The 144,179-nt window shown below is 40.0% G+C and overlaps 4 long non-coding RNA genes and 1 pseudogene across 6 annotated transcripts; 3 read left to right on the top strand and 2 right to left on the bottom strand.

The window, feature by feature from the left end:
* Positions 1-25,817: 25,817 nt before the first annotated feature.
* On the bottom strand, positions 25,818-31,007 carry LOC131511382 (uncharacterized). The gene is made up of 3 exons (XR_009261495.1): positions 30,777-31,007; positions 26,622-26,877; positions 25,818-25,905 (listed from the first exon to the last, which is right to left on the bottom strand). It is a non-coding gene; the product is annotated as an uncharacterized LOC131511382 (long non-coding RNA).
* A 43-nt stretch (positions 31,008-31,050) lies between these two features.
* On the top strand, positions 31,051-42,675 carry LOC131511381 (uncharacterized). The gene is made up of 3 exons (XR_009261494.1): positions 31,051-31,160; positions 40,084-40,225; positions 42,055-42,675. It is a non-coding gene; the product is annotated as an uncharacterized LOC131511381 (long non-coding RNA).
* A 15,514-nt stretch (positions 42,676-58,189) lies between these two features.
* Positions 58,190-84,238, top strand: LOC131512222 (uncharacterized). 2 transcript variants are annotated; one of them, XR_009262036.1, is made up of 4 exons: positions 58,190-58,447; positions 59,972-60,017; positions 70,587-70,759; positions 84,165-84,238. It is a non-coding gene; the product is annotated as an uncharacterized LOC131512222 (long non-coding RNA). The 2 variants fall into 2 exon arrangements; XR_009262035.1 differs by lacking the exon at positions 84,165-84,238 and adding an exon at positions 78,010-78,228 and having other exon boundaries at positions 58,191-58,447.
* Positions 61,759-125,702, bottom strand: LOC131512221 (uncharacterized). Of its 2 annotated transcripts, XR_009262034.1 has the most exons (6): positions 125,603-125,702; positions 124,636-124,855; positions 123,481-123,553; positions 103,766-103,907; positions 75,332-75,542; positions 61,759-62,895 (listed from the first exon to the last, which is right to left on the bottom strand). It is a non-coding gene; the product is annotated as an uncharacterized LOC131512221 (long non-coding RNA). The 2 variants fall into 2 exon arrangements; XR_009262033.1 differs by lacking the exon at positions 124,636-124,855 and having other exon boundaries at positions 125,603-125,695.
* LOC131512220 (glyceraldehyde-3-phosphate dehydrogenase-like) lies at positions 72,911-74,032 on the top strand (annotated as a pseudogene).
* Positions 125,703-144,179: the final 18,477 nt, after the last annotated feature.

Genomic DNA, 144,179 nt, shown 5'->3' with positions numbered 1-144,179 from the left:
TGCATGAGGCTCTGTGCTGACAGCCCAGAGCCTGGAGCCTGCTTCAGATTCTGTGTATCCCCTTCTCTCTGCCCTTCCCCTGATCACACTCTGTGTCTCTCTCCGTCAAAAATAAGTAAACGCTAAAAAAAAAAAGAAAAAAAAAGAAAAAAGGGAAAAACTATAACAACCAAGAATACTTCATTTAACAAAGTTGTCCTTCAGAAACAAGGGAAGGATAAAGACTTTTCCTGATAAGCAAAAGCTAAGGGAGTTCATCACATGTAGATCTGTTTTATAAGAAATGTTGAAATGAGTTCTTCAAGTTGAAATGAAAGGACACTATTAGTAACATGAAAACATATGAAAAAACATGCTGGTAAAGGGAAGTATGTAGACAAATTCAGAATTGTGTAAAATTGTAATATGGTGTCATATAAAATTATAGTACGGTTAACTACTTTACTATAAAGGTTAAAGGACAAAAGTATTAAAAAAACTATTGCTGCAATAATTTGTTAATGAATACACAATAAAAACCAAGATAAATTATGATATCAAAAACATATAAGGAGGGGAGTAATAAGATGAGTGTTTATATGCAAGGGAAGTTATTAGTGTAAAACAAATCATTGTAAGATGTTTTGTGGAAGGCTTATGGTAATCACAAAGCAAAAACCTACAGTAGACACACAAAAGAATACAAAGAGATTCGAAGCATACCACATTCACAAAGGAAGGCAACAAGAGGGACAAAGGAACAAGGGAAATATAAGACAGCCAGAATACAATTAATACGAAGTCATTAGTAAGTCCTTACCTATCAATAATTACTCTGAATGTAAATAGATTAAATCTCCAATCAATAGGTATAGAGCAGCTGGATGGACAAAAAAACCAAACAAACAAACAAAACAAACAAAAAAACAAACAAACAAAAAACCCCACAAGAGCCAACTATATACTGCCTGCATGAGACACTTCAGCTTCAAGGACACACATAGGTTCAAAGCACAGAGATGCAAAAAAAAATGTTCCGTGCATGGGAAACAAAAAGGAGGAAAGGGTACCTATACTTATATCAGGCAAAATAGACTAAGCCAAAAGCAGTAATAAGAAACAAAGAAGGTCATTATATAATAAAACAAGATTAAGTGATCAAAAGGATATAACAATCATGCATACATATCCACCCAATATCAGAGCACCAAAATATATTAAGTTAATACTAAGAAATCTGAAGGGAGGAGACAGACAAGAATAAAATAATAATAGGTGATGTTAATACACCACTTCCAACAATGGATAGATAATCCTACCAGAAAATCAATAAGGAAACATTTGACTTGAACTAAACTTTAGAACAAATGGACCTAACAGACATATACAAAACATTTCATTCAATAGCCGTGGAATACATATTCTCAAACACAAAAGAAGCATTCTCCAAGATAGATCATATGATAAGTCATAAGACAAATCTAAGCAAATTTAAGAAGATTGAAATTATATGAAGTATCTTTTCCAGCAATAACGGTATGAAACTAGAAGTCAGTAAGAGGAGAAAAATTGTAAAGTTCACAAATATGTGAAAATTAGACAGCATACTTTCTGAACAACCATCAGTCAAAAAAGAAATGAAAAGGGAAATCAAAAAATATCTTAAAACAAACAAAGATGGAAACATATCATGTAAAAGTTCTGAGGTACAGCAAAAGCAGTTGTAAGAGGGAAGTTTGCAGCAATAAACACCTACATTAAGAAAAAGAAGAAATATCATATATAATTTTAAACCTTAAAAAACTAGAAGAACAAACTAAGCCCCAAATTAACAAAATGAAGAAAATGACAAACATCAGAGCAGAAATAGAAGAAACAGAGACCAGAAGAATAATAGAAAAGATCAACAAAACCATGAGCTAATTAAAAAAAAAAAAAGGTAAACAAAACTGATAAATCTTTAGCTATGCTAAGAAAAAGAGAAAAAACATGCAAATAAATAAAGTCAGAAATGAAAGAGGAGACATAATAATTGATACCACAAAAATACAAAGGATCATAAAAGACTACTATGAACAGACACCAATAAATTGGATAATCTAGAAGAAATGGATAAATTCCTAGAAACAGACAACCTACCAATACTGAATGACAAAGAAATAGAAAATCTGAAAAGACCAGTAACGTATTAAGAGATTATAACAGGAATCAAAAATCTCCCAACAAAGAAAAGCCCAGGACTAGATAGTTTCCTTGGTGAATTCTATCAGCTAGTTAAAAAAGAACTCCAATCCTTCTCATGCTCTTTCAAACATTTGAAGAAGAAGGATTGCTCCCAAACTAATTTTATTAGGCCAATATTACCCTGATACCAAAGTTAGATAAGGATACTACAAGAAAAAACAAACAAACAAAACTACAAGTCAATATCCCAGAGGAGTATAGATGTAAAAATCCTTGACAAAATAATAGCAAACTGAATTCAATGGCACATTAAAAGGATCATATACCATGATCAAATGGGATTTATCCCTGGCATGCAAGGGTGGTTCAACACATGCAAATTAATAAAAGGGATATACCACATTAATAGTATGAAAGATAAAAATTATGATCATCTAAATAGATAGAAAAATCATTTGACAAATTACAATATTCCTTGATGATAACAACTTTCAACAAATTGGGTGCAGAAGGAACATATCTCAATATATTAAAGGCCATATATAAAATGCCCACAGCTAATATCCTACTCAATGGTAAAAGGTTGAAAGCTTTTCTTCTAAGATCATAAATAAGACAAGGGTGCCCACTCTCACCACTCATATTTAATATAGTACTAGAAATCCTAGGCAGAGCAATCAAGCAAGAAAAAGAAATAAAAGAAGTAAAATTGTGCTTGCAGATGATATGATCTTATATATAAAATATGTATGAATATACATATCCTAAAGATGCCATGGGGAAAAAAAACTATTAGAACTAGTTAATAAATTCAGTAAATTTGCAAGATACAAAATCAACATACAGAAATAAGTTGCACTTCTATACACTACCAATGAAATACCTGAAAGAAAAATAAAACAATTCTACTCCCAGTAGAATCAAAAACAATAACATATGTAGAAATAAATTAAACCAAGGAGGTAAAAAGATCTGTACATTAAAAGCTCTAAGGCTTTGATGAAAGAAACTGAAGAAGACATAAATAAATGTAAAGATATTCACGTTCATGAATGGAAAGAACTAATATTGATAAAATGTCCATACTATCCAAAACCATCTACAGATTCAACGCAATTCCTACCAACATCCCAATGGCATTTTTCACAGATATAGAACAAACAATCCTCAAACTTGTGTGGAACCACAAACGACTCCAAAAAGCCAAAGCAATCTTGAGAAAGAATAAAGCTGGAGGCTTCACACTTCTGATTTCAAACTTACTACAAATCAGTAGTACCAAAACAGTATGGAGCTGGTATAAAAATAAACAAATAGACCAATGGGACATATTGAGAGCCCAGAAATAAAACCCTGGCATATATGGTCAACTAATACTTGACATGGGAGCCAAGAACACTCAATAGGTAAAGGATAGTATCTTCAATAACCGGTATTAGGAAAACAGGAAAAACACATGTACAAGAATGAAATTGAACCCCTGTCTTATATCAATCACCAAAATTAACTCAAATGGATTAAAACCTTGGGGCATCTGGGTGGCTCAGTTGGTTAAGTGTCTGACTTCAGCTCAGGCCATGATCTCATGGTTCATGAGTTTGAGCCCCACATCAGGCTTGGCTCTGTCAGTGACAGACTGCTCGGGATTCTCTCTCCCTCTCCCTCTCTCTTTCTACCCTTCCTCCACTCATACTCTCTTGTGATCTCTCTCAAGATAAATAAATAAACTTCAAAAAAAATTCTCTCTCTCTCTCCCTTTCTTCCCCTCTCCCCCCCTCATACACTCTCTCTCTCTCAAAAGCAAAAAAACAAAACGAAACAAAACGACTAAAACCTTAAACATAAGATCTGACACCATAAAACACTTCTTGACATTAATCTTGACAATGATTTTTTTTAGATATGACACCAAAAGCACAAGCAACAAAAGCAAAAAAGAAATAATCAACAAAGTGAAAAGGTAACTATGGAATGGTAGAAAATATTCACAAATCATATATCAGATAAGGGCTTACAATCCAACAAAACAAAACAAAACAAAACAAAACAAAAACAAATACAATTAAGAAATGGGCAGAGGAACTGAACAGATTTTTTTTTTCAAAAGCATGCAAATGGTCAACAGGTACATGAAAAAGCACTGAACATTACTGGCCATCAGGGAAATGCAAATCAAAACCACAGTGAGACATGACCTCACACCTGCTACAATGACTTGATTATCAAAAAGACAAGAAATAACAAGTATCGGTGAAGATGTGGAGAATAAGAAACACTTGTGCACTGTTGGTGGGAGTGTAATTTGTTCAGTCACTATGGAAAACAATAAGGGGTTTTCTAAAAAATTAAAAATAGAACAACCATATAATCAAAAAATCCCACTTCTGGTTATATATCCAAATGATGTATATGATATCCATGCACACACACACACACACACACACACACACAATGGTATATTTTTCAACCATGAGAAAGAAGGAAATTCTGTCTTTTGCATAAATATAAATGAACATTAAGGGCATGCTAAGTGAAATGTCAGACTGAGAAAGACAAATACTGTATCTTATCCCTTACACGTGGAATGTAAAAAAGCCAAATTTATAGGAACAGAGTATAATGGTGGTTGCCAGAAGCTAGAAAGTGAGGGAAATTGGGAGATGGTAGTCAAGGTACAAACTTCCAGTTATATGATAAGTAAGTTCTGGAAATCTAAGGTACAGTGTGGTGATTATAGTTAGCATTACTGTATTATGCACTTGAAAATTTCTAAGAGAGTAGTTCTTACATGTTTTCACCACACACACACACACACACACACACACACAAAGATAATTATGTGAGGTGATGGAGGTGCTAACTAACCCTACTGTGGTAATCATTTCACAATATATAAGTGTATCAAATCAACATATTATTCCCCTTATACTTACACAATATTGTAGGTCAATTTTATTTCAATAAACCTGTAAAAAAATTAAAATTTAAAATAAAATGTTTTTATCTTTTAGAGATATACACTGATATATTCACAGATGAAATGATACAATATTTAGGATTTATTTCAAAATAATTTGAAGGAGGGAGAAGTAGGGACTAAAATGAAATAAAATTGATTATGAATTAACAATGATTAAAATTTGGTTGATGGATACCTGGATTTTATTACACTTTTCTACTTATTTTTGCATATATATATTTGAAATTTTCCAAAATCAAAAAGCTTCCTTTTTTAATTTTTTTTAAAGCGAGGGAGAGCAAGTGGGGATGCGGTGAGGGGGAAGAGGGAGAGAGAAAGAGAGAGATCCCGTGTTTGACACAGGACTTGATTTCACAACCCTGGGATCATGACCTGATCCAAAATCAAGAGTGCAATGCTCAACCAACCAAGCCACGTAGGCACCCCCCCCCCCAAAATTTCTTTTAATAAAATCATTATGTGAGGTAAGATCAGAAAAAAAATACAAAGAAATCCTAATCAACAACGTACTAGTAAATTTTTAGCTGACTGATTTGCAGTGTTGGCTAATTTCTGTGATGGGCAAAATCATGATTGACAAAGTCAGCTCTCATAACCCTCGGTGAGTCGTCCCAAACTAATGTTTTCTTACTAGATTCCCTGTATCTTTGGGGCATTTGAAGTATAGGAAATCAATTTGTTAGAAAGTACCTTCTGTATGCAGAAGGTAGAATTAGCAGTTCTGGAAATTACTTCTTATCCTTCTCTTCCTCCTCCTGTCTACATGAATTTTCTTAGTAACTGGAGTTTACCTTTTTAGGTGATCAATCTCATTAATTTATTCTTTTGATAGCAACTTTCTAAGGGCATTTTAAACAGAGTATTAAACAGGAATTTCTTCAACATACTGTGCTATTTTAGGCTAAACAAACAAAAATTAACAGTGCTTTCATATAACAGAACCCTTCTTATAAATAGTGAATATTAGAGTTGCCCTCAGGGTTGGTTCAGATCTGTAGGAGAATTTGTCTAGACTGATAGGATTTTTGCGTTTTTGTGTTTGATTTTTGTAGCTTCTCTCTTTCATCCCCTGATATTAGGCTGTCTGTCAGCTTTCACTTTTGATTTTTAATCTACTGTGAACCTGAGTAGCAAATCTTGGTGGCCCTCCAGTTTTGTTATGCTTATTGTTTCTCCAGTTACTATCTTCCATCAGTATACGCTGACCGTATGCTTAATCTGGACTTTTATACCTCAGGTAGCGAACTATTTCCATGTGGTGGTATTACCTACTGAGAAAGAACGGAGTTTCTGCAGCATTGCCATCTTTGTATGGTAGGGGCTTATTCAATTATTTGAAAATTTTATTGTGTTTGGCACTTATGATTTCATTTAGACGTCTGAAAATGGGAGAGTGAAAGTGCTGATGCTAGTGATAAGATGTGTAGATTTCATAAGTGCAATTCAGATGATAAAAAGGTAGAAATCATTAGGCATGTCAAAGAGAGGGAAGCTTTGGCATCAATTGAATACTTAAAGGAGTTAAGGCACTCAACTGTGAAGGAAATGAACAAAATTAAAACTATATGTGAAATGCTAGAAATTACACCTACAATTTGTGTCCACATTTATTTTTGAGCTCTTGGAGAATGGAAACTCTCCTATAACATTTAAGCCCATTGTTTGGATTTTATACGTTTAATTTGCACACGTATTTTAGATAATGCATTAAATACGAAAGTTTTGCTTTTCCTATTGCCCAGGCTGCCTGAGGCATGTGTACAGGCTACTGATACGGCCACAGCTTTCTCTGGACTCCTGGAATTGCTCTCTCTGCTTACCTCTTCATGCTTAGGGTTGCTGGTAAGAGCTCCCCACTGTGGTTAGCCCCAGGATTCTTCACCATACTTTGTTGGCCTCCCTATTTAGACCTGTCCACGCCTTTGTGAATATTCTCTTTGTTACATTCTCCTTAATTACCCTTTATGGATGAGACCTATGTTTCCTTTTGGGACACTCACTGATAAACCAGGCCAGAGAACCCTGGAGAAGTGAAGTGCTCCTAGGTTGGACACAGTCACAAATCCTTGACTTACTTAACCTGCCATGATTTTGTCACAGAAGGTGAGAGAAAATATGACTAAAATAGAGATGAAGCGTACACATTTTTTTTTAATTTATTTTTTAATTTTTTCAACGTTTTTTATTTATTTTTGGGACAGAGAGAGACAGAGCATGGACGGGGGAGGGGCAGAGAGAGAGGGAGACACAGAATCGGAAACAGGCTCCAGGCTCCGAGCCATCAGCCCAGAGCCCGACGCGGGGCTCGAACTCACGGACCGCGAGATCGTGACCTGGCTGAAGTCGGATGCTTAACCGACTGCACCACCCAGGCGCCCCGAAGCGTACACATTTCTAATTTTTGTAATGCCATTAAGATTTTGTTTATACCTGGCGTAGTCATTTTCATTCACGTCAATAAGAATGGACAAACTGGGGCACGTGGGTCGCTCAGTTGGTTAAGTATCCGACTCTTGATGTCAGTTTGGGTCATGATGTCACAGGTGATGAGTTCAAGCCCCAGGTAGGGCTCTGCACTGACAGTGCGGAACCTGCTTGGGATCCTCTCTTTCCCTCTCTCTCTCTGCCCCTTCTCAACTCACAAACTCATGCTCTGACTCTAAATAAATAAACAAACAAACTTTAAAAAAAGAAAAAAAAGAATGGACAAACTGAGGATGGTGTATTCTGTATCCAGATATTCAGTTTCATTCCTAGGTTGTGAAATCTCCATTGAATGTATAAAGACCCACCCTTTAAGAAGAATGGCAGAACCTGGAACTAATTCCATGAAATTAATCTAATCTATGCTCTATGTGTGACATTCTAGATGATTTTACTACCTCTTATCTCTACAAATCTTTTAAATATGAATTGCTTTATCTGAGTCTGAACTAAATTAAGTAATAGTTTTAAAGTCTGCCTTTTTCCTCTTCTCCAAAGACACAATATATTTCTGATTGTGGGTTTACATAAGCTCTAATAATGAAAAAAACAAAAACAAAAACAAAAAAAACCCTCTGCACTTTAAATATGATCTCCTTAGTGCTTGACAGTGGACTTCTGTCATGGTGGCCTGAGCCTTGAGCCCTGAGAAAAGAAGAGTTCCATTTGAAAATAGAGTACTGAATTTAAAATATCCCTGAGGATATTCATTTCTACTTTATTGTTATTGTTAAGGCAAGAGGGGAATTTACTCTTACATGCATCTACTGTAAATCACTATTAAACAGTTGAATCAGCTTCTCCTTACTTCTGCCTTTCAGGCCAAAAAAAAAATTTTTTTTCATCTGATTAGTTTCATTTATTTTTCAGTGTGGTCACTGTGATGAAGCAAGGACCCCTCAGACAGTCACCCTCCAGCCATTCTCCAAATGCCACTCACTCTGGGTTATTTTCTGCTGCCAGCAAGTATCGAAAAAGAACATATGCATCGAAGCGGGGGTAGGGATAGATAGTAAAAGAGCTAGTTTTCTCCCAAAAGGCACACTCACTAGCTTCCTAGCATGCTCTCGTGATATGTCACACTATGGTCAACGATCCGTTCAAGAGAACCGCAGCTGAGCACAGAAGAACGAGGGCCTGGTGTGGCCTTGGAAGACCTAGTCTGCATGGAGGTCCATTGCACCATCACTGTTACGATCCTGGGCAAGTCATTTAACTCCTCTGAGTCTCAGTCTCTTTGCATGTAAATCAAACAGAATATTCTCTGCCCACCAGACCTCAAAAAATTTTGGCATGACTCAAATGAGCTAATGTGTATGCCGCATGCTCAAAATTGCTAAACCCAAAGTATTGTTATTGTGGTTTCTGCGGTTTTCTCTAGAAATTCCAAATTGAAGTGCTAATCAATCTCCCAGTCACCTGCTATCCAATATTCTGGACTCTATTATTTGAAGGATGACTCCAGACCTAACCAATCTCAATCTCTCTCTCTCTCTTTCTCTCTCTCTCTCTCTCTCTCTCTCCCCCACTCTCTCTCACACATGCACCATTTCACTAAAAAGAAAAAAAAAAGAGTAAAAAAGAGTACATTTTTCTGACCTTGTAAAGGACTTTAACTTCAGCTTCTGGCCACACTTACTTGTCCTCTCATCTCCTGAACCACCATCTCAGCCGCTCGACCCAGACTTCATCTGCAGAATTTTCCATCTTGGGAATCTCAGCTGTCTGAGCAGAACCTCTCTCTGGTCTTTGAGGTTCCTCATGCATCCTTCAAAAGCCTCTGTCTTTGAAATCTGACTCCTCTCCTAGAGGGAGAGGCTCTGTTCCTACGGGGAGGTCTCCTCTGTCCCTTTTTCTCACAGAGACCCATTTCTTTGCCTGGGTCTCTAACCCATTATTTTTTCTCAGAGAACCTTAACTAGAATATTAGCACATCTGCATCTAATTAAAATTCCACTTTTCTCTGCCTCGAGTTTCCTAAACACACCCAGATACCACAGTGATTTGGGGAGAGTTTGCTCCTCAGTAAAATTATCCCAGTTTGCTCCCATCTTCTGTCCATTGAGGCAGCCCTGCAGATTGCTCCATGTCAAGACTTCAAGACTGCCACGTCTTAAAGTCAGAAAGCGTTGTGGTCTCCTCAGAAATTGTTCTGTTTTTGTCTCATGGACATATGAATCGTGCAGTAGATGAGCTTTTCCTGTTCATTTTTGTAGGAGGAAAACTCAGACCAAATTTTCTCCCAGCCCCCATGTTATGAACTGAACTGTGTTTCCCCCAAATTCATATGTTGAAGCCTAAACCCCAGTACTTCAGAATGTGACCGAGTTTGGAAAGAGTGCTTCTAAACAGAAAATTAAAATAAGGCCATTAAGGTTGGCCTTAATCCGATCTGACCAGTGTCCTTACAAGAAGAGGTGATAAAGACCCATGTAGAGAGATACGGGCTCTTCGTGCCCAGAGAAAAGACCACGTGAAGAGATAGCAAGAGAGTGCCATCTGCAAACCACAGAGAGTGGTCTCCAGAGGAAACCAACCTTGTTGGCATCTTGATCTTCTACTTCCAGCCTCTAGCACTGTTAAGAGAATAAATGTCTGTTGCTTAACCCACCCAGTGTGTGGCGTTTTGTGATAGCTGCTCTAGCAAATTAATACAAATTTTGGTTCTAAGAAGTGGGGCACTGCTGGTAACAAACGCCTAAAAATGTGGAAGTGGTTTTAGAAACGGATGATGTTCAGAAGTTGGAAGAGTTTTGAGCTGCATGCTAGAAAAGCCAAGACTGCCTTGAAGAGATTATTATTACTGGATATGTAGGCACTAAAGGTGACTGTGGTGAGGTCTCAGACAGAAGTGAGGACCATGTTACTGGGCACTGGAGGAAAAGTTATTCATGTTACAACATGGCAAAGAACTTAGCTGAATTGTTCTCCCATGTGTTGTGGAAGGTAGGATTTGTGAGTGACAAAGCTGATTATGTAGCTGAGGAGACCTATATAAGGTACTGAAGGTGTGGCCTGGGTCCTCCTTACTACCTATAGCAAAATGCAAACGGAGAGAGACAGATGGAAGGAACTGTGTTTCTTGTGTTGTTTCAAAGTGTTTGGGGCGCCTGGGTGGCGCAGTCGGTTAAGCGTCCGACTTCAGCCAGGTCACGATCTCGCGGTCTGTGAGTTCGAGCCCCGCGTCGGGCTCTGGGCTGATGGCTCAGAGCCTGGAGCCTGCTTCCGATTCTGTGTCTCCCTCTCTCTCTGCCCCTCCTCTGTTCATGCTCTCTCTCTGTCCCAAAAATAAATTAAAAAACGTTGAAAAAAAAATTAAAAAAAAAAAAAAAAAAGAAAGTGTGTTTTGGGGGGAACACCGGAGTGTTAGTAGACTCCGTAGAGACTAAGGGTGTGATGCATGGATTCAATCGGCCACCTCTGCAGCTGTCAGGAACAGAGACGGGATACACCTGCGGAAACACTGTCAGCCTGTACTAAAGGGGGCAGAGATGGGACAGAGTGAAGGAAGTCTATTGGACTCCAGCTGCAGCATCAGATTTTCCTTAGGTGTCCAGCCTGATGGCTCACCCTGAAAACTTCGGACTCCATAGTCATGCTAGCCAATTCCTTCAAATAGATAACTGATAAGAGTAGAGCCTAGGGGCGCCTGGGTGGCGCAGTCGGTTAAGCTTCCGACTTCAGCCAGGTCACGATCTCGCGGTCCGTGAGTTCGAGCCCCGCGTCAGGCTCTGGGCTGATGGCTCGGAGCCTGGAGCCTGTTTCCGATTCTGTGTCTCCCTCTCTCTCTGCCCCTCCCCCGTTCATGCTCTGTCTCTCTCTGTCCCAAAAATAAATAAAAAACGTTGAAAAAAAAAAAAAAAAAAGAGTAGAGCCTAATGGTTCTATTTGTTTGGAGAACCTTGACTAATACATACCCTTAGCAAGTACAGAGATCTATGTGGAGCATATTTTTTATGTGCTGTTACACAAATTCGGTCCCAAGGTATTTGCTGAGTAATATAAAAGTTCTCCTCCGAACAGCTATTGCTGTTTATTACTAACAACCCAGCCATTAGTATTCTGAAAAAAACTATAATCAAGGCATACAGTGTGAAAAAGATATTCTTGTTTAAAAATATATATGTATTGACTCACAGGAATGTTCTGATAATTTATTCTTGGTAAAAAGGGGCAGGTTTGTTACTGCTATAAACTTCAAACTAATTTTGTCTTAAACCAGATGTGATTTTTAAATGGGGAAGTGGGACAGGGTAACCACACCCAAGTATGTTTCATGAAGGTGCTGTGCTTTCTTTTTCCAGTATTTCTCTAGAATTTTCAACTCCATTTTATGTGATAATTCCTACCTGACTGTATTCTATTAAACCATGTTCTTTTCTTGCTTCCAGCTGTGGTAATGGGAAATAAACAAGGCTGATATTTACAACTCCATTTTCTTACTTACTGAAATATTCTGCGATTTTGTTCCCTGATTGGATTCACGCAATTACTGGTTTGTTATTTTCCAAGCCATTGAGCTCAGGTTGCAACTAGATCAGAATTCAACAGCCAGGGTTGTTCACTGAAACCTTACCTTCCTGTGGTATAATTCCCACATTATCATAACTGATTTCCAATCGCAAAGGACAACCCAATTTTTAGATTTCAGGGCTCACTTATATATGTCTAGTATACCTAATAGAGAAGACTTATATGAAAAATAACTACAAGAAAATAAGAGAATATCTGTTCATGCGTGTGCCATCCAAATTGCCCTTTAGGATGTTTTTGCTTTCCAAAAATGGAAAACTATATGAATCTCCACATATTTAATTCTGAGGCTTTGGTATGATAATTTAGGCCAAAGAATGATTTGGTATTAATATGGAGTTTTAATATAAACCATTACATCATCCTCTTTTATGCAGAAAACTTTATTAAGTGCCAGAGACGAGAGCATGTATGATATTTTCAAAGATGGTTTTTGTCACATTTGTAGTAAGAAGGTGCAATTCTTTAAACTTGCCATTTACTTTAGTGTTGAGACATTTTGGGAGACTTCCAGGTGGCAGGAATTGTAGGATCATTTGTGTGTGTGTGTGTGTGTGTGTGTGTGTGTGTGTTCATTCACAAAAGTTTTGAGATCACTAAAAGAGTTAATATTGCTGAAATATATATGCACCCTTTCTCTGCCAACAGAGAAATCTGTTATAGTCTGGAAAAAGTAAACTCAAAATTAGAGGCTAAGTTACAAATAGAAATGAAGCTGAGTTGTGATCTCCACTACTCACACAGAATTGTCAAATCCTGTTGTTTGGTCTACTAGATACTGAAGAACATGGTGCACTTTTGTTGGTGTTACTGGGCTGGCTTTGTTCGAGAATTCTGAGAAACTGTCCAATATTCTTTGAAGTACTGAGTGGCATCAGTTCATCTCAAAGATCACTTGTGTCTAGTGGCAAAAGGTCCAAAAGTCAACGTCTGATATATGTAACTTTAAACTTGCAAAAGAAGTGAATTGTATTCATTCTGGGGCTCACCTTGGGGTATATAAATGCTCTCGTACGCTCTTGAAACGGTATGATCTTTATAATGTCTTCAGTGACTAGACTGAGAAAAACAGCAAAAATGCTACAGAAAACATTTAAGACCCACCTTTTGCCTTTATTTCATGTGATCTCCAAAGTGCATTCAATATATCAAAAGTTATCTGACATTACATTTAGAAGCTTCAGCCTCTTTTTAGAGCTTCCATGAAATGGGTTCTTCCTATGAGATTCTTCTGAGCCCCATCCCTTATTCCCACACATCCCACACTTACAATTTAAATTTTAAGTCATTACTTTCCACAAAATTCAAGATTTAAAATATCTATTTTGTGTTCTTTAGTAAAAACATCACCATCAACAATGGTTTTGTCATTTGAACACATTAAAATCTCCTAAAAATTAGAATTTCCCCAAATGCAAGAAATTAAAAACCATAATTTCTGAGTTGGTGGCATTCCCTTCAACTCTCATAGTTTTAAATTTGTTGCTCACTCTGCATTTTCAAAGCTTTTGGTTTAGTTGCCCAAAAAATGCATTGAAAAAATAAGTCCTTTTTATAAATCCCCTTAGGCTCCGTCATGAGTCACTTGAAACAGAATCAATTTCCCTGAGAGTGTATTTTCTCCATTGTTCTTGGGAGAAATGGGTAAAATAAGACATTGCAGGGGGCAATCAGAATAACTGAAATTAGTTTTATGAAACCATAAATTTTTTAGAATGCATTTCCAAAACTTTTGCAGGAAGCATAAGTTCTTTACTTTCCATTACATGAGAAATAATACATCTAGTATATCCTTCATATGACTTCATAATTTGAAGGTGTTATTAACAATATTGTTTTTTATGTTAGACTTCCTTTTCTTCCACTCAAATTCTTTGTGTGTGTGTGTGTGTGTGTGCTCATTGTGGGATGATGACATATCATGAATAAAACAGATTCTGTAATTACCATGTGTACTGAAAAATGAGGTTTACGCCAGTGGCATCCGACAAACAACTATATGAATAAACATTTCCTTGGGGCAGGAACTCTGTTTTATTCATAACTGTAATCCTATCCCTAACTTTTAGCCTGGTATCAGACATGCAGTAAGCCCGCAAGAGATACTTGTTGAATGAGTCAGTCCCATTTTTATTTATAAGTGTGTATTAGACATCTTAACCTAATTATTAGAGCTAACCTCTTATTTGAGCTACATATATTTATGTTTTTCTTCCAAGATTTTATACAGATCTCACATTTTCTTGATTTGGAATTAAATTCAAAACTCTCAAAATCCTTGGAAAACATTATGGTTTTAAAGGAAGACTTCTCCTCAGGCAATTTTCCCAAGTCTTTATAGTAAAAGTCCTCATCCACATCACCAGACCTTTCATAAACCTTGACATGGCACTCTTCTGTGTCAATTTTCATGCTTCATCATGAGAACAAGATGGGTGATGTTATATTAAAAGACTTTCTGTTAATTCATAACCTCTGAAATCCACTGGGTCCCAAATAGAATGATATTTATCATTAAAACGTTGCTTTTTGGTCTACAGTATATTTTATAATTAATCTGCACAGAATGAAAGATAAGCATTAAGATCAAGTCATTTCACATTAAAAAAAAAAAAAAAAACTAAGTAAAAAGTTAAAATGAGATAATCTAAACATGTTCCCCCAGATCAACTATAGCCAAATGCAAAGTATGGCAGTCACAAGGATCAAATTGTCAAAGAACAAAATATATTAATGCTAAGAATAGTGAGATAGAATTACGGAAAGCTCAAATAATTGTTTCAAAAAGGAAAGGCATTTTGATATTAGCAAACAAATAAAAATCCCATTGGGTAACAAAGGCTTTAAGGTGATTTTTATTTTTTCACTTTCATGTATTAGATTCCCTGAATAACAAAACTAATATCTTATTAATATGAAACCACTAATGCCATAATGAGTGTTATGAAGTATTAAAATCATTATCCACTGAGATAATGCTAGATAATCACTAAGCTGAGTGAATGCTTCAGCCTGAATCCACAGTATGTTCAGTATATCCATTTGGGAAGATTGGTCCCAAGAGGTTAGGGCCTATTTTTATAGCATGTTTCCATGACAAAGCTCCAAATAAGCAGAAATAGCCATCTTTATTTTATCTTTTAGGGAAATTGTATGCAAAAAGCATGATCCATTCACCAGTGTTTCTTAGTACTAGAAGAAAACTAGAATTCAGTTAGAATGGCTATTTGGTTCAAGACAATTGACGGATTATTTTTTTTTCTTTTTGTTTTAGTCTCGCAGCTAGGTAGACAGTTCAAGGCACACTACCCACCACTTGAATTCAGAAATTAGGTAACACAAATGCAAGCCCACAGAAATTCTGGGTACTCCATCCATGTAAAGCATAGTCAATGCCTTTTATTGTAACTAATACCATTGCTACTTTTCTCCAAAGACCTTGAGGTTCCCTTCCAAATCAGTATAGAAGAGTCATGTTAAGAGCCAGGTCAGCCCTGTCTTACTGGTGCTTCCATTTCTCCAGGCTCCACTTAGCCCTTAAATCCCAGACCCAGGAATCAGCAAGGGACAACTATGACTTTTGAAGTCAATGAGTTTTGCCTATATAGAAATTTCAAAGGATATCAACTGCTCCCTGATACTGCCTTAAAAATAATATATATAAGGGGCACCTGGGTGGCTCAGTCAGTTGAGCGTCTGACTTCGGCTCAGGTAATGACCTTGCAATTCATAAGTTTGAGCCCCATGTCAGGCTCTGTGCTGACAGCTCAAAGCCTGGAGCCCGCTTCGGATTCTGTCTCCCTCTCGCTCTGCCCCTCCCCTACTCATGCCCTGTCTCTCTCTCTCTCTCAAAAATAAACACTAAAAAAATTTTTTTAATGAAAAAACTAATATATATGTATATATGTATACATGTGTGAGTACATATATAGTGAGAAAAGTGGCTTCATAAAGAGTGACTCAATATTCCTGCTCTCCTTATACAGCAGAAGTAATTGATATCTTTTTTATATTTAAAATTTTTTTTTACATTTATTTACTTATTTTTGAGAGACAGAGAGAGACAGCGTGAACAGGGGAGGGGCAGAGAGAGAGGGAGACAGAATCCGTGGCAGGCTCCAGGCTCCGAGCTGTCAGTACAGAGCCCCATGACACAGGGCTCAAACCCACTGTCAAACCCGCTAACCGTGAGATCATGACCTGAGCCCAAGTCGGACACTTAACCGACTGAGCCACCCAGGCGCCCCTATATTTAAATAGTTTTAAATGCTAATACGTTTAAACTTCTTAAGGAGTACCATTAAAAAATTAAAGATCAATTTCTATTTTGAGATCTTTCATGATCTAAATGAAAATGTGCATGTTTCTCCCCATCTTTCATTCAAAAGTCCAAAAAGCTGTGTGAGATCACAGAAAAGAAATGTAGACTTGACTCAGTTATCTGGAAAATTTCAGAACAGAGTTGCTTCTCTCTTATTTCTCACACCTGTCCCCATGATTGATTTCATCCAGAAAAATCTGTTTTCATTACTACCCTATATCACAGAGCCTCTCAACAGATGCATATAGATAAATGAATAAATTCATTGGCTATTTCCTGAATTCCCTTCAGAGAAACCTGAAGTCAGGTTTATTAATTGGATATTAATATTATATTATGTATAATATTAATTGGATATTAATTGGAAATTGGTGCTTTGTTCTCACAGTGGATGAGTCACGTAACACACTGTTGGTCATAAAAACGATTTCCGGGATTGTGAACTTTTGAGATTTTTTTTTACAGGCGAATGTGTTCTTAAAAGTTTTTTTTTTTTCAACGTTTTTTATTTATTTTTGGGACAGAGAGAGACAGAGCATGAACGGGGGAGGGGAAGAGAGAGAGGGAGACACAGAATCGGAAACAGGCTCCAGGCTCCGAGCCATCAGCCCAGAGCCTGACGCGGGGCTCGAACTCACGGACCGTGAGATCGTGACCTGGCTGAAGTCGGACGCTTAACCGACTGCGCCACCCAGGCGCCCCAAGGCGAATGTGTTCTCTGCAATTGCTCAGAAATCAGAACTGAGGAGAAAGCTAAGCTGCTTGTTGAATACTTCCAAGTATTGGATTAACAGGTAAAATGAGAATCACACTTTCAATAACTGTTGAGCATGTGGGAACACGTGGATACATCCTCAAGGCTTTGAGTGATATAGGTTTTACCACTTCCTTTTATGGTGTGACTTCATATTTTTGACATGAGAAAAATAACCCCTAACAAAAACCATTTGCTTTTAAGCAAATCCAGTCTATTTTCAGAGTTTGTGCTGGTCTCTAACATCAGACTTACTATAAATGACAATAACAACTTTGGTTAATTTCCTTCTCCCTCCAAGATTCTGCCATGAAGCTCACAAAGTTTGAAGGCATTTGAGTGTATGGTGAGTTTACATTTTTAGGTGCCAACCTAGATTTAATCCAATGCATGTTTTGTACTAACTTGCTACAAGTACATGGTTCGTGGCACCTACTGTATTGACATGTTTTCTTGTTCCTTTTCCTTCCTCCCTTCCTCCCTCCCTCCCTTCCTTACTCTCCTTTCTCTCCTTCCTTCTCCTCTCTTTTTTCTTTATTTTTTAACACTTAGTAAAAAGTTATTATCACCATCTAGGTCTAGGCTTTTTCCCTACTGCACTTCTCCAAACAAATGGTCCTAATAAGATACTGAGCTCGATAGTATTCATTTTGGCTTCTGCTTTCTATTCCTTCTGCCACTCAGCCCTTATGTGAAAGATTTTAAATAAACATATTTTTTTTATACTTTTTTTTTCTTCTTTGCAAGGAGAATTTGGGTTCATTGGAACCGGTTGGATTTAAAATATTCTTGGTAGAAATAGATGAATTCATTTTTCAGATGGAGTCTAGCTAACTAGATCGTAGACATTTCATTCAGGGATGGGAAATGAGGAAAACTTGGCCCCAGAGGGGAGGCCCTCAGGTACTGATGTGGAGGGAGGGGCTAAACTCAGGAGGCTTCGTGCGGGCACGTCTCAGTTGCCTGGGTCACTCTGCGGATCTGGCAGTTTCTCTGATGGGCTCACAGTATTTATTTTGTCAATCGGCATTTTCACATTGTCTGATTTCAGTCACGCACTGCCATTAAAGCCAAGAAGCCAGGGACAATGCTGTCTAAAGGTCTTTGAGGGTGGACAGGCCTTATTAAGGCTCGGAGTCCCTTGTTCCAGACTCAAATCTTAAGTGGTGCTGACCATATACAAGAAAAGAGATTCATCTAATACTCAATATGTCCTCAACCACCTATCCCACTTTGGCTGCTGTGGTCCCAGGAACTGCAGTACCATTCACTGAGCATTGTGTTACATGTCTTGAAATTAGAGTGACCAGGCATTCAGTATTGTCTGCTAGTTCCAATTTAAAATAGTTTATTCTGTGTCTCCATAAGCACTTTTATGATTAACATTTCAAAACATACAAAAATGACACACACTTTAGCTCTTTAAATTGAGTAGTGCCATAACATGAAGGAAGTCCTCTCCCTTGAGAAACAATTACGGGGATCCTGAGTTCACCATGGAACACAGAGGACCAGAAGGAATTGAAATAATTACATCATGGTGAGGAGCATCACAAAAGCATCTTAGAATTGGAGGACCTGGGTTCATATCTCTACGGCCTTGTTACTTACTGTGGCTTTGTTTGGTGATCTGTTGTTTGGGAAAACCTACTTCTGCCTTAGGGCAGAAGGGCCTTATTATGGGCATTGTCTAAAAATGTGGATAAAAGAACAGAGCCTCAGGACACCTAGGTGACTCAGCTGGTTAAACATTAAGCTCCAGACTTTTCTGATTTCCCCTCAGATCAGGATCCCAGGGTGTGAGATCCAGCCTGGGGATGGCTCCACGCTGAGCTTGGAGCCTGCTTAAGACTCTCTCTCTCTCTCTCTCTCTCTCTCTCTCTCTCTCTCTCTCTTTCTGTGCCTCTCCCACGTTTGTATGCACACTCTCTCTCCCTAAAATAAAATTTTTAAAAATTTTTAAAAAAAGAAGAAGAGTGCCCCTCACACAGTCAATGCAAACCTATAGCTATAATTTATTTGCTGGAATGAAATAATTTCAAATTTATAAAGAACTTAAGAGGCTCATTCACCAAAGAATATGATACAATTTTTCAGAAAGCTTTCTGCAATCCCATTACAAAAATAGAGTCCCTTCCCAACTCCGTCCCCACCCACTATCACCTGACACAGGTGAAATACTACCTGATTCAGAAGAAATTAAATGTTTTAACCCCATTTAGTACTGCGCTCTTTCTATGTTAATGCTAACAAACATGCCCACTTTTTAAAAACATTTTTTTAAGTGTTCAGGAGCGGTTGGCAGGCTCCGATAGAAGTGATAGTCTGCTTCTCTACGGGGTTAAATCCTCAGTATCCTAATAACCCCTCTCCCCACCACATAAAATCTTGCAACTAACCCCAACCCCTGGCAGTTACAGACACATTCTATCTAAGACTCTTTTATGAATTCAGACCTAGGCAGCTAGAAGCACCCACATTGAAATCGGGTCTGCGGATACCTTCCGTGCTGAAGCGAAGCCTTTACAGAGTGTTTCAATAGCCGAAGGGCTACTGTCATGCTTGTTAGCGTCTTGCTCCAGTACACAGAAAAATTGATTCTTTTAGCAGGTCAAATTATTTTTGTATTTTTCTTTTTTCATGCACAGTAACTCCATTCTTTTACCTGGTCAGTTCCTTTAAGAAAGATTCAGTTAGGGGAGCTGCATCTTATTATCTTCTGCCACCAATGCATAGTGCAAAGACAGTTTAATTCTTAAGGAGAGAATCATTTAAGTGTGACCTATTGTATTAGTCTGGATGCTTTTCCTATTAAGCACAGGGAAGTTAAAGAGGTCTTTAATTTGTCTAAACCACATTGCCAATTTACATTGAACTTGAAGAGCCCATTGCCTTTCCAATCAGCTCAACCATTCCTAGATAGTCTAAGGTGAATTTTAAATAATACAAAATCTTTTGGTAATGTCTCTAAAAATGATGGCTACACTAATAAAATAGCTCATAGGAAGAGTGTCACACAGCTGAAATGACTGCAAAATTGTACACTATTTGCCTGAAAAACATCCCACCTGAATGGAATTCTTAGCACTGGACTTCAGCACTGGTCTATATTCATTCATTAACAGTTTTATTGAGGTTGTCCAAATACATAATAGCAGTATAACTCCAGCACTACGGCCTATAGAATAGAGGTTTGAGGCAAAACTATAGTCTTCTGCTGGATAGATTTGTTATTATCAACTCTAAAAAGAAAACAATGAAACTCACTTGGAAAAGGAGTGTTAGAGATGCAAATGATAGCAGATGTAGAATTTATCTGCCAGAGGCCATAACTGGCCCCTCGAAATGTAGGACGGTGAACAGAAAGACGGTGAATAATAAATATGTGGTATTAACAATTCTACATAATAAATAATGCACAAAAAATAATAAAAATAATAGTAATCCAACGCTTACTATGAAAGATGTTTTATCAACATTATCTTACTGAATCTTCAACATGCCCGGGCAGTATATATTATATCTTTTCCCATTGGAAAGTGAGTCTCAGAGACATTTCAGTTGCCCAAAGTTCCAAAGATAGGAAGCAGCAAAGCTGAGATTCCAGCCCCTTTGACATCAATGTCCATGCCCATGACACGATGCCAGACTGCCAGGCTTCTGATGAGTGTGAGCTCTGGGATCTGGGTGGCAGTAACCGGGACTTCTGTTTGCAAACAGTGACAGTGGTAGGCTAGATCAAAAGTGGTACATGGACCCTAAATCGTATGTCTAAAAACCATCATGAGGCTTCATCCAGCATGATCCTGAAACAATTTGTCAGGTATGTTTCTTGGCCAAGCAGCACCTTGTTGCATTGTGCTTTACAGCAATTTTCCATAGTGCGTTCTTTTGATTTGGATCTTTTGTGACTGAGATTAACATGAAAAACATATTTAAAACAAAATTGTTTTGTAAGGTTTTGCGTTTCTTTTTTAAAGCCTCTGTGGGCCCAAAGCCCACCTTTTACCAGCTGCTCAGGTGTTGTTTTATATTATCATTCAGCTTGTTCTGATACAGGTGGGGTGAATTGTTGGACAAACATTCACAAGGAACCCCAAAATGGTTTCTGCTTTGAGTGATCCATTTGTGAAATCTTCCTATGCAAAAGACAATTCTGTGAGACTTCAGTCAGAACAATTCCAAGCCAAGGGGGGCCTTGGCCAAATGGGTGGCTGCCATTTGAACATCCGACTCTTGATTTCAGCTCAGGTCCTGATCTCGTGGTTGGTGAGACTGAGTCCTGTGTAGGTCTCTGCACTGACAGCACAGAGTCTGCTTGGGATTCCTTCTCTCTCTTTCCCTCTCTCTCTCTCTTAAAATAAATAAACAAACCTTTAAAAAAAACAAAAACAATTCTGAGCCAAGACTTGATAGAAATACTTCATTTTATCTTTTATTCTCCCCCAAAACTACAGGTAGCCTTCTCTCCACTCAGGTCTGTGTTTACTTAGTGAGGCTGAGAATTGGAAGAATTACTTCTATTGCTCTGATCAAAAATAACAAAACAATTAAAGCAAGAGCATGGTTTTTAAAAATCAACTAGGAAAGAACCCAGAAACCAGCACTGTTGTGCTTATTATATTGTAATCTATTTTTCTGCAAGCTCTAAAGCTGGCAACATTGCAGTGGGGCAGGGGTGAGGTGGGGGGGGGGGGGGTCCCGATACTCAGATGTTTCTTAAGCTACGTAAATACCATCTTTGGGGTTGTTTCTTTTAGGTGCCACCCCTCTAGTTGACAGGGCAGGCGACAGTTCTCCCTAAATGGGAAACACAATGAGTATACTTTATAATTTTAGCGTTTGAGACGATGACTAATACCCTGCATTATGGGCAACTCATGCTCATTTGGTGTTTTATGGGATGCACCCTAGGAGCTCTACAAATCTGTTCAGCTGGTGAGCCCTATTCCAGGGATATCTGAGCCCTCACTGTATGACTGTGTCCATCTTATCCTTCCAATCTCACCTAAAAGGTCAAATCCTGAGGGAGCATTCCATAGTGCCCCATTAGCTTTGGTGCCCAACTTCTCTCCATCAGAGAATGCTGTTTCTTCTTCCATAGAAACAACACGATAGCATAAGTATTGTTTGTTCTTTTATTTCTTACACTCTTTTCTTCCTCCTAGAAGGTAAGCTCTAAAGCCAGGGCCATGTCCATCTTATTCACTACCATTTACCAAGGGCCTGGAATATGGCAGGTGCTCAGTAAATCTTTTCTCCATCATTTAAAATAACATTTATAATGACACATGATACTTTTATGCTCTTTTGTGTCTAGGTGTTCTATCGACTATGTCATGTGATTCTCACAACCGCACTATGAGGCAGGCTGGGCAAATATTATCTTTGAGCACAGAAACTAAGTGGGGTAACTGAGGTCCTGGTAGTCCCACTGGGTGTAGTCTCCTCCCACATCAAATAGTACTGACATATACAACTAATAAGATAGGGCCAAAATGACGAAGTGTGTCTTCCAAGGTGAGATCATTAAAGACATTGAGGCTTCTGTCTCACCTTAGATCACTCACACTGGGGATAACAAACTGCCATGCCATGAGGACACTCAATCAGCCCTGGGAAGCCTGTGGGAAAAACTGAGGCTGCCTGTCAGCAGCCTCATACCAACCATGTAAGTAGAATCTTGGAAATAGATTCTTCAGCCCCAATCCAGCCTTCAGATGACTCCAGTCCTGGATAACACCTTGGTTACTACCTTGTAAGAAAGCCTGAGCCACAACTACCCTGATAAGCTCCTGAATTCTTGATTTACCAACACTGAGATAATACATGTTTATTGTTTTAGGCTGCTAAGTTTGGGGACAAATCATTCTGTAATAATAGATAACTAAAACTCCAAGACTCAGAAATGTCAATCCTTAATCTTCTTTCTCATTTTTCCCCTTCTTTATCATCTACCCTAACCCCCCTATTTCTACCAAAGAAACTTGTGTTATGTGTGTAGTAAATATAGATGGGAATATATTGTGCCATGTGTGTTCAATATTAACCCAGTTTCTCTCACTATAGCCTCTTCTGGCTGGCAAATCATTCCATTCACATCATCTTGAAGAGAACAAAATTATAGGAAGATACTTAAGAAAATAGGCAGCTTAGTTCTGTCAAAATCAGTGGTCTAAACTTTGTCAAGACCACAGCAACTTCTGGGCCAAGCTAAAATGTCCCTGAAAATCCTCCAAAACGTTTCCAAGTACAATAGTTATAAACTTATTTAAAGGCATTCGTGGTAGGAGGGTGGCAGGTGTTGTGGAAGTTGGGGAGATACAATTTTAATTTGCACTCTGGGCTTTTAAGGACAACTCATAATCTCATTGGAACTGATTCAAGAATCATTTGAATATTTACATACTGGAAGTCTGAACAAAGTTATATTTATTAATTAATGTGTTTTATAAAGTTGAATCTAAATTTTCCTTATAACAGGCAAGATAATCTATCGTTATGCATATTTGAATACACACTGCCAGTCAGATTACCCTATCACTTACTCCCTAACCCTGCTCTCCAACACCCACAGAACAGTTCACCTAATAGTCCTTAAAAGTAAAGCCCCCTTAACATCACTTGATCTTCCCCCTTTGCTTCTCTCCATACCCTCCCCTTGCATGAATTTGCTCATGAGGGGCCCTCCAGTGGTATCTGGACCCCGCTTATACTCTCTCATCTGCCTAAAAGAGAAGAAGGCCAAACTGTGTGGGCTTATGGACAATTGCTCTAGAGTGATTCCCCAGTGGTGATGGCTAACAGGCATGGAATTTTTTCTTGTTTCTGTCCTTATCACAGCCATACTTGCCACTGATGTGGGGTGAATTATATCAAAGACATGAATTTATTCTTTACAAAGTCATACTCATTCTGTCCAGTAGCAGGGATTCTCCCAGGGGTGTGTGTGTGTGTGTGTGTGTGTGTGTGTATTGAGGTGCAGGGTGCCTCAGGGCCCTGGTTGCCATGTCTAACTTCACTGGAGTAATTGCCATCTCACCCCCGCTTCCATGAACTCCAGATGCCTTTTGTCCATGCTCCAGGGAGATACAGTGTCTAAGAGAAGAATCCCAACTTCCACCACTTAAACCATGTGATCTGAGATACATTATTTAATTTCTCTGAACCTCAATTCCTCATCCAGGGGCATTTTATCCTGCCTATGTGACAGGGTCTTGGAGGATTAAATAAGATTATGTACGTGAAGAATTTTTTAAATCAGAAGCAGATATAAGAAATATTTTGCAGCATTTGCATGTCTCAACGAAATTCTTATCAAGAAGGATTAGTGAATAAATGGCAGACTCTTTTGCAATAATCATTGTTGTCCTAACATACATCAAGTATGACTCTTTAGAACTACCCATCTTTAGAGACTTCAAGATAAATAACAGATAGATGATAGATTGATAGATAGAGAGATAGATGATAGATACCCAGTATCTTCAAGAGATATCTAGCTCACATTCTAGTGGAGATATAGACAATAAATGAAACACATAACTGTATAATATGTTAGATGGTGAGAAGTGCTATGAACTTGACACCAATAAAATAGTCATAAAAATGTTTCCTTGCAAACTGTGGCAAGTGTCATGGAGGAAAAGTAAAGCAGTCCTGAGACAACAAAATGGTGGCTGGGAGACTGACACCATCTGTTAGGAAGGGATAGCAATCTTAAAAAAGACCATTCTCTCCAAAGGGGTGTTGAAGTTTGAAGAAGGGGGTGGAGAGCAGGAGAGAAAAGTACTCCACACAAAGGAAGCAGCATGTGCAGTTTTCTTACTCTGAGCTATACTTAATGTCTCTGGCTGCCCTCGATTTCCTCCCTCTATTCTACGGCTGAAAATCAAGGGACTTTAATGTCTGACAGGCCTGAGTTCAAGTCTCAGTACCAATAGTGTATGGACTTGGGAGCAAGTTACTTAAACTGTTTGCTCTGGCTTTCTAATATGCAAAATGGGAATAATAACTCCTATTTCACAATGCTGTTTTAAGAACTGAATGAATAATGAACATAACAAACCCAGCACAGTATCTGGCTTTATATTTTTATAGGAAGTACTGAAAGAATGATAGCTATTCATTATTATAATACTATTATTATCATAAAAATAGTGAGAGGCTGGATAAGATTATGCCTAATTTTTCTTCCAACTATAGGATTTGATGGACCACTAGCCGTAGGTATTTGCATAGTTTCTGTTGGGAATGGGTTATTTACTGTGCGAAGGCAAAATGAAATACAGATTCTATAAGGAATATAGCTATAGGTATAGGCATCTTCTCTCTTAAATTCTAAATGTGATGCAAAGATAAAACCATCTGAAAAAAAGCATGAAAATATATTCAAGGGACATAGAGTGCTAATGTTATGTGAAAATCCAAAATACATAGTAAAACACAATATAACCAGATCATTTTCAAGGGAAGTTAAGGAGGTAGAAGAGCTTTAGCTTGTACACAATTCAAACTAAACCAGGCACTTTAAAATTTTTCTCATTACTTAACAAAAATAAAGCAATTTCAATACATAATGGCTTTTCTAAATTCAGATGCTATAATTAATCAATAATTTAGATGTGTCTTGTGGATTGATTGGACAACTGCTTCTTGATGCCACACTTTCTACAAAATAGAAAAATGAAGGGTCAGAGCTAAAAAGGGCCTTCAGAGACCATGTGATGTCATGCCTTGTATAGGATGAGGAAACTGAGATCCTAGTTGTAAAGCGACTTGCCTTTACCAGAATGCAATTTTTAACCTTCTTTGTGCTTCTTTTTTTTTTTTAAATTTTTTTTTAACGTTTATTTATTTTTGAGACAGAGAGAGACAGAGCATGAACGGGGGAGGGTCACAGACAGAGGGAGACACAGAATCTGAAACAGGCTCCAGGCTCTGAGCTGTCAGCACAGAGCCCGACGCGGGGCTCGAACCCACGGACCGTGAGATCATGACCTGAGCTGAAGTCGGACACTTAACCGACCAAGCCACCCAGGCGCCCCTCTTTGTGCTTCTTTAACCACATCATCCTTAAACCACAAAGCCTCCGGTGGTGTAAGATCTTCAACTATGCTGCATCAAAAAATGAAGTCCTATACATTTGTAAAGCTAAATGTAGAAAGAACAAATGAAAGGCCACAGTTAAGAAATATCTTTGGATATAGGAATGATTAAAAACAATTTCAATCACAATAAAAACGATTCTTCTAGTTTACTACAAGCTGGCTATCGAGTGAATTCCTCTAAAAGCTTGTCTGGGGAGAAATGAAAGGGTTAAGTTTGTGAAGCACTTCATTTTTCAGCCACTAGCTGTGGTATCCTGGGTAATTACTGCAGCTTACCTGAGACCACACCTTAGATAAACCTGTAATGCTGGAGTTTTCTGCAAACATCTTCTCTCCTGCAAGCTGTGGCTTGTCTCTTTCATATATTTGTCCTATGTTTTCAACTCGATTTTCCAGTGGCTAGTTTATACTTGGTTGAGCCAACAAATCAGGGTCTGTTGATTTAGCTTCATATGGTCTTGGTGCTGGCATGAGACAACCGTGCCGGCTATGTGGTAACGAACACAGTCAGGCCAGATGAATTATTTTCCTACTAGAGAAATAAAGTTAAAAAAAAAAAAAAAAAAAAAAAAAAGAGGATGAACTGGTTCAGGTAAAGGTTATGATTTCATTTCCCTCATTTAATTCATTGTTTTTAAAAATACTATAGGCTTTGCTTGCGACTGAAATTTCATTCTCATTTCACTTCTTAAATGAGCATTTAACTGAGCATTTCTCATGTGAAGAAATTCTGTTTTGTCCACAGAGCCCAGGATAAGAACAATCTAAGCACAAGGTAGGTACTCAGTGTGGCAAAGGAAAGCATGTCCTTGAGGAAGCCAGTTCTTCCTCATGGTGTTCTATGGAAAGTGCAATGACAGTACAGAACCATTTTTAGGTCATGTCCGTCTATAAAGAGTACAAAGCAAAGTAGTTTGTGTTTTAAGTTTTCGTGGTTCCCAACTACAAGGTGCTTCTGGAACCTGCATTTCTCTTTGAGAAAAAAAGACTCATGACATCTAGGTCAATGGGGGCGTATCTTTTCTCCTTTGTAAAGAGAAATGGTATTTTCTTCTCTCCATCTCCCTGCACCTCATCACCACCACCACCAATGCCACCGGACCTAGGAGACAATGCAGTGAAAACTCACAGACGAAGCCCAAAATGTCTCTTCAAAATTTTCAGAGTACAAGAATGGTAGTATTACTTTCTTAGTTCTGCATGTAAGATTAAAAAAAAAAAAAAATAGGCCGAAGATATGGGCATTTGAAATGATATGCTCAAAGTCTTAGACGAAGCTCACGGTGATGGGATTATCACCCAGGTCGACCACTCTTCTGATACCCTCACCCACTTATTGCCTGATCGTCAATGTCAATAGCTCCCAACAGCACTTCTTGAACACACATTAGTGGAATTACTTTAACCAAATAGTTTGATCACTGCCTAGCTACCTAACATTGGGGAAATAGAAATTTTGATTGAGGGGAGGGGCCCTGGGTGGCTCAGTCAGTTGAGCACCCAACTTAGGCTCAGGTCATGATCTCACAGTTTGTGAGTTTGAGCCTGTCTCTCTCTCTCCAAAAATAAAAACAAAATAAAATAAAAGAAAAAGAAATTTTGATTGGGCTGGAATGGAAGGAAGACTCACTTTTGAACTAGAAGATTTGGGGAAGGGGAGCAGTAGAAGAAGGAAAATGTGTTTATCAACGTTTTTATTTTTTAATTTTAAAAATATTAAATGTGTAGAGCAACAAGTACTATAATCCAAAAATATATAGTTTTTAAAGTGAATATCAAAAAAAAGAATAAAAAAAAATAAAGTGAGTATCATCCCTCTTGCCTCCAACATCAGTTAGTATTAACAGGCTGGTGCATATCTTTTTAGTTTTTTAAAAGACCACAAAAATATGTATATATAGAGAATAGTGGAAGTGAAGGAAGTCAGGCGGGAAGAAAAGGATTTAGGTTTAGGGAAAAGGATGGGAGAGTCACCACCCCCCCCAACAACTTGCCCTCAAACTGGCCTCAGGCATGACTAAGATGATAATTCTATGTTGGGAAGGCAGCAATTTCAGTTTTCTAGGTTAGCCTCATTTCCCCACTTACCCTGGTGTAGGCTCATGAAATCTGTACTCTCCATTTAAGCCCATTTTCTCCCTATCTAATCTCTGTTTTCCCCTACTCCCTATTCCCACTCCATTCCACACATTCACCTACTACTGCCCTACACTACCCATGAAGATATAAAACCAGAAGGTACAAGTGATAAAAGATGGCTCTCATGCTGTTATTCTCTGAGGAAAAGAAAGAAAAAGAAAAAAAAAAAAAGACTGTTGGAGCCATCTGCCTCCCTCAGACCTTGGCATACTGGTCTCCTGAAATCAAAATTGCTCCAAAAGTGGAATGGATGGGTACTTTGCAGGCCAAATGCCTCTGGCGGTGATTCAGGTTCTGGTGGGAACTAGAGCTTTGATATTGTTGTCATGTCTTAAAGGTCAGCTTGAGGTTGTTGGTCACTGAATTGGAGTTCACTTTTGGAAAAGTTAATGGAAGTCTGGGATATGGGCTAGTTTCAGGCTGGGCAGCCATAGTCCTGCCTCCACTCCTCTATACACACACATATACATGTTCAAATAATTTGCCTCCCCAGTGAAGCTTCTTCATACAGATCCAGCCAGAGCAAGGGCTGCCCTCATGTTAAACACCATTTAAAAGTTCAGTCCATCTGCCAAGTGTTGAGCAACCACTGGAAGCCACAGTTCTAACATAGCAGGTTGGTCAAGGATAGGGTCAGGGAAATGAAGTAAGCTGTGAACGCATGACAATATCCTGGAAAACCCAGACTGTATACTTAAGCTTGGAGGGAAGCTGTCAGCTGAGACTGATGTTGACTTTTTAAGGACATGAATGATAACATGCCCCCTGAACTTTACCCTTCTGTCAGTTAAACTTCCACTATTCTTACTGGCATATAGTTGGTGCCAGAACAAGGCAAGCCAATGCCCTTTGAGAAGTGCTGTGCTGGAATCGTATAAAGAAGGGAAATCTTTCCATAGTGACCCAAGAAGTTCCAGACTACATTGTGTATTACACACTGGAGCACAGCAGAGAGCTACATGAGCAATGGTTGACATGGTCTTCTACCTCTCTCGCGCGCTAATTTGAATGATATCTGGAGGCTTTTCTAAACAGTATCATAACTGCTTTTATTTACTTACCGCTTCATGTGTGCCTGACCCTGTGCTCCGCACTTTATGGACATTATCTGATTCTTTCTATCAGCCTTTGGAAACTATTTCAGAATTTGTCCATGAAGTCAAGAAAAGGTTCATTAGAGCTTAGCTTTGCAAATCTGGGTGAATACTTTGTAAAAATTAAACCACTCTTCTTTTTTTTTTTTTAATTTTTATTTTTGTTGAAGTGTAATTAACACACAGTGTTGTCTTGGTTTCAGGTGTACAACATACTGATACAACAATTCCATATATTACACAGTGCTCACCCAATAAGTGTAGCCACCATCTGTCACCAACGTCATTACAATATTATTGACCGTATTCTCTGCGCTGTACGTTTCATCCTGTGACGTATTTATTTTATAACTGAAAGTTTGTAACTCTTAATCCCCTTTATCTATTTCATCCATCTCCTCACCAATCTCCCCTCTGGTAACCATCAGTTTGTTTTCTGTATTTAAGAGTCTTTTTTTTTTTTTTTAAACCACTCTTCTTATTTTAAAATCAGTTATGTATTCCAGTCTCTACTCTAAGTAATAAACTAGGTACTGGTACATCATATTCACTTTTTGACAATCATTTGACTTTGAAGACCCAGGCCTTGCCAACTCTCCCAAGACCAACCTGAAAGAACAAAGTATACTGTGAGTAAAGACATTCCATTAAGGAAGGCAAGGAGATCAAAGTACTAATGATACACAATGATTTGTTATGTTATTTAAAAATAATAATCATAATAATTAGAAATATTAAGCTCTAATAGTGAATGGATGTTGAGCTTAGAACATGTGACATAACCATTTTCATCATGGAATGACTTTCAAAAAGCAAACAAAACTATTTTCTGAAAACACAGCAAATACCTAAAAATACTTATAAACAACTGATGGTTTTCATTTGGACGGTATTTTATTTCTGGCATTTTTATTTCCTAGCAGAGTATAATGAAATTTTCCAACTAACTTTTGGGCATTTGTCACATCAGGTCATGGGGTTGGGACCACTCCTGGTGGGCATCTCAATACTGTCCGTCAAGCAGAGTTTCTACCCTCAGAAATAATCTCTTGAACCCACCTTCTTCTTAAATGCCAACCAATAAAAAGAACAACCTGGGCAGTCTCCACACTTTATATTAAGTTCCCTCCAAAACGGCATTTGAACCTGCCCCCTGCATTACATAAAGAAACCGAACTTGTTAAAGATCCTTACTTACCAGGCTGCTAGGGTCTATGCTTCCTTTTAGTATAGTCTGCCATCCAAACTGTCAAAAATTTTAACTGCTTCTTGCCTTCCCTCTCAATCCAAATGTGTGGAGTTTTATCATAAAAGTGAAATGAGAGAAGCAGAACTCATCCCGGGATAGAAAGGTTGTCACTTCTACCTATTATACCAGAGTTCTGAATTCCAGGGATACGAAGTAGACGCAACTAAAATGGCATTCGATGGCGTTGGTGGTGTCCAAGGCGGGATAAAGAACTTCGCCCTGGCACTGGAGGGCTGGGCCCCAGGGATGTTCCTGGGAGCGGCTCACAGGCCCCAGCCTGCAGCCTCAGGCCCCTGGGCAGGGGTGTGCGCATGCTCGTGATGACGCCTGCGGGTAGGTGTCTGAAACCCCAGAGATCCCGAGGTGATAAAGTCAACATGCCAGCCTGCCAAACTGTACAGCCTGAAAAGGACTATTTTTCACCACACGCATGAAGATACCATTCCTGTTCAAATATTTATTTGGGCTTGTATTCCGAAAAGACTTCTTCCTCTGTTAGGTTTAAGCACTTCCCCGTTCCCTTCTACTTCTGTTTAAGGTTATATGAGGATTTCCTTGTCATTTGTCCTAAGGGACTGATGTTTTATTTATTGAAATAGTAGCTGGAGCCTGAAAATGGTGAATTTGGGGACACATAAAGTTGTAACAATTTAAATTGTTAAACCCAAATTGCGTAGTCAAATCTTTAACAGACCATTCTGAAAACGTATCTGTTTTCTTTTAATAATAACAAAATACCCTGTGAGATTTCACATCCTTGATTTCTTACTTGAAGAATCATTTGGGATACATCTGGTTTTTTTTTTTTTTTTCTTAAGATTAAATTCTTTAAAAGCAAATTAGCTTTTAATATGAATCTTATGACTCAGCATAAGAAAGCTCTAGCCACATTATAGTTGTGGAAAATTTTCAAGAATAAACTATTCTCAGAAATAGAAATGATGCAAACGTGAGCTTTTAGATAAAAGTCTATAATGGCTCTTTGGCAAGACTCTCTACTGGATTCTAACGGGCCAAAGAGGATAAGTAAAATGTTACCTAGTCCCTACCAGATACCAGGTACTCTCTCATAAACATGGGTCATTCCGACCATAGAGTAAATCTATGACAAAGACATTATTATTTCCAGTTCATAGATAGAAATACTGAAGGTAAATGATTTGTCAAAATTGCACTGCTGAGAAAGTGCTGGGACGAGGATGTAAAATTTGGTTTTCTGACTCAAAATTTGGTATTCTTTCCACTACACTGTGACACCCCTTGGACATGAATATTAAGTATTCTAGTGGTTGTTTTTAAAATGAGAATTACTTGAGTCTGCACTTTCCCATATCCTACTCCAGATACAAGCTTTAAAGATTAAACTATAATACAGAAAAGGTGTTTCCCCTAATAAAGGGGACTTCTTTTAAATCCTCCTTTAAAATAATGTGGCATATCCATAAATAAGCAAGGAAATAATTTTTTTTTAATTAATGAAAGTTTATAAGTTGTCTTAAAACAAAATGGGATTACATATTATCTGTGAATCATGAGAATGCTAGAGGAGGTTCCCAAAATGCTATCCCAAATGAAATATCATTTTAGAGTATTACCAAGAATCCTAATGCCAAGAACTTTGGAGAGACTCTGTACCTTTAGTTTTTTGTTGTTGTTGTTGGTTTGTTTGTTCGTTTGTTTTTTTTTTTAGCATACACCTTTGAGATAAATATACCAATGCAATAAATGTTGACCAAAGTATCTTGGCTTTGCACTTATGGTTTGCCATAAAATCAAAGATAAATTCTAATGAACTGTGCAGAGGAATGACCTCATAACTAGGTAGGTAATGATACGGTCAATGGCAAAACACACAGTCCTCAGCCAGAGCTCAAGCTTAAAGTGACATCTTATTCCTTTGTTCCATATGTTTATTTTTAAAATTTCTTAAAGACTATTAAAGGAAGTAAATTAATATCCTTAAATATTCATTGGCTCAAAGGAATGGCAGTTTATGATCCACTAACATGTTTGGGTTGGTTTGAACAATACAAATAAAAGGCAGAATGTTCTACCTTGTCAACCATAGAATTTGCATGTTGTCTGGGGTTGTATCTAAGTGCAAAAGTAAAGGGTATTTGAAAATAATCGATACTCTTTAGAATATGAGTGAGGGTAGATTTAGTTGGGTTTGTGGAGAAAATGTATCCAGGAAAGAAATATCAGTAACAGGCACTCAGAAAGCAAACTGTGGTGCCTCTGTTATGACATTTTAAACATATATTTCGGAAGCGGGTTTAAACCGTTTAAACCAAGGCTCAAGTGTAACTAATATATTCCCTGATGAGGTTGATTCATCACCTGTCTCGTTGCCCTGGGTCTTAACTCCTCCCACAGATTTCACAGTTTGTGTGTATCAGGTTTAGTCATTTATCTAGTGAAGCAGTTATCATATTCCACCCTTCCATGGCTAATCATGGCATAAGCAGTTAGCACTTTTCATCTTCAAAGCTCTTAACAGCAGTTAATTAATATAAACAACCCCCTTAGGAGATAAATTAATCACACTATAACAGTTCCCATTTTACCAATTGAGAAGCTGAGGTAAAGAGGCTAAGTAATTGGCCCAAAGCCATCAAGAAAACAATATCTGAAGACGGTGGTGGCCTGAGGAGCCCTGAGATCTCAAACTTTAATAAAATGTTTGCTTCTCTCATTAGTCTTCTGTATATCGGGTAAAATGCAATATAGCCAATAGCTCTCTCCAGATGTCCCAATGAAAATGGGGTGTTTTGCTACCTACAATAAGAGCATCAGCTTGATTCTGCACAGTATCAACTAAATGGTCTTAAAGAAGCTAAGAATATCATCATCGCCAAATCCCAGTCTTCAGGTAGAATTTTACCTTCTGCTTCTGTGATCCTATCAAATCCGATCAAAGATCTGATCCCCAGATCCCCATGGCCAATATGTATCGTGACAAACATCTGGTCTCAGAAATCAAATGAAAAGGAAACTGAAAGCAGTGGGTCATTTGCCCACACCTTCAAATGGCTTACATTGAATGAAATTTGTACTGACTTAGCTAACCTCCCTAGATGTACTAACATTGTTTAGAGTTTAGATCAGATCACACTGGATAATTCCCAATAAACAGTATATACTTAATTCACTCTGTTCAATGTACAGTTCAATGTATAATTTAATTGACTAGCATCGGCCCGGTGAATGGGACACTTAAGATGTTCTTTTTTCTCACTGTTCACTGACTCACAAAATGAACTTTTATTTTTCATTTCCTCTTCTAATAAAAAGAAATCTTGAAATATCTGAAGCTGTTCTTGGATATATATGAAACAAAATATTCATGGAAATTTATTATTAAGGTAAAAAAATAAATTTGGGGTATACCCTACTAAAATTACTATAAATCTTACTACTCATAATTGACAATAATGACTCTTCCCAATTATTACTCTAAGTGGAACTGTGTGGATCCATGCTTGTATTAATCAATTCGTTTGTTAGCCAGAATCATGGTCTTCTCCCTCCTTCTTTGGAAACGTAGGATATGGATAATGAGGATCTCATCTGAAACAAACAAAAAGTACCACATAGGCTTTTTTAAACATATTTTGTTCTAAAAACAAACACTGTACCCAGTCTTATTAGCACCTAATGCAAAAACAAATTTTTAAGAAAGAAAACATTTTAAAAACCATCCTAGAGAAGCTGGGGTAAAGATGTATGGGAACACTGTACCATCATTGCAATGTTTCTCTAAACTTAAAATTAGTCTAAAATTTAAAAAAAAAATTTTTTTTTTAAAAGACAATGTAAAACTGTGTGGTAGTCTGAAAACTAGCCACCCAAAGATATCCACAACTGAGTGTTACTTTATTTGGTGGGGAGGGGTGACATGCTCTCAGAGAGTATGATTAAGGATCTTGAAATAGGAAGATTATCATAGATATCTGGGTAGACCCTAAATTTGATCAGATATATTCTTATAAGAAAGAGGCAGAAGAATTTTATAGACAGGAGAATATGGTGTGAAGACAGAGCAGAGAGAGATTTGGAGATGTCGACCTTGAAGACTGAAGCCACAAGCCAAGGAGTACTGCAGCCATTGGAAGCTGGAAGAGATAAGGAACACATTCGCCCTGAAAGTCTCCGAAAGGAGTGAACCATGCTGACACCTTGACTTCTGTCCAGTGATACTGATTTTAACTTCTGGCCTATAGAACTGTGAGAAAATACCTTTCTGAGTTGTTTTAAGCCACCAGGTTGTGGTGATTTGGTAGAGCAGCCACAGGAAACTAGTATGATTGGCAAAAAATAGAAAAGAGCCAACTGCAGAAGAAATACAGATAGCCAATAAGCATATGAAAGATATTCAATGTTACTAATAATTAAACAATTAAAGCAATTAATTGGGGTGCCTGGGTGGCTCAGTCAGTTGAGCGTCTGACTTTGGCTCAGGTCATGATCTCATGGTTCGTGGGTTCAAGTCCTGCGTCAAACTCTGTGCTGACAGCTCAGAGCCTGGAGGCTGCTTTGGATTCTGTCTGTCTGTCTCTCTCTCTCTCTCTTTCTCTCTCTCTCTCTTTCTCTCTCTCTCTCACTTTGCTGCTCCCTTGCTCAGGCCCTGTCTCACTCTGTTAAAATGAATAATGTTAAAATGAATGAATGTTAAAAAAAATTTTTTAAAAAAAACAGTTAACTTACTTACCTGTTTTCTATCAGATCATGAAATTAAAGGGATTGAGAATGTTTTAAGTCCCCTGGTGCAGTTTTTACCAAAGATATCAAAACACCCAATGAACTATCATTATAGACTAGCCAAGGTCTTACAAGCAAATACACTTTACTTTCTTCAGGAAAATATGGTATCTTCAAAATAAATCTCAAGGAATGAGTGAATAATGGACATTTGACTTTTGCTTTATAAAAAATGTTTCATTACATAAAATTTAAAATATATACAATAGTGGAGGGTTCTTATGATCAATCTTGTTTCATCTATGCCCCTTCTGGTCTCTCCCAACCTAGATTATTTTAAACAAAATACAGGCATAATATAATATTTCAGTATATATCTCTGCCTAGAGATACTCATATTAATAGATATATATTTTATAAATTTCTATGTAATTCATATGTATAATTTATATATATATATTACGTATTCATATATAATTAATATATATGTGCATCTACCTTTATTTCTTCTGTTTGGTGCTTTGGTGGAATTCTCTTTCCCTTTTCCTTCATTTTTCCAGAATTAGGAATTTTACACCAGGATGTCTTAAGAAATAAAAGCAAGAGAAAAGACTTTCCTATGAGAGTCAAAAGATTCCAAAGTCTAATTCTCTTACACCATACGGGAAAGAGACGCATATGTTTGTTAAGGTGTGTGGAAGAGAGTGTGTGAGCATATCCTACATTGCTCCTCTTGGGTCTTGATCTATCAACATTTTCTCCTTATCTTCAGCCTCTCCTCTACTTCTTTGCTACTCTCAGAAACATGTGTAAGATGCTTTCAACCCCCCCCACACACACACACATATCAAAAACAAATACCTCATCTGATTCCACAGCTTCTCTAGCCATCATTTCATTCCTACTCAAACAAATATCATTAAAGAACAGATCACGATTGTCCTCATTTTCATCTCCCATTGACTTTGCAACACAAAGCACTGAAACCCCTCTCACTGGTAAATGTTCATCAAGTGAAAGGATGTGACAGAAAACAAAGCACCCTTGGCCCCTGTCCTCATTTTTCTGTGGCCTACTTGCCCTTAAGTCTTGATCCCCTGGGCAAATTTTGGGGAATGAATCTCTAAGCACTCTCTTCCCACTGTTCTTCACTGTCTCCTTTTGTTCCCTAAACTCTACTCTCAAAAGATTTCAGGTGAGCCCTGGATTGACTGAGATTGAAAAACAATGGCTCATGTTCATTCTTCCTCCAGAAATCAAATCTCAGTGTGGCAGGTCAGTGAGATAAGAACGGAAGATGGCTATTTCTTTCTCGGTATCTTTTAGATTGATATGGAAGGATCCTTTAGGTCTCTAGTGGTTCCTAAAATTGTCAGGACTGTTCAAGCTATATTCATTTATCTGCCAGGCACAGACAGAGCCAGGTTCCCTAACAAGCCATTCAAACCTTCAGGAAGGGCTAATTTCTCAGCATATCTGAATCTTCAAGCTCTAAGTAGAGTGAGCAAAAACATAAATGAAGCAATAACAAAATGTTGAGTCACTCCAAAGATACTATTTGTATTTTGGACTTAAACTAAAATAAACTGGAAGTGTTTATCTGTTGCCAATGATAAAGTTTAAAGTAACAAAAATGATTGCTGAAGAATTAGATGATAATGCAATGTATTAAAATCTAGGTTTTTCCCAGTCAGCAAGAGATTACCTATTGCAAGTAGGAGAAAGTGAATGAAAAGGTAAAACCTGAATATTGATATTTAAAAAGACACCCTTGAGTGTTTGAAAGTAGTCAGTAATGACAAAGAAAATGTCTTCATATATAAATAGCAACTAGAGAAGTTATCACATGAAATAGTACATGTAAACTCTGACCATGCACATGTGTGCACATATACACATACATGTTCACCAATCTTGGAGGTCAAAAATTTTGCTAGAGAATATGACTTAAGTTTTGATACCTAACTAAGCTATTATTTTAGCTGATATATTTCAGAAGTTGATATAAGAGAATATAATTATTGACCTATATGGTCTTTATAGTAAAATGAAGTTTTCTTTTTGAGTGAGAGGATTATATACACAACTTGAAGCAGAAAGACAGAAAATCAAAGAAAATGAGAAGGAATCTTAGTCATTCATCTCAGGACAGACCCAAGATAATTGTAAGCTCAGTGAGGACAGGATCTGTGTTTCTCTTGCTAACTTTAATGACCTCAGCAGTTGATAAATGGGTGAATGAATAAACCCCCATTTCCCATCTTACCCAATTCCCGCTTGATCAGAAGAGATATGATAAGAACCAGAAATGGAGCAATTAAGGTACAAGTAGAGAAGAAAGATTGGAATTGAGAAATGTTGTCACCTGCTAGTCTCAATTGAGACTAGTAATTGTAGTAACAGCAAATATGGTGTCCAGTGATTGCGAGAACATGGAGTCAACAAGAGTAGTTGATCCTTTTTAAAAGTATAGATGTGGGGCGCCTGGGTGGCTCAGTCGGTTGGGCGACTGACTTCGGCTCAGGTCATGATCTCGCAGTCCGTGAGTTCGAGCCCCGCATTGGGCTCTGTGCTGACAGCTCAGAGCCTGGAGTCTGTTTCAGATTCTGTGTCTCCTTCTCTCTCTGACCCTCCCCCATTCATGCTCTGTCTCAAAAATAAATAAACGTAAAAAATAAAAATAAAAAAATTTTTTTTTAAAAAGTATAGATGTGAAGGAAAAGAAAGGAAAGCAAAGGGAAGAGAAGAGCTGAGGTGGTGGCTGGAGGAGGTGCTGGATCAAGGAAGAGTTTCACTGGCTTGTTTAGAAGGAGTAGACACAAGGGCAAAGGTAAAGGGGAATGATTTCTGAGGAACCAGACCAGTGGTGGGTCCTACCCACACACATTTATATAGCTTAGAAAAGACACAATTTGATTGAAAGACCAGTGGAAGAAGAATCTAAAGGACCCTGTGCTAGCCCTACCTTTAGTATTCATTTCCAAGTGGGCGAGCTTGGACAGGCCACTTGAGCTCTCTGAACCTCAGATTTATATCTATGCAGTATGAAGATGAGAAAATATGTAATTGGTTCATCAGAAGTTGACCAAGAGGAAAAGGGTTTAAGGAAACCCAGCACAGGAAGACTCACAAGGCACTGTTACAATGCATTTGAGGGGAACTGCTTGTGAGCTATCACCAATGACTATGTTTCTTGGGTAGGCCAGCGATTCCTGAGGTGGACAGAACCGCAGACCCAACCTGTCTTAGTAGGCCCATTATTCACTGCATCATTGGCACTGACTTGGCTGAGCAGGCCTCTATGGGAACTCCATTGTCTAAGCCAGAAAGAACAAACTGGGTCCTGTGCTTGGTCCTTTTGTATCAACATTTAGCAATCAGCCAGTTAATAAAGTCTCAAAGATTAGTATCAGTTTGAAAGGGAAAATGCACACAAAACAATTAATTAAGAGCATTAAAACAAATGCATTGCTGAGGATGGCACTGGATCCAGGAGACAAAATGGGTTAAAAAAAATTTTTTTAAAGGAATGCTCTAATTGAAAACTGGCAGCAGCAGAAGACACAGTATAGTTAAAACAGTATCTTATCAGAAAATTAGCAAAATGTAATTTTTATTGGGTTTTACAGATGTTATTTTTAACCACATCAAAAATCCCACCTCATGGCTATTGGCACAAATTGTCATAATTACTATAATTTGAAGTCTGAGCGATGGAATGGCTGCTGAGATAGTTATCTCATCCCCAGACTAAGTCTGCATTAGTTGAGCAGCCAGAAGAAGGAGCTCATGTTTTTGTACTTGGTCTGGACTTCATTTGTGTCCTTTATCCAATCTCATTCTTAGGAATATTGAAGAATAATTTTTTTTTCTACCTGAAACACTGGAGAAAATCAGGAGGTTAATATTAAGAGTGCTGAGGTCACCTTTAATTAACATACCAATCACCTCACCTCCAATCTGCAAGTAAAGTGTTGTATTTTATTCTATTTTTACATTTCCTGGTGAACTCTATCATAGTTAATGCATATACTAAATTCTGGGCATAATTATTCAACTACCTACATAAGCATGGCTAATAATGCCAAACTAAGAAAAAAGAGCTTTTAATATCCCTAATACCAATTTAACATATGTCTTTGCTACTTCGGGAGTAAAAATATGACTATACATGTCCAAAATACATGTAACTTATAAAATTAGGAAACAAGATCAAGAAATTTGTTAGAGGAAATGCTGTGGATAACTTATATCCACAGATTCACATGCCAGATCAAAGAATAAAAACAGTTATGACTGTGCTATAATTTCGATTTGGGTTAGATTGGCAGAGGGCCTAAGAGACTCAGCTGATATAAAGAGAGGAATCTCAATAAGAGAACAAAGCTGATCAGACTTAAGGAAATACTTTGAAACAAGAAAAGAAAGGAAAGGTTAACATGCTATTTTAATGATCGGCCAATGCTGAGTCATCTCATTGTTATTTTAGATCATAGAACATTTTCAAAATGGTTTCTTTCAAACTCTCAGCCATAGTTTATCTGACTTATTATAGGAAGAAGGGACCTGGATTACATTCATACATTCGACAGATATTATGTGCTGGTCCTGCTGTAGGCCCTGAACAGTTGTGAGCAAGGAGTACATACAGTAGAGTCACACAGACAGAAATAAAACAGACAACAGACACGTAAAAAGTAAGTATGTAATATAATGACACGTAGTATACATGTCTTGCAGGAAAGTCAAGCAGGGTAAGGCAATGAAGAGTGATAGAAGGGTGGCAGTTTAGACAGAAAAGCCCCCATCCCCACCCTGAATAGGGTGATAGATGGGCAGAGACTTGAAAAGTGATGGAGGAATTTGGGTGGATCTGTGGAGCAAGGGCATTCCAGACAGAAGAAATAGCAAGTGCAAAGACCCTGACATAGGAACATGTTAGGATAGAGTAGCAGGAGATGAGATGGGAGAGAGGCCTTGCGGGCCATAGCAGGGACTTTAGGTTTCGTTTTAAGTACAGTGGGAAGCCCAAGGAGAGTTTTGAGCAGTGGAGTAATGCAATCTGACTAAAGCTAAAAAGTGATTCTGCCACTGGGTAGAGAGTAAGAGTGAAAGTCACAAGAACAGTGGTGAGGCTGTTGTACAGCTAGCCAAAGGATAATAGTGGCTTTAGACCATCATGGTACTCATGAAGGGGGCAAGAAGTGTCAGATTCAGAATGTATGTTGGATATTGTACGAACAGGGTTTGCTAAAGACTGGATGCAAGGGACAAGAGAAAGAGAATAATCTGAAATGACTCCTAGGTTTTTGGCTGAGAAAATGAATGAATGTAATGCCATTCATTGGAATGGGGAAGACTTGAAAAATATGGGCTCCGGATATTGAGATGGGAATCGAAAATTAAACTTTAGTCATGTTAAATGTGAGATGCCCATTAGATGACAAGTAGATAATTAAATATATGGTCCTGAGTCCAGGAGGAAGTTTGGGCCAGAGTTATAAATTTGGAAGCCATTAGCTTATAGATGTTATTGAAAGCCATGAGACTGGGTGCAGCTAACCAGAGAGAGTGTGGATAGAAAGGAGAATCAAAACTGAGATTAGAAAAGGGGGAGAATTCCTCAAAAGGAACTGACAAAGATTACTTGACCTCTATGGGGTCTTTTCAACACAAATTAAAATGAAACAAGCTGGCTTTGAATAGATAAAGGAGGTGGTGGTTAGGGGCTCACAGTAGACTACAATCTGGATTTAGTTATCAGTAGAATACTCGCCTTGTTGTTGTTACTTCTATTTTTATACAAAGTGAGATACTGTATAAATGAGTATGTGGAGTGCGATTTTGAGGTACTTTTCCTTTACAGTAAATACTATTGAGTAAGTCTGATTCTGATGCAAGTGATCTAAGGATCTTATTTTAAGAAAGGTGGGACAATTAAGGGGAAAAATTAGCAGATTTGTATGTAAGTCCTAAAAGTAAATGCTAAAAACTAATGAGTTTTTTGGCTCTAACAATTATAGGCTAGAGGAGTCATTAAGTTTTTAAAGGGCTGCACTAGATTGGTACTAAATGAAGAATCTGTGTTTTCACTGAGAATCATGCAGTAAAGAAAAGGCAAAATCACTCTAAGAAATATTTGGGTTAACTATCTAAAACATGTTCTGATGTAAGAGTTATGAGTTACAAAAATAAAGACCATTGAGAGTCTTGAAAGAATTTAAAGGAAATGGACAAAGAACTCATCCAAGCAAAAAGTTTATAGAATTACTTGAAATGAATTTGATACCTTTAGAATATTCTACTTGCATTTGCCAAGCAGAATTACATTTATTTTTCTGCTAGATACAAATTAAATTGTAAGGAATCATTTGAGATGGGAATCAGTTGTAGTCACACCTCTATCTTCTAGAAAACAGATTTCTGTAAACATTAAACATTCAGCTTAAACATTCAGAATGAAAATGAGTCTGGAGTTTTGATTGTTTCTTTGGATTTCTTTTCTGTTTGTTTGTTTTTTAATTAGGCTTTCTCTATCAGGAGAGAAGAAAAGGTAAACGAGTAATTGAAAATTTGAAAAACAAACATTAATGAAACTAACCAGAAAGATGCCATAAGATGGAATGGGAGTTGTTGGCTTCCACATTGTGAGAAAAGGATGGTGATTGCTCTGAAAACCAGGACATTTGGCTCAAGAGCCAACAATTGCTTAAACTAAAAAGAAGAGAAAAGAGAAACAAAGGGACCATCGGAAGTAGCAGAGTGTAGTATAAGTACCTGGCATTAAACTTTTAATTGCATCCAACTCAAATGACATCCATCTTGAATAAACATATAGCTAGCTGTATGATAAAGCTACTAGCAAAACAACCATCTAAGGAATGGGCCTGCCCCCACCCATGAAGTTCCCTCCTTCAGAAAGCCCTGGGTGACCTACAGAACTGACCACCCAAGTGACCCCACTTCCCCCTTCCTGTGCCCTAAGTCCCACTCTTATGCTTTAAACTAGCCAATAGAGAACCCCTGGGTGGCTCAGTCAGTTGAGCATCAGACTCTTGATTTTGGCTCAAGTCATGATCCCAGGATGGTGAGACTGAGCACGGCTCAGTGCAGGGCTGGAGCCTGCTTAAGATTCTCTCTCTCTCTTTCTCTCTCTCTCTCTGCCCCTATGTCCCTCCCTTGCTCGTGCGTGTGCATGTGCTCTCTCTCAAATAAAAATTGATGATAGATAGATAGATAGATAGATGGACGGATGGATAGATAGATAGATAAACAAACTAGCCAATAGAGTGTACCTGTGAAACCTGAGACTGCTACCTTGGGGCCCTGCTAAAGGCAGAGCCCTGGGTCCAAGCTTTCTCTCTTTCTCTACCCCAGACTTCACTGTGCAATCCTTGGGTGTGTCTTATACCTTCCAGGACTTGTGAATAATAAATCTCATTCCTCAAAGTTCCTTCATGGTTTTTACTGAAATGCATCCTGCAACCACAAGGGCCTGTGAGGAACATGTCTGTGGGGGCTGGCTACCAGAAATACAGGTCTGGCAAGTGCCTCGGACATTTCTAGCCATAGCATCACTATCAAAAAGCTGAGACATAACACAGAGATGAAGGTCAATTAAAGCATTGAGGAGCAGACACCCTGCTGTTAGGAGTTACCTCAACAGACCCCACAGGATTCTTCGATAACTCTAGAGATCTGGCACCAAGAGCCCATCTCATCCCAGGAGCTTGTAGAGGGCACACAGACCCGAGGCAGCTCGGCCGTGTACTGTGAGACTGACAGACACATATTTGCAGGGTTTACAAACACTTTTGGCCTGTGGTGACAAGTCTAAGTAATTAAAAATGTTATGATTATTATTCACTATAAACTCTGTTTACGAAGGTAAGGAAATGTATGGTCTATTCACAAATGGCTTTCATCTCATGGTAAGAATCTACCGGCTATACATGAGACATGGTGTGAGGCATTGGAAATACAAAGATGAGCAGGACAGTCTCAACTCACACAGAGTTTACAGTTAATGGAGGGGGAGGAGAAAGGAGGCTGATAAGGACAGATGAGTAAAACAGATGCTTACAATACAAAATGGTGTGCGGTCACAAAAAAGGGAGCATAAACTCTGACTGTGGCTGGCAGAGAGATTAGGGAAAGCTTTCCAGAAAAGGCAATGTTGAGTTGAGCCTTAAATGATAAATAGGAGTGCTCAGGGTGAAAAACAATTTAAAGATTTGAACTTCAGCTATTTGGAAACAATCCATTTTTTGAAAATACCTCGTTCCCCCAATTGCACTAAATAACAGATTTTATTTTATGTAAGTCAATTCAAGTGAACATCCTGCAACTTTTATTATCATAGCAAAGTTCAGAATATTGAATCAACTTTGAAATTTAATCAACCATCTATAGCAGGCAGGTAATTACATATTAGAAATTATAAGTTTTTGTTCAATATAGGTAGAGTGAAATGCTTTGGCTTAGGGGAAAGGTACTATCAAAACAAGTTATCCTCAGGTTTACTATGAGTCAGGATTCTAAGTGGGTAATATTTAGGGAACAAAAGTTATGCTTCATGTTTCATATTTTGATTTCTAATGAAACTAAGAACAAAATGCAGAGAAATATAAACTTTTTCAAATCTCAGAGGTATGCTGTTTTTTGTTCTGTATTCTAATCTCTTTACCAGTTATCAGTTAAAGAAGATTGACTGACTGCCCCATTTTTCTTTTTTAATCTCGTTTACATGAGCTCAGAAATAAATAAAATAACACAAAGGAATTGTCCAATAAATTATGACTAATGAATTAGAAAGTGCTATTTGGTGCTTTGTGAACATTTCAAAATATTGTAAGCCTTTTTCCTCATTAAGATATCCGCCCCCCCCCCCCGCCAAAACAAAAACAAAGAAAGAAAGAGAGAAAAAGAAGAACTTCACTGTAGAAGCATGAAATATGATAACTAATAAGAACAATTATAATCATTTTCTTTAGAATACAGCAACTATGAATGACACATGTAAATAGCTCCAATATATTCATTTAATATTACTGATAATTAACGTGAGCACTAAATTAGAATTGCCTTTATCAGCCCAAGTTGTAAAGCATTGCGACAGCTTAGAGATTACTAGGGGAGCTTGATACATGGGTGAGGAATATACCAGACTGCTGATAATGAAGAAGTGTAGAGACTTTTAATTCTGTAAGTAAATAGAATGTTTTTAAGCATCGGACATCATCAAAATTTAGCTGAATTAATTGGTAAACACATCCTGCATGTTTGCCTAAATCCTTTCATTCCCTGAAGGAGCTAAATACCTTTCCTCATTTGCATCTGTTGGAATACAGAATTGTCCTAATTTTGAAATTCGAGCAAGCCCCACAAAATGCATTGGGAGTGATCTCTGTAGTGATTTTGCACAGTTTTACAAAGTGATAAAGTGATCTTCTGGATACACTTCTTTATCTTTCTTTCCCAGATACTATCAGAAAAATGAACAAGATTTTTTTAGCTTAGGAAAAGTTGCTAAAAAACAAGTTATCCCGCAGCTCCCTTTGAAAACCTTTTCTCTTGCACTCAAAATAATATGAATTCAGAACAATCTGAAATGAAGTAAAACAGGACAGAAACTGACTTTGTGATATATCTAAAAGCTGCAAATGTACGTATTTTAAACAACTTAAACTGACAAAAATGCCCACATCTGAACAGTGGTAGAATATTTGCTATAATCTGCTTACACCAGGTGCTCAATTAATGCTTGCTGAATGAAGGAGGTCCCATGGGATTTGTTTTAAGAGAAACTTGAATGAGGAGAGAAAAGTTCTGAATCTGACCACTTATTATTTCTTGAGGTAAAATAATGTTTTGTGCGTTTGCCATTTTAATATCACACAAATCAAAATACTTATTTTCCTTCCTCTAATACCAGCTTACATCAGACCATCATCACCTCACTCCTCAGTGACTAAAACAGGCATGGTGGTCTTCCTGTCCCATTTCTTTCCCCCCACCCTCCTGCTCCCATCCATCTTCCATTCTCTATGCTGACTGACCTTTCTAAAAGCTTTCCATGTCCCTGCATTCCCTTGGGTAAATCTCAAAGCATTCAAGACACTCCACACTGTGTCCATAACCAACCTCTCCAGCCTCCTTCATCTCCGCAACTGAAGCACCCACTTCTTGGTGTTCCAGCCATATTCTACCGCATGCAGTTTTTCTACACACCATGCTCTCACCCCAGGAACTTTGCACATGTTGTTCCCTCTTTTGGGAGGTTTTACTTTCTCTCCACTCTTGGCCTTCCATCCTTCCATCTGGCTTACTCCTACTTGTCTTGGAGATTTTCGTTGAGATATCATCTACTCTGAGAATCTTCCTTGACAGCTCCTCTCTTTCTAGACTAGATTAGTGATTTGCCACCCTGTGCTTTCATGTAACTAATGACTCAACATGGTGGCTTGTTTGTTATTACCTCTTAATAAATTCAAAGAATTTATTACATCTAATGTGATGCCTGGCACATAGCAGGCACTCAAGAAATATTCTGTGAGCGAATTAGGGACCTTCAAAATGAGTAGTCTTCTTTGATGAAGCTGATGTAGCAATAACTTCTATTGTAAATGATAATACAGTAAAAAGAAAGTATATCAAAAATTGAGACCTGAATCAGGTAAGTGAAAGCACTTTAGAAAATACAAAGCACTAGTTATATAAGATATTATCATTATCATCATAATTCTCAAATGCCTAGATTGCCGTTTTGACTCTGCCACATTCCTGCTCAAGAGCCCCCAGCACCTTCACTCTCTTACCACCTCTCCACATACACCCACCCCCCTTCACCTTCCACAGTGTTTCTCAAAGTGTGGCTGTGTAAAGTGGTAATCAATCTCATGGACATTTGCTCCAGGGGAACTTCTTCCCCCAGTCTTAGACCATGTGCTCTGGATGCTGCTAACTCTGCCTTGGGACCACAGACATAAAGCCTGTGACTCTAACAAGGCCAATGAGCACCTTGCATTCTCATAACCAGTGGACATGGTGCGTGAGGCTTCCTAAACTGTGATTAAGCCAGTCTAGTAAGGGTGACCTCAGAATCTCTGCAGGGAATACTGAAGCAAAAATGGCCATGCTCATCTGCTGTGTCAACCAGGCAGCAAACAACTATAGGAGTTACCAGCAGCCATCTTGCAATTGTTAGCGAAGCATCCTAGGATGAAGCCAATACGTCTATCAGCAAACAGAGACATGAAAGTGTCTGGTCCTTGGGGTATTCTCAAGCTGCTGATGCATGCCTCAGTTGACACTACAACTATCCATCATAACCAACAATCAGAAAGATGTAGTTCTGCATCTTGACACGGAATGTGACACCTCTGGGTTTCTCCTCCTCGAAAATGGATTTTATTTTAATATTTATGTATTTTGAGAGTGAAAGAACAGGGGAGGGAGAGAGATTCAGAATCCCAAGCAGGCTCCGTGCTGTCAGTACAGAGCTTGACACAGGGCTCTATCTCATGGTTTGTGAGATCACGACCTGAGCCGAAATCAGCAATCTGATGCTCAACTGACTGAACCACCCAGGAGGCCCTGGAAAGTGGATTTTAAAACATTTTTTTTTCTTCCTTATAATAATGCTTTGAAAAATAATGAAAAGTTAAGTCCATATTCAATTAGTGCTAACAAAACAATGAATCAAATTTATAAAAACAGTATTGAGATCTTTATAAGTGAAGGGTTTTATTAGCTCAAAATACTATTGAAGTAGAATTACCATCATTGATTTACTAGTCACCTGACTTCTAGTTCAGCTGCAGGTCTCCAATGTTATTAAAATATTAAGTTAATGCACAGGAAATACATTTTCTACAAAATCAGTATCTAAGGAGAGAAAATAAAGTCCATGTGATCAAGGAAGAGCAACATTAAGAAGGATGTTACTGTTAAAATTCCAGGCCAACTCTTCTACTAAATCTTTCAAAAATGTTGTTGGATCTACAGTTTTGGTCAGATCCAGGTTAACACAAACTTGTCAGAATTGCTTTCTTCAGAAGTAAGCAGTTAGATCAGGAAATAAACCACAAAAATTCCTTAATTGCTAGTCATCTAAGTAAGGTCTTATACTTTGGCTGAAACAGTAAACCGAAGGAAAGAAATACCTAGCAATCTTTTGGGGGTATTTTTTTTTTCCACTCAAGCTAAGAAAAACACCCTAACTAGCAAAGGGGTCAAAAAGAATAGAGAGGCGATAGCTCTTCAAACCTTCCTTTCTAGGTAGAATTAGCCATTTAAGCTTTGTCCACATTAGCATTAAGCTAGCAAGTCTAGAAAGTGACTTAACTCCTATCACTTTGCCAGTGTGTTTATTTAATATTAATCCCATGTGTTTTAGGAATTGGTCTGAACCGAGTTATATTGGAATTGCCTCCAAAAAGGCTTAATCATGCCTCAGGAGCATCTTAAGCTATTTATTATAATAATTTATTATTTGTTTAAAATTTATAATGAATTCATTTATAATGGGTTCTCATTTACAGAAAGTCAATATATCATTAGCTGGTTGACTGTGGGCCACTTCTTGTGTGTGCTCCTGGTATGGACAACTAATACCCAGTCCTAGACAAGATAACTCTTCTAGAGAATTTCAGATAAGTAATTTGTATTTAATGAGTTCATGGTTCAGACACAATCATCAACGGGATCAATCAGTTAACCAATAGAGACTAAAAATGACAATAATAAAGATACCGTTTATTACTTCCTACAGGAAGACTGGAGAGGGACTTTCCATAGTGTTAAGGTTCGAATTAAAATATCCTTACACAGTAGGAATAATACAGCTATACAGCTATCCCTTGTGGGAGAGCCAACACACAGACTTCAGCTCGCTATTATTGGCTTTTCTGTTTGGTAGGACTTGTTTCTTTGCTTTCCTTTTATAATGTGTATAATAATGTGCATTTAGATGCATGAAAAAATTAGCATAGTAATTCAATATTAGTATAGAATTTGAAATTAGCATAGAATTTCAAACATAACTCTCGAGGAATTATTGATAAACCTGGAACTTTCTAAAGATAAAATCTTCTAGGAGGAAACCTACTCGTTGAATACATGATGGAAATGAGGCAGGGAGGCACAGAGGAGAACGTGACACCCCTTTGCTAGCCACAGAGGCTTCCCAGCTGCAAAGGTGTTTGAGTGGCTCAGGAAGGTCATAGGAATCCTCTGATCTATACAGCTGCTCCTCTGAGATGGAGCATGCCAACTGACCACGGGTATTCTATGACAGCAGTTGGTGACTGAGTATCGGATATGATTTCTCTCTATGATGCATTAATCCTCAGGTGTGTACATAATCATCCTGCTTATCGTGCAGTCCAAGTTTTTGTTGCATTAGAGACACTATAGGTAGACTATCTGATTTCTCCATGGATGCTTTGCTGCCGGGGGATAACAGTGCCAGGAGCTACATAATGTCCAAGCTTTAAGGCATCATTTTCTCCAGCCGAGTGTTGACTGTTCCAACAGAGGCAGGAGTGGACTAGGAAACTTTTGAATGCTTAAGATGACCGTGTCTTTCAGCCACTCTCCTTTGTGCCCAGACTTCTCCAGGATAAGAGCATTTACCCTTCTGTGCCACCATGCTACTCTTGCTTGGCAAATAATCAATAGACAAGCATCAACCAACTCCAGGGGAAGCCTCTTCTGCTGCAAAGAAAAAATCTCTTCCTTTAAGTTTCCTCACCTCTATTTCTTTTTTTTTTTTTTTTTTTCCAACGGTTTTTATTTATTTTTGGGACAGAGAGAGACAGAGCATGAACGGGGGAGGGGCAGAGAGAGAGGGAGACACAGAATCGGAAACAGGCTCCAGGCTCCGAGCCATCAGCCCAGAGCCTGACGCGGGGCTCGAACTCACGGACCGCGAGATCGTGACCTGGCTGAAGTCGGACGCTTAACCGACTGCGCCACCCAGGCGCCCCATCCTCACCTCTATTTCAATGCCAGGCAAGAGTTTCACTGCATACACTTGGGTATCATTCCTAACAAAGACTACTTCCCATATGAATAAGCATATCTCTAAGTTGCAATAAGATGCAGTTTTTCAAAGCCCTTCTTATCAGGGCACTTGGTGTTGGAACTCTGGCATCATTAATAAAACAAAATATGTCTTGTGAATGAAAACCATTGCATATGTAAATATGCAATCTGCTATAAGAGAAGCTTTTTATGAGTTTATTTTCTACAAAACTTTTCAGTTAAAACCCCCAACCCTCCCCCCCCCCCCACTGCCACATAAATTTAAGCTATGGGAGGTTTGTAGCACGCTGGAAGTATGAGGAATCTCATTGATCCTGCAGTCCATCGGCACAGAAACCCAGGTGTCCTTTGCTGCCCCCAGTCTGCAAGAGAGAACCCTGAGGCGTTGGCAGGGCCCTGAACCCACCAGCCGGAGCTGCTCTGCATTTATATCACATATGCCTTGCTCTTCTGGAGGGTATTTATCGGTTTTAAAAGGGCTTTTGCTGCTGCCTAAGAAAGACTTAAAGTAAAAAATTTATTTCCGCTAATGATCAGGATGACACTCTAATTTTCTGTAGGCAACTGAGGCCCTGGAAGGTGAGGTGACTTGCCCCAGAGTCTCCCCATTAATAAATGACAGAAACTTCCTGACTTCACCTGTTACTCTCCACCTGATACTGTGACCAATCATTCTGTTCACAACTCACCTTTCTACATATCTCAAGTTTTTATTTAAAAACATTTCTTTCTGGTTCTGTTGAGCTGTAACTAGCATACAGCACTCTGTGCAGCACAATGACTTGACTTATGTGTACTATGAAATGATTACCAAAATAAGTTTGGTTAACATCCATCATCTCATAACGTGTATCTCAGTCTTAAGCTGTCTTTGGCTTCCTGGACCTCATGGGTTTATGACCCTATATTTTTATATGAAGCTTAAAGGCACTAAAGGATCCCAAGGGCAACCTCCCCCTCATGTTTGCAGTCTTAAAATTATCAAAGGCAAATGCTTCCAGATGGAGCAGTTACTTCTAACATCCCTTGGCTGAGGAATGCGCACGTAGTCAATCAAAGTCACTGGCAAGAAGGAAAGTGTGCCTCCGATGTGCCCTGGCTTTTTGACAACAGGTGTATCATAGCAATAGCATTTACAACCAAACCTTTTGACAAATGACTGCTGGAGGTCTCATATCTCAGAACTGGTTTTGAAAGGACAAACCCCTTATGAGCCAGTCCTTGACAAACTGGACCTTTTGGACAGTTGTCTCTATCACACCAATCCAAATGAACTTGTTGCTGGTCCCAGAGCCCACACACCAGGCATTGTTAAGGCCATTCCTTGTGATCCTGTCTAGATCTTCAAGGCTCGGGTTCCCGGCATCCCAACCCTCCTGTAAGTTTCCTTGTGCTCCCGGACTGGGAGTGGTATCTTCCTGTTCTCACTCCATATGTACCACTCAGGTTTTTGACCACATTCTAATGATACTAGTAAAAAATAGCAATAACAACAATTAACGTGCATTTAGCACTTACTATGTGCCAGAGACAATAACTCTTCCAAGTAGGTATTATCCCTATTTTGTACATGACGAAATGAAGCCCAGTGAGAACAAGAAATTTGCACAAGGGCAAGCAGACAATAAATGACAGAATGGGTGTTTGAACTCAGAATTCTGTAGCCTGAGCTTGTACCATTAGGCTGTGCATCATTGGCTCTCCCCTGGGTTACAAACTACCCAAAGATGTAATCAGTTTCTTATTTATCTCCGGTCACCATGATTTCTCATGCAGCCATGAACAGAATGGGGCCCCACTAAGGGTATGTCGTCATAAGAGTCAGGGAGACCATGCTCTAAAAACACAAAATCCCTCAACACTGGAAACCATTGGCTACACACACAGACACCTCCAGTCACACTCAGCATTTGGCTCTTTCTGCAGTGTCTGCAACAGCTTGGCAGTTCTAATATCTGAAGGATTAGTGCTGATCTACACTGATTGCTCACACCTGCAATTCAAACTAACCCCTGTTCCGCTTTGTGCAATCAGCCATGCCCAGGTAAGACCATCAGCTTCCCAAATGACAGGCAAACAGAGACCCACCTGACAGGTCTGACCAGACACCTGTGAGATCTGCAAAGTAGGAAGGAAGGGGGAAGGGAAGGTGGAATTACAAAATTAAAGCACCGAATGTAAACGGTAAAAGAATGAGTGCTCCGTTTACTTCGCAGAAAGATTAGAAACTCTGTAGACTGAAAACATCAAAGGTCCCCAGCTCATGAATGCAGGGCAGTAACTGGCAATGGAATTTTTACAGGCACTAAGATCCGATATTTATGGTTTTATGTATAGGAAGCCTTAGAGAAGTCAGATAGACCTTAGATTATCAAAAGTGCCAAACATAATGGTGCTTTGATTTCCAATGCTGCCTCCTAACCAGGGAACTCTGCGTGCATTTGCTAACATTGTCCTGATAATCCTCATAAGGTCCCCTTCTGGAGGTCAGGGGTGTCGATGGGAAAATGCAGTCTGTGCAGGACTAGGACAACTCGCTCAGAGCATTGTAACAGAGCCAGAAAGATGCATTGTTCTTCTTGATGAAAAGGGTCCAATTTTATCAACTACATTTTCCATTCTGAATTTCTCCTCTTTGTTTTCAAGATGTAATAACCAAAAGAAAAATGTGTGCTGTAGATATACATAAACATATGTATGTATGAATGTATGTACACGTATGTTTGTTTTAATAGTCGCAGTCACAGAAATAAAAACCACATCCCCATTCATCACGTTCTTATCTTTGGTAATCCATATTGGCTTCTCAAGGGAATGGTAGTTCAATCCTGAGTGACTGGACTAGTTCCAATTACAACCACAAATAATTGGATTTTGGTTTATTTCCTTCTTTTTATACGTGTCAGATTTTTGCAATATAAGTTTCACTAAATTTGTTTGCACTGTATGACTAACCTTTTTTAAGATGTAAATGAAGAAATATCAGAAAAGCAAAGCAGCAGGCCCGGTTTGATTTTAAAGGCACTCTATTCCAGGGACACCTGGGTGGCTCAGTAGGTTGAGCATTCGACTTCAGCTCAGGTCACGATCTCATGGCTCATGGGTTTGAGCCCCGCACCAGGTCTCAGCTGTTGGTGTGGCGCCTGCCTCAGGTCCTCTGTCCCCTGTCTCTCTACCCCTCACCTGCTCTCTCACTCTCTCTCTCTCTCTCAGAAATAAACATTTTTAAAAACCCAGTTTTTTAAAAAGGCTTTTTTTCCCAAATAGAGCCAAATATAGAAAATATACATCACAATATCCCCCATGATAAGTCACCATTTCTCCTGCTGCTGCCGATAATTAACAAAGCATTGAACCAGGGAAATTTTTCTTAATTCAAAGTTTAGTTTGGTGTTTGTTGAGATCTATAAGCTTAGAAACATCAAGGTTATGATTTCTTCTTAAGAAAAGTTAGTGACAACTTGGGGCACCAGTCCTGGAAGTGACTTCCACTCCCCCAAAAATCATTCCACTGACTTTCATTAAAGGCAAAATGATGCAGGGGCATCTGGGGTGGCTCAGTCAGTTGAGTGTCCAACTGTAGCTCAGGTCATGATCTCATGGTTTGAGGCGTGGAGCCCCACATCAGGCTCATTGCAGAGCCCTCTTCCAATCCTCGGTCCCCCTCTCTCTGCCCCTCCCCTACTCACATTCTCTCAAAAATAAACATTCAAAAAAAAAAAAAGATAAAATGATGCAACAAATAAGCAGGATCTTCTCATGCTCTTCATCAGTTTTTATCTTCAGAGCAGTTACATGCCCTATCTGGTGATATTTGTTAAATGTTATCATTACTTTAGCCAGATAGTCAAAGTTGGCTCATGGGGATATATTTGAACTTGAGTGGTTTCAGGTTCCAGTAAGAATGCCAAAGCTTGGCTCTAGATAACACACTCCCTTCTGGCCAAGCCCTGAGCCAATCCGGATGATGGTAGAAACTGCTTTGGGGTTGTAGGTTTGTCTCAACCCAAGAGAGTAAAATCTAGGGCTTTTTAACTGTGGCACATCACACCAGACAAAACGGTAGGGTGGACGTCTGAAAGCTGAGTCTCCCATGTCTCTCTCTGACATACCTATTTCTATTAAGCAAAGGAAGAAAAGAGGCTCAGGGAGCCAAGCCACCAGCCTGGCACCTTATGATAGAAGAAGCCACTGAGAACACAGGCACTTCATCTTCTCGTACTCTGTTGATTATTATTATTATTATTACCACCCCTGGGTTAGTTCAAGAAAGAACAATTCGAAATTACCACCAGTCGCTACGTGTATGAAGCCAGCCAAACACCATAATAGATACCTTACATATGATCTCATTTCATTTCAAAAGTTGGCATAGAGGTGTGGTTAAGAGCATAGGCTCTGGTCCCAAGACTTCCTGGGTTTAAATTCTGCCTCAACTGCTTCTTAGGTGTTTAACCTTAAGCAAACTCTCCATGTCTCAGTTACCACTTCTGTGAGAGAAAACCAACTCTTGTGAGGTTTCTTTGAGAACTAAATGATATAAACTTGTGACATAGTTAGCATAGTGTTTGGCTGGCATATGCTAAGCACTCAATACAAGTTAGATATTATTTTAAGCCTTAGCACCATTTCACAAATGAAAAGATTGAGACTAAGCTTGGGTTACTCAGATGGTTTTCAAAGTCGGGCCTCTGGGAACTTGCTACAAGTGGAAATTCCTGACCCCACCCAACACTAAATCAGAAACTTTGGGACAAGTCCCTGTAATCTGTATGCATATAGCCCTCTCTAGGGGATTCTAATGCATGCTAAAATTTGAGAACAAATGGATAAATCAACTTGCCCAAAGCTATACAGCTTTTATCTAAGCAATAAAACCAAGGTTTGTCTGATCTAAAGGCCTATATGCTTTCCACTAGGCGTGCTATAAATTCAGTCCCAGACAAGAATCGTGTGCTGTGCCCCCATGTCTTGACCACATATTAGTGTCCTCCTTTCTCCATACTCACAAAAGTGGTTTCTACTTTGTCAATGCAGCAGCCCCGGTCTTAGCTCTGCTACAAGAGCCTTCTGTTTCCTTTCCCCAAATTCAGAGCTTTCATAGAGTAGTAAAATCCTGGGGGTGGTGAGAGCCAGGATAAAACATTGTACTGTGGTCAGAAAAATTCAAATTCTTGATTGGTGACATTTTTACCCAGAAATTTTAAATCTGATTTACACAAAAAATGAGGTAATTTGTATATAATTTTTCCTCCCCCCTCTCCCAAATTGAAAAGGGCACAGGATTGTAAATTTACAAATTAGTCTAGTTCTCTCTCTCTCTCTCTCTCAACTTTGCTATGGCAAGTATGGAGGTTGAGACAAAAGTCCCACTGAAGTCAAGAATACCACCAGGCACTGTGGGCAGGTAGACTCAATCCACATCTGCCATCTCAATCCTGAAGGAATCAGATCAGACAGTATGATTTTAAGAAGGAAGAGAAGTATTAGTAAATAAAAACAGCATTGGATGCAACTTTGTGCTATTCTTTCTGAGATAACAATAACCTGGACAAAAATTCTCTTCCTTGAATCATCATTCTGTCTCTTCGCTTTCGTTGGAAATGATGAAACATTGCCACACTAACACACACTTCATCTTCTGGACACGATTGCTCTTTGTTGGTTTGACCTTCAGTGGGAGCTGGATGCTCTCTTTTCGTGCATAACAGTTGCAATTGTCTTCCCTTACTAGATCCTGATCCCAATGTTCAGAGGACTTTGGAGAATAGCTTAGCAATGAAGCTTATGAAAGAATAAGATCCCTTGAACAGGAACAACTAGAGTGTTGTGTAAAGTTTCATCGTGAAAATAAAGAGCACAACAAGCCCACTTTACCTTTTGGTTCAAAATTTCCATCACCACCTCCATTTCCTCATGAGTCATTGTCTTTCCAGTTTACCATTTTACCTTTGCCTAAACTCATAGATCCGATCTGCCTTGAAACCACCAAATGATGTCCCAAGTCTTTGAAAGATAACAACCCATGGTCCAGTGTGTGGTTCAGATACCAAGCCCCACGGCCAAGTCCCCTTCACACAGAGAAAGGCTAATTTCTTCACATTTTTTTTCTGGCTGACTTCCTTCTGCTGGCTCAGTAGAAAAACGCACCCATTCAGAAAAAGCAAATTCTGTTGGATCAGGTCACGTTCTGGGGCCCAAGTTTAATCCTCTGACAGGAATATTTTAACTGATAAAAAGAACCATCCATTAGGTGAAAGACCCTTACAAAGAAACCGCCCCAATACACAGCGTGTCCTAGACCAGCTACCATCAGGTTAGGCATTCCTTCTGGACTTGGGATCAACAGGAATGGACCTGATGTCAAGATCAAATCCCACGGTAGGGCACAGTGAATACCACCAGCCTACTCTCTGGATATAGCTGATAGGGAGTGCTAGCATCATTTCTGATTCAACCATTAGTGATTCTGAAACTGCTGCAAACGCACGTTGGTTTGGGATATGGTACTAAATGTTCTTAGTTTTATACGGTGGGCAGAAGCCGGGTGAGATGAACAGGAATGTATACACGCTATGGAATGAAAGCCAGAAGAGCAAAGTACTTGCCTTCAATGGAGGAGACACCCTTATCAACCTGAAGCTTGATGTTGAGCCCCAAACTGAAAAGATGGCATGCTCTGCTAGAAACCCAGCAAGCCACAGGCCCCCGAGACCTGCTCGGTTCCATATCCATATATCAAATCCGAGAGGAAAATCTAGGTGATTCTTTCCTCTGGGGTGAGGGGGAGGAGGTGGGGGGCCCTAAGGTGTATGGCCAGATACCAGAAGTTACTGAAAATATCTCCCCTGCTAACCCAGGTGAGAGCTGAAGCCAGAGGGTTTTTGTTTTATGGTGTGTGTGTTATCGGACAATATCTAAAAAGTGAAATACCTATAGTTGCTTAACTAAGGTCCCTGTTGTAACATTCCAAGTAACAACGCAAGTTACTTTGCATTTTAAAATAACTAAGTACAAATAAAATTCAAGCTTAAAAACAACTATCGCCACGTAAGAAATGTCATAATTAACTGCCACTTGGTCACCAAAACTTCCTACTGGTTTCTTCCCAAAGTCATAACTTTAGAGAGGTAACTAATCCCCTCAAAAAACTACTGTAGACATGTCTTACTCCCAGAGTCCACCTATCTTCCCAATTAATTTAGGCGAAGGGTCTTATCCACTTTATCCTCCTCCTCCACTTGCTGCACACAGCCTTCTTTTGTTACTAAAGGATTCCTGAATAGAATCGTCTATTCTGTGACCTTACAAAATTCAGATGTGCTGTTATGTTCTAGTATCACAGTGACTGTCCCCAGATTTGGGGTGCCCTATTTCCTGTTTAGTTTCTGACACTGTCTACCTTCCTTACAGAGCTGATTAATCTCGGGTGCCTGGAATGAAGGCCATGAGGTCATGTAATATTAAGGCACCAAGAAAACTTCAATAAGTGGTTTAATGTATTTGCAGTGGCCAAAATTAGAACGGCTTCCTTTTCCTTTGATTTGACAGACTATTTTTGTGCTACAATTTACAGTTCTTCCCCCTCTAACAACTTGAGTTAATTTCTACTCTGCAAAAAGTCAGAAGCAAAGAAGCTAAAGCAAAGCTATGGATTGAGATAGATCTGGGTAGGTAAAAGTGCAACAGCAAAGAAAGGCAGAGTCCCTTTCTGGCTGTTTCTAGTGACTGAGGCACCCCTGGGTTATGAGCATCCTAGCAATGGCAACTAGAGAACTGAAGAGATGTGGAGACATGTTCCCCAGTGGTGACAGTGGGGAGAGGCCCAGGAGTGGACTTCCAAGATGTAGGATAAAAGAAGAACCAGAGGCTGTGATGACCAATAAGCTTCTCCTCCTGCCAGAGCTAGTTAATGTGCTATATAACCTTTCCAGTACCCTGGAAATAAGGCCTTTTTTTTTGGAATGTGCATTATACATGCATGTCTTTTTTTATATACAATAAAATGTTTTTAGATTATACCATTCAAAATTACAAGCATTGGGGCGCTTGGGTGGTTTGGTCGGTTAAGCATCTGACTTCTGTTCAGGTCACGATCTCGCCCTTCCTGTGTTCGAGCCCCATGTCAGGCTCTGTGCTGACAGCTCAGAGCCTGGAGCCTGCTTCAGATTTTGTGGCTCCCTCTCTCTCTGCCCCTCCCCCACTCATGGCTTTGTCTCTGTCTCTCTAAAACTTTCTTTCCTTTCATTGAGGAAGTGACAGTCAAAGGCAGGTGTATCATGACGCTAATGAGGTTTGAGCTCCAGGACCCCTCATTTGCACAGGCCCCTTCGAAGGCTCTGGGAGCGGCCCTGGTAGTGTTCACGTGGTCATGTGCTTTGGGCAATTTCGAAAAAAGATATCTAATCTTGATCAGTTAACACCCTGGTGTCTTTCCACTCTGACCTCCTTTCTGTCATGCTTCTCCTTGTTTCATTCAGCTGGCCTTAGAGTACGTGTATTTTTGAGATCCAGTTAAGGGGAAGTTAATCTGGGGAAATATTTTGTTTCATTTTAATAGGATGTATTTATATGGTTTGGTGGCCATCACAGTATAAAGAGGGGCTTCCCAGTTGATGCCTACCACTACTGTGCTGACTCACAAAGCAAAGTTACAAGGCAGATATTGTTACATGAATGTGTCTTGCAGCAGCTGGCCCCAGCATTAGCTGTGCAACGGAGGAGTAACACAGTTTCAAATTTATGAAACTAGAACGTGGTCTGTGGGAAATTTTCCGATTGTCAAACGTGTAAAATTGTGAGCGGAGGATGTGCTTCCCTTTGAGGTCTCCTCGAAATGAACATTCCCTCCCATCAGCAATATACTTGACAAGGTATGGTGGAAAATGTTTGGGTTCTGTGTTTGGCAGATGTGTTTGGGTTTGAATCTTCTCTTTTTGATATTTATAAACCTCAGTTTACTCTCCTGTAAGAAAGGAATAATAATATCTTTCCGAGTTACGATGGGAATAGCTACCGTTGAACACTTTGTCTGCCAGGCACTGGGCTTTACAACAACTCTGTGCGGTGGATACTGTTATTATTCCCATTTTACAGACGAAGTTATCCAAGGTCATACAGTAAGTGGGAGGTGGCCTCCATATCTACCAGACTCTTCCATGAGGATACAAGATAGGATATGGAATGTTTCTAGCATAAACCAGGCAGAGTCATCATCCAATAAATGGTAGGGATTGTTATGAAACCCACCACAGATCTCTCTCCCTTCTGACTGTCTATTGTAGCAACAAGCTCAACTTCAGAGCTTGCAGAACACAGAGCTTGCAGAACAGAGCTTGTCTCTGTTCCTTTCTCCTACATGGTTCCTTTCTCCACTAGCAGAAGGCTTTATGTTCTTAATTATTACTCTTAGCCAATCTATCTTATTTTTGGAATTAGATAATAAATTATTTTAAAAATACAAAAACACTATTATACCACATTAATAAAACTATTATGATTGTTGATATATTCACTAACATTCTCTACATGTTCTAAAGTTTTGTTATAAATCATTTGTATGCATGCATCATTTAAAATATTACATGTTTTCTAGACCTGCAATGATATTTTATAATTGACATTTCCTGAGTCACTACATAGCCTTTAGTCTTATTAAAAGTCTTTCTTCAACCAGAATACACTATTCAAATTTTGTAATTTGTGAAAAGGACATTACATACCATGCAGAGTGTTTCTCTATTTCTGTTCAGGCAGTCATTCATTCAACCAATATTTACTATTTACCATGTGCCAGATATTGTCCTCAGTTTTTAAAACTTGTTTGTACATGCAATTGTTATATAATTGTATTCAAGGTTTAAATATAAGTATATATGTTTTATATATATGTTTTTTAAAACACCATTTTTTTTTTCATTGTTTTAAAACATTTTTCAGGTCTTCATAATTATCACTTTTGGTGGCTGTATAATGAATGTTCCATTAAAAATATCTGCCATACTATGCCACTTATTAAACTATTCTTGGACATTTAAATAATGCTTTACCATTGGAAAGAATGCTATAGTGAATATCTTCATACATAAAACTCTTCTCATCTGTTGGATTATTTCTTTACATTAAATTCCTTTAAGTCAGGGGACTGAACTTTTTTTGTTTGTTTGTTTGTTTTGGACAGCTATTGTCTTCCAAAGGACTTTAAGAATTCACGTTTTCATCAAATGTAAAGATATCGCAAACACTTGCATATTGTTACTTTAAAAATGTTTATTAGCACATATAAAATAGTACCTCCTTTTTCTGTAGCTTTGCATTTCTCTAATAATTTGTGAGGTTAAACATTTTTCTACTTCTTTTTAAAACAAGTTTATTAACTCTTAAATTGTCTACCACAGGGCTGTGTTAAGAGGACCAACACCAACAGTAACATGGATCAACACAGTGAGTGATAAGTACTGAATTAGGTCCCTGTGGTGAATCTTCATATGAAGATTGTGATGGGGACCATGATGGGGAGAGTGTGAGTTGGAAAGGCTGTCCAAACCTGGGTTCATATCTTTCTTCTTCACTTGCCTGTTGGGAAAACCTGGACTTCAAGTCCATTGTGTATAAGATTGCATGAACAGTATAAAACATCAAAGGTTGTGATGAGGCTTAGGTAACGCTGAGGCAGAGACTGTATCCTTAGCACACAGCACAGGGCCTAACATGCAGTAGGTGCCCGATAAATATGTAAGCTCGGTTAAGCCCTGATAACACAGAAGTCCCCAGTAAACGCTAAACCTTAAGATATTTTCCCTCATCTCCTGGAACTAAAAACCTGGATATGACAATAAGATATAAGAATAAAATCGTAAGTTCTTTATGCAGATATTTTCACAGGGAAGGCTTTCCATATAGAAAGAGTGCATTCTAGGGAGTGCAGAGGACTCTTGATAGAAGTGAGACAAGAATAACCAACATGACTTGGTTTATCAAAAAGGTGGGAATGTCCAGAATAGCCATATCCATAGGGAATAGACTGTGAAGTAATTGTTGCCAGAGACGGGGGAAGGGGAAACGAAAACCAGCTGCTAATGGGTATGGGATTTCTTTGGGGAGTAAAGAAAATATTATACACTTAAATAGTGGTGATAGTGGTACAACTTAGTAAATATACATAAAATCACTAAATTGTGCATTTCAAAGGGGTGAATTTTATATGTGAATCACATCTAAAGAAAAAAATTAGAAGTATATTCTTTTCTGTGGCTTATAATTTAGAAACCATGCCAATTAAGCAAATTCTAAGGGAAGGTTAAATACGGAATTTATTCAAAGGCTCTAATATTTCACTTTTGCATGTGACTCAGCCCCAAATTCAGAAACTAGGAGAGTGGTTGAATAAATTTTGGTACCAATTGCCCCTATCATCAAGAAGAAACTGTAAATATGTCTTGTTATGCTTTCCTACCCCAAATTAGCTACTCGTTTCCTTGAATTAAAAAGTATAAAGATCACTATTTTCAATGAGCCTGGGTCCGTTTAATGCTTAACAGTGTCTTAGGAGTTGCTGAGAGCATATCATAGCAGAGGGCAACAGATCACAGCACCTTGATATTATTCACATAAAAGCTGATAATTCCTTGGATAAAAATGGTAGAGATGCCTTTACAAGGTCCCTTAACTACTCAATCAGAAAGCAAAAGAAGGCAGTTGAAGGTCGGACCACCACCAGCCTAACTATGTTTCTACTTTATAATTACCTTTTTTTCTGATGCTACCTTTTAAAATATCTTAGGTTACCTTTCTCTTGTCCTTCAAAATGTCTGAACAAATAATTTATTACTGCATAATTTAGTTATTTCAGTATGAAATGGTCAGAGAATGGGTATCTGTGATATTGCAATTTTATAATTAGACATACATATTTGGTTCTTGACACCGAGCTCCTAAAACCCATGGCATTTCATAAGTGAGGACAGTGACAAAGGTACCTTTTGTTATATTAATGAAGGGACTTTTGGACTGCCCTGTGAATTAGGGCTCGTTGCCTGTGGAATCAACCCTGTGATTCCAGGGTTACATCTTTTAGTCCCATCCCCCCACCCCCCACCTCCAGGAGGGGGGAGGGGCTGGAGATCGAGTTCAATCACCAAAGGCCAATGACTTAATCAATCATGCCTGTGTAATGAGGGAGGCCTCCATAAAAATCCAAAAGGACTGGGTTCGAAGAGCTCCCGGGTGTGTGAACCCATGGCAGTTTGGGGTGGGTGACTTGCTCTGGAAGGACACGGAAGCTCTAAGCCTTTTTTCCAAACCTCGTCCTGTAGGTCTTTCCATCTGGCTGCTCCTGAGTTGTACCTTTCTTGATAAAGTGGTAACCTAGTAAGTAAAATGTTTCTGACTTCTATGAGCAGCTCCAGCAAATTAATCAAAACCAAGGAGGGGGGCCACCTGGGTGGCTCAGTCGGTGAAGCATCCCACTTCGGCTCAGGTCAGGATCTTCCGGTTCGTGAGATCAAGCCCTGCATCAGGCTCTGTGCTGACAGCTGAGAGCCCAGAGCCTGCTTCAGATTCTGTCTCCCTCTCTCTCTGCCTCTCCCTCACTTGTGCACTCTCTCTCTCTCTCTCAAAAATAAATATTAAAATAAAATAGAATGAAAAAATGAGGGTGTCATGGGAACCTCTGAGTCTGTCAGAAGCAAAAGTAGCAAGCCTAGACTTGCCAAAAGCTATGCGAAGTGGAGGGCAGTCTTGTGGGACTATCTCTGTAGAGACAGCATGAGAAACCTATTGAGTTGAATTGTAGGATGCCTAGTGGGTGTTGGAGCATTGCTTGGTGTGAGGGGAAAAATTCACACGTTGGAACTAGGTGCAGAACCCTTAGTGTCATATGCCCAAAACAACTACACATAGTCTAATCGTATATTAATTGGTATTAACCAATAGCATTTTTCTGCTGAAAATTCAAAAGAGATTTATTTTAGCTGTATCTGTTCCAAAATGTAATAAGTTTATGTGAACAGTCATGTGAAGAACATAACTGCATGATATACACACAGTACCGTGTATCAGACACGGTGGCAAACATCGGACTGCAATGTGTTAAGTGTCAATTTATCCTAAAGTTGTTCGGTAATATGTGAAAAATGTGATTTGGCTCCTTGTTGTGTGGTTTCTTTCGCTGCACGTTCTCCAGCTGTTACTTGCTTGATGGCACTCAGAATACCTGGCTAGACACTCTCGAAGTTATAAGTCAAACATGGAGGAATCAGTCTGACTTGGGTTTCCTGCTTGAGCCAACAGGAAGTAAAAATTAGTCCTCTGCTGTTTTGTCCTATTTAAAGGTTAAAAAAAAAAAAATCCTATATGTGGGAAGCAACCAAAAGGCTTCTGCTAAAACAACTGATAAAGCCTACACAATAAGTAATGACTTAAAATGTTAAATGGATTTTTTCCCGTTAACAAACTCAGAGTAGTTTAATCCTAAAGTGCATGTATCAGAGAGGAATCAACACGTGCTCAGTTGAACCTGAGGGTTGATAGAGGGTCCAAACTGGTAGAGAAAAAATATCCATATTGCCCTGTTTCCACTTTATTGTAGTCCATAAGATTCCTCAAAAAATTAAAAATAAACTACCCTACGACCCAGCAATTGCACTACTAGGTATTTATCCAAGGGATACGGGTTTGCTGTTTCGAAGGGGCAAATGCACCCCAATGTTTATAGCAGTGCTATCAACAATAGCCAAAGTATGGAAAGAGCCCAAATGTCCATCGATGGATGAATGGATAAAGAAGATGTGGTATATATATGCAATGGAGTATTAGTCAGCAACCAAAAAGAATGAAATCTTGCTATTTGCAACTACATGGATGGAACTAGAGGGTATTATGCTAAGCGAAATTAGTCAGAGAAAGACAAATATCATATGATTTCACTTATATAAGGACTTTAGGACACAGAACAGACAAACACAAGAGAAGGGAAGCAAAAATAATATAAAAACAGGGAGGGGACAAAAACATAAGAGACTCTTAAATATGGAGAATAAACAGAGGGTTGCTGGAGGGGTTGTGGGAAGGGGGGTTGGGCTAAATGGGCAACGGGCATTAAGGAATCTATTCCTGAAATCACTGTTGCACCACATGCTAACTAACCTGGATGTAAATTAAACAATAAATAAATTTAAAAATATATTGTAGGCCATAGGAGATTATAGTGAATGTTCCTTTTAGTGGAAATTTCTTTCAACTCTTGCTACTTAACAAAAGGAAGCTTACCTCTAAGAAGCCAAGATTTGGGAAAGGTTTGTCTGCTCACATCAAGACCCCCTCCCCTTGTTTTATTCTTATTTTTCTGTCTTTGAACACTCAGAAGCTCTACTCCCTGTCCAACACACTAAGAATGAAATGGTCTTAAGTAAGATCAGAAAGCTCTGGAAGCCAGGTCACTGATACCAGGCATTGGTTCCAGAAATGAATGGATGTGGTTCTCAGAGGGAAGTTACCCCAAGTTTGAGCTATTCTAGAACAGTCATTTCTAGACTGGCATTTCTCCTAGCAAAACCTAACCTTTGAATGGAGAGAGATTGTTCCCATCTGTCCCCACCTGTTCTTTCACTTCCCATCTCCTCTTCCACATCTTGAAAGCCGTGGCTGGGAAAAAAAACCTCAAAAAAAGGGGAAGTCTTCAGAGTAAGGAAACCCTTCCTGTTTGCTTTTTTTCCTGATTGGCTGAGTTGGTATGGGAAGAGAAAAAGAAAACAACAAAACTGTCCTATTCAATTAAAGAGCTAAGGATTTAAACACTGGCTCAGTTCATTTGTCCCTGAATAAATTACTTAAACCCCTCGGGCCTCGGGTTCCTGATCTATTAAATGGGCATAAAATATACGTCCTTGCTGGTTTACCCTGAAGAAAGTATCTGACACATAAGTGCTTAATAAATGGTGTTGGCCTTCCTGTGTGTTCTGGGAGGTGCTTTAGGCTGTGGCTGGGAGGAAAGGGAGGTTTGCCTCTAGCCTCTGCCCAATCACGGTGCCAGATGAATGTCCTGGGTGATCCCAAAGGCAGTTTCAGTTCATTAGGCACACCTTGTGAAAGGGGTTCACAAGGGCTCAATTAAAAATGTCAGATGATACCAGCTTGTTCAGGGATCTCTCCATAACACTTTGAGGGGTTCCTTTAAATCAGGACATTATAAAAATACTAGAGGATTTTTACGATGGACAAATTCACACTGTAGAACAAAGTATACCCAATTTTGAAATAAACTTAGATATAACTATGTATATAATTATATCTGCAATTCATATTTTTATTATAATTCAGCCTTTACTGATACAAAGATGGCAAAAATGAAATGAGATGAAAAACTGTATAATCAGTAGGTGAAAGTAGAACAAAAATGTAAATCAAGGTGGAGCAGCATCCCCAGCCACATGCTCACACTTCCGATTTTAGAGAATTGTAACGTTGCCAGTTTGAGCAAGGCCCCCTTAACAATCCCACAGTCCGGCCAATCACCTGAAGCATGTCATCACTTTAGATGCACGTGAAGATTACAGTCACTTGTTTCCTGATTACCCAGGTCACTTTTTAAAAGCATTTTATTTACTTTTTTGTATACATACCCACCTATAAAGATAAATTGATATAAATGGCACCATACACATGCGTCTTCAGTCCCTTTCTTCTCTTACATTATGGCCTGTGCCAGCCCTTGTCTCCCGCCCACTTTGCTCAACAAAATAACTTAGGTTAGCAACTCCATCTATCCTTCTATGAATGAGACCACCTTACACAAAATCCAAAGATGCCCTGGTCTCTACAGCTTCAGCCTAATCTTTCTCCACCTTCTACATCAAGAACTAAGTTGTATGATGTTCGACATGCTACTAGAAAGATAAACCAATATACCGTAGAACTATTTTCAAAAGCGAAGTTGAGATAGATGGACTTATCAGTCTTTGGTTAAGCTTGGTGCTTTGCACGTAGCACGTTGTCAGTAAAATCTTGATTCTGGAACTATTTCTAGTTTTTACTTGTTCCCCCCCCCCCCTTCTTGGTACCACTCTGTCTACAAGGATGAATTTTCAGAGGTTTCTGGGTAAAAATTTTAGCCAAGACATATGTATGTTCTGGGGGGGTGGGCACATAACACCCTGAAGGTCAAAGGAAAGAGTGGAGGCAGGGTGCGATTGGCCACCGTGAATGGATGTTTGAGTTACCAAGAAAAATGGGCCAGAGGTTCCATCCAACACCTGCAAACCAATTGCCACGTATTAATGTCTCAGTTGACATCAAAGATCTTATTTAGTGCCTTATTTTGCTTAGTGTCATAAGAAAAGTCCCAGCAAAAAGGGGTACCTGGGTGGCTCAGTCGGTTAAGCGTCCGACTTCGGCTCAGGTCATGATCTCGCGGTCCGTGAGTTCGAGCCCCGCATCGGGCTCTGTGCTGACAGCTCAGAGCCTGGAGCCTCTTTCAGATTCTGTGTCTCCCTCTCTCTCTGACCCTCCCCCGTTCATGCTCTGTCTCTCTCTGTCTCAAAAAAATAAATAAACGTTAAAAAAAATTTTTTTTTTTTAAAAAGTCCCAGCAAAGTAATGAGCCCCTCAAGTCTCCTGCTTCATATCTTTTTTAAAAAACCATTTCTTGTTTTTGTTAACATTTATAAAAGAAATAAAGATGGAGTGTGCAGACAGAGAGGGGACACAGAATCCGAAGCAGGCTCTGTCAGCACAGAGTCCGATGCAGGGCTCAAACCCACGAACCGTGAAATCATGACTTGAGCCAAAGTTGGTCCCTTAACTGACTAAGCCACCCAGGTGCCCCTCCCACTTCACATCTTAAAGCTTCTTCTTAGGGTCTCCTTTCCTCTCTGAGGTTGCCAGGGCCCAGAAGGTCTCTCCTCATTCCCCATTGAAACTGCTTCAAAGAAAAAACCAGAGGGACACATTCACACTAATATCATATCATAAATGAATAATAAGAGAACTTCAACATACATACCAGTATTGTTTGCGATTTTATAAAAACCAAAGCATTATTTTTAAAAAGAAAAATCCAATAGGGTAGTTTTCAAGGATAATAGAAACACAGGAAGAAGTCCTGCAGAGCCTTTCTAGCACTCCTGAGTGCATACATAAGCCTCCATAGAAGGTGGCCCTGAGAAACCATTACGAAGAGCACAGGGCTAGAGTCAAGAAAAGCTGCGGGCGTGATTCCAGCTCAGCCATGCACCAGACACTGGAACTTAACAAGTCACTTCACTGTCTAGGCCCCAGTTTCCTCATTTGTAAAGTGAAGGTCTTGAACTAGATCACTTCGAAGACACTTCCAGCTCCAACATGCTGGGATTCTAGGATTATAATGGCCCTTTTGAGTGGACCACATTATCTGGATTTAAAAGAGATAGCATGCTTGCCATGATACCATAAAGGACTTCTTGGCAAATCCAGAATGGAAAGCTTCTTTTCTGCACGGAACCCACCCCTCCACCCCCTCCCACCCTTAAGGTGGAGAGCATGACTCAAGGAAAATTTGAACTCCAGTTCAACACAAGTATTGATCAATGACGTGCTATCTCATAAGACTGTTCCACTTGTTCTCAGTTTTCTGTCTATAAAAACAAAGTTTACACTAATGACAGGGTGATCTTTTTAAATATGAAAAAGGGGCACCTGGGTGGCTCAGTCGGTTGGGCAGCCGACTTCGGCTCAGGTCATGATCTCGCGGTCCATGAGTTCGAGCCCCGCGTCGGGCTCTGTGCTGACAGCTCAGAGCCTGGAGCCTGTTTCAGATTCTGTGTCTCCCTCTCTCTGACCCTCCCTCGTTCATGCTCTGTCTCTCTCTGTCTCAAAAATAAATAAAACGTTAAAAAAAAAAATTATAAATAAATAAATAAATAAATAAATAAGAAAAGCTGACCATGCCACCCCCTGCTCAATCATCTGGTAGTTTTTCATCACCTACTGTAGCAAACACTGTCAGTTGCCAACTCAGCAGCCATTTGTCCTGTTCCCCCTACTTTTTCTCAGAGGCCCAAATTTGTTCCAGTATTCTCTACCTGGCCATGTACTTCAGAAGAAGTGGGTCTGTCCCCTCCAAGGGGTGAGTCCAGGTTGGTCTGAGCCAGTCATGGTGGTTGCATTCCCCTTGCCAGTGAATGGTTTAGGGTTGGGCATGTAATGCAGTTTTGGCCACTGAGGCATGAGGATTAGTCTGTCAGGAGATCATCTTAAGAAAGATTTTCCTCCCTGATTAGAAAGACACAGATCAAGTCAGAAAGCAAACAAACCAACCTCTCTTCCTCTTTAGTCATCTTGCGATCCAAAGAAGCAGCAGTCTGAGGATAAAGGATCATACCAAGAATGGCAGAGCGAAAAAGTGGAAAGAGCCTAGGTCCTTAATGACAGAGTTGAGCCACTGAATTCAGCCATCTTAGAACCTCCCTGCCTTTGAGCACATTACATATGCTAATCAATGTTCTTCAGTGTTTAAGTCAGTAGTGTTGGAGGTTTCCATTCGTGCAGATGAACACATGCTAATACATCTACAGTGCAAAACTAGCATATAGTTTTTGGTACACAAAGCCCTTCATGATCTAATTGCCTCATCTCAGTCACCATCCATGAGGCTCTAGTCACCCTAGCCTTTGCCTAGCATGCCCACCTCCAAATTGTGCACCCTCATAAACACCACTACTCATCTTTCAAGTTCCAACAAAAGTATCTCCTCCTTTTTAAAATTTTGCTTAACTTCCTCGGGCAGGCCCTGCTGTACCGATTTCCAACAGTGTATCGTACATGCCTCCATTACATTGTTACCATTTGCATGCCAGTCGACCACACTAGACTGTGAACTTCTTGAGGGCAGGGGCCTCCAGGGCCTGTTTCTCTTATATTACCAGTCCCTGAGCGTATTTCTGTCTCATGGGCATGCTGAATGAATATAACACCTGACTTTACCTATCATTTTAGGAATAGAGCTCACCCTTAATTTGGAAAGTTTAATTCCTGTCTATCTCAGTGTGGGCCTTGCCCCGACTCAAATGCACAGAGGTCTGAGTAATTGAAATGTCTGAGACAACATAACCACCAGTTCCTGAGACCTTCACAGACTATGAGTGGTGGCTCTGGAGTTAGTTATGTTTGACAGTCTGACAATCAATCATGTTCTCTTCATTAAAATAAATGAACAATGGAGGGAAATGTGCCCACTCCATTTGGGGAGTAGACGAATCCTATCCTATAACTCAGCTTCGAGATGAAGAAGTGCATAAGGCATAGCGAGCTACCTCGGTGATCCATCCAGCGTGAGGACATCAGGGCAGGCTAATATTTTAGAGTGACCAAAATTCGTATGAAGGAAATGTGGAACAGGGAGACTTCAGACCACAAATCCAAAACCTAAATCGGTTCCGCTTAAGCTTTCCTCTATGTTGAGAAATTGCCTCGCGGAGATCGGACACCATCTTCCACACCAGCCTGCGCTCTGCTGTTCTCTGTCCCCTCCACACACACTACACATATACGAACATTGGGTGCTACCTACTATTCAACGTCTTTCTGTAAATATCAGCAGCTCCCCTGAGTAACCATTTAAAAGTTCACATCTGCCCAGGGGTAAAACAAATGACACACCCTGCAATGCACAAGATAAGCCAGAGAACTGGAACACACAATTTCAGCAATTCCTTATTCAGGCCCAAAGCATTCTTTTGGGAATGCAGATCACCTTTAGCGGGACAGGGGGCGAACAATTACACTAGGGGTGCGATGACTCGTTTCAACAGCATAATTCAAATATCTTATTCATGTTGCAATATAATCGAACTCCTGAGGGGTTGCTACACTCCTCGAAGGAAAGAAAAAAAAAAAAAGTGATAAAGGAGAAAATGCAGAGCAATGACATGGCGGGGTAAGCAGGTACCGGAGGCTGAAGGGAGTCAGGGTGAGCGGGATGCTGGCCGCCCACTAGCCTTCACGGAGCAAATAGGGAAATTCCCCTCTACTGTTCCCGGAGTTGTGGGGCCCCACTGACCACTAACATGGTCTATGGGAAAAACATGAATGCTAGCCCAGAGTCATTTGATCATCAAAACGTGCTGAGTACCTACTATGCGCTAGCATCGGGGGTGCAAAGAGAAGACAAAATTCCTCCCCCGGAAATAGCTCTCCCAATAGTAGGGAAGATAGACAAAACAGCGTGGCCAGCGCTAGAACAGAGAGGGAGAAAAGACACTTGCCGGGAGACAGTGAATTCTAGCTGAGAGTGCTGACACAGGCCTCACAGGACGCGTGCTTAAAATGCCTTGAAAGAGGAGTAAGAAGGGTCTCTCCTGGGCCTACACAAGGCTCACAAACAAGGTAATGTGTCAAACGACAAGTTGCTGGGAGTAGTCTGGAGTGTGTGTGTCAGATACACACAGCAGGGCAGGGTGAGGGGCCACGTTTACACCTAGGCCCAGGCCCAACCTGCCTTATTTCCCCCCCTGGCTGCTCCTGACTCACTCTCACATCCCTAAACACCACTCCCAGGCCTTTCTGGACCTTCTCTCCTGAACACGTGCCCTGCCGTCCACCTCCAATTTCCCTCACCCTGTTCCCTTCTCTGCCTGGACATTTCATCTCTGTGTGAAGCCTCCCCACATCCTTGGGCAGAGCAAGGTGCTTGTCCCTCTGTCCCTCTGCCCACCTCCTTTTGGCCACTTGGTAGGATGGACTATGTTTCTACTTTAAAAAGGCATAGACACAGTCCCTGCCTTCAGGGAGTTTGGGAACCAAAAGCCCTGAAACACAGAGCAAGACACAAGCCACAAGTGCAGGCCCCAGTGCCCAGATGACCACCACAAACTGAGCTGGCTTGTTATGACAAAGGTGCAGGGACCGAGGGCCATATCCTTAAGAGAGCTCCACTCTGCCCATGGCCCTCAATCAACCCTTTTGATTCCAGTATCTCGCACTGCACTGTCTCAATCCATGACCTCAATTTTGTTTCATCCCTTTACTCCTCCATTTCAGAGATTGCTCTGTTCTTCTCCTGCCCCACAACCAGCTGTCCAGAAACAACATGATAACAAGTAAGAGCACAAGCTGTGACTTCACCCAGAGCTAGACTTGCCTCCCAGCTGCAGCAACCCAATGACTTGCTGTGAATTGAAGGAGATGACAGCATTTAACTGCTCCAAGACATGGTAAGCACTCAACAATCCACAACTCCCGTGGCTGTTGATTAGCCTTGGGGTCATCCATCACTGCATCCACCTCCAAGCTTCATATCTACTGTCTTTTGAGTTCCAACAATTTTCTCCCCTCCCTCTCCTCTCCAACCTGTCCCTTATCCTTCAGCAAGAGTGACAGATCCTGTATAACTGTAGGACCTCACAAGCTTCATAGGGGAGGTGGCTTGGATGATGGGTCTAAAAGACAAGTAGCCTTGGGATCTGTGGATCTGAAAAGAAGAGGGCATACCAGAAAGTGGGAAATGGTGAATAAAGACAGAGACAGGAAAGTATGTATCTAGAGTTCTTGTAGGGGAATGTAGGGTCTCTGGTTTGGCTGGATGGTGGGGTCAATGCCAGAGATATTAAAGGTCAAGACAGACAGAGGCTGGGACCATCATCTGCAGTTTCGGGGAAACCACAAGCATGGATTTGTGGGGGTAGGGGAGGGGGGAGCAGGCTGAAGGGTGACTGTATATGAGATGCATTGGGAAGAAAGAGACCCAAGATACAGGTCGCTCCTCAGGGGTGACCCTCGTGTCATACAAAACACACAAAATCGGAAGCCCTGAGCTCCAAGATCTGCAACCAATGAAGTGAGCCATCTTGGGACTTCAGTTGGCTCATCGGCAAAATGAAAAGCTGGACTTTCCTGTGGAGTTACCCAAGTTCAAATACCAGCCTGGCCACTTATCAGAACAAAAAGATCTTAGGTAAAGTCTTGAATATTTTGATGTCTTCATTTCCCTCATCTGTAAAATGATGGCAAGGGCCCTACTTTCCTTATGGTGCTGCTGCAAAGACAAAGCATAGACAACCATATTGGCATGAGATAGGAACTTAAAAAGGAAAAGATCTGACTGTTAAAAGTCCTTCCAGCTTAAAAAGAAAAAAAAAAAAAAAGATTCACAGTCCCTCCTATGACAGTCCTATCCTATTCAGAAAAAATCCTGGAACCTAATCTGGGCTAGTCTGGGGTACAACATGAAAATTTCCTTCTGATCCATTAAAAAAAAAAAAATTGCATCCTTAATGATCCTTTCCAGATTGTCTTCAGAAAATGAAAATGTATCATTAGGAAGTTAGAAAAGCAATTGTAAAAGTCTTGGAAATAATAAAACTCAGTTAAGCCTTTGATTTCTAACTCAGACTTGGCCTGCATTTAGAAGAGGAAGGGCTATCCAACAGGTATGCAGGCACACCGCTTGTGTCTTCCCGTGACTCATGGAGACTCTGGAAAGCAAACAGACCACAAAACTATAACCAAGTGCTTGCTCAAGTCCACCAAACCTTCTATGTCCCCAAGTTTGTCTGTGACAGGTCAGTTTTGACCCCTTCCAGAATCTGAGGACCAAAAAGATGATCTATTTCAAGACTCTGACCAAGAAGGTCCTGTTTCAGTTCTTAAAAAAAAAAAAAAAATCCCAAGAGTAAAAAAAAAAAAAAATTACCAAGTGTTACTAGTCCTATTCCACCCTTCACATACCTTGCACTTACTTACCCACCATTAGGAAAACATTTATCACACTAGCGGGTTTCTAGATGTCTGTCTCCCCAGAGACTGAACATAAGGATATGTCTACTTCATGTTTCACTCCCAGTGCCTCCTGTATGACCGTCACCATACCTACTATATTTTCAACCCCTGTGATCCAGGGCAGCCTGAAACCACAGTGCATATTCTTGCAATTACACCTACCGCATCCCAAAGGACTGAAGGAAAAAATACCCGGAATACATGAGCGAATGAGCATTCACATCCCATGCCATTCTTTCCACCCCAGATACCCTTTCCTTTCATTTTTGAGACTTCTCAAGTCTCCTCTGGAAGGCACTTCCTTGTTGATCGCCACTCACTTCTGACTGTGTCTCGCCACCGTGCCTCTCTCAGCAGTTAGCACTCAATGCATGTTAGAGGAATTCTCACCTCTTTCACTCTGAAGCAGTGTGCTACATTGAGTAGGCTCTCTCTGAGCTTTGCCCTTTTGGCTCTCCTTCTACTTCATCTACTCAAAAAGTCCCCACTTCTTAAGCCTCCTTCTTCCTGCCCTCCTTTCCCACAGATGAAACATCTTTGAGGTGGACCGAGCAGGGCACAGGTCAGAGATTCTCACCTGACTATTCATCACAATCATCTACAGAGGTTAAAAAATAACAGACGGGGGCTCTCTGCGCCTCCCCACTCAACAGACAGCAGCATCTTCGTGTGCAGTGCCAGCTACATCCTCCAGACATGATGGTGGAGGTCAGAGTGAAGGGATTTGACCTTATTGGGTACTTTGTTACCAGCGCTGCTTTTAAATCTGGCAAAGTAAATATTGTCATCCCAAATGACTTCTTCGTTGACCTCAACTACACGGTCTATGTGTTCCAGTATGATTTCACCCATGACAAATTCAATGGCACAGTCAAGGCTGAGAATGTGGAACCCGCCGTCAACAGAAAGCCCATCTCCGTCTTCTAAGAGAAAGTTCCCAAAAACAGCATGGGGTGATGCTGGTGCCGCATATGTTGTGGAGTCTGCTGGTGTCTTCACTACCATGGAGGGAGCTGGAGCTCACTTGAAGGCTAGAGCTAAGAAGGCCATCATCTCTGCCCATCCTGCTGATGCCCTCGTGCTTGTGATGGGCGTGAGCCATGAGAAATATGACAACTCTCTCAAGATTGTCAGCAATGCCTCCTGTACCACCAACTGCTTGGACCCTCAGGCCAAGGTCATCCATGGCAACTCTGGCACCGTGGAGGGACTCATGACCACAGTCCATGCCATCAGTGCCACCCAGCAGACTGTCAATGGCCCCTCTGGGAAGCTGTGGCGTGATGACTGAGGAGGGGCCCAGAACGGCATCCCTGCTTCTACTGGCACCACCATGGCTGTGGGCAAGATCATCCTTGGGCTGAATGGGAAGCTCACTGACATGGCTTTCCATGCCTCCACCCTCAACATGTCAGTTGTGGATCGGACCTGCCACCTGGAGAAAGATGCCAAATACAATGACGTCAAGAGATGGTGGAGCAGGCATCGGAGGGCTCCCTCAAGGGCGTCCTGGGCTACACTGGCCAGGTTGTCTCTTGCAACTTCAACAGTGACACCCACTCTTCCACCTTTGATGCCGGGGCTGCATTGCCCTCAATGGCCACTTTGTCAAGTTCGTTTCCTGGTATAATAATGAATTTGGCTAAGGGAACTGGGTGGTAGATTTTGTGGTCCAGATGGCCTCCAAAGAGTAAGAGCCCCCTGGATCACCAGTCCCAGCAAGAGTAAGAGGAAAAGAGAAGCCCTCAGCTGCTGGAGAGTCCTTGCCCCAACCCTTCCCCCCACACACTGAGAATATCCTGACCTCTATATGGTTTCCATCCCAGACCCCTTGATAAAGGGGAGGGGCTTGGGGAGACCTGCCTTGTCATGTGCCATTAATAAATACCCAACCAAAAAGAGAGAGAGAGAGAGAGAGAGAGGAAAATAACAGATGGGCATGTGAGATCATTGCTTTCTAGAAGGAAACCGATCACAAGTCACTGTTGGAAGTGTTTGTCTGTGGAAGGAAGGACTGAAAGCTGGATGGAAGGGGCAGACACTTTCTTTTCTGTACTGTGAATTTTTACTTTGGGCATGCATGTCATTTAATTTTCTTAAAAATGGAAAAAACAGATCCTCAAGGTCTGTTCCCAGATACGATTATTTAGTATATCCAGGAAAGGGCCTCGGCATCGGTATTTTATTTAAAATTTGGGTGATTTTGATGCAAAGGCAGAATTGGGGCCCAAGGGAGAGAAAGAGGGTATATATGTGTTGTGTAGGTGTGAATGCACATGTGATTCTGTGTGGCAGGGAGGGGGTTGGGGGCAGGATTCCACAACTGAAAAATTCCTTCAATATTCCTTGCCTAGAAGTTTCTTCAGCCTTCTCCCCAGAAGCCAGATGAGACAGTGGGCTCAATTGCTTCCCCCTTAGGAAAGGCCAGAATGAAGCTTGCTCCCTATTGGAGGGCGAGTAGTGAATGGTGACAAGCATGGACTCAGGAGCCAGGCAACCCATGTTTAAGTCCTGGCCCTAAGTGTGCATCCAGGAACTTCTCTCTGCCTTCGTGTCCTCATTTAGTGTTGTGTGAACATGACACATGTTGCTATATCCAGAGTACTTAGAGCCAGGCCTGGCATGGGAAAAGCACGGTGCAATCACTATTAGCACAAACAGGTGACAGGTGAGCCCCTTCGTTATCATGAAAGTTGAAGCGGGTCACCCCCTTCGTCATCTGTGCCCCTGTGGTGCCTTATTGCTGGCCCCGTGGAATCACACCATAATGCCATTGTTTGGTCACATGCCTGTCTGCATTACTGGGATGTTACTGCCCTAAGGAAGACCCTGCTGCCCCTTTAATATTTTGTTGTCCCTTGGACATAGAGCAGTGGCCTTTGAGTGCCTGTAAAGCATGCCAAGGAAGTAGCCACTTAGTTACAAAGCTCCAGCATCCCTTTCTTCCAGAAAGCCATTCTTGACCTAGCTGAGTTTAACTATCTCCTGCTCTCTGTCCATGGACTCACCTCCTGGTAGCATGTCAACATTTCACCACCTTAGGCTGAGATTCCATCTCTCTTTCCAGGTGAGGGCTCCTTGGCGATAAGCCTTTTCTTCTCCTGTGTTACACACTTCCAGATTTCAGTGCATTTCTTGGCATACAGCAGGAGTGCAATAAATGTCTGTTGAGTCAGACTGCTGTTCTCATCTGGCCCCAGCTGACACTCTCTGCGACCCCTACAGAAAGCAACCAAGGTGTTAACTTGATGTATAGTCTCCATATCAATGTGGGTGGGGTGGGATGGGGTGGAGGTAGAAGGTGGGTTTCTCTCCACGAGAAGCATTTTTTTAGTAAACAGTCTGCAGATACTTGAAAAAGAGGAACATGTTGTGCCCTGGTTCTAAAATCCTAGGTAATTATACTTCATCGGCAGCCCGGCCCTTTGTTCTTTACCAAAACTGCATAGGAATAATCTTGCCATACTATTGCTACTATTAATAATGTGTAGACCTTATCACATTACAAACTGTATTATGAAAATTGAGTGCCAACACAGGGGAAAACTGATAGGACAAAGCTACCTCATTCTGTTGATAAGGGAGCAGACTTCCTTCGGACCGAAGTTAGGTCCCTTCTGGGCATGGGAACAAACTGCAGCCTCCTCAGCCCCAACCCCCTCCGTCTGCTCTGCTCGCACCAATCAAAGGGATCAGTGAGGACTTTGTGCCAAGTCCTGCCTCCTGAAGAACCCCCTATGCCTGCACCATGGCCAGCAGTTTGCATTCAGAGCAACCGGCAGGCCTTTCAAAACACAGGGACACAGCCCAATCCACACAGTGTTCGCTTTGTATAAGGACGTCTTCCTGTACTTTCCACTTCAGTCTCCCAGACCACACCTGTAAATAGGGTGCCGTCCTCACTTTTGTGTCTCACCCTCCTCCTGTGTGAACTATAAATTCTTCTAAGCCGAGAATGGGCGGGGGAGGGGGAGAACCGTCTCGCTAGATTCGCCCCTCTTCCTCCTTGGGGTTGCCCAGGGCTCCTTGGGAAGGCCTTGACTCCTTCGGATTGTGGTGCTCTGTGAGCATTCAACGTACAGCATTGCATCAGCGGGAAGGAGAAGGTTTCCACCTACAGTTCATTAAACACAGTTTTGCTGTGCACATCCTCCATTAGGAAGTAGAGCATCCAAGTCCAGCAATCTGCCGAAGGACACTGAGGAAAGTACCTCCTCAGGGCTTACTTTTGCCTACAAAAACCAAGAGAGGTCTGAGCCCAAAAAGGATGTGGTGTAACTTCCTAAAATCACCTCCTATTCTTTTTGGGAAAAGACTTGCCCAGAGACCCAAACTGATTTTCCTTATTTCAAATGCAAATTGCACACACACACACACACACACACAGGCACACACAGAGACACACACTGTGAGAGTTTTTATGAGGTAAATGGTGGTGTCGTGATCGTCCAAGTTCAGCACCACTTTTTAACTTTCCATCACCAGGCCTTATCTTTCCAGAAAACAGATGAAAAGGTCTGAGGGAGGGAGGTGATCATAGAGATGGGAATGGCTTTTATTAAAAGAGTGTTTTCCCAGACCTTAACTAAACCTCATCCACTTTTGTCAGTCAGGGCCGACAGTTGAGAGCAATATTAGAGGAGGTAATTGCATGTATCAGTCAACAGCTTTTGTCCTGCAGCCGCTGAGAATTACAGTAAAACGGGCACAGGAAAACAGCATACTGGATTAAAGGCAAAAAAGATCTTTCTCCAGTTTCTCTCTACTCACCAGCTGTTATGTTCGGCTGTAGAGACAGAAGCAGCAATAATATCTGGGGGAAATCTAGCCTACCACAGTCTGGTTTTTTTTTTCTCCTTCTGTTTTTCCTCCGCCTTAAACGTGATTAAGCTTTGACTTTAAAGAGAAACTTTCTCAAAAAGCATTCTATCTCACCATAGCAACTAAGCTATTGACCCTATATGAATTTTTCCCCCCATTCAAGTATATGAGCACATGTAAACCTGAACCTTCTACCATTGCTTAGACTGACTATAAAACAACCACCTCCAAGTTTTTGATATCACTTACTAACAGGGCCCAGTAGTTGCTTAAATAAACAGTTGGCAAGACACAGGTACGTACGCGGATGAAAAGTTCACATAGGGGTCCGAAATTCGCCCCCCTGAAATGCCTACGCCTATGCACCGGGCACAAATCCCCACAAGAGAAGTGTGGTTGTCACCAGGTCCCTGGTGCTGCGGACATCACACACTGGCCCCCATCCCCCAATACTAAAGGAACTTTAGGAACTTTCTCTCAACCAGAGAAAATAACCAAGTCTGTCCAAAAGCAGCCAGAGACTTTGGACACAAAAGAGGAACTCTTAGGGCCGAGGTGGCGACGGTACCTTAGAGGGGGAACCGGCTGAGCTGGGAAGGACAGAGACCAACTCCAGCAGGATAGCAGTGGTCCCAGGTCATTACTGAGTGCGTTAGTGAAACCAGGGGCAGCGCTGAGTTTGGCCAGCTCCACCATGACTCTGGCAAAGGTCAATTGGGATATGGGTGCGGCGGGCCACAATAAAGTTGTTGTTATTAATGAACTTGATCCTTAGATACTTTAAATCCTATAGCCACGATCGATTTCAGATGCAACAGTAAACACGCCTTTTTTTTCTTAATTTTTTTTTTTACTTTACTTACAGGTCAGAAACTGAGGTTTAGAGAAGTAAAGCAACTCAACCAAGTTAACATAACCAGTGAATAATACAGGCAGGATTCAAATCCAGCTCTGTCGTTCACAAAGCCGTGCTCATGCCGCCACAACTTCTTCTCCCTGGGGAGGGGGCACGTCCAGCAATAGTTGAGTATGGATGCCGGGGATGAGGGGAGCTATAGGATAAACCTGTAGCATTTTCCTGGGACATCAAACCCGTTCAAATATTAGTGAGTGTCAAATGGAACAGGAGGAGTAAGGTGGTGGGGGATTAAGTAATTGTATTAATCAATATTTTATAGCATTTTTCACATTAAATCCAATGGCTGTATTAGGGAGCAAGATGCAATATTGCTATTTTTAAAAAAGATTGAATAGGTAATGAATTAATATGATTCAAATTCAAACACTATAAATAGTACAAAGTGGAAAGTTTCTCCCTCCCTTATCCCCAAGCCCCCATTCCCAATTCCCTACTCACTAGGCAAATTATTACCTATTTTAGGCATATGCATATACATATATCATATATATATGTATATATATATATATATGATAGCAAGTATATATATAGTAATTTTTTTTTCTTTTTTAAGCAAATAGTAGCCCACTAGACATGTTTTTCTGCACATTGCTCTTTTTCATTAAACAGGAAACCTTGGAGTTCACATCTATAAACAACTCCCTCATTCTTGTTGACAGCTGTTAGTATTTCATTAAATTGATGCCTCATTATTTATTTAACCAATCCTATTAGTGGACTCTCAGAATGTTCTGAAACTTTGCTACTACAAACAATGCCTCAATTAATAATCCTTTACATGGATCGTTTCACACATTTGAGAATATGTATGTGGGATGCATTGCCACAAGTAGAGCTGCTAGGTCAAAGGCATTTGCATTTACATTTTGACAGATATTAACAAATTTCTTTCTCTGGAAGTTGTACCAATTGGCAGAAAGCCATTTCTCAGTATTATCAAACTCTTTTCAGTTTGCCAATCTGACAGGTGAAAAATGAAATTTCACTGTTGTTGTAATTTGCATTTTTCTTCCTATGGGTGGGGCTGAGTAGCTTTTCCATGTCCTTAAAAGCCATTTCTCGTTTAGTGTCTGCAAACTGTCCATATCCTTTGCCTACTTTTTATAGGGTTTGGGGCTTTTTTTCATTGGCTTGCAGAGTTCTTTATAGAGTACAGAAACCGACCCTTTGTCGGAGACTTGAGCCGCACAGTTTCGCCTCACCCACCAGTCTGCCTTCTCCCGTCAGTTTCCACTGAGAAACCCAGCCCCACAGTGGCAGCATGGCACTGGCAGCCTGACTGTCCCCATGCTGACCCATGTTGACCCATCCGCACCTGAACTCTCCTGAAATCTACTTGTGGCCTTGCCAAGCTCCCATCCACATCTTGGGTTCATCCCCCAGGGCCCGTTCTTGTCCAACGGATGTCCAAGTCACCGTGATCTGGCTATTGCATCTCCAAGCTCCTCTGAAGAGGTGAGGAAGTAAGAGAACGGTGAGAGCTGGTGCATATTCTCAACACCAGACCCCTACCAGGATCTCTACAGGCCACTGTGTCTTCTCCACTAAGCATGCCCGAGATCACGTAAAGTGCCTTGATAATAATAATCGCTCTCACGTATTGAACGTTTACTGTGTGCCAAGCACCAATTGAAGCACTTTACATCTACTTCCTCATTTCATCTTCAAAATTTCTCAAGAAGGTATTATTATCATCAACCTCTTCTACAGATGACAACACAAGTGACAGAAATGTTAAATAATTTGCCATGGGTCATATAATGCCAATACGAAGCCAGGACTGAAAGTCAGCTATATATCAACCTAACCCAACCCTGAAAATTGCTGTAATCTTCAGCAGATATCCTGGCCACCACTCAGGTTACATATATCACATGCATGTACACACATATACACACACTGTAATACAGGGAAATCTCACTAATTTTTTATGAGATTAACAAACACTTTATCCTTGGGGCGCCTGGGTGGCGCAGTCGGTTAAGCGTCCGACTTCAGCCAGGTCACGATCTCGCGGTCTGTGAGTTCGAGCCCCGCGTCGGGCTCTGGGCTGATGGCTCGGAGCCTGGAGCCTGTTTCCGATTCTGTGTCTCCCTCTCTCTCTACCCCTCCCCCGTTCATGCTCTGTCTCTCTCTGTCCCAAAAATAAATTAAAAAAAAAACAAAACGTTGAACAAACACTTTATCCTAGTACCAACATGATATGAGGTCCTGTGGGCTTACATAAGCAAATTAAAGATGTTTGGGGCCTTAGCTTGCCTAGTTTTAACCGAAAGTCACGTAAGTTGTACAAAAATCTAAGGAACTATCCAACTTTCCAAGAATCAAGGAAATAATATCTAGGAAAAGATGGCTTAAGAATTATGACAGGGGCTGGTCCCATGGGTCTACTTGGAAGTGATGCTGTGTTACTGAAACTTACACAACTCTCATATCCAAGGTAGAAGGTCATCCCAACCCTCAGCACATGCAAATGAAAAATCTTCCTACAATAAGTTGCTTAGGGATGCCTACTTCCACCTTATAGTTCCAAGGCCTAGGGCTATAAAACCAAACTTCCCCAACTCAAACCCACATCTCAAAGCCAAATATCCTGGGAGAGACACCAGAGTGACTCACTCGGCTGTGTCTCTGCCGTGCCAGATGAGGCCAGCTCATGTCTGTGCTCTGCCCCCCTCTGCCTCATTCCCTCGATGTGACCACAAGGGAAACAATGATCCGGTTGCATCTTCATCCTGACAGTATCAGTGCAGCCCAAAAGGACAACTTCTACGCCATCTACCTCGGACAGCTGTGGCTAAAGGACACAGTCAATGCCCTGACTGAGTGAGTCTATGCAGGAACTGGTAAAACACGACTCTCTTGCGCCAGTTCTGTAAGGGATTCCAGCCAGTGTATATGTTTAACTATACAGTCAGATTTTGGACACTCCAGCTCAAATAATCCAGATGGCAATCTAATCCAATTTTTAGTTCCTCTACCCATATTCCTTTTGATCGGTTGACTGTTAATTCATCCCTTGGACTGAAAGATAATCTATTCATTTATCATCCCCAAAACATTCTGAGTCCCTGTTGTGCTATAGGCACTAAAAATAAAAGGATCACACAAAAAAGTTCTTAATTATAAGGAACTTATTGTCTATTAAGTTACAGGAATTAAACTATTAAAAATTAAAAAACTATTAAAATTAAACTATTAAAAAAAACTATTAAAAGCAATTGCAATGCTAGGGAACTTCTGTTTGGATGGAAGTAAGAGTCCACGGGATGACCCTCAAGAGCTGAAACCAGGCAAGATGGCAAAGGATAGCCAGGGGAAGCGATGACTGAGCTAAGGCACTGGCAGGTCTAGAGGTAATAGGGAAAATAATCCAAGTAGAGGTGCACCGTGAGCAGAGGCCTGGAGATGAGAAAGCCATCACTCACTTGAGAGGCGACAGAAGTGAAGTATGACTGCAACCAGAAGGGCTAAGTTTGTAAACATGAGCAGGGGCCGGCTGTGAAAGGCCTTGCATGCTTTGCCAAAAGTGTCTGACCGAAGGTGGGGACAACCACAGAAATAAGTGTATTAAGCAGGACCATGGTACAACCACAGCAAAGCTGTTCAGGAGGTTAGTCATTTCATCATAGATTGTAAATGACTGTTGAGGCTTAACTGGTTAGTGTTTCAATAAGAGACAAAATCTTCAGCAAAAGAATGAGTCCCAGTGTAGAACTAGGAGAAATCAAATGAAATTGGTGTTGGTGGGCTAAGTGCCCAGATGTGAGAGACCCCATTGGTCTTTCCCAAATCATGCTAAACGATATCTACCATTTCTTTCATTAGCACAAAATTTCACACACACACACACACACACACACGCACACACACATGCAATATCACTTATACATCAGATTATTCATTATAGTATTAGTTATCACAAGATTGAAAACCTAAATATTTATCAGTTTGGGACTGTTTAAATAAATTATGGTAAATATATATATTAATTTTATATATATATATATATATATACACACACACACACATATACATATATATATATAATGGAATACCATGAAGCTATAAAAAAGGCTGAGGGAACTCATTATTTACTATGTAAAAAGAGCTTCAAGATAAAGTATTGAGCAGAAAATGCAGAACAGTGCATATACTACACTATCATTTTTCCCTGAAAGGTACTGGGAGCAAGTGGAAGGGAAATACATATGTATTTTTGTGTGCGTGCATAAAACAACCCTGGAAGGAGACACAAGAAAACAATCATATTTGGTAGCCAGTAGGAAGTGGGTAGCCAGGAGAAGGAGGCTTCACTATATTCCTCTTTTGTTCCTTTTGAATCATGTAAATGTATTACCTATTCAAAACCGTCCTGTCCTTGAATAGCTCACGGCCCAAACTGATAAACACACGTACAACAGGCAAGAGCTCATTAAAAATATCTAATAGGCTATAAAAAAAAAATATCTAATAGGCTATAACACGAAGGTAAGAGAGGGGTTAAACAAATACTTGGTCCTGGGCCAAGAAAAATACAATTGGAAAAGATCATATTCCTCCTATTTCAGCCAACGTTTCTGTTGAACATTTCTCAACTGTTCTCCAGGCCCACATCTTGCAGGCGTATCTTTACACCTGCGTAAGTTCAATCATGACTGAACACCCAGGGAGCTTTTTCCCCAGTCCCCTCACCTTACAGATGTGGAAACTGAAGTACAGCAGGGTGAAGGTGCTGGCTTCAAGCCAGGTGCGTGGTTGGCAATCTCCTACGTGAACCTATCATGGTGTCCCTTCCATTGGCAGACGCTGACACTACAAGCACAGAGCCAGCGATGTTGGCTGAAACACAATTTGGTCTGTGGAGACTCCACTTGCCAAATCTCTTTGGGGACCCTGAATAAACTGTGTGCCCACCAGCAAGTGAGATGCCACCTCCTCTCCCCTCAGCAGGGGCAAAGGTCAGCAAACTTGTCCAAGGAAGACAGAAGGCATCCTTTCCTGGGGAGTGTTCTTCAGTATCTGAGCTCACTTGGTCCTGGCCACCTTGTTAGACCAGCCCCCAAATCTTGGAACCTGTAGTTCGGTTTTCGTGCAGAACAGAACATGATCCTCTGTGCAGTTAACAAACTGAAATCTCAGCATTAAGTTGCAAATCTTGCTTTAAATGAAACAAAAGAATGGTCCATCAACTCATCATCCCCAAGCTTCAGCCTTTAATGTCTTGATAACAGTAGAGTGATCTGCTCTCATTTGCAAATCTGCACACACCCTGGCAGGCAGCCTATGAGCCCGGTTCAGCACCTTGTGGCTTCAGAAACAGACCAGGGCTTAGCCTGAGGCAGCTGGAGTCCTTAGGGATTTCAGAGCTCTGACTTGCTCACATTTCTTTCCTTTTTCCACAGAAGTGCTCTTCCTGTCCAGGACCTTTCCTTGCTCTTGAAACTCCACACAGTTAACCGTTGATCTCCCCTCTGCCCTCCTCATCAGCCTCTTTATTCTTCTTGCTCCTTCCTCTGAGCTTTCCAGCAGCAACCCCATCCTAAAAATAGCTCCCCCCCCTTCATCCTGCCTGCTGATTCATGGTCTTTCATGATCTTCCACAGTGCTCTTCCTTTTTTCCTTTCATTTCTAGGTGCCTTTAGAGTATGAGGGGGAAATCTCACTTCAGCAATTTAAAAATAAAACAATCATAATGTAAATCGCAAAAGTGGTGAATATTTACTGAGCATTTACTTTGTACCAGGCACTGAGCTAAATGTGTGTGTGTGTGTGTGTGTGTGTGTGTGTGTGTGTATCCAGCATGCATGATCTCAGAATAAAAACATCTTCTGAGCTATTTTTGTCTAGAAACAGAATATGATTGGTTTCATACTGTCTACTCTCTAAGATGACAATAATCGATTGTGTGACCATCTGACTGCTTTCAAGTAGCCCCTCATTGTGTGACAGCCACACTCTAACAAACCATCTGGCTGTATGATGCTTGCACTGTAGCCAGAAATGTAGCTCCCTCCCTCCTGGGGAGGGAGCCATGAGACAGAGCTGCATCAATTTTATTCTTATGCTACAAAAACTCAGATTTCAACATCTCTCACCAGAACCACATCACTCCTGCTTGACATGCTACCTCAGTTTGAAGCTACTCAACATGACAACCCAACAGCCTCAGTCTTAAGAGTTTGGAAAAGAAATGAGTGTAAAGATGAGCTTTGAAAATCTCTCACTTCTACCTACAAAGATTTTATCAAATGTAACTGCCTGGGTTGGGGACTTGGATAATATCTTCCTCATAAGGAAATTCCACTAGAACTAAATATCTAAATAACTCATGGAACTTGTGACACTATATTTTCTATGTACCAATTGTCACTTTTAAATTACTCAGTTGAACGTTCAGCTTATTCATCCTATTAAGATAGAATGGGAACCAGCCTCCCTTCCTCAACTCTTTCCCCCCTCTAACTGGTCTTCCTTCCACATGCTGCCAGAGTGGTATGACCAATAAAAATACTTGAGTGGAATTAGTAAACAGACATACGATCGCTTACCTATTTTGCCCACTGATATATTCCAAGATAAATGAATTAATCAGTGGTCAGGAAAAGCATATTAAAACAGGAAGTTCATTATTGCTTATCAATTTACATCTTTGGTTTTGTTTATTAATGATTCTTCCCAGTGCTGGCAGGGATGTGGTCAACCGAGAGCATCCTTATATTCTTGACAAGAGAATTTGACAACACGGTTTTTTGAAAAGCCTTCCTACTCTTTCGTTCCTAGGAATTAATTAAACTTAATAGCCTAAATATTGGACAGATAAAAGAGTTTTTTATATAGAAAATGTTTTTCAAATCTGAAAATATGAAAAGTTCAGCGATCATGAAATGTGCAGTAATGGTGGTACAGCCACTCAACAAAATCGTATGCAGTTACCAAAAATGATTACTAAATTTATATAATGACGAGTGGAAAAAGTAACAAAACACGCACATTGTGATGAATACCTATGTCAAACATTCAGAGACACATGCAGAAAAATGCTAACAAGAGAAACGTGGCTTCCCAATCCTGGCTTCCCAGATTGTAAATTGTGTAAAGTTACGTGGGTTCATCTCTGTTGACCGATTTCCTCATATTAACTATAATGTGATGATAAATTTAATAACAACAACAAAATAGCTGATGCCTTAGGAGTGCTGTAGGGAGGTAAATGAGTGCTGTGGCTGACAACATAAGCAGCGAACAGATAAGCTTACTATAACGATTACTATAAGGGTGATGGAACTGTGGTGCTCTGTCTTTGTTTTCTAAATCCTCAGTGACGTGCTAATAGTACACACATCAGGATGGGGATCTATTTATCTTTCTCCTCTCTCCCTGGGAGAAATGCCTGGATCTGGATGACTTCAGCCATGGTGCTATTGTCCTCTCCTTCCTAGAAATTCCTATAGAGCTTCCTGCTTGAAGCTATTGCTTGGCAGTGTTTTTATGCTGCCTGGAGTTCTTCATTACATTTTATATGTACATAATGATCCCCGACTCCCCACAACGTGGCTCTTAGGAATATGGCATTTTGGGTACCTCCTTATGGACCCTTTGGCACAGAACCTAATGTGCCACAAGCTAATTTGATTTTTAAAATATGTTGATTTGACAATCACACAGATAGAAGCATGCATATTGCCCATAATCGCAACATTAGTTCTTTTTCCATTTCTTCCTTAATCATATTTTATTTCCATAGTCACACAGGAGCTAAAGAAACAAATAAATGCTGGCGTGGTTTTCCTTGATTTATATTTCACATCCACTTAGTTTTATAGCTCAGCAGAACCTGAAGTTAGTCTTGTTTCTAAGATTCATTCTGTATCTTTCCTGCACAGAAATAAATAATCTAGGCCAATGGTAATTAATTCCTAGAAAAAAAGATGTACCCAGTGGAAAGCTGGAGGATAGGCCATATAGGACTTCTAGGAGGGAACCCTTTGGAGGGTAGGATTCCCTTCAATGATTTGAATGATGCTCTCCATCCAAAGGTAGGTATTTCTGCTTAAAGTTTTTTGTGATGCTATTTCCCTAGGGCAAGAGCCCTGTAAGCAAATACCTTTAACTGTGCCAGCTCCTTTTTTGTTTTCCGCAATTAGCTTATCTCCAATCATATAAACACACACATGATGACTGTCTTCGGTTATGGAGGTAATACAGGAAAAAATAGGTTACTTTAGCTTTTAGAGTTGGTTTGAGGACAAACCAGATTAAAGCTTATATGGATATACAAAATAATAGGCAAATGCTGTTGTGTGCTTTCCTTAAATTATTTTATTACAAAGAACATATTAATTATAATAGAAGCAAACTTGGACTCTGTGGGTTTCGAAAAAAAATTCCTTTGTAGCATCACGGCAGGATTTCCCACCATTTCACTCTTTCTGATGAAATTAACTCCCCATGGTTGGTCAGCAGGATAATCTAATTTTAGCCAATCAGCTTGGGAGCTGCCGTTGACCTCACAAAGGGAGAGAAAAGTATCTGCAGTCATAGCAACCACCGGCTCAGCTCTGATCATCTCTGGACTCTTCCGCTTAATGACAGACACCGGCTTGCTTCTTAGATGATTAATCTTTTCCCCTGTGAACCTCCTTGAATACATTAGCCAAACAAGTCTGATAAATTTGTTTATCCCAAGACAATCATTAGAAAATTACCTGCAAAAGTAATTCTCACTAGAGCAGTTTGTGAATGGAAAGCCATATGGCAGATGAGAACAGAAATAAGCAATAAAATCTCTTGCTGTACGTTGCAACAGGTCAGGAAAGTTTTTCCTCTTTAAAGTTTATCATTTTACATTAAATCACAAAGTACAGCTGTGTAAAGCCCATTTTATATGAGCAAAAGAACCTTCTATCCAGTCAGTAGCTGTTCCTCCAACACCGCACCTAATAGGTGTTGGGTTCTAGGGATGGCCTTCTGAATCTGAGCTATCTGTGCCATTCTCAATCCCACAGTTCAGTGAGAGGAGGCACACGTGTAAATACACCATAAGGGCCCTAACAGAGACAAAACAGAGAACTCTGAGAGCATTGAGAAGGAGGGGATAATTCTTTGTTTTTCCAGAGTCAACAAAGAGTGCCATGGCTATGACTTTCAAGTTTGGCAACGAAGGATGAGCAAGATTTTTCCAAAATGGAAGAATATTCTAGGCAAAGAGAACAACATTTGAAAGACATAGACTTACGGACAACTGTGATAAACTCCTGGGCAGCAAAATGCCTGGGGCAGCTGGATACTGGCCACATCTCCTTCCAGGAAGTGAGATGGGAAGTGTGAGCTGGGACAAGATGGCCAGTACTTTGTAAGGTGGCATGAGCACATTTATAGGGCTTCAAGAAGGCTAGACAATAAGGATGGATGGGAAGGGCCAATCTGGAAGCTCCTTCTAAAAATTTTTTTTTAATGTTTATTTGTTTTAGAGAGAGAGAGAGAGAGAGAGAGAGAGAGTGAAAGCAGGGGAGGGGCAGAGAGAGAGGGAGACACAGAATCCAAAGCAGGCTCCAGGCTCTGAGCTGTCAGCACAGAGCCGGATGTGGGGTTTAAACCCATGAACCATGAGATCATGACTTGAGCTAAAGTTGGGTGCTCAACCAACTGAGCCACCCGGGCACCCCTGGAAGCTCCTTCTGAGATTGAATTGAGAGAATGTAATTGTTGTCCTATCCTTGGTAATGCTCTTCACTTGTGGAAAGAATGAGAAGACAGTGAGGGTTTGTTGCAGCCACACAGCCAAATGGGCCATTTCCTATGCAGTCACTGGTTCTGCTACTAAAGGGTCAGTTTGATGAGTGGGAGAGAGGGCAGGGTCTCCATTTGGTTGAGTGGTTTAAAATGAGAGAATGTGTTTAAAACAGCTGATGAGACAACACAGTGGTCATAAATGTGGGCATAGCCTAATTGACCCTACAGACTTTTACAAATCAACATTCGACTAACCTCGCCCGAACCAGGGGTCAGGCAGCAGACGGCCGGATGGCAACCCAGGCAGTCTGAGTGCAGATGCGGACTCTAGCAGCGGCAGGACAATCAGGCCCGTGCCAGAGGTTCCAGAGCAACACTCGGGTTCCATTAAGACAGCTTCGGAAACACAGACTGGATTGAAAGACATCATGTAGCTGGGCCCCTCACTGATAATGTTCTCCAAAGCCATTCAGGAATCCCAGCAGAAAATGTGCTCCAAGCCCAGACCAAGGCCCTGGGCCAGAGGGCTTCTACGTCTACAGGTCTGTCTGGGGATCCCAGTACTGGCCTCCGATTCTCTCATGTCTTCTAAGATGAGTGTTGCTCACCCAACTCACTCCACGAGAGCCTCAAAAAAGAAGCCCTTCAGTAAGCTGAGGAATCAGTATTGCCTGTATTTTCCAAATAATCAGTAGTGAGCATGTTATTAGGTTTCTTAACATAAACGTATCTTCTAAAAAACAAAATTTATAAATCAAGCGACCTCAAATGCTATTCTCTATAATAGCAAATACACAGCTAGTTGAACATAAATGACCACAAGTGCTTACTGAGCACCTGCTCAGAACTAGGCCTGTGCCGAGCCCTTCACAGACCCTGAGTCATTTAATCCTCACAGGGACCCCAGACAAAAAGAAGCTCTGTGAGTTTCTCCTGTTTTTTATGGGGAAATGGCGTTGGAAGTGTACATCTTAAAAAAAAAAAAAAAAGAACAAAAAAACACGTGTAAATGCAATTCTACTTTTAGATAGCCTCTTCTTTAAAAAAGGAACGAAAACTTTATTGATTCAAGATTTAAAGAGAATATTGCCTTGAAGCTATTATTAAAACATATATGTATATATATTTTATATGTATATACAGATGCATATATAAGTATTATATCTGTACATATGTATATATTAATATACATATATTATTATATATAATATATTATTAATATACATATATATATATGTATATATGTATATATATATATATATATATATATATATATATATATATATAATATGTTCTGAGCACCTGTATGCCAGGCTCTGGAATACAAGGAGAAACGAGTGATATGATGGAGGAGGCACAAGACAACTAGTATAAGATGGTATGATACCTGCCTTAACAGTGGGTTGTGCAGGGGCACCTGGGTGGCTCAGTCAGTTAAATGCCTGACTTTGGCCCAGGTCACCATCCCACGGTTTGTGAGTTCGAGCCCCATGTCCACCTCTATGCTGACAGCTCAGAGCCTGGAGCCTGCTTTGGATTCTGTGTCTCTCTCTATCTCTCTCTGCCCCTCTCCCGTTCCCTCTCTCTCTCTCAAAAATAAATAAACATTAAAAAATTAAAAAACAAAAAAGAGTGGGCTGTACAGAGTAGTACAGGAGCATAGAGGAGGCAGAAATCAGCCCATGAGTGCCTTGTTTGAGCAAAAGCTGCCCTTCACTGAGCACCAGGCTCCACACTCCAGACGTGACAAACAGCACTTCATTTACATGGCCTGATGACCTCGGGGGGCGCTGTTTTCCCCTGACAGTTTGTAGCTACAGAATATAGAGCTTAGAGGTTAGGGATCTTATCCAAAGTCCCAAGATCATTAAATGATATTTCTAGGATTTGAGCCCTCATCTGTAGGATTCCAAGCTTTGGGTGCATTTCACTACGTTGTAAATCACACGAATACACTCTACGCCTATCTCGCAAGCTCAAGTTCTTTATACCTGGACCATCAACTTGCATTCAGAGGCAAACTCCCACGTTCACACCTCAAGGGCTCTTCCCTAAATTTGCTTCATTTATTCCTCAGTTTCCTTGTTTCTTTTATTCTCCTTGAAAGCAGACCAAGAGACAGTATTTTCCCAAGGTCCAGGGCACAGAATGCTGCTTCATGAAAAACCCTGTGTTTCAATTCCAAATGACACAGGCTACATGTTTAATTTTTCTTTCCTTGGATCTCTTCAGACCCTGGAAATTTGCTGGAGATACATTCTTTCTCTCTCTCTCTCTCTTTAATGCTGCAAGTCCATAGTCTACCTTTTTACAAAGGAGTTCTCCATCGATAATAACAGGTCCTCTATTCATTTTCCCCCTCTGAAACCCACATGATTAGAACTATTGACCTTAATCTTAACTCTGTAAAGGTAAATGCAATGGATTTAAAACCCCAGGCGAAAAGACAGCAATAAGGACCTACATGAGGGTAGGAGGCCTCATCATTTAACCCAGGATTGCTGTAAACTCTGAGGAACATAAAGCCAAAAACCCTAGACCTTTCATACAAACCTTTTCCATTTACTTTCTTGCTTTAGCCCAGAGGGAAATGACCTTTAGGACAAATCTGTCCAGGCAGAAACCCTGAGTGTCTCATGGCAGGTGTGCATCCTCACACATCCTCCCCTTCATGTTCATGCAAAAGTGTCCATGGGGACAATTACAAGGCCCTGCAGGGCCTGGGACACCCCATGGGGATGCAATGTTCCAGGGAACAGAGCCAGGATATTTTGGTTCTAAGGCAGAGTCCACCGGTTAGATCCAATGGTCAGAAGTACCTGGACAGAGTTCTGATCACCTGGAGACGATTGGCTGAGAGCTTCTGCCAAGCATGCTGCGGTCCAGAAAGGATGACTATTTTCATAACAATGAACTAGAGAAAAAACGAGAAGCCAGGACAGAAGCCCAGACACATCACACACTGTAGCGCTAGAACAATCTACTATCTGCTGTTCTCTCACCTCCAAGGCTTCTTCTTCATCATGTTGCGTACCAGTAACAGAAGAATTCTTTCACGCCCCTGCTCAAGAACCTACTATAGCTTCCTGTTGCCTCTTATTACTGCGGTGATCATACATCCTCATTTGCTACAGTCTTGGCTTACACTTGTTATCCTCGTGTAATTACTAATGGCCTCTCCTACCATCCTCAATAGTGTTCCAATTTGAACAATCAGTTATGTGGTCACTGTATCTCCTGACTACTTCATACTCCTCTGCCCACTTTACCATCTTCTGTTATGCTCTGTAGACTTCAAATCATTTTGTATTTATAGTGACACATTTCAGGGATTAGATTGGACCCACCATTATAACTTGGTGCTCCCTTCAACACGGAGTGGAACTACGTGCTGCCTTGTCTGTGCTGAGCCATGGTTCCTAAGCATTTCAGTCAATTACACATTTAGTAAGGTACACGTGCCAGTACGCACAAACTAGTTTTTGGAGCTAACTTTGACTTTAAACACAAGTGTGTTAGAATCCTGACCGTGCAACTTACAAGCTGTGTGATCACAAGCCGGTAACATACATACATACATACATACATATACTCTGTGGACCAGATTTTCCTCATCTATGAATATATATGAATACAGGCATTATCATAGAACCTAACTTGGAGGGTTAGTCATAAGCTTTAAGTGCAAAGATGCAGGTACAGTGCTTAACATATACATGCTGGCTGAAGGTGGAGGTCACCATCACCACTCCCACTGCTTGCTCGGCACAGGCTGCCAGACAGGTGATGGTTGCACAACATAGTGTTAGCACTTGCAGCAGTGATAACACTGCGCATCCCAAACACGATTTGAGACCTATCTGCTGAATGATTGTGTCTTAGTAAGGTTTGATATATCAGGGGAGTGTTCTCAGCACAAAGGGAGTAAAGGATGAAATACAGAGTGTATGGAGAGGAGGGAGGAGAAGAACGCAAGAATGTGATCTCAGCTTCAGATGAGCTTCAGTCGGAGCCCATGAAAAAGCTCTGGAGCACAAAGCACATCACAAAGTGGTTTCCAGCTTGAACAAAGGGGCCGGCCTTTTGTACCCCATGCATAATGGTCATTAGCCAAGGTCTCGAGGGCTGTATCCTCCCGGGGAATGAATGCAGCTGAGGGATGCAGCTGGCAAAGTGGATGCTACCGTGGGGACCAGCAGCATCCATTCATTTGTGATTCCCACTCGGACCTACATACGCTCCACTATGCCTAGACAACCTCTGGGAGACTTTGGAGGCTGTGCATTTAATACGTGTGACTGAAGGCAAGTCACTTAATTTCTCTAAGACTCAGTTCCTTTATCTGCAAAATGAGGCTGGTAATGCTTAATATTGTAGGTTATTCTCAGGATTTAGAAAGAACACATTCTTAATCCTGGCAATAAATGGGATGGAACTGCACATCTTTTTCTCACAGCCAGATTTTTCTTTGTTCATTATGCACGGAATCTAGGTTCCTCACTTACATGCCTTTGCTCATGCTCCCTCACCACTCCCTGCAGAAAGCAGTGCCTGATCACATACACGCAACACATGCTTACAACCTTCCCCTCAAATTGCACCCACCCCAAAATAACCTCCAATGTATCCTCTACTTCAAATTTCCATATCCAAATTCTTCCTCCTCCCTCAGCCTCATCCACTTCCTCAAGTTTACACTGTTCTTGCCCTTCTCTGAAATCCCTTTTCACTTAATTCCATATAACTTAACATTTCATTGATTTCTAATTGTTTGGTATTTGTTTGGTCTCTTCCAACCAGATTTTAAACATCTACTCCTCCATCCCCACTCCAGAACTCAGGCATCCAGGGCCAGGCATCTAGTGGGGATTCAATTTACCCTTTTGGTTCAATTAAGAAGATTTTTTTGATCAGAAGAACAAAGAAATACCTCGGTTGACCATTTCAACTCTCAGGATTCTCAAAGCTAGCAAAATTCTTCCCTCTGATCTAGAGGTGCTCGGCTGACACCCCAGAACAATAGTGCATGTAAAATGAATGATAATGGCTTCCCTGTAATTTAGCTCACAGATGAGTCTTAGGTGAGATTTTTCTATTGGGTTCTAACAGTCGCTGAAAATTGGTGCCCTAGGAGGTGCAAAGTGGAATGCCCAACACAGCTCTGATTACCAACTGCAGCCGATGCATGCATCACAATAATGGCAGGCCTAGACCGCTCTTAGCATTTGAAATCTTTGAATAAATCAAACCTCGAGTATTTAACAAGCGCGGGTGTGTCCTGATTTATGCAATAGGTGTGTTTCTGAAGAGCTGATTTATGCAAATTGAAATTTGGGGGGGCGAGGGGATCAAATTATAATTGAAATTCCCTTGGAGTACTCTCTAATTGATGGCATCACACTACTGGGAATTTTTCCTATAAATGATTACCATTCACTTATTTAGTTAGTTTTAACACAGCATTTTTGGTCTTTTCAAGTCAAGATATACATATATTTTCCCTCTCAGACATTTAGGGAAATAAAATATAAAAGCCACCATGATTCAGTACTATTTTTTGCTCATCTCCCCTCCCTCCTCCCATATGAAATAGGTTATTTTATTTGTTTATTTTAAAGTACCACCCATTTTAGGGGCGCCTGGGTGACTCAGTCGGCTAAACGTCTGACTCCTGATTTCAGCTCAGGTCATGATCTCATGATTTTATGAGTTTGAGCCCTGAGTAGGGCTCTGCGCTGGCAGTGTGGAGTCTGCTTGGGATTTTCCCTCTCTCCCTATCTCTCTGCCCCTTCCCTGCTCATGCTCTCTCTCCCTTTCAAAATAAATAAATAAACCTAAAAAAATAAAATAAAATGCCACCAATTTTTATGTCATAATCTACATTTCAAAGATGAGGAAATGAAATTCGAAGAGGTTAAATTTACAGAGTTACACCGTACATTAGTTTGTTAGGGCCACCATCACAAAGTACCATGGGCTGGTTGGCTAAACAACACAAATGTATTTTTTCACAGCTCTGGAAGCTAAAGTCTGAGATCAAGTTGCTGGAGGGGCTGGTTTCTTCTGAGGCCTCTCTCCTTGGCTTCTAGTTTGCCTTCCTCTCCTTGTGTCTCCACGTGGTCTTCCCTCTGAGCCTGTAGGTGTGCTAATCTCTTCTTCTAAAGACATCAGTCACATTGGATTGGGGACCACCCTAACGACATAATTTAACTTTAAATATCTCTTTAAAGGCCTTATCTCCAAATTCAGTCACATTCTGAGGTACTGGGGATAGTACTATAATTTCAGGATACACAAGTCAGCCCATGACACACAGCCAATGGGAGAAGAGCTCAGATTAGAACCCAGTTACTCAAAGGTTTAAACCAAGGTTCTCTCTCACTACTTTCTGTGTGAGGTATCAGGTAAATATCAGGTTTCACTTACATTCCTATGTTCCACCTACAGCATTTCTGTTATAGTACAATGTATGTGTAATTGAAGAAAACCTTGTTTTCTGCAAAATTGCACGTGAAAGATAACAGACTTGGGGCATCTGGGTGGCTCAGTCAGTTAAGCGTCCAACTTTGGCTCAGGTCATGATCTCACCGTTTGTGAGTTCGAGCACCGCATCGGGCTCTGTGCTGACAGCTCAGAGCCTGGAGCCTGCTTCAGATTCTGTGTCTCCCTCTCTCTCTCTGATCCTCCCCTGCTCGTGCTGTCTCTCTGTCTCTCAAAAGAAAGAAAAAAATTTAATTTTTTTTTTTAAAAAGAAAAATAACAGACTTTATGAGGGAAATAAGGTTAGGCAGACCCCTCAAAAACTGTAGAGCTTTGTATCAGAGCACTAATAAAAACATTAATGGTCCTTTAAAAATCCTTAGCAGTTAAATCTCTTATTAGCATTAGCACCTAGTCTCAAATCAGTCTCCATCATCTGCAGCCTTAAACCTCAGAGTTTGGGTGTCCTCTTCCTTTACGATATATGTATCAAATAACATTTGCTTCCAATAGAGACCACTTTCATCAAAATTTAAAAATCTGATCCTGAGTGCAGTCTTCATAAAGATGGTGTTCTCATACTCCTCTTAATCTTGTTTATATGTACCCTATTCCTGGGGACCAGTGAACTATGAGGGCATCCTAATCTGTGAAGTCCACACATGATTCTATGGCCCAGAACCAGTGAAATGGTCATTATTATACTAATAGCTATTATTTCCCAAGCACACACCTGGCAGACCCTGAGAGAGGTCTCTTACACCTCAATAATCCTCATGGCAACACTTCAAAGCAGGTATTTTTATCTTCACTTTTCAGCCAAGGAAACTGAGGCTAACAAAAGTTATGGGACTTCTTCAAAAACACAGAGGCACCCAACAGTCTAGTTCAGGAATTGTTCCAGAACATTACTTGTTCAAAATCCTTTGCCTGTTCCACATTTTCGCAGGTAAGTTGGCCTGTTGGATGTAGGTCCAACCATTCATTCAACCAGCCGCCAGTTTTAGTTAACTACAAGAATCATCCCCATCCTTACTACTTTCCTCCTCCAAAGTGAACACTCTAATCAAAATGTTCTTTCTGACCATTGTAACACGGGGTGACTTGACTTTTCAAAAGGAAACAGAGTAACTGAGATGGTCCATCCACATTTCCCACGAACTGTTGCCATGCCCAACTCCCAACCCCTCCTTTAGGCTTTGATTTTTTCTTTTTTTAACCTAAACCCATAACTTTATAGTACTCTTTGTTAATTTTCATCATGTTAATTTAAACCCATAGTTCCAGGAATTGGTTATCTTTTTACACTTGTCATCTGTTTCCCTCCCAATCTGGACTTCTCTGCAAATGTGATGAATATTATATATGCCCTCATTTAAGTCATTAGTAGACACTGAACAGAACAGGATCAAGGTTAAGACCCTTTCGTCTTCTAAAGAATCTCTCTCCATAATCACAGAGACATGCTGTTAATCCAACCAACTTTTCTGCCATCCAGGTTTTTAATGACAGACTGTACCATCTTGTGGAGAATAAGGTAACAGCTTGTCAATGTATTTGGTTCTTCTGTATTTGGTTCTGACAACTAATAACTCAGCTTTTCCATTAGGTGCTTAGAAATCATTAGATTTCTAATTTTTTTCAATTCTTGCCCAGGATCAGCATTATAAATTCGTAGCTCAACAGTTTCTCCTTTCGTTAACAGCAACAGCATGTGCTCCATTTCTTGTCTCCTGGCCCCACTCCTGGCAACATCTCCTTAAGTTCTGTCAGAATGGATTGGTAGTCACATCTGTAGACCTAGTGATCATCCTGCATATTATCACTCAAAAATTGAGGCACAAATCTACTTAAAGGCATGGACTTGTTTAAACTTTTTATCCTATCCTAAGTCATGTGTTCTGTCTAGAATATTTACCCTACATTTTTGAATCTGAATACTATATTCTTTAATAAGGAAGAAAAGTGTTTATTTTATCTGTCTTCTTTCCACCTTCTATTAATATTACAGTTGAACTTTTAACAATGTAAGGGTTAGGGAGGCCAACACCATCTCCCAACCCCTCCTCCCCACAGTCAAAAATCCACATATAACATTTGACTCCCTTAACTACTAATAGGCTACTGTCAGCCAGAAACCTTACCAATAACATAAAGAGTCGATTAACACATATTTTGTATGTTATGCGTATTATATACTGTATTCTTACAATAACACAAGCTAGAGAAGACATGTTAGTAAGAAAACCATGAGGAAGATAAAATATATTTATAGTACTGTACTATAAAACAATCTGTGTATAAGTGGGCCATGCAGTTCAAACCCATGCTGTTCAAGGGTCACCGGTAGTCTGTCATTCCCAAGCTAGACATCTTTTTCTTCTTGCTTTCAATGTCCTTTTTGAGGTCTTCGGTGTTTCATGAGGCTTAATGCATTTTAAAACTAACCCTTCTTTTAGCCTCTAAACAAAACTGTGCCCCTTTTGCATTAATCCTCATTTATTTGGCCGTTCTTCCATGGCTCCTTACCATTTGAGCTCACTGAAAAACTCTCTGGGCAATCACATTTTTCTCTTCTGACACCTCTCCTAATATTTTGAATGACTTCTTCAAGACTTTTGAACAAGATTTTTTGTGTTTTTGTCTCAAACCACTTTGAATGCGAAAGATAGATTTGCTTCACAGGTTTATGAATGTTTAGGAAATATTGTAACATATATCTCGGAATTTTCATGTTTTCTTAATTTATGCAATCATTTACATAACGGCTTAATATTTTGAAGAGCTTACAAGGCCTCATAAATAACTAAACTTGGATCTTAGTTTTGATGTTTTCATGTTGCTAACACATTAATTATGAGACACCTATAATTAATCTATGAAACATATAATTCCTTTTGTTTTTAATTTAGTAAACTAAGATACTAACTTTATCATATCTTCATAAAAGTGGAATAATCAATTCAATTAAAAATTCAATATTGTTTTAACAGACACTATGCTGGTTAAATAGTCCATTAGTAGTTTCAGTCACATTTTCAGCTCAACAAAATGTTTCAAACTTCTTAAAAAATCTGGAAAGTTGGCAAAAGCCACAACATATTTTGTCAATACATCTAGCTTAATTTTTAAGCCCATGTGAACTCCAGAATAACTTCGTTCATCTGTTTTTTATTAATTTATCCTGAACTCATCAAAATATAACTTTGAAAGAGTACTTGATGTCTCAAGAATTTAAATTTTTAAGTAGTCTTCTTGGTATTACGGTAAGTAGGAATCAATTCCCAAACCTCTAAAATTTATTTCAAAATGTATAATTCTATAGGTGAAAACTTAATTAAAATTGTTTACTTAGAGACGCCTGATGAGGTTATAAGAGCTTATAGATAAACAGTGGGTTCTGCTACTCTTTATTCTGGAAGGCTAGAGCAGTATTTGCTAAGAGAAGTTCATGCTTATAAACAAAAGCAACCAACCCATGCCATACTTCTGGCCACATCTTCGCCCCCATTTAGTTGACATGGATGTCATAATGCAGGAAGATTAGGCTGAGGCACATTGGGCCTTAGGAATACAGTCCAACGAATGATCATGCCAAGTGGTAGAGAGAAGGTACACTGGAGATTAAAACTGACTTTTGACTTGTTAGATGTCCTGTTCTTGGTCATCTGTGTTCTTCCTGCCCACCGTGCTCCTTGGTCCATATTAGGCTTTCAAAAATATTCATTAAACAAATGTACTAACAGATGAATGAATGATTTTATGGCCCACTAGTGAGTAGACTTTGAGACTACCAACAGACTTCTTGCAGAAGTCATGAGTGTTTCTGGATCTCAGCAAGGCTGAGCTTACAGAAGATGGGTATGATGGATGCTGGCAAAAGGTAACAAGTTTCTACCAGAAGGAAGATCACTAGTGGTGTGTTGGTGAAAGTTTAAGAACTAATGTGCCGGGGGCACCTGGGTGGCTCAGTCTGTTAAGCCTCTGACTCTTGGTTTTGGCTCAGGTCATGATCCTACAGTTCATGGGATCAAGTTCCATGTCGGGACTTGTGCACTGACAGCGCAGAGCCTGATTGGGATTCTCTCTCTCTCTCTCTCTCTCTCTTTCTCTCTCTCTCTCTCTACCCCTCCCCCACTCATGCATGTGCACTCTCTCTCTCTCGCTCTCAAAATAAGTAAACTTAAAAAAAAGAAAAAATTCTCCAGAAAAAAAAAAATCCCTGATTTGCAGCATTAGTCGATTTTCATAGTGTAAATATTCCCACTGTGACCAAAGTGATATTACTAAATGTAGAGTTGGGAGGAGATGCATACAGTCTGCAGTCCTTAACACAGCCTGAGTGGCTTCAGTGCATGGGTAAGCTACTCAGCACGTCAGGAGTGTCCAATACTTACATAGACATTATGACCTCTTTTTCTGGCATATGTGTATGTATGATTTTATGCAAATAAAAAATGAGATTAAATACTTTAATCTCAAACTATACAGAAATGCAATAATTTAACTTTTTTCTAAGTTTATTTCTTTATTCTGAGAGAGAGAGAGCACAAGTGGGGAAGGAGAAAGAAAGAGAATCCCAAACAGGTTCTGCACTGACAGTGCAAAGCCTGATGTGGGGCTCAAACTCATGAACTGTGAGATCATGATCTGAGTCAAAGTCGGATGCTTAGCCGACCAAGTCACCCACGGGCCCCAGAAATGCAATAATTGAAATTGACAGAGTAGACAAATATTTATAGACATGGGAAGATGTTCTGTATCAATACTTATTGTTTGGGGGAGATGTCAAGACAGTTAACACAGCATAGCACTTTACTGAAAATATAAATATATAGGGGCATCTGACTGGCTTAATCAGTAGAGCATGCAACTCTTAATATCGGGGTCGTGAGTTCAAGCTCCATGTTGGGCATGGAGTCTACTTAAAACTAAGTAAATTAGTTGAAAATAAATAAATATCAATATCAATATACATGTAATCAAATTTGCACCCAGAACATTTCAGAGTGAAACTGTAGAGTGTCAAAGAAAAATATCAAATATCAAAAGCAATCAGGGAAAATAGACATCTTAGCTACTTAGCACTATCTGGACTGCTCATCAGTAGCAAAAGAAAATCATTGAATAGTATCTTCAAAGTGTTGAAAGAAAATTCTGTCAACCTAGAATTCTATAACCAACAAAACTTCATTCAAAAGTGAAAGACAAATAAGGATTAGAGAGGTCATAATATGCAAAAATCATCACTGAAAAAAATGCTAAAGAAATCTGAAAGAACTACTGAAATAAACAGAAATACAAATGGAAGAAGTAGAATGCCAAAGGTAAACTAAAAGCATATAAATTGGGTGTTAAAATTTTAGGAGTAGTGACTAAAACTCTAGAAATAGATTCTAAAACTTTTAACCCAGGTAAGAAGAATTTTAAAAATGTAGTCGACTCAAAGGAGGGCAAGAAATAAGAAATTAGAAAAAAGCATACAAAGCATAGTAAATAGGATATACAAGTAATAAAAATAAATGTAAATAAATGCAATTAAATGAATGCAATTAATGTAATTAAATAAATAAATATAATTAAATAAGTTATAAATGTAATTAATCAGTGAAAACACAGAGGTTGTCAAGTTGGGGGGAAAAACAGCTATATGCTACTTATAAGAGACATATCTAAAACAAATTGTTATTAGGAAAGATTTTTAAATACATACTGGCTTAATACTGAGGCTGAAGTTGTTAAAGCTTTGTCAGGTCTGACACTGACATTCTAAGCAACCACTTTGGAAAACTTGATCAGAGCTGCCTTTAATGCAATATATGTAGTACTTTTACATATATGAGTATATACACGTGTATATATATTTATATACCTATACACGTGTATATATATACCTATATATGCTATGTATAATGGAACTGGGATTTCCAGCCATGTCTCAGCATCAGAGCTTTTGGCCTTCTAGAAGGATTTCTAAGCCATATCCTCATCAGAATCTTTCCTTCAAATAGGCCAAACACATTTTTATAGTCTAGAAGAAAATGTGCACACACATGAACACAGACAGCCAATGGCCATAGAATGTTCCTACTGAAAAGATTTGAGTGATCCTCTAAATGTTCTTTTAAGGATCTCAGAGACTTTGGAGACTCTGAATAAAGTTATGGACCCGGGGGAAAAAAATAATGTCCAAAAACAGAATTATGCATGCTATTTATGGGGATTTACAGACACCCATCCCCCAAAACCCAATCCTTGAAACACTAACAGCCGTAGATGGACCCCATTTCATAAGCCTACATTGTCAAGACAAACAAAATGAGTTGCTAGGAAAGAGGGATGTTAAGTATGCCCAAGGCTGCCTGACCAGGCTGTAGCAGAAGCAGGACACAGAGTCAGAGCCTGCCTCCCTCAGCCCCTCAGTGTTCCACCAGCCAATGCTTGTATACATTTTCATGGCCACACTCCTGGTGCCATTCCTTGAAAAAGCACTTCTAAAATAAATGGAGGATATCTGACAAAAAGGGCCAAGTAACATCTCCTTCTATTCCTTTTATCTTCAGAACTATTTTAAAATTTTTTAAGTTTATTTATTTATTTTGAGAGAGACAGAGACAGAGCGAGTGGGGAAGGGGCATAGAGAGGGAGAGAGAGAGAGAGAGAGAGAGAGAATGTCAAGCAGGCTCCACACTGTCAGTGTGCAACCCAATGTGGGGCTACAACTCACAAAACTGTGGGCTTATGACCTGAGCCAAAACCAAGAGTCGAACACTTAACACTTAACCAGAGCCACTCAGGCACCCCAGAACTATTTTAAATGAAATTCTTAAGCCAAATGATCAGTTAACTATTAGCTCAATGGGTGCAAAAGGGTCATATGGCCCAAATTATGATGAAGGAATCATCATAAATGTATGCTGTGTTTAGAGACCTTGAAGATCTATTGTGCCTTAAAAATCAGGCATGGACATAAAGAGAAAACATGGATCAACTAGGGTAAGGCAGGTTGGTCTCTTAAACTATAATCCTTTCTAGTAAGGGGTTCCGGGGTTCCCCAGGTTTTGGAAAGTTTCCTGTCTTTTAAAAGTACCTTGAACTATTAGAAAAATTTTCTTTAGAATTATAAATCATTATTAATAATTACACGTAGATTTTGAACTAAGTGGAGATGGAAATGTTCCTTCACTAATTCATACAAAGCTGATCATGTGTTCCTTCAAGACACTTGGGTTGAGAGCCGTGGTCGAGAGACAGAAACAAGAAAATCTCCTTTGATTTCAAAAACTGCATTATACTTCTTTCTTATCCTGCTTCAAAACTAAATTTTCTATACTTCACTTACATTATTAAGAAATATAGTTGTTTGATAAAAATGACCCAAACTTTTTATGAGAGCTGAGGTAAGTATGGAAACAATTTTGTTTTAGCTGTTAAAGTATCCCCTCATTCAGTCGAGTGCGCTAAAGAAGGGGGAATAAAGTAACATTTATGTTCCCCCATAAATATGAAGGACACTGTCTTGAGTCACTGCCTATAGGCTTATCAACACTGACATCTGGTCCTGAAAGCCTATCCCATTGTCAAAAAGAGACACTACATTTGGGAATTCTATGATTGACTGGATGCAGAGACAAATTCAAATTCTAATACTGCTACTCCCAAATGAATTTCTGAATTTCCCATACTGGATGCGTGATTCTGAAACAGGCAAGACTGATTCAAATAATGTGTGTGATAGGACCTGGGAAAGAATAGAAATAGAAAGTTCACCCTCCCCCACCGGATTGTAAACCCTAGGAGGACAGGCCCCTTGACTTCTTCACAGCCATGTCCCTTGGGCTTAGCGCAAAGTCTAAGAAAATATTTATTGAACCAATGAATTAATGTATGAATTTTCCTGGTATACTTGTATTTTTTGTTTGAAGCATCGAGGCTTTAGCATCTGGAAGAATTTATTTAAAGCTCTTTTTTTAAAAAAATACAGTCTGTAACTGTGTAATCTCGTGTGAGCACAAAGAGGAAAAGAGGGAAAAGGGGACTACACATCAAAATATGGTCCAAAAACCCAATTCAATGTGTAGTTAATGTCTACTTAATAAAGTTATCTCCCTCATAATGTTTGGTTTTAAAATATGTACATCAGAGTTCTCAGAATCACCTGGGCCAGTATCTACCAAGTCAAGCCCTAACAGGACCAAGAAAAGAATGAGAAAAGAGCCAGGAACACAAAACAAATCTCATGTACGAGGTCATGCTGGTCAATCGCCTCTATTTCCCTCTTTGCCCAATGTCATTCTCCCACCTTTCACAGCCTTTGGCAAGCCCTGCTACTCTCCCCTCGTCATTCACTGTTATACCTAATGTGTCACACCTTGCTTAGCTTTGGGTCTCTGCATTCTCCTTCCACCCCACCTAGAACCTTTTGATCCCCACATGTAGGCTGCCTCCCTCTTCCTGTTTTAGGTACCTTAGGCATAAGAAATTCCAGCTTTCTCGGGGCGCCTGGGTGGCGCAGTCGGTTAAGCGTCCGACTTCAGCCAGGTCACGATCTCGCGGTCCGTGAGTTCGAGCCCCGCGTCAGGCTCTGGGCTGATGGCTCGGAGCCTGGAACCTGTTTCCGATTCTGTGTCTCCCTCTCTCTCTGCCCCTCCCCCGTTCATGCTCTGTCTCTCTCTGTCCCAAAAATAAATAAAAAACGTTGAAAAAAAAAAATTTAAAAAAAAAAAAAAAAGAAATTCCAGCTTTCTTGTCAGTGCTCTATCTACAAGGCAACAGTAAGTTTTGATTGATTTTAAGACCCTACAACAGTTTTCTCATCTTTATCTCTTTGGTCAAGTCATCAGCTACATGTAAACATGCACACATGGGCATATGCATGAGTATACATGTTAATGTATACACGTACATATACAGAGACACACATACGCATACACACACATCTTGCATAACCAATAATGGACGCTGAAAAACCGTTTCCTTGATATCAAATGTCTAAAAACTCAAATGACTATTTGTTATAGTACAGCACTATGATGATTTCCATTCATATTGACAGCCCTTGACAATGCAAGACATTCATGTGTTTTACGGTAGAGAAAAGATTAATCATTTCTGAACAGTTTTAATGGCCAATGGTTTTGAATCAGGTGAAATTTGGCAGTTCAATCCTGAAAGATGGTTAACTGGTTAACTCCTTCTAGGCACATGCTTAGTGACTGAATGTCCACAGATGCTTGAGAACTGAGATTTCTCTTCTCAATGACACCTGAGTGAGGTCTTTAACTCATCTCTAAATGGACTTTATTGGGAAAAAAATGAAAAAAAACCCTTGTAAAATTAACTTAAATTCTCATCTATCTATCTACCTGTGTACCTTTCTTTATGCATCCACCCATAACATATATAAAGTTGTATAACTTCCTGGAATCTACTACGTGCCATGTAAGAGTTCACTATTGTAACACAGAGTGTCATGGGCAAGACTTACCGTTCGGTAATGTGGCTTTTGCCAAGGCCTGAGTTTTCTCCTCCTCTTGTCTACTTCTGTATCTAGTGCTGTCTCTTTTTTCTTTTCCAGGTTACTTGATCTGTACTAATTTTGTCTTCTGTATTCACCACTGAAGTGCTAACTGGAAAATCAAAAAGCACATAGCACTCTAGCCAAAACTCTGAATTCAATTAACAAAACATTTAGATTTTTTAACCTTAATGATAAGAATGTATTCACTGGTTTTCTTTTCACTGATATTAATGTTATATAAATTTCTGCACCCAGAATGAGCTCATCTGACACCTTGCAGTGATGCTCCTGAAACTTGTCATGAAGAGTTTCTCAGGACACCCTTGCAAGCCTATAAACGAGTCTCCAACTGGCAGTGGAAGACTATTTAAGAGACTTCAGCAGGCTTAGACAAGGAAAGAAGAGCTTCCCACAAAGCACTTTTCCTATCTCTCTTATTCCCAAATCATGCACCTGAGACACATAGTTTGCTATCAGCAAGAGGGCAGAGGAGAGAAAATATAATTTTAATTATCATATATGTGCTATAAATTGCACAACTGTCAGTTATTTTGGTGATCTTGAATCTCAATACAATAGTAGGTTCTCAATAAATGTTTATTTCATAAATAAATCAAAGTCAGTAAAGCAGATTTCATTCACCAGCACATCTAATCTTGCATCATTCTAATATAAGTGGAAGTTTGTTGCATGAACTTCAACTGCTTTATACGACTTCACAAACATAAAGAGAGAAACAAGCATTCTAAGGTATTCACCACCTGAAGCAAATACAGGCTATGATCTTAACAGGATCAGTTATGGAACTGAATGGTTCAGAGAGGACAGTGATATTAAAGTCTATTCCAGCATGATTTGATTCTACTGTTAGGGTCGTTTTACTCAACACCTAAATCAAAGAGCCGTTCCCTCCTATGGCAAGTGTTATACCTCCTAGGATAAATGAAGGCCCCACTTTGTAAGTTTCACCATTACTTAGTTAACTATTCCTTAAATAGATACTACCCAAAATAAGTTATTTCCTTTCTTTTTAACTAAAACAATAGGCAAAGTAGCAAATAAAAATCACAATATATTGAAATCAAAGGCATCCAAATTGGCAAAGAAGAAGTCAAACTTTCAGTTTTTTCAGATGACATGATACTCCACATAGGAAACCCAAAAGATTCCACCAAAAAGCTGCTAGAACTGATACAGATATTCAGCAAAGTCGCAGGATACAAAATCAATGTACAGAAATCAGTTGCATTTCTATACACCAATAATGAAGCAAAAAAAAAAAAAAAAAAAGAGAGAGAAATCAAGAAATCGATCCCATTTACAATTGCACCAAGATCCATAAAACACCTAGGAATAAACCTAAGCAAAGATGTAAAAGATCTGTATGCTGAGAACTAAAGAAAACTTACGAAAGAAATTGAAGAAGGTACAAAGAAATGGAAAAATATTCCATGCTCATGGATTGGAAGAAAAAATATTGTTAAAATTTCAATACTACCCAAAGCAATCTACACAGTCAATGCAATCCCAATCAAAATTGCACTGGCATTATTCTCAAAGCCAGAACAAACAATCTTAAAATTTGTATGGAACCACAAAAGACCCCAAATAACCAAGGTAATGTTGAAAAAGAAAACCAAAGTGGGAAGCATCACAATCTTGGAGGTTAGCCTCTACTACAAAGCTATACTCATCAAGACAGTATTGGCACAAAATTAGACACATAGACCAATGGAATAGAACAGGGAACCCAGAATTGGACCCACAAATGTATGGCCAACTAATGTTTGACCAAGCAGGAAAGAGTATCCAGTGGAAAAAAAGACAGTCTCTTTAGCCAATGGTACTAGGAAAACTGGACAGCAACATACAGAAGAATGAAACTAGACCACTTTCTTACACCATACACAAAAATAAACTCAAAATGAATGAAAAACCTAAATGTGATACAGGAAACCATCAAAACCCTAGAGGAGAAAACAGGCAACAACCTCTTTGGCCTCAGCTGCAGCAACTTCTTACTCGGCATATCTCTGAAGGCAAGGGAATAAAAGCAAAAATGAACCATTGGGACCTCATTAAGATAAAAATCTTCTGCACTGCAAAGGAAATAATCAACAAAACTAAAAGGCAACCAACAGAATGGGAAAAGATATTTGCAAGTGACATATCAGATAAAGGGTTAGAATCCAAAATCTATAAAGAACTTACCAAACTCAACACCCAAAAAACAAATAATCCAGTGAAGAAATGGGCAGAAGACATGAATGGGCACTTTTCCAAAGAAGACATCCAGATGGCCAACAGACACATGAAAAGATGCTCCACATCACTCATCATCAGGGAAATACAAATCAAAACCACAATGAGATATCACCTCACACCAATCAGAGTGGCTAAAATTAACAACTTAAGAAACAACAGATGTTGGTGAGGATGTGGAGAAATGGGAACCCTTTTTCACTGTTGGTGAGAATGCAAACTGGTGCAGCTGCTCTGGAAAACAGTGTGGAAGTTCCTCAAAAAATTAAAAATAGAACTACCTTACAACCCAGCAATAGCACTACTAGGAATTTATCCAAAGGACACAGGAATGCTGACTCATAGGGGCACTTGTACCCCAATGTTTATAGCAGTGCTTTCAACAATAGCCAAATCATGGAAAGAGCCCAAATGTCCATCAACTGATGAATGGATAAAGAAGATGTGGTTTAAATATGCAATGGAATACTACTTGGCAGTAAGAAAGAATGAAATCCTGCCATTTGCAACAATGTGGATGGAACTGAAGGGTATTATGTTAAGTGAAATTAGTCAGTCAGGGAAAGACAGATATCATATGTTTTTACTCATATGTGGAACTTGAGAAACTTGAGAAACAGGAGACCATGGGGCAAGAGAAGGGAAAAAAAAATAGTTTCAAACAGAGAAGGAGGCAAACCCATCAGAGACTCTTAAATACAGAGAACAAACTGAGGGTTTATGGGGGGCAGGGGAAAATGGGTGATGGACATTGAGGAGGGCACTTGTTGGGGTAAGCACTGGGTGTTGTAGTTAAGCAATGAATCATAAGAATCTATTCCCAAAACCAAGAGCACACGGTATACACTGTATATTAGCTAACTTGACAATAAATTATATTAAAAAAATAAAAAATAAATTAAAAAAATCACAATATATGTTCATTGAAAAATAATGCCATGGACTATGTAGTAAACGCTTTCTTTCAGTTTAATTTAACCAAAAAATTGAAAAAAAACAGTGTAATGCATTTTAGTCATGCCTTCCTTTTTATTTAAGTACGGGTGCCTTCTTATTCTTCAAAACATAAAAAGGCTGAGCAGATTAAGTAATGAAAAGGAGCATGTTCCACCTTGTGTTTCATAAGCACTGACCTCTAAGGAGACTAGTGAAGTCTGGCTTTATTACCTAGAAAATGAGAGCTTGGAAACCACTTACTCAGAGGTCACAGACCAACACCCTGAGGCTGAACTGGCCCAGGTACAACAGGCCAACATGTATATATGAGATACCAATATTTAGAAATCATAGATTTCCAGAGAGCCTGGGTGGCTCAGTCGGTTAAGCGTCCAGCTCTTGGTTTCGGCTCAGGTCATGATCTCTCAACTCATGAGTTCGAGCCCCACATCAGGCTCTGTGCTGACAGTGCAGAACTTGCTTGGAATTCTCTCTCTGTCTCTCTCTGCCCCTCCCCTGCATGCTCTCTTTCTCTCAAAATAAATAAATAAACTTAAAAAAAAAAAAAAGGAAATCATGGATTTTCTATAAAAACTATACACTTCTACTAGTTTCTCAAAAAACAAAACAAATGAAAAAATGGGTTCTGGGCTCCTCAGACCTGGAGGCTTCCCCCCTCTAGGTGGGAGGTCAAAACTGAGGAAGCCTAGGTGTTCCCACATATCTTCAGTTACACACATTTCCTTCAAGCTACTGTACAAATAAGTAGGCCAAGCCCAACTTGTCATTCTTGTCAATCCTGAGACCTAGACCAGGAACAGAGAAAAATCCAGACACAAAAGGATACAATTCTACCATCTTGAACTTTTGCTTACTTATCCATTTTACAATTGGTAAGAGCACATGACAAATCTCTAATGCCCAAAGCTGTTCTCAGCATAAATGGCCACATTTTAATCAGCCCAATATTCACACTGAAACAGAATTATTCTTTGTTCAAGTTTGGTCTGCTAGCAAACCTCAACAGGTTGGGAGATCTTTGAGAGGAGGGAAACATTACACCAGGCCTATTCGTCCAGCACCTCGCACCACAACAGCCCTGTGGGGTGATGAATACACGGGAGAAGGGGAGGTGGGCTGAGCCTCTGAGGGAAGAGTCCAAGTTGGAGCAACTACAGTTACTTTTGTTTTCATGCATAAGTGAATGACTCCTCGCAGCATCGTTTAAGGACATACAAAGGAAATTTGAACACTGAGGTCAATCCCTAAAATATTCAGATTACATTGCTATTTCACAAAATGGATTTCAGAGCCTAAATTACCTTAGTAACCGGCTCCATGCATTTCATAACCTGCATTACATCAACCACCAATTTAGGAAAGAAATATTTAAACAGTAAGAAATGAAATGTTTCTTCACCGCAATTGATTTTCCTTATCAAGAGGTTAAAATCACTGATACTTTTCAGTGAGTGAAAAAAAACAAATGCAACTTTCGGTGAATATAAATATTTTTAAGAACAAAAACCACTTAAATGTAAAACTGAAATTGGCTTGAAGTGATTCACGAAGGCAGAAATAAAAATCACAAATAAGCATTCAGAATCTGAAACAAATTCATTTTATGAAGCAAACACATGGAATCAAATATTTTTCCATAGCAGTAAAATATGATTTTCCGTAGGGAGCTTGGAAAATTCCCTCCAAAGTTCTGATTGATAAGCTTTTTAAGAGAAAGGCTGCTTTTTGAGGTAGTAAATCGCCTACTGACATTCTCCACAAAGCTTCAGTGTTTAATACCAAGCTGCTGGGATGCAAGTACAAAGACATCAATTATCCCAAAATAGATCGGGGCAGAGTCCAGTTCACTTATTAGTCCTTTAGGCTATGTCCACAGGGGACAGAGAGAAATAGAGATTTGGCAATCAGCTGGTTAATTTGATCATCGCAGACAACTGCGTTGTATAATTTAGGTCGGAAACATACCCTGACCTGGTATTCCTAATTTGGAACATTCATCAAATTAATCAAATAATCACCAATTCTCAATTTCACTATACCCTGTAAACAGAGTCCTAGCATCAAGCCTTCACTTACAATTATAAACAAAATGCAACATAATCTGGGCAACTGCACCTTTTAGGGGTGTCCCATTTTCTACATAGCCCTTCCAAGCCATCTTCGTTCTCCACAGCTATCAGCCTAATTCTTCTTATCCCTACTCCTTTCTGTACAGATGCACTTGCCTCCTAGCGTACAAAGAAAACGGAGTCCATCAAATAGAAACTCCCTCAGCTCCCCATTTCTCAACACATATACAAACAGTCTTTGTAGCACTCTTTGTACAACACATATACAAACACCCTTCTTAACTCCTGTCTCAACAGGAGAGCTTTCTTCTTCAAGAGTACCTTCTAGCACCTTCTCCAGATCTCATCAACACTACTTCTCAGGAAACTTGTTCCATCTTCTTTATCTTCAACCTTTCCCTTTATACTGGCTGAGTCAACTTAGCATATAAACAAATGACCCCTCTCTCAGGTGAAAAAGGTAACTTTGTCTTCCACTGTTAAGAGTTTAAATTAGTGGAGGGGCGCCTGGGTGATTCAGTCGGTTGAGCGTCCCACCCAAATCAGGTCATGATTCTTGCGGTTCATGAGTTGGAGCCTGGAGACAGGATCTGTGCTGGGAGCTCAGAGCCTAGAGCCTGCTTCAGATTCTGTGTCTCCTCCTCTCTCTGTGCCTCCCCCACTCACACTCTGTCTCTCTCTGTCTCTGAAAAATGAATAAACATTAAAAAAAATAATTTAAAAAAAAGTTTAAATTAGTGGAAACCTCTCTGGAAAGCAATCTCACAATAAGTATCTAAATACCATAAAAAGTTCAGGTCTTCTGACTCGACAAATTCCTCTTCCAAAAATTAATTCTTGAAAAATAGTACAAAATATGGACCAAGCTTAACTTCAAATACACTTCTGGAGGTGTCATTATAAGGAGAAATATGAAAAGAAAAGCTAAATATTTAACATTAAGAGGAAGCTTTCTAAAGACTTTTTAATGTTAGAGGAAATACCAAGTGGAAAAGTTATACAAAAGAAATCGAAAGCCCGTCTGTAAGATCTAGCAGGTGAGTGCAATAGGGGTATGCCACAGGGTGAAGTAGAGGTCCTCTGCAAGTGACACTATTCAAGCATCATGAGATAAATGTCTGTCTGCTTCACTGCTCCATCCCTCAGCAACTAACGCAGTGCACATGGTAGACAGCTAACAAATATTTGTTGAATGAATGAATGAGAAGTTTTATCTCTGTCTAATTAAATAACTCCATATGGAGAAATACCCAGGGTGCAGTGAGGGAGGAAAACGGTCTAGCCAATTAGACTTGCCAAATCCACCCTGGTAATTAATGCAAGGACAGATGCTAAAGCCAGTCCTCTGTATGTGCAAAACAGAACCTGTAATCACTAATTTGGCCTCTTCCCAGCTTGGTTAAAATGCATGGAAAAGACTGGAAGGAAATGGTTAAAAAAAAGCATCAGTGTTGGGGTGCCTGGGTGGCCCACTCAGCTGAGTCTCCAACTCTTGATTTTGACTCACGTCATGAGCCCATGGTTCATGGGTGGGTTCGAACCCCACACGGAGCCCCCCCAAGGAGTCCCACATCGGGGTCCACACTGATAGTGCACAGCCGCTTGGGATTCTCTCTCTCCCCCTCTCTCTCTCTGCCCCACCCTCTGTCTCTCTCTCAAAATGGATAAGTAAACTTAAAAAATATTTCTAAAAAATTTTTTAATGTTTATTTATTTTTGAGACAGAGAAAAAGAGAGAGACAGAGTGTGAGCAGGGGAAGGGCAGAGAGACAGGGGGGCACAGAATCCGAAGCAGGCTCCAGGCTCTGAGCTGTCAGCACAGAGCCCGACACAAGGCTGGAACTCACAAGCTGTGAGATCATGACCTGAGCCAAAGTCGGACGCTTCACCTACTGAGCCACCCACATGCCCTCCCAAAAAATTGTTTTAAAGAGCAGCAGTGTTTAGAGTGGTAGGATTATAGATCTTTTTGGCTTTTTATTACCCTCCCATACTGCTCCAATATTCAGTAATGAATATATATTCTGCCTATAATTTAAAAAAAAAAAAAAAGCTTAAAAATAAAACCCTACATTTACTCTACATACATGCACCTCTTCTCCCTACAAGGAAGCGTCCTCCCAATCCCTGGCCTTCCTTTTCTCACCCTGAAGAGTCACCCCACTGCACTAAAATTGGCCTTGCTATCATCACCAAAGAGCTCAGAGTTGTCACATTCAATGGTTACTTCTCTGTCCTCATCTGGCCAAACATTTTGGCGGCAAGTGACACTGTCAGCCCCTATGCCATCTGCTTGAAACCCTTTCCTCCTTGGGATTCCACAACAACACTCCTACCTTTTATCTTTCACTTACCGCTTGTTCTTTTCCCCTTTCTCACTCACCAAGTAATGATCGTGTCATCCGGGATTCTCTCTTTATCCATCTTCTTACTATAGATTACCTTTAGGTGATCTCATCACACCCTGACTTCAGCCACTCTGTGTTTATAAGTCTCTGAACTTACTTCTCTAGACTATTCTAAGCTGTGACTGATACATACACAAGTATATGACCCACCAAATCATATATGTAACTACAGAATGTATAACCCACAAATTACCAGGTCTGAAGAATGAAAACCTGTTCTTCTGCCTGGAACCTGGATCTCTGTTCACTGCATCCAGCCCCAAAACCGGGGATCCTCTGAGATACATCCGTCTCCCTCACTGCTCCAAAACATACAACAAGTCACTAAACAGTTTACCAAGTGAACTTTTTTCTGGACATCTATTCTTCCATATTTTCATTTAGCATCCGTTATGTCTCTATGGGTAAAACGTGAGATAAATACATCTCTGCCCTCAAGGGCCCACAGTCTAGTGAGAGAACAGACAAATCAGTCATCATGACATGTTCAGTGTTGTGGGTATATACAGAATGCTATGGGAATGAACAACTGGGTGAATCATAACGAGTATCTTGGCAAAGGGTTCCTGAAGGACAAAGTTCTTCAATCCAGGCAGTGGTGGTAGGAATGAAGAAAAGGAAATGATGGGCCTGTGGATATTCTGGATGACACTGAAGGAGTGGTCAGAGAGGACTCTCAGGTTTCTGGCTTCAGTGACTCGGCAAATGGCCCTAACCCCTCCCTACTGCCACCAACACCAAGTGTGTGAAAGACTGTAGGAGAAGCAAGTTTGGGAAGTAATGAGTAGTTGGAACAAGATAAGCATCAGATGCCCAGCATCCATGCACGTGTATTGTTTTCGTTTGTTAAATGAAAAAAAGCACAGAGATGAAGAGGATATGTAATATTCTACTCTTTGTGTAAGGAAGGGGAAAAAATAAGAACCCACATTCCTATTTGTCACTAAATACAAATAAATTTGGAATTGCTGAAATATGCATAAAGAATGTCTGGAAAGATACATAAGAAACTAAGAGCAGTGGCTGCCGGTGGAGAAATGAGAGACAAGGATGGGAAAGACCCTACTCATTCCTTTTTACGCTTTCTGGGTTTGGATCATAAATGAAGTACGGTTCAAGAGATACTTGGGGGCACCTGGGGGCTCAGTCGGTTAAGCATGTAACTCTTGATGTCGGCCCAGGTCATGATCTCACGGTTTGCGAGATCAAGCCCCACATCGAGCTCTGTGTTCGCAGTGTGGAGCCTGCCTGGGATTCTCTCTCTCTCTCCCTCTCTCTGCTCCTCCCGCTGGTCCTCTCTGTCTCTGTCTCTCTCTGTCTCTCTGTCTCTCTCTCTCTTTCAAAATAAATAAATAAGCTTTAAAAAAGAAAAGATACTTTAAGGGGAATATGGTGGTCAAGAAGTCCCACAAAACAAAGATTGAGACTACAGCTGGATAAGGAGGTCACTGGTGAGCGTGGTGACAGCAGTGTAAGGGGAGGGGGCATGGGGAGAGAGGGGCTACAGGTCTGGAATCGGAGGAGGGGAAGCCCCTTGCAGCAGGTGAAGGAGGGAATGGACGGAGGAAAGAGATTGTGCGGACAGACCGCTCCTCTGAGAAGCGTTGGTGACAGGTGAGGAGGTGACAGGAAGAGACTTAGAAGAAGTTAAAAAGTGTGTCTGGTATGGCTCTGGTCTTCTAAGCAGCCTCCCTAAAGTCTCTCCCTCTCCTCAGTCTGACATTCCTGTGGCCACTGCGCCCTCCAGGCTCCCCACCATCTCTCAGCAAATGCCACGTTCCTTGACACACGGGTCCCTTTACACCACAGTGTGGCTCACTGCATCCACTGTCTCTCCCCTCTCACCACAGAGCCTCACTCTTGTAGCAGTGTCAAAGGAGTGGCATTCCCAATATTCCCATTCTTCCCTTTGCACGCTGGCATGCTTTTCCCCACCTGGCGAAGGTTCAGTCAGACATCAGCCCTCTCAGAAGTTTCCCCTGACCGCCTTCCCGCCAGGGTCAACAGCCTCTGTTCTGTATGCCAGTAACACCAGGACCTCCTCTAATGAGGGGTTCCTCATTGGTTTAACCACTTCACCGCAGCTGATCTCTTTCTCTTCATCATTTGGCAAATGCTACATGCATATTGTGTGCCAGACATCGTGCAAGGTGCTAGAAATTTTTTTTGAATGAGCAACACCGATATGGCTCTGTCCTGAGGATGCTTACAAGATAAGTGAGGGAAGCACAAATGAAACCAAACATTAGCTACTCACAGATGCAGTAAATGCCAGGAAGAGAAGGTACAGGATCATCCTGTAAGCTGCGTGACGGCAAAAACAGGGATTTTTAAAATTGAATTGCACTGTAAAATTTTAAACATTTAACTGAAAAGTTAAAATGTAATCAGGCTATTGCTATATATCTGAATAAATTTGTATTTCGGAAAATAAGGCAGGGCAAACAACAGTTACTAAATTATGTCACATGGGGGTGCCTGGGTGGCAAGTCGGTTGAGCATCCGACTCGATTTCAGCTCAGGTCACGATCTCACCCGTTCAAAAGATTGGGCCCCACGTCTGGCTCTGCACTGACAGTGTGGAGCCTCCTTGGAAGTCTCTGTCTCCTTCTCTCTCTGCCCCTTCCCTGCTTGCTCTCTCCGTCAAAAGAAATAAACTTAAAAAAATTGTTTCTTAAGTAATAAAATAAACTATGTCACACAGAAAGAGAAAAACAAAGTATTCACTAGAAGAAAATCATGACTGTCACTTTTCTGTCAATCCTTCTAATTAGTGGCAATCCTTTAAACTGATCATTTTTCTGCATTACTACATAAAGTTCGCTAAAATGTTTATTGAAGCTTGAAAGATTTTTTTGGTCACACCAAAACACCCAGCTCTGCTGCTGGGTTAGCAGTGACTTAAGCTCTCTTAGCTCTTTCACTGGTTAAGTTAAATGTTGGAGGTGTATTTTCCTCACTGACCTCTGACCCTTTATGCTAATTCTGGCCCTGCACACTTGTCCACTTACCTGCCTGGGGCCCTGTGCACAGACTGCTTATGTTTGGTCTTCTGGCATTTGAGCCTCCCCTCTCCCTCTTAGCCTTTGGCTCTGCTCTGCTTCTGGACTATCATGGGGAAGTCCCTAGCATGGTCACAGCCTCCTCCCAACCCAACACCAGATTCAAATGTTGCTGAAATATTTTGGGTTTTTTTAAATGTTTATATAGATGTATATGTATTTTTTATTTTATATAAATGATATTTATTTTATACAAATATTTATTTTATATAAATATATATTTTATATATATATAATTTTTTTTGAGAGAGAGAGAGAGGGAGACAGAGAGAGCGAGATGGGGAGGGGCAGAGAGAGAGGGAGACAGATGATCTGAAGCTGACAGCAGAGTCAGATGCAGGGCTCAAACTCACAAACAGCGAGATCATGACCTGAGCCAAAGTCATACACTCAACTGACTGAGCCACTCAGACACCCCTGAAATATTTTAAAACAAAGGGCAAGACTTCTGAGGTTTTGCTGGTTTGTGAACAATCAGGGGCTCCTGTCCAGGCTAATAAGCTCCGTATGTTAGAACATAAAACTAATGAGACCAAGATCACAAATTCTTCCTAAACAAGTCTGTCAGCTCTGACGTTGCCTAAGGGACTAAAAAATTTTGTAAGTTTCTCTATATCTCCTCTTTGACTTCAATCTGAGGTACATTTGCATTGGGAGAGATAAGATGTCTATCCAAGAGCCAAGTGACTAGAAAAAAAATGAGTGGATTTTTTTTCTTACTTTGAGACCTAATTGTCAAACCATGTGAATCTATTACTTATTCCTCAAAAACTCCATTTTAAAAATAAAAGTGAACATGCTCACCTCGGTGCCAGTATTAGAACTTGGAATCTAGATAACCAGGAGTTCTGATATGAATCTGTGGTCATCATTTGCCTTGCCTCCCACCCTCTCTCTATTTCTTCCCTCCTTTCCTCCCCCACCCCCAACCCAGGTTCCCTGTTTCCTTTCATTCCTTTGTGTCTGCTGCTTTCCATAATATGGGTAAGTCCCCAGTGCCTAGAACAGTTGTTCTGCATTTGAATTGCACATGTGTTTCTTAATAAATGCTTACTATTAATCCTTTTAAATCATTTTACAGATACAGAAAATATATACCTTTAATCCTGGCCAAACGGTTTACAAATATATCTCTTTGGTCACAAAGGTGACAGGGTAAGAATATAGAAAACAGGGCAGCACAAATCATGAGATCATTAAATCTGGAACATGAAAGATACCAATTTGTTCATTAAGTTAACAAACATATGCTAGCATCTCCCCTGGGCGTGACCATGAAGTTGGGGAAATCTCTGCTCGATATCCATAGATTATACTTAAATCTACCCCCTTTAACAACATGGATTCATTAATTCCACAAGGATTAAAGGTCCACTTTTGTGGCAAGCACTAGGCTGACACTAGGGATACAAAGTCAAACAAGACATGGTCCGTGTCAGGGTCAGGTAGTTTGGGGGAGCTGGTGGGCTTGTTACATCCTTGGGTGCATGTTTGCCTAAGGAATGTGTGTGGACAATGTGTGTTTCTCTAAAGGAGAGAGTAGTAGTAACTACCAGGGACTGGAGAGGAAAAATGGGGAAATACTGGCAGGGACATGAAAAGTCAGTTCAATTTCAGTCCATTACCCCATCCCACCTCCCTCCCAACCCCCCCACCACCCCACCCCCCCCCACACACACACACACAGGCACTGGTTTAGATCCACATGATGAGGGAGATTTTAGAGTGGGAATTTGAAGAACATTTCTCATGAAAGTCACTCATTGGAACACTCGAGGCACAAGCAGAGCACCTGTGGGGTCAAGGGAACAAAGTGCTTAGAGGGCTTGGGAGAACACAGTTCCTCCCCAGACACTGCCACAGACTCTGTGCCTCTGTGGAACCCTAGAATCTCAGCAGAAGAACCCTTTCCCAATGAAGCATGTTATCACAGGTACCTGCAGCTGGACCAGAGACAAGTGACATGACAGGTTACCAGACGAGGAAAACATGCATGAACTTGTTCCTACTCTGGAAACTGGAAGAGACATTAAGAGGAGGTATGGTTCTACAGTCATCGAAGGGGGCATCAAGGGTCATCACAATTTGGTCCATAATCTTAGTAAGGCCTCATTTATACTCAAAGGTGGACAGAGGTTTGGATCCATTTGGGTGATATATAAATTGTGCCCACTTGTTGGGATGAGCCCTGGGTGTTGTAGGTAAGCATATGAATCACGGGAATCTACCCCCAAAACCAAGAGCACACTGTACATACTGTATGTTAGCCAACTTGACAATAAGTTATATTTAAAAAGTAATAATAATAAAATATAATATAATATAATATAATATAATATAATATAATAAATTGTGTCCAAAGCTTTCTCCATGGAATTTCATCCTTTGACCCTGTTTCTGTCCCAGCATTACTGGGTTTTTAAAAAATAGCCAAAATATGATCTACTCACTGGTAATTTCCTTGAGGACAAGCGCTCTATCTCATTTCTCTCCGGACCCGTAATTTCCACTATAACGCCTGTGTTCGACAAGTACTACACTGTCTTAAATAATATTTAGTAGCATCAATTCTATGGGAAAATGCTGCATATTTACATTTAAAAGTTAATAGCCATTTTTTTCCTGTTCAGAAGGACAACCTGTTTCTTAGTTTGGCTGCATATCTACCAACTGACTTGTATTAGTAAAAATTATGAAAATAAGGTCAGATCACAGGATATTTAAAGCTTCTAATACCATCACATTAGGGGGTAGCATTTCAACATACAAATTTGGGGGGGGGGGACACAAACATTCACTCCATTGAAGGAACTATTTAAATAATAAGTTTCCTGTAAGTTTCTGAGATTCATATCTGAACAAAATCTTTCAGGTCTCAAAATAAGGTTATTTCTATAGTACCGTGTAGCAGCAGAATTGCAGGATCAAAAGGCATGAACATTTTAAATTTCAGTAGATATTGTCAAGAGCTCTCCAAAAAGCTTGTAACAATGTACATAACTGAAGGCAAGTTCTTACTTTATCTGACCTGTCCTATATATGGGAATAAAAGAACACAACACTCAGTTAGTAGCTAGCAGACAAAATCAAAAGTATCAAAGGCTGTAAACATAAACAACTCTCCTCTTTGTATGCCCCCCATCCTCACGGCAAGAGACACCATGTGTCCAGCAAAGATGACCAGTGCCCCAGATGGCTTTCTAGATAAACAGTAGGACAGAGGACAATGCTGACATTTAGGCTGACTAAAAGCAATTGTTGAGAGTAAGACCTTAGAGATAAACCAAAAACCATGAACCTTTTTCTATCTAGTCCATAAAAATACACATATATGCCCAAAAATAAATGAATAAAGGAAGGTTATTAAAGCATAGTTTATAACACCCCCCAAATTGCCTACAGGTTTTTCACTAGGGGACTGAATGTTCTGCGGACATCAAAAGGATAGTAGTGTCCAAGAGATGTCTCTGAGGAATCGCTAAAAACAATCTGAAGAGTATGACCCATTTGTTTATAGGTACGACCATGTGTATTTGTGTGTGCGCACACATGGTGACAAAGGAGAGGTCTCGCGTGACACACACCAAATTGCTATCATTGGTATCACCCCTCCTCCTTGAGGAGGATAGAAGGGATGGAATGGGACAGTGGCATTAAGGGGCTTTTCCTTTATTTTTTACCTCCGTATACTTATGGAAGCTTCTATCATTTACTTGTACAAATATTTCATGACAGGTAGGTACTACTCCTACAATTATTTCATAAAGTGCCATTTGATGAGTCACTATGACATGTCCTATTCATGAGGAAAGAAATTGTGAGCACAATGAAGCTCTCGTTTTCCCCAGGGACATGGACCAGAGATTTCCACAAGTGCTGTCAGGTCAGCACCACAGCGCTTGGTGATTAAAACATGCTTCTGAGCTGCCATTGACCATATAATCTAGTTCTCAATAGGATTCAAATATATCACAGCTTGACTCAATTCCATTTTATAGGATATAATTTCACCCCAAGCCAGGACTCCAGACCCCCTAGATAACAGATCTGAGAGGCTGTGCCATGAGGCAGATGGAATTAATGCACTGGAACTAGTGGGAGATGAGAAGGTATTTTTTTTTTTCTAGCACATATTGATTTTGAATGGCAAAATACCTCCCCCTAGAAAATAATCTCAACCATAGTGTGGTCCACAGTGGAAATTCTTTCTCCTTAAAATGTTCATTCAGAAAACTCAGGCTGAAAGCCTCACCAAGGCTTGCCAAAGTCTGTCCATGTGTCCTGGAATGTGAACCCACTTACCGTGGCTCCAAGTAATATCCATGGATATTAATATATCCATGTTATTTAATAGTATATCCATATATTAATATATCCATGGCTCCAGTAATATCCATGGATATTAATATATCCATGTTATTTAATAGTAGTTATCTTGACCCTCGAGAGAAATTATATTCATTCTGGAGATTCAGTATACTATCTTCTAAGAAAAAAAATTTTTATATACTCAAAAATATATCTGGCTCAGGGCACCTGGGTGGCTCAGTCGGTTGGGCATCCACTTGGGCTCAAGTCATGATCTCACGGCTTGGGAGTTTGAGCCCCAAGTTGGGCTCTGTGCTGACAGCTCAGAGCCTGGAGCCTGCTTTGGATTCTGTGTGTGTGTCTCTCTCTCTCTGTCCCTCCCCCGCTCATGCTCTGTCTCTCTGTCTCTCAAAAATAAACATTAAAAAAATTTTTAAGGGGCACCTGGGTGGCTCAGTCGGTTAAGCAGCCGACTTCGGCTCAGGTCACGATCTCACAGTCTGTGAGTTCAAGCCCTGCGTCGGGCTCTGTGCTGACCACTCAGAGCCTGGAGCCTGTTTCAGATTCTGTGTCTCCCTCTCTCTCTGACCCTCCCCCATTCATGCTCTGTCTCTCTCTGTCTCAAAAATAAATAAACGTTAAAAAAAAATTTAAAAAAAATTTTTAAATATATCTGGCTCTAAGAGTTTCCAATAAGGGATGAAGAACTATATGTGCTCTGATCAATGAAGCTTTGGAAGAAATGAGATTGAAGTTTTCCTAATAATCAAGAGCAATATAGTGCTTGAACACTCACATGCACACACACACACACACACACACACACACACACACACAGAACCTTGTTAAGAGCTAACAGATAATAGCTTCATTACCCAGAGAAATAAAATGAGTTCCAAGGAATAAAGAGAAGCAAGTGGAAATATGCCATATCAAAACAGCTAGTAATAGGAAATGGCTTTACTGCTTTGGTACTGAAAGATATTGCCCTACATTTGTTAAATGATGTAACAGAGAGAATATTCTATTCATGGTATAGGAAATAAATACAATTTCCTCAAAGGAAACCTATCCTGATCCTGCTAAATGAATATGATCTTACATTTTCTCTTGGGAAAACATTTTAAGGAGTCAGTAATAAAGGCCACAGTAGTTGATTCTGTAGATACACAATGCAACCAAATTGTAAAAACTACTGTGAAAAAGTATCAAAGACCTGCTCTGTAGGTTAAACTCCATGGACCCATTAATTTCAGTCAAGAAAGAGCCGATAGAAAACATTAGCTTCATCTAGTCTTTGAAATAACTTATAAAATCACCTTGTTTTTATAAAACTTCTAGAAGAAAATGTAAGAGAAAATCTTTGTGAGTTTGAGGTGAGCGAAGATTTCTTAGATATGATACCCAAGGCATCATCCATAATAGAAAAAATTTAAAAACTTAGACTCATCAAAATTAAATACTTGTGTTCTTCAAAAATCAGCACTTAAGAAATGAAATGAAAAGATAAGCCATGGATTAAGAAAAAAAATATTTATAGGGGCGCCTGGGTGACTCAGTCAGTTAAGTGTCCAACTTCGGCCCACGTCATGATCTCACGGCTCCTGAGTTCAAGCCCCACGTCAGCTTCTGTGCTGACAGCTCAGAGCCTGGAGCCTGCTTCGGATTCTGTGTCTCCCTCTAGCTCTCTGCCCCTCCCCCACTCATGTTCTGTCTCTCTCCATCTCTCAAAAATGAATAAACATTAAAAAAATTTTTTTAAGAAAAAGAAACTAGAAACAACTAACGTTTATCAACAGAGCAATGGTTAAACAAGATGAAGCATCCAGATTATGAAAGATCATGCAGATGTAGCTGTAATGAAAACAATGAAAAGATCCCCAAGATATGCTGTTAAGTGGGGGGAAAAAAAGCATAGTCATAGGGACATAAGGACAATAACGAATAGTATAATTTACATCTAATATACACACACAAGTACATATATACTAAACTACATTAAGTTTCCTTCTAGGGAAGATTGAGACAATGAAGAGAGAGTGGACTTTTATTTTTTAATATGTTCTTCTGTAATATTCTAATTTTTTTCACAAAAACATGTACACTTTTGCCATCTAAAAACACAGTTTAAATGCACCTGCTAGCCCTTGACTAAATAATCATTTCTCAGAAATACCTGCTTCTGGGAAAACCATGTTTTCCTTAAAAGGAGACTAAATTACTGTGAATCGTGTTGGAAAACAAAAACAAAAACATATAATAGAATTGTCTATCAGCCAGCATTTTGATATCCTGGTAGCTTACCAGTAATGATAATAATTACAACATGCACATAGTTTTCTACTACGACAGCCCTATGATGTGATGTTACCACCCCTATTTTGGACAGGATTCTGAAGCTCAAGAGGTCAAGAACTGCCCAAGACCACCCAGATAGGCAGAGTGAGAATGAGGCCTATAACGTAAAATCTTATATTTTTATTCAGCTGCCTGCCTCATCAAGGGTGATGATATATACATAATGGTGACCCTGAGGCACTACAGGATCCTAAAGGACTTATGAATCATCAAAGAAAGATTTAATTATATTTAGTGTAGTTTGGGTTTTACCCATACTTTATTGTGTTATAATCCCTGGAAAAGTATTCAGCCACTCATAGCACACACCATCACCCTAGTTCAGAATATGTGATTAACCAGAATGCCTCTGGCATGGCTGAAACATGGAGGACTTACTCCACATTGATTCACTTCATGATTTAAGTCTTTACTTTCCTCTGACAGAGAAAATACCTCGCTGCCCTACCTCCCCTCAACTTTACCTCAGAAAACCCTCAGTTCTCTCTTCACCAAAGACCATGTCAGCCCAACCTTCCAACAGTGGGAAGGAGAAGGGTCAGGAGGAGACAGCCTGAACTACCGCCAACTGAGGCCTTAGGGTGCGACAGCCTTGAGGCTCTCTTCCCAGCTCCCCTCCTACAGCTCCGGCTCTGGTGAAAATCTCCTGTCACCACACCCTCACTCTGGCTGGGCATTCCCACAGCCCATACATGGGAACACTCACAAACGAAAGGCAGTGGGTGAGCAAGTGAAAGTGTATCTGAGCTCAGGCTGAAGGCCTGTTCTCATATTGGATTTGCCTATAAATTTGGAAGCGGGCTTCTTCATGGCACCAGACTACCCCAACAAGAGGACTATAATTTGGGGGTTGATCTGTTCGGCTAACACAGGTTAAAAACAGACTTGTATTATTTAAAATAATTATAATTTAAAATAATTAAGTGGCTAGGAGAGATAAAGTTCTAAGACTGGGAATCAGGTAACCCATGCTGAAAATAAGGCAGAACTATGTACAAGAGCCTATTTTGGAGCCAAACAGGTAGCCCGCCTTGGACTCTGGTTGGATAATTTGAAACAAGCTACTTCATAGATGAGGAAGTTGAGGCATGGAGAGCTTCTAAATCTCTATGCCTCAACTTCCTCTATAAAAATCAAGATAGGGGTATTACATACCTACCTTAGTAGTATGATTAAAGATTAATCCGCATAAAGTCCCCAGTACCATTCCTGGCACATAGTGGATGCTTACTAAAAGATAACATTACTATCAAACTCTCATCCTGGTTTTGCCACAGAAATGAGAACACATAGTAGATGATTCTTCAAGATCTTTCTAGGTCTAACACTTTATGATTCTATCATTGCAATTAGCAAGCTGGCAGCGTAACTTCATTGTCATGACAAGTCCACAGGACTCCCTAGCTAAGGACTTCATTTTGGGGAGTTATCTTGGGACCATTTCCAGGTCTCCAACACACCACTGTTTCTGTTGCCCAAGGAACACTAGAGGAGACCCCAGATTGTCTCCATAGTAAGTTACAACCCACGTGCCAGGCCAGGTGTCCACTGCAGAAGACATTAACCGCAAGAATGAAATGAAAAAGCACAATTCCTACCCCTACATTGTTTCCCTACACAATGCTCTTTGTGGGTTGGGAAGTACAAAACACAAAGAAGGAAGCTATCAACTATAATCTCACATGCAGCTATAAATGCCTCAGTTTACTTTAGATCTTTTGTCTATACATGTTCCTCTGTGTGGAAGTGAACTCCTTACTGATGTTCAACTGTTTCCCTTAACATTTTAGCAACAACCCATCCCCCCGCCAGTGGCCAAGCTTGAAGCTTGTAGCTCTAGGCTCCATTCACTAGCAGACATGCATTTCACTCAGCCCATCTCCTAAGTCTTGAGGGTGAAGGATTTCCAGAGAAATCAGTCGTCGCCGTTCTTAAACTACTTGACCCAGGATTTTCAGAGTCCAAGGTTATTCCCAGGACACGGTTCTCCTTTAGCTCTTAATGACCTCCTTGGGGGAGGGAAGGGAGCACAGAAGGGAAAATTCCCCTCTGCCCCTGGGGTTCTACATCTGACCTTCAGGCAATGGGTATAAAAGGCTGAATGGGTATAAAGTGGGTTGGGGGGAATTATGTCCATGGAGCAGCTGGAACAGAAAAGATCCTCCTAATACCTACTGTCCATGTGGTGGCCACCTGAAGTGAGTCAGGGCCCATTCAACAATATTCACCTGGTGGTCCAAGTCATAGGCCACACATACCTCTGAAAGCCTTGACCTCATAAGGACGCACCCCTCAGGCTAGGTGATTCCAGGAGAACGTCATCTGAGATTTCTGTGGATTGTAAAAAAAGAAAAAGAGAGGGTGAAGAAAGGGAGGGAGGGAAGGAGAAAGAATTGAAGGAAAGTATGGAAGGAAGGAAGGGAGGGGAGAGGGAGAGAGGAAGGATGGATTAAACTATCTTAAGGCAGAATATGAAATAAATTAGCATAAATTACAGCTTAATATTGCCAGTATCTTTGATAAACCTGATGGAAACCCCAGAAGCCTGTTTGGGGCTAACCTTTAGTCAGGAATGGCAGAGTTGAGATGCTGGTAATGCTATTTTTATTTTTAAAAAATAATACCAAAGAAACACCTTTCCTTTCAAATATGACATCTTGGTCCAAACATGAAGTCAAAACTCAAAAATACCCACCTGCCAGCCTCTGATATTTGGTTGCTAAAACTCCAGATTCAGAAGTGTAGCCAAGAAGGGGGTGCTGTTGGAAGTCAGAGGTTTGCAATAGGAGGCAGGCTTTTAAGCACCTGCCACTTCAAGGGAACTGAGAGGTTGGCAGAGAATCAGTGAGTTCATGTTGCACTGAGAGCCGGCCTGGATCATTCAGGGAGAAAAACTTCCAGTGCAGGACAGTGTGGGCACCTAAGCAGGCTGCCTGGGAACAGGTGTCAAGCCATATACCTGACCCCTTACTTGTCACATGGTGCTTGCTAGACTTGGACAAAGTGCAATGATGGCCTTGAGAGAAAATTATTTTTGTTATTTTCATTTTATTCTCTTTTCTCCTGGATTGAGCAAAGAAGTAGAATTAGCCTTCCAGGAATATTAATTCTCCAATGCATGTTGAAGTGATCCTCATTTTCTAGTAGGGCCAGGTCAAGGATAAGCACCTATCTGAAAATTCTCTTAATCTTGTAATTAGTTTGCATCTTCCATTTTATAACAGCCTTGTATACCATGATAGAGCCAAAAGCAGACCAAGGTAAAGGAACTCATCTCAGGTTGTAAATGTGCACTCACATGAATTATACAAATAACCACACTGACAAAATTCATTAACTAACTAGTGTCCTACTACCTCAGGTAGAGTTTATTCCCTTTAAGGATATAACTTCATACTACATACAACTCTTACTCTAAATCTTTAGACTTGACTTTCACCTTCAATTTTCAATTTATTGTTTATGCCTTTTGGTTTTCTTTCTCCTCTGAGGCCCAAGGGTAATCCTCCCAAGGATGGCCATCTTGAAGGAAAATGGTAACCAGGTATCTGTGATGGGGACAAGGGTTTCTGTATGAGTCTCCTCAGTTAGTCAGGGCCCCTCATAATGACTTCTAGAAAGCTGAAGAATACTCTTAAAAAAAAAAAAGTAAGCACAATGGTTAAGATAGGTGGGATATTGAAGGTGCCCCAAATCACTCATAGAATCAAGGTACATCTCAGCTCCTAGGACAGTTTCTTGCCCCCCTTGTCTCTCCCTCCAACTACCTAAATGTTGTCTCTGGTTTTTTATTAAGGCCTCTCTAATCCCCCTCTAAATGACTTCCCAGAAATCCCTTCTTCCTTTGGATCCTTAGTGCTCTTACTATTGGTACTAATATAAAATGTCAATGCCCTATGTTGGTCATTATGTCCCACCCTGTCACATAGGTTATTCTCACTTTAAAATTAAGAACGTCCTCTTAATTCCAGAAAATTTCCACAGCCTCAGAGCAGTGGCTTGTAATGTGAAGATTGGTACCAACTGAAAGCCCCATGAGGGAGTACTGACCCACTCCTGACTTCCAGTGACCTTGCTTTATCTGTTCTCCCCCTGCCTTTATTTCTTCATCACCCACCACCTAATCTCCAGTCCTAACACCTCTCTCCATCCAACATGGAAACATTGTCCCTTTTAGTGCCCAACTCTCTCAAGTGACTGGAAACCCAAATGATATTTGTTTTGTTTTGTTTTCCAGTTTTATTTCATAATCCTCTCATTCACAAGGCACAGAGCCCTCTCAGGTATGGTGTCTAGGTGCGGTCAAGTCCTTGGAAATACCACATCTTTCCAGTGACAAGCTCTGATGCCGAGCCTAGTCTATCATGCAAAATGCCTTACTTTGGATGATTTTTCTGTCAGGAATGTGATGTTCATCAGCAGTGCCCAGCCTAGTCCATCAGTTACAACTGTCAGGGTCTGAATCTCAACCACCTAGAACACTCAAATTCTTTCCCAGAGTGCTTCTGGGCACCAAGCCAATCAGATGGTGAGATGTCAGTTTTGTCACCCAAGCATTCTCTGACAGTTAGGAGGGTCTTCCCCATAAAGCACAGGCAGGAACCTTGAGGGAGAGGGGCATACTCCTCAGACCAATGAGTTAGAATCTTGGTGCTGACATATTCCAAACTTTCCAACCAGGAAATGGAGAAATTCCAGGGAGATTAGGGCAAGCAGGTTTCCAGTGAGGACTCTGAAACTCATGTTACACAGAGTGGCATTTGGCAGAACACTTTTTGTTTATTTATTTATTTATTTTGAAAAAGAGACAAAGTCTGAGCACGAGCAGGGGAGGGGCAGAGAAAGGGAGACAGTGAATCCCAAGCAGGTTCCACGCTGTCAGTGCAGAGCCAGAGGCAGGGCTCGAACTCACGAACTGTGAGATCATGACCTGTGCCAAAATCCAAAGTCCCACGCTTAACTGACTGAGCCACCCAGGAGCCGCCAGAGCACTTTTTTTAATAAAGAGGTTTGCTTCTTGTAAAAATGTTGGTTTAATACTAGAGAGCTTTCTTGAAAAGGTGCATTGGCCAATTCCTATTAGGAATCTTGCTTTTTTTTTCATGTCTGTCCTTGGAAGACAGTGTCAACTCTAACAACACATGTGCATGTGTGTGTGGTCACCCGCCCTTCACAGGTTGCCTTGAACAGCTTGGTTTCTCTCCCCAAGCCCCACCCTTCCCCATGGACTGTAAGTTCTAACAATAACCAGTCTCCAATATATTATTGCTGAATAATTCCTTCTTGGTGGCTTTATAAAACATTTTTAAAAGAATCTGTATTGTTCTGCTTGACTCTTTTGAGATTCCTAGTATCTCATTACGTCAGGGTAGTCTTTGTTTCCTCAAGGTAAAACACACACACACACACACACACACACACACACACACTCACACACACACACAACAGAAACCCACATATTACTGGCCTTTTTATTTAGCTGTCACAATACCAGCAGTGGGAGAGTCACTATGTGGAGGAAACAATAGTAACATGGATCACTTCACATTAAAAAGTGGTACCTAATTATTGTTTTTAGGGGCAGCTAATGAGTGGTACTTGTAGGTGATTAAACACATTTGGGTTTGGAAGACCAATGGGGTGAGAAGCAAGCCTCCCTGCTTGGTAACAGTGTAGGGGGAGAGAGACTTTGAGCCCCGCATCTGCTTCAAGAGTCCCATCCCACCCCACCCACAGCGCCTTCTCATGGGGATTAACAATGGGCGGAAGATGCCTGGGAAGCCACCCAGCCAACAGAGCCCATTCACAAAGAACATCCTGATTTTGCTGTGTATCATTGCAGGTTCAGCTCAGCCACCACTGAGGACAAAAAAAAAGCGAGTATATTTACAGCTGGTGATGCTGAATGGAAGAGCCCTGAAAAGGTCAAAGTTCAGGAGTCCCTACTCTATATCATGTGTTGTGTCAGATATTGAGGACACAAAGATAAATAATAACCCTCCTGGCCCTCAGGGAATTCTACCTGGCAGCCAAGATAGACCCATATACACTGCTAGAGACTGAATGTTCGGGTCCTCCAAAATTCCTCTATTAAACTCTGGTCCCTAGTGTGATGGTATTAGGAGGTAGAGCATTTGGAAGGTGATTAGGTCATAAGGACAGGCTCTTATGAATGGGATTCGTGCCTTTATAAAAGAAGCCTGAGAATTAAGGAGTGCACTTATGATGAGCACCGGGTGAGGCATGGAAGTGTTGAATCACTATATTGTACAACTGGAACTAATATAACACTGTATGTTAACTAACTAGAATCAAAAGAAAGACTTAAAAAAGAGAGAGGGAGAGTGAGAGAGAGAGAGAGGTCCAGAGAGCTCCCTTCAACCTTGTGAGGATACAATGCAATGAGAAGTCTGTAACCCTCCCTGGACATGCTGGCACCCTGAGCTTGAAATTCCAGCTCCCAGAACTGTGAGAAATAAATGTTTGCTGTTTATAAGCCACCCAGTCTGTGGTATTCTGTTATAGCAGCATGAACGGACTAAAACATACACTTAACACAAAAAGCACAGTGATGTGTTAAAACAGAGACATGAACAAAGCATTATGGGAGAACAAAGGTGAGAATGACTACGTCTGGCCAGTTTGGAGACACCGAAGGGGAAGGAGATAAAGGCTCCATGGAGGAAGTGTCATTTGAGCTGGGCTTTCAAAGAGGAGGAGGAAGTTTGGAAGGTAAAGCCTGGACCCTCTGGCAGAGGAAACACAACAAAATAGCAAGGAGACATTGAAGTGTGTAAGCAACAGAGACCAAATTGGCAAAGCACTTTCAACCTTATATGCACAATAGCAATGTGTTCATGCTTTCTTGAAGACGTCCCTTTCTTTAATGGTTCAAGTTGCTACAAAGATAATACATGTTAAACACCTTTCCCTGATTCAGCCAGAGCTTGAAAATCAAGTTTATACTGTATCAAAACTTCCTATTACCCAACTCTACCACCTACGTCTTTTGCTCAAATTGTTAACATCAATTTAAACAGCAACTTTGGGAAACTTGAAAGATAAGGTGAAAAGAAAGCAGTTCCCGAAACAAGTGATGCTTTCTCATTGGAATCCACTATTTAGCACGTCCCCTCAGCCACTGTTTCATTTACTCTAACTGCATGCTCCTAAACACTGAGGTTAGAAAGATGAGTTAGAGGGGTGCCTGGGTGGCTCAGCTGGTTAAGCATCCAACTTCAGCTCAGGTCATGATCTCGCAGTTCACAAGTTTGAGCCCCTCATTGGGCTCTGTGCTGACCACTCAGAGCTCGGAGCCTGATTTTTTTTTTTAAATGTTTAAAACAAAGAAAGATGAAGTAGATATGGTCTCTGCCTTCTAGGAGCCCACAAATCAGTGAGCAAAACTAAATAAATAAATAAATAAATAAATAAATAAATGGCTGAAAAGCAAAAAACATGGGTTTGCTTTGGTGACACTGAGGGGCCAAAGCTGCTTAATGACCATGTTTTTGCCAGTCTGAAGCAAAATGAGCAAACTTCTCAATATTATCCTTCGTAGTCTCAACTCATCTTTTGCAATGGCTACACACCATCTCACTGCACAAGCCTGTGATTCTAGGGTGACACTCATCAGAGAGCATGTCTTAATTTTCATAAAAGTAAATGTATTTTATTTTTAAATTTTTTTTTAACATTTATTCATTCCTGAGAGACAGAGAAAGAGCATGAGCATGGGAGATGCAGAGAGGAAGGGAGACACAGAATCCAAAGCAGGCTCCAGGCTCTGAGCTGTCGGCACAGAGCCCAATGTGGGGCTCGAACTCAGGAACATATGAGATCATGACCTTAGCCAAAGTTGGATGTTTAACTGACTGAGCCAACCAGGTGCCCCATATTTAAAAAACAATTTTTTAATGTTTATTTATTTTTTTGAGAGAAAGAGAGAGCATAAGCAGGGAAGGGGCAGAGAGAGAGACACACAGAACCCGAAGCAGGCTCCAGGCTCTGAGCTGTCAGCACAGAACCTGATGTGGGGCTCGAACCCAAGAACCATAAGATCTAGACCTGAGCCCAAGCTGGACACTCAACCTACTGAACCACGCATGTGCCCCAGTATTTAATTTTTTTTTTTTTACATTGAAATGTCACTCCTTTGGTGATACAGTAGTAGATGGCAGTTAGGTTATTTAAATACCTTTACTCATGTCAATTCCACACTGGTCCCAAAAAGGTATTTACCAGTTTTTTAAGTACAAAAATTATGAAAACTTTCAATCTACACCTTGCCATACAAAATGTTTCACTGATTATTTTTTAATGTGTTTGCTAATTGTTTAGGAAATATTTAAATTCAGCCATCAAAGGAGATCCTTATTGAATGCAGATTTAATAGACTAGGAATTAATTATGAACAGGCTAGTAACAAAAACTGGAAACCAAGATTTAAAACACTGATTATGGTACCCATAAAGAGGGGGGAAAAAGCAGATTATAAAACACTATGTTTAGATATGTGTCTAATATGTATTTTTCATATAATATTCTATATATATACCCATGGAGGGAAAGAACTAGATGGAGAATGTTTACATCCCAAGATGTAGAATTATAGAAAGGTTTTTTTTTCCTTTTTACCTATCTGCAGTTTATAATTTTCCTATGATGAACCTATATTGCTCTTGAAAATTATTTATTTTAAAAGAAAAAGAAATATGTGTTGATTTCTTAAGAAGGCACTATAAACTCTCAAGATATTTTTAATTAAAATTTTAACCTGCTAATTTCTCTCTCAAGTTTCTGTGTTAAAGAAATAGTAACCAATATCAAAACGTGTTGAACAATGTGTTTGACGTGGATTTAGTAAGTACCCACTATGTGCCACGTACTGCCTGGGACATGGGGACTCCAGCAGTGCACAAGCCAGTCTTCAGGGAACTCAAGGTCAGTGGTCCTTCATTTCTAACAGGAACGCCTAGAAAGACCAACCCCTTTTTGTTTGTTTGTTTGTTTGTTTGTTTGTTTGTTTGTAGTGCAAGTGGGGGAGGGGCAGAGGACAGAGGTTCCAAAGCCGGCTCTGAGCAGACAGGCTGACAGCAGCATACCTGATGTGGCACTCAAACTCATGAACCGCTACATCATGACCTGAGCTGAAGTCAGATGCTCAACCGACTGAACCACTCAGGTACCCTACACTAACCTTTTTATTTAACCCCCTTAAAAAACACCTCCCTCCTCATAAGCCTACTGCTCAGGATCCCCAGGGTGGAAGACAGAAAGGTCCAGTTCAAAAGTTACCCAGGTAACTTTCTAATGTTGTCAGCCCGGAATCAACCTCAGAGCACCACTAGTGAGGTGGTTTCTTGCCATTTCTTGACAATCCTGAAAAACTGTAAAACAAGAAATGGTTCAATAATAAAAAAATGTTTCAATGATGTAAGGATACTTTACATAATGAAATTTTAGACAGACATTCAAAATCCTGTTTTCAATGACTAGTTAAGGTCTGGGGAAATTCTCATAATAAAACGGTACTTGGAAAAAAACAGGTTAGAAAGTTTTATATTCATTATATTCATTTATTCATTCATTTACATTACATAAAATATATTCAGACAGGAAAAGCAATAATTAAAGTTTGGAAGAAGATTGGCCAAAACAGTAACGCTGATATCTATTATCTTACAGTGACATATTTTTAATTTTTAATTTTTTATTTTTTGCAATCATTCATTTTTATTTTTTTCAATATATGAAATTTATTGTCAAATTGGTTTCCATACAACACCCAGTGCTCATCCCAAAAGGTGCCCTACAGTGACATATTTTTACTTTCTATCTTCTATTCTTAACTTCCCTGAGTTTTTCCAAATTCTCTATAAAATGAATGTGTATTACTCCAATAATCAAAAAAAAAAAAAATGATCTTTTGAAATAACAACCAGCCAGGAATTATCATTCCCCCCTAATCACCAAACTCCTAGAAAAGCAAGATACTGTGGCACAGGCCTCTGTCTCTAGTGTGGGCCTAGAGTATTCACAATTTTTTGGTTTATGGGAGGCAGGACTTTATGCAATAAGCTTGATGATCCTCATTTTACAGATGAAGAGATAAAGGCTCAGAAAACTCCATTCACTTGTTAATCAAAAAATTCTTACAAAGCTCATTAGCCAGGCATTCAAGTGTGACCAGGTCTCAGCCTCTCCCCGCTTGATCCCGGGGACCAGTGACTCTTCATTCAGGAATTTGCTCCAAGCTACAAAGTGGCAGAGCCAAGATGTGAATCCAGGTCCTTCTGGTTTCAAATTCAGACTCTTTTTGCTGGAGCACGAGGCCCCCTAAGCAAGCACACAAGGATACAGCCACACTGTTGAGACAAAAATCCCATTTTGAACGGAGGAGTTGCAAGATAACCTAGTAGTGAAATGTTCAGGCTGTGGTGTCAAAATACCTGAATTCAAGTCTCTGCTGTACTCTTCACTGGCTAAAGGCACATCACTTCACCCAGAGCTGATGTCCCATCATATCAGGCTGTCCTGGAGAGACACCATCAGACTCACGCCTCCTACCCCCATCTGAGTCTGCTGCACATAGTGGCTGGGCTGTCAGTCTAGTCCCTGAGCCCTGATTTGGGTCACAAGGTATTTTAAGGATTGCACTGCCCAGATATATGAGGGATAGTTAGATATTCAGAGACTGGGAGTCCCAGACAAAAACAGCCACTAGTCCTTTGAAATCTTGTACTGAAATATCAATTAAAACTTGCGATGCAAGGTCCTAAATTGAAAACTGTTATGTTATAATAAAGTAGCCTCAGTCAGCTTTACAACAAAAGCCCACAGTCTTTAATTACATTAGAGGACAGTCTTGTGACCAAAGAAAGCAAAATTAATTAAAAGGTGGTTTTTGTCTGAAAAGGCCTTGGCCTCATATGGAGTCATTCATATCCCCTACTAAGACATATATGTTTATGTCTTGTCTAAAGCCCCATGCACATAGTAGGTATACAATATATGCTAATAATTGATTTATCAATTAAAAGATGAGTTTTATTGGAAAAAGATAGCAAAATTGACATCTTTGACCCAAAGATTCTACTTGTAGAAATTTCAGCGAAAAATACATTCACACCTGTGGGAGGGGTTGGGGGGAGAAGAGAAAGTGTTTCACTATAATAGAAAAAAAGAGAGACAGCCTCACCGTCCATCAACAGAGGGAGGTGTAAATGAGTTAATGGTAACTCCACACTAATGCAGCCATTAAGAAATGCAGAGGCTCAGGGCACCTGGGTGGCTCAGTTGATTAAGTGTCTGACTTCAGCTCGGTCCAGATCTCACAGTTTGTGAGTTCGAGCCTTACATCAGGCTCTCTGCTGTCAGTATAGAGCCTGCTTCGGATCCTCTGTCTCTCTCTCTCTCTCTCTCTGCCCCTACCCTGCTCTCAACATGCTCTCTCTCTCTCTCAAAAATAAACGTTTAAAAAAAATGCAAAGGATCAAATATGCACTGACTTAGAAAACTCTCCAATACATGTTTTAAAGTAAAAAAAAAAAGAGAGAATTTCAAATAAAGTAGATACATTTCTATTTATGCTTATTTTTTTAAACCTCTGAAGAATTTATATTTATATGTAAAAATAGTGAAAGGAAATTCAAATGACACAGAGCAAACTTCTAGCAGTAGTCACGTACCTCTAAGGGGAAAGACAGGGTGCATGATTATGTCTGACTGGGCAGGGCTGGAAGAGGTCAGTATAGAAGTATTCCTTGAATCTTTTACAATAATGCTGTATTTGTGTATTACCTGTATAATTTTAAAAAAATGAACAGACTGTCAAAGGGGTGGGGGGATAAACAATTTAAATTGTGTTAGAAGTAATTGTTTCAGAAATGATGCAGTCAAAAACATATTTGCCAAAGTCTGGCCGCCAGATTAAAGAAATTGATCATTTCAAATCTCTTATTCCCCCGCCCCCCCTGTGGTTTAAAGGTTGCTTTCCTTTAGCTCATTATGTTTACACTGCCACTTCAAGCTGCCTTATCTGAGAATAAATTCCTTTGCTAATGTGTTTTTAAAAATTAGAAAGTTTCCTTACTTAAAAGGCACCAATCAACAGGATTGACTTTGCTAATAAGTGTGCTGAGCAAGATCTGATTTGGGTGGAATGGCCGGCCCAGGAAGTGAGAAATCAGCATCGCATGGCATTTCAGGACGTGACAGTAGTCACTTAACAGATTTGCCTTTATCTTTCCAAAGGAGAGCCTTTTCCGATAGAAGTTGCCTAATTGTTTCAGGACGTCCAGCTGAAGCCAGGCTGCGTTCACCTGCTCTCCTCCTCATTGTTCCCTTGAACGCTTACCTGCCCACACCTCTGCCGTTTACCTGCAGCGGCTTAGAGAGCTGGCCCTGGGGGCTGTTTCTCGGAGCCAGCGTGCCGCATCCTGCTCTGAGACCCTAAAGAGGCTTTGTGGTATCATAACTTTCAGACAGACAAGCTGCTAACGTAAACAGGAGGCGAGAGCAACGCCAGGCCACACACCTAAGACACCTCCGTTTCAACCATTAGCGCATGTCAGATGGTTTAAGACTGATTGAAATACCTAGTCTCATGCCGCCTGAAGTTCCACTCTCCATTCCTAAACGGTTCCTCTGTTTTTCCACTTCTTCAGAAACACCAGTAATCAGAGTCAACAGTTTCAGAGAACTCCAAAGTTCAGGGGCAACAGCAAAGCTCCCAGACTAGGAATGGTGCAGGACATCAAGGAGGAAATATGCCACCGACTGAAAAACATTCAGCTGGTTCACAGAATATCGAATGATAAAGATCAGGAAATGTGTTCCGGATAGCAAGAGACAGCACCATTATCAAAACGATATTTGAGCAGTCTTTTCTAGAGGCTAGTTTTACAAAGCGTCTTCATCTGTCAGATAAGTTCTAAACATCGGAGTATGAGTTTGAGTCCAAAATTCAGGAAGAGCTTAGTGATAAACATGATGGAAATACATGGCTGTGTCTCCAGTGGAAGAGAAGGCTGACAATTGTCTAGATAAATAGAGTTTGGAAATCTGAGTAAGGTAGTCTTACTGGTTAACAGACTTCTAATAACTCTAGATCTGCTTTTAAATCTGTGTCTTGGAGTAGATTTCTTAGTGAGAGATTCTTTGCTCAATTGTGTACTGCCTGAAATAAACACAAGCACAGAAGAGAGGGAGTATATTTTGCTTCTCTTCTCCTGGGATCTTTTGGGGGCAAAGAGAAGTCAGATTGGGAGACTTTGGCATGGAGCCCCTTCTACTTTCCCCTCACCCCCAAATAGAAGTCTCCATACAGTATTATTTGTACTTCTTGACAAAACTTGGGACTGACCTTCTCAACATTCCTTCTGCGAAAAATGCTGGGAGAACATGCTAGTCTCTTCCTGTAACAATTCTTACACTAAACCTCCCTTTTAAGAATAAGATCTGGAATGAAACTGGGAACATGAATCTGAGAACATGGGGCTATTAGATTTCCATTTCGGTCTGTTTCTGGCTTGATTTGATTAAAGTCCACTCTGGCTATACATCCAACGTCTTACTTTCTCATTCTTCCACCACTATTTAATCCTTAATTTCCTCCACTACTGGAATGCTTCGTGCTGAATGATTGGATTAAACTCCAGCCCTTCAGGATGGACCTAAGTCAGCGTGGTGGTCCAAGACTCCTTTAATTGATACGTGGTTTTTCCACATCTGCCGATAATAAATGTTTCCTCCTCCTTACTTCTTTAGTTAATACAAGCTGTTTTCAAAGAAAACAGAATTTTGCAGAAGACGGGCTACCCCTTTTCCAGGGAAGGGGATGCTGGGAGCACACCATTTACACACATCTTTTTTTTTCCTCTTCTGCTCAAAACAAACATTGCATTTATTCTTTGTTTCCAGCTTTCATGGACTTTTTGTCTTTTCTCTCCTTTAGATCTGTGTATGCTCACAACACCTGTCTCTCTGGAAAGCACATATCCCGTTTCTTCAGCTCACCAGAAGTAGACATATATATTATTTCCCTGAGGGTTAGAGAAAGCTATCAGAACTTGGCAACATATAAAGTAAATACCCACTAATTGCAATACATTCATTTAAATCAGGTCTTTATCCTCCTTAGGCATTGTAGTAGGTGGCTTCCTTTGAAGTCTTGTTGAATTTGTCCAAAATTACCTTGCCTGAGGCAGACGGCTGTTTGGAACATTTGTTCTGAACCGATCCCCAAAGCAGTAAATCTTAGCATTGGTAACGGCTCACATACCACAAAGAGGAAATGTCCTGGGTAGGGCATGGATCCAGGCTTAGATCCCCCATTATATACAAAGAAAAGAAAGAGAAAGGGAGAGATAACTGCACAACTCTCAGGGATATAATGCTATTGTATAACTCTGATGATGTTATAAGCCACAAACCCTGTACATTATTGAAATACATAACCAAAAGCCTACCAATGAATGTCTTTCCTCTTTTCTTCTGCAGCATCCATGCATGCATGCATCTCTCGTTTTACAATAATCTTGCTACTGTTATTTGTTTGTTTGCTTACTTGCTTTAAATGCAAGTAGCTTATGCCCTCTCGTTATTTCAAACTCAACCTGGGAATTTCATTGTACCTGTATGAGAGAATCATGCTCTGTGGGCATGAAGATATCACACCTATCATTGACTCTCATCATCCCCACAAAGACACTGATAATCTGATGCAAACAATCACACTCTGAGATCCTTGGACTTATTCAAGGCTTTGTTTAGGCTGGGTCACATACTTCTACCATGTACATAAAACAGCTTTCAGCCAATTATATCAGAAACTGCTCAGCAGTAGGCAAAGAAGCTTATCTGAACTTAGAGCAAATGACTCCCTAGTTAATTGTCATGGACACAGCCTTAAGTCATGGCCTTCTGGAGCAAGGGTAGAATCTAAATCAGGTTGTGAAACATTTACACATTACATGATTTAAGTGCCATATGAAAACACAGGATGGGTCAAGATGATTCCTTGGGATAATCTCCAGTGATAGCCCCAGTTTTGGGTGATGGGAGATGAAACAGAGTGAACAATACTCATGAACTTCATCACAATATCAAGCCAAAGGAGTTAACAACACTTTATCAAAATGAGGGAGGAAAACGAGAAGGAAGGTGACAGGGGAATCAATAAGCAGGTGATTTTACTCAATAAAAAGGAGGAAATTCCCAAGATGGTAGTGAAGCGAGATGGGAAAGGATGGGCTGGCAATTGTGCAGTAGGCTGGAGGAGTTACCCAACCAGATAGCCATCAGAGTCTGATGCCTCTGGGAGAAAGACTCAGAGATGAACTTGATGAAATACTGGATGTGCTTAAATACACTAAGGAAAGATTTAGACAATTAGGGAGTGTGATATATAAATTGGTGTTAAATACCTAGAAAAAGTAAGCAAAGTAAAAAAATAAATAGGTAAAATGGAATATTGAGAACTAAAAACTTCAAAGAAAACAAAAAGCTATGAAAGATGCTATAAAAAGAAATAAAGGATATCTTTACCTCCTACTATGGTGTGATCTCCATAATATTTTTTTTTTTTTAATTTTTTTTTCAACGTTTTTTATTTATTTTTGGGACAGAGAGAGACAGAGCATGAACGGGGGAGGGGCAGAGAGAGAGGGAGACACAGAATCGGAAACAGGCTCCAGGCTCCGAGCCATCAGCCCAGAGCCTGACGCGGGGCTCGAACTCACGGACCGCGAGATCGTGACCTGGCTGAAGTCGGACGCTTAACCGACTGCGCCACCCAGGCGCCCCTCCATAATATTTTATGTGCTTCCATTTCCCTAAAATACCCATTTGATTATATTAAAAATAAAACAAGGGGGGGGGCAGGCAGGTGGTAGGGCACAAAACTTTAAAAATTAAAAAATAAAACAAAGGAAAAGCAAATCAGCAAATAAAAAAATTTAAAGGTTACTCATATGGCAGGGGACATTAGTGCTTAACATTTTTGGATATATATTGTTTTATAGCTTTGACTTTGGCACCAAGTTAATATTTTGCATAAATAAACAAAACTAAATTTTAAAATGCCATCTTTGAAGAATCAAAAGTAAGGTGAAACAAATGAACCTCACTGTGTGGCCAGCTGACAGCCTAACATCACAGAGAGGAGCTAGTTCAAATGACTTTTACAACAGCTATTTGACCATATGTTCTTGGGAGGACATACTCTAAAGACAACTGTTTTCACTAATTCTAACTGTTTTCCATAATTACATTAGTAGTAGCAGTGTTGGTATTGTTATTGTGAGACTGTTATGTAATTATGTTATGAGAACTGGAATTTCCAGTGTGAATAAAAAGAGATAAACATGTAAGATCAGTGAGGTTAAGAAAAACCTCTGAATCTGAATTGAAAATATCGGTACTTTTTTTTTTCCATTTGCATACAGTATCTTTTTCCATAGTTTCATTTTCATTCTGCCATGTCTTTAGGTCGGAAATAGGTCTCTTGTAGGCAACATATAAGTGGGTCTTGTTTTTTTATCTTTTCTGCCACCCTATGTCTTTTGGTTAGAGCATTTAAACCATTTACGTTTAAAGCAATTATTGATAGAAAATATCAGTATGAACTCATGTGTATTTTACCATGTAAATAAATATGTATTATACACACACACACACACACACATACACACACAATTTCCTAAGTATGTTCACTGAAAAGGCTTAGAAAAAGCGACCAACCCTGTAGCAATAAGTACCACTAGTGTCCAGACATCCTCTCTAAACACCATCTCTCAGTAAAACAGACCAGTGCTCTTTGGAGAGAAGTCCAGTTCCAGATGTAGGGTAGAAAATGTGCAAGATGATCCTGGAATATCTTGCAAGAAACTATCAACGATTACCAAGGTTATATCAAAAGGATGTGGGACCCAACTTGAAGAGGCTTCCACTGGCTTAAGAAAAGATAATTTGAGAATCGATAAACATAATAACTGCAATGGGGGTGCCTGGGTGACTCAGTCGGTTGAGCGTCCAACTTTGGCTCAGGTCATGCTCTCGCAGCTGGTGAGTTCAAGCCCTGCTTTGGGCTCTGTGCTGACAGCTCAGAGCCTGGAACCTGCTTCAGACTCTGTGTCTCCCTCTCTCTGCTCCTTCCCCGCTCATGCTCTGTCTCTCTCTGTCTCTCAAAAATGAATAAACGTTAAAAAAATTAATTAATCAATTAAAAAATAATAAAAAAATAACTGTAATGGATAGAAACATCAAATATGATGTTAGCACCGTTCTACAAATGGAGTAATTATTAGAGTAATTATGCAGGAGCTCATTTACTGATCTCTCTCTCTCTTGAATTTCTGTTATGCCCACTGAGTATAACATCATTTGATAATGAATAATATACCACCTTATTTTATTTTAAATATAGTCTGACTTTGCATGCCTTTTAGAAATTACTTATATTTTTAAAATAGATCAATATATATGGTAAAAAAAAATCAAAACATACCAAAAGATACAAATTAAAGTAATTCTTTCCTTATTCACACATTCCTGTCCTCCCATAATTATCCCCAATCACCTAAAAATAACTATCATATTTCTTATAGAACATTAAGAAAAAGTAATAAGCATACACATTATTTATAGACATCCTTTTCTTTAAAAAAAAAACCGTATGGGTAAGCTAATTCTATATCCTTATTCTTCTTTTTTTCTAATCTCAAAGATAGATCTTGAGGCTCTTTATATACTAATGCAGACCTACCTAAATTTTCTAATGGGTACACAGTATCCCATTCAGTATATGGATGTCCCATAATTTATTTATCAATTTCCATATTGATGAATAGCTACCCTTATTTCAGTTTTATTCTATTTGGTATTACTATTTAACTCTACCCATATTTGTATCTTATTTGATTATGAATTCTTCATCAGGGCATGAAGCCTATGGCATATTTTTCTATATCACACGCTGTAAACACTAAAAAATAATGTGTGCAGAGTCTCCTTGAAAAATGCTCGTAAACAGTTGGGTACCGCGAATTTCCACAGTTTGACTTTTGAGGTCAGTGAATAGATGCTAATAATTCACCATTGTTCCTAGGGTAAGTGAGAAGCTCTTTACAAGACTACAGACCATTTAACACTTTATCAATCAGAGCTAACACTTGAAATTACACCCAAGGTAAAGAAACAGTCACCATAGTGAAGGAGGGCATAAGCTATTTTGTGCCCTGAAGATTTGGGTTGATTTTGTCTTTATGGATCTTGTTTCTACTTAGGACCATTAGATTTTGTTTGAAGGTGGAAGATAACGTTGTGATTGAACAGCACCCCAAGTACCAAAAAGGCAACTGTAGTCTCTCCTGTTTTCCTCTTCTACATCATTGGAGAGTATCACTACAGTAGGTTTAAGGGCTTAATCAACCCTTGGCAACAAGTAAATTCAATGAAGAGTGTACGTCAGAGGTTCATACTCCCTGGCATATTAAAGGCTAATTCCCAGGACATTAAGGAAGTAAATAATGCAACAGATTGAAATTTAAGAATAAAACCATTTTATCAGATAAAACAGATTCTGTTTTTTCCCCTACTTTTGAAGTAAAGGGTAAAAAAACAGTAAAGGTCAACTCAGAGGTCTTTAAAATTATATTTTTAAATAATAGGAAATATCGGTATCCAATTCTGTGCTCATTTGCGAGGTCATTTCTTTGAAATCTAAGTGGAGCTCCCTTCACACTCACTCATGCTCACACACACACAAACAAGTGCGCACGCACAGGTGTGAGAAGCCCAACCACTCCAGGATTAGCTGTTCCTCAGAAAGCTCAGTAATGATCTGAAATCCGAAGCCCTACTTGAACTTTTCTACTAATTCAGTAATTACTGCTGTGCCTGAAATTGGCCCCTTTCCTGCAATTACTCAACATGCACTTTCAGTCAAAGAGGTTAACACCTGAATTTAGATTCTAATTAGCACCTAAGGTAGAATTTTTTGTTTAAAGCTTATTAAAATGGGGACTTTTCCCAGCATAAGATTTCACTAGTGTATACAGGTAAACACATGGTTTATGGATCAATCTGTTTCTGCTTATCTTAAAAGCAACAGAGGATAGAGGTGAAACCAAGATCAACATACCATCATTTAAGATACTAACCTCCAAATAAATCAAATTCAACCAATATCTGGAGTTGTCAAGCTGGACAGACCCTCGATACAGTCAAAGACCACTGTTTCCAAATCCCCATTTAAATAAATGGTTTATCTCAAAGGAAGATGTAAGTAAACGGAGCTAAAAATCAATTAATATCGGTGTCATTGGCTTTCAGGGCTATCTCCATTTCTCTCCACCAGCTTTCCTAAGCACTAATATTTAAAAGGTAGCAATGCCAAAAACCCAGAATTATGTGGGGGCAGGTGGTCTTGAATTCCTCGGGCAGCAATTAGTGTGAGTCTAACTTCAACCACCAGTGTGTCAAGTTAACTAGGTATCCTCTGCCACATCCCTGTGGCTGCCCAGTTATTGCTTGGACGCCTCCAGCCATGTGAAATTCATAGTCCTGCTTCCTAAGGCAGCTCATGTTCTTACTAGGCACCCCTGAAAACATGGAATCCATAAATGATAGCTTATAAGAATACTGGGTATGAGGGCATTCTCATGATTCAGATGACTCATAATGAGCTTTCAATACATACTACTGCTTAACAATTTCTCTCCTACCTTGTGCTTATGCAATTGACATTTTTAAATCCAAGTTCAAGAGCTTATCCGTATCTTTTTTGAATTTTCCTCTACTTCCGTTCAGCTCCTTGTTCAACCAACCAAGATGATTCGGGTTGGCCCGTACCGTCTGGTTTCTTGTTAGCTACAAATATAATAAGCATCTTTCTCTGTTCCCATTCAAGGATAAACTTGAAGATATTTACAGGGTCTCTCAGCATCAAACTTAGCTAACACGGCATTTCCGTGTAGCAATGAAATTCTTGTGCCTCATCAGCAATTCTGAGAGTCACATCATACTCAGAGCCAAATCAAGTAGAAGTGAAACAATGCTTGTGTCTTCAAAAACAAAGCAAGAGGGTCAAGGGGTGAGAAGTGGTAAAAACCACTTGTATAGTTTCCTAGGGCTGCCATAACAAAGTACCCCAGAATGCGTAGCTTTAAAACCAAAAACCAAAAACCAGAAATGAATTTTCTCACAATTCCAGATGCTAGAAGTCTGAGACCAAAGCATCTCTTGGTTGGGTTGATTTCCTGTGAACCGTTTCTCCTTGACTCATAGATGGTCTTCTCTCTTTGTCTTCCCCTGGGTCTTTTCTTTGTACATGTATGTATCATAATCTCCTGTTTTTATAAAACATCAGTCATGTTGGATTAGGGCCCCCCTAATGACCTCATTTTAACTTAATTATCTTTTTGAAATTTACCTCTTCAAATATAATCACATTCTGGGGATTAGGGCTTCAACATGTGAATTTTGGAGAAACACAGTTCAGCCCATAACACCACTTAAGAGACATTTCCCTCCATATTCTGAGTTATAGATTGCCTCTGCTCCTTCCACATCAGTTTCTGTAAATGCTTATGTTAAATCTCACTAAATTTGCAATCTTATTTACTTAGTACATATGTCTTTTCACATTTATTTTTAGGGCCTCGTGTCAGTACTTCAGAATCTGCCTTCAAATGGATAGAAGCCTAAATATATTTAACTTCTTTAAATGCTGCAGCTACTTGATGAAAGGTACCCTTTGCTGATGGACTTATTTACTGCAATAATTTCTACTTTAATCCAAACTTGAATGAACACAAATATATACACATACATAGATTTATGAAGTTACAGCATATTTATTTATATTCCTGCCACTATCCTGAATCTTTCTTAGAGAAAACACGATATGAATATGGAGGTAGCTGGCCTCAGTTATTCTGAGCTACATGTTACCAAGGAAATTTGGTTACATGAACTCCAGTGAAGTCAATTACGTGCCATGGACTGGGCTTTCGACCCAACTATTTATCTCCTTTAGATGTGTCTCATCACAGTAGAGCCCTATATTATGCCCCAAAAAATCTCAAAACCTATAGAAGTAAGACTGTAGGAATATTTTAGGATAATGGATGTTAGCCACATTCAGTCACTAATATGGCTTCTGTGTCCCCAAATTCTTATAATCTAGAAATCATTAGTGTCTAGTAGATACTTGTGAGTATGTGGACCAAGAGAAACTGAACAGAAGACCATGGGGGAGGAGAAGTGGAAAAATATAGTTACAAACAGAGAGGGAGGGAGGCAAACCATAAGAGACTCTTAAATACAGAGAACAAACAGAGGGCTGAAGGGGGGGTGGGGGAGAGGGGAAAAATGAGGAGGGCACTTGTTGGGATGAGCACTGTGTCTTATATGTAAACGATGAATCACGGGAATCTACCCCCAAAACCAAGAGCACACTGTATATACACTGTATGTTAGCCAATTTGACAATAAATTATATTTAAAAAATAAAAATAAATGTTTGATAGAATTCCTCTGGGAAAAAAAAAATTAAAAACAAAAAATAAAATATTTTTTAAAACACTGGTATAATTCCCTTTTGACTGTACTGTGAGCTGGAATGTTGCTCTAGAGTCACTGTATACCTTCAAGCACTTAAACAAAAACTCTTCCTGTGATGTAAAATTACTTCAGTTATACCGTATAATCAAGATAATAATCTATCAAATAAAGCAAAAATCTGGCTTGAAGACAGCTGTTAGACTCAAGAATTAACTTGACTGCTAAACTTACTTCAACAAGTGACTAAAAGATGTACCTTCTCTCCCCCTCCCCTCCTCAGTATGCTCAGTTACTCCAAAGTAACTTCCAAAGGGCTGAACGTATGTAAGACCAGGCCACGTGGAATCCAACTACACCTAACAGATAATACATCAGTAACATAAGAAGGAAAAGCCAAGTAAAAGATAACATGAACACTGGCATGTTATTTACTTTTTTTTTTAATGTTTTTATTTATTTTTGAGACAGAGAGAGACACAGCATGAGCAGGGGAGGGGCAGAGAGAGAGGGAGACACAGAATCCAAAGCAGACTCCAGGCTCCAAGCTGTCAGCACAGAGCCTGACGCGGGGCTCGAACTCACCGACTGTGAGATCATGACCTGAGCCACCCAGGCGCCCCTGAAGATAACATGAACGGTGGCCTGTTATTTTTAATAGCACCCATTTGTTCTGTAAAAAACTTAACAGCACATTTTCTCTGGGCCCTGGAAAATAAGAGAATTCACATAAAATAAAATAAATCCCTTCGGAAATGTTTTGTTGGGGGGCCTGGGTGGCTCAGTGGGTTGAGCATATGACTCTGGGTTTCGGCTTAGGTCGTGATCTCTTGGTTTGGTGAATTTGAGCACTGTGCCAGGCTCTGCGCTGGCAGCATGGAGCCTGCTTGGGATATTCTCTCTCTCTCTCTCTCTCTCTCTCTCTCTCTCTCTCTTTCTCCCTCTGCCCTTCCTACTTGTGCTATCTCTGTCTCTCTCAAAATAAATAAACTTAAAAACAAAAAAGAAAGAAAGGTTTTGCTGATTTTCCCCAATACCAGAGTAGAAGGTTATCCACATCTTCAATTAAGCTTACCCCCAAGGAAATAGCACAGTGACGGCAGACATGGACTCTGGTGCTACCCTGGGGGCAAGGCCCAGCATGTAATAAGCACTCTAGAAATCTTTGCCATTATTATTTTTGGTTAACAGCATTAAAAGTCACAAAAATCTATGAGTTGGCTATTGTTTTCTTTATTTATATGTGAGAAAATCAAGACTGGCCCACGGTCAACAAACTACTAAAAGCTGGAATTGAGAGTTCTGCCTCACTCCTGCTTCTGCTGTAACTTCCTCTATAAATGTAATCTTGTATGGAAATTGCTTGTCGCCCAATGGTCAAGGGCACATAGCA

This window comes from Neofelis nebulosa, chromosome 5 (genome assembly GCF_028018385.1).
Source record: "Neofelis nebulosa isolate mNeoNeb1 chromosome 5, mNeoNeb1.pri, whole genome shotgun sequence".
Lineage (NCBI taxonomy): Eukaryota > Metazoa > Chordata > Mammalia > Carnivora > Felidae > Neofelis > Neofelis nebulosa.
The sequence above is the reverse complement of the archived record's forward strand: the minus strand, read 5'-3'. Positions and strand labels throughout refer to the sequence as shown.